This window comes from Oncorhynchus clarkii, chromosome 7 (assembly GCF_045791955.1).
Source record: "Oncorhynchus clarkii lewisi isolate Uvic-CL-2024 chromosome 7, UVic_Ocla_1.0, whole genome shotgun sequence".
Taxonomy (NCBI): Eukaryota; Metazoa; Chordata; class Actinopteri; order Salmoniformes; family Salmonidae; genus Oncorhynchus; species Oncorhynchus clarkii.
The window spans coordinates 41654783-41798961 of NC_092153.1; the positions used below are offsets into that span (position 1 = coordinate 41654783).

The 144179-nt window shown below is 42.3% G+C and overlaps 7 protein-coding genes across 9 annotated transcripts; 1 reads left to right on the forward strand and 6 right to left on the reverse strand.

Annotated features, from left to right (window-relative positions):
* Window positions 1-2692: 2692 nt before the first annotated feature.
* On the reverse strand, window positions 2693-17141 carry LOC139413318 (alpha-1,3-galactosyltransferase 2-like). 2 transcript variants are annotated; one of them, XM_071160536.1, is made up of 6 exons: window positions 17016-17141; window positions 16678-16752; window positions 14620-14712; window positions 7919-8014; window positions 3649-3786; window positions 2693-3506 (listed from the first exon to the last, which is right to left on the reverse strand). In XM_071160536.1, exons 2-6 carry the CDS (start codon window positions 16680-16682, stop codon window positions 2819-2821), a joined length of 1020 nt encoding a protein of 339 aa, XP_071016637.1. In that variant the 5' UTR covers window positions 16683-16752; window positions 17016-17141; the 3' UTR covers window positions 2693-2818. The 2 variants fall into 2 exon arrangements, with proteins under 2 accessions (XP_071016637.1, XP_071016639.1); XM_071160538.1 differs by having other exon boundaries at window positions 16678-16716; window positions 17016-17063.
* Window positions 17142-17876: 735 nt separating this feature from the next.
* Window positions 17877-34146, reverse strand: LOC139413320 (zinc finger protein 362a). Its single transcript, XM_071160540.1, has 9 exons — window positions 33812-34146; window positions 30260-30323; window positions 29610-29862; window positions 29097-29222; window positions 27475-27811; window positions 27143-27367; window positions 22827-22905; window positions 20201-20359; window positions 17877-19964 (listed from the first exon to the last, which is right to left on the reverse strand). Exons 2-9 carry the CDS (start codon window positions 30320-30322, stop codon window positions 19848-19850), a joined length of 1359 nt encoding a protein of 452 aa, XP_071016641.1. The 5' UTR covers window position 30323; window positions 33812-34146; the 3' UTR covers window positions 17877-19847.
* A 2015-nt stretch (window positions 34147-36161) lies between these two features.
* LOC139414244 (uncharacterized) lies at window positions 36162-42587 on the forward strand. The gene is made up of 3 exons (XM_071162144.1): window positions 36162-36251; window positions 39793-39942; window positions 41235-42587. Exons 2-3 carry the CDS (start codon window positions 39795-39797, stop codon window positions 42392-42394), a joined length of 1308 nt encoding a protein of 435 aa, XP_071018245.1. The 5' UTR covers window positions 36162-36251; window positions 39793-39794; the 3' UTR covers window positions 42395-42587.
* An 8017-nt stretch (window positions 42588-50604) lies between these two features.
* Window positions 50605-94830, reverse strand: LOC139413321 (E3 ubiquitin-protein ligase TRIM62-like). 2 transcript variants are annotated; one of them, XM_071160541.1, is made up of 6 exons: window positions 94627-94830; window positions 93194-93739; window positions 63050-63145; window positions 58058-58383; window positions 56739-56854; window positions 50605-54681 (listed from the first exon to the last, which is right to left on the reverse strand). In XM_071160541.1, exons 2-6 carry the CDS (start codon window positions 93599-93601, stop codon window positions 54128-54130), a joined length of 1500 nt encoding a protein of 499 aa, XP_071016642.1. In that variant the 5' UTR covers window positions 93602-93739; window positions 94627-94830; the 3' UTR covers window positions 50605-54127. The 2 variants fall into 2 exon arrangements, with proteins under 2 accessions (XP_071016642.1, XP_071016643.1); XM_071160542.1 differs by having other exon boundaries at window positions 54019-54681; window positions 58127-58383; window positions 94627-94816.
* An 8280-nt stretch (window positions 94831-103110) lies between these two features.
* On the reverse strand, window positions 103111-111590 carry LOC139413323 (tumor necrosis factor receptor superfamily, member 1B). Its single transcript, XM_071160544.1, has 9 exons — window positions 111058-111590; window positions 106747-106852; window positions 106448-106573; window positions 106182-106361; window positions 105965-106058; window positions 105557-105846; window positions 105368-105433; window positions 105198-105259; window positions 103111-105094 (listed from the first exon to the last, which is right to left on the reverse strand). The coding sequence occupies exons 1-9, from the start codon at window positions 111133-111135 to the stop codon at window positions 104681-104683; spliced, it is 1416 nt and encodes a 471-aa protein (XP_071016645.1). The 5' UTR covers window positions 111136-111590; the 3' UTR covers window positions 103111-104680.
* Window positions 111591-111701: 111 nt separating this feature from the next.
* On the reverse strand, window positions 111702-120237 carry LOC139413322 (tumor necrosis factor receptor superfamily member 21). Its single transcript, XM_071160543.1, has 11 exons — window positions 120202-120237; window positions 120067-120132; window positions 118633-118678; window positions 116572-116676; window positions 116200-116380; window positions 115739-115959; window positions 115346-115573; window positions 114970-115125; window positions 114753-114772; window positions 114362-114527; window positions 111702-113248 (listed from the first exon to the last, which is right to left on the reverse strand). The coding sequence occupies exons 1-11, from the start codon at window positions 120202-120204 to the stop codon at window positions 113019-113021; spliced, it is 1422 nt and encodes a 473-aa protein (XP_071016644.1). The 5' UTR covers window positions 120205-120237; the 3' UTR covers window positions 111702-113018.
* A 4896-nt stretch (window positions 120238-125133) lies between these two features.
* On the reverse strand, window positions 125134-130671 carry LOC139413324 (migration and invasion inhibitory protein). The gene is made up of 9 exons (XM_071160545.1): window positions 130075-130671; window positions 129729-129949; window positions 128923-129025; window positions 128699-128810; window positions 128459-128538; window positions 128213-128339; window positions 127961-128057; window positions 127609-127746; window positions 125134-127469 (listed from the first exon to the last, which is right to left on the reverse strand). Exons 1-9 carry the CDS (start codon window positions 130391-130393, stop codon window positions 127335-127337), a joined length of 1332 nt encoding a protein of 443 aa, XP_071016646.1. The 5' UTR covers window positions 130394-130671; the 3' UTR covers window positions 125134-127334.
* Window positions 130672-144179: the final 13508 nt, after the last annotated feature.

Consider the following 144179-nt stretch of genomic DNA (forward strand, 5'->3'; position numbering starts at 1 on the left):
TAGAATTAATTAGATTTAGTAACTGTCCCTTCTGATTAGGCTACAGGTAATAAAACAAACACTTGCAATTTTTAACAAGCATATATTCAGTTCATATCCATATCATTAATATTTGATTTAGTGATTTTAATTACGACATCATTCCTAGTAGCCTATTCTATCCGGGGATTAAAGAGTCGTTCAATTTGAACTAAGCAAGCTGCAAAATCGTCAAGAGTTCATATCTTAAAACAAACACTGGCTGCTATAACTAAGAAAAAAATGTCAATAGTTGAAATTACAATCAGAAACAGTCAGTCAGACCCTATGCTATTGACATGACAAATAAATCCCGCAAATAACCAAATTATAATGGTCTGTAGTCTTAGCATTTCCAGAAAATAGCCTTAAAGTTCGTTAGTGTTTCTCCGCAAAGATTTTTACGTGCAAAGTGGATTTATTAGCAGTCAATGAGTCCATTGACTTAACACCAGACATTTCTGGGGGGGAATGGCCCTAGCCCTCACCCTCCAATCCAACAGGTCCCAGACGTGCTCAATGGGATTGAGATCCGGGCTCTTCGCTGGCCATGGCAGAACACTGAGATTCCTGTCTTGCAGGAAATCACGCACAGAACGAGCAGTATGGCTGGTGGCATTGTTATGCTGGAGGGTCATGTCAGGATGAGCCTGCAGGAGGGGTACCACATGAGGGAGGAGGATGTCTTCCCTGTAACGCATAGCGTTGAGATTTCCTGCAATGACAAGCTCAGTCCGATGATGCTGTGACACACCGCCCCAGACCATGATGGACCTTCCACCTCCAAAATGAATCCCGCTCCAGAGTACAGGCCTCGGTGTAACGCTCATGCCTTCAACGATAAAAGCGAATCCGACCATCATTACTGGTGAGACAAAACCGCGACTCGTCAGTGTAGAGAACTTTTTGCCAGTCCTGTCTGGTCCAGCGACGGTGCCCATAGGCAACATTGTTGCCAGTGATGTCTGGTGAGGACCTGCCTTACAACAGGCCTACAAGCCCTCAGTACAATCTTTCAGCCTATTGTGGACAGTCTGAGCACTGATGGAGGGATTGTGCGTTCCTGGTGTAACTCGGACAGTTGTTGTTGCCATCCTGTACCTGTCCCACAGGTGTGATATTCTGACGTACCAATCCTGTGCATATGGTCTGCCACTGCGAGGATGATCAGCTGTCCATCATGTCTCCCTGTAGTGCTGACTTAGGCATCTCACAGTACAGACATTGCAATGTATTGCCCTGGCAACATCTGCAGTCCTCATGCCTCCTTGCAGCATGCCTAAGGAACGTTCACACAGAAGAGTAGGGACCCTAGGTATCTTTCTTTTGGGCTTTTTCAGAGTCAGTAGAAAGGCCTCTTTAGTGTCCTAAGTTTTCATAACGGTGACCTTAATTGCCTACCGTTCATAAGCTGTTAGTGTCTTATTGTCTGTTCCACAGGTGCATGTTCATTAATTGTTTATGGCTCATTGAACAAGCATGGGAAACAGTGTTTAAACCCTTTACATTGAATATTTTTACGAATTATCTTTGAAAGACAGGATCCTGATAAATTGACTTTTTTTGTTGTTGCTGAGTATATAACTTAAATCTAAAAAGATACTCACATTAACTTAGAGTGTAGGGGGCAGAATTTTTGTTTTTGGCTAAAAAACGTACCCATTTGAAACGGCCTATTTCTCAGGCCCAGAAACTAGAATATGCATATAATTGTCAGATTAGGATAGAAAACACTCTAAAGTTTCCAAAACTGTCAACATTTTGTCTGAGTATAACAGAACTGATATTGCAGGCGAAAACCTGAGGAAAATCCAACAAGGAAGTTCTGTTTTTCCTGAAAGCTCTCTGTTCCATTGGATGCCTTGCCTCCATTTAATGGGATATCAACCAGATCCCTTTTCCTATGGCTTCCTCAAGGTGTCAACAGTCTTTAGACATAGCTTCAGGCTTTTATTTTGAAAAATGAGCAAGAAATATCACATCATGTCAGTGGATAGCTGGGTGTTCGAGTTTTCCTTGCGCAACAAAGTGGGGCGGCCATGGTCTCTCCCTCTCCTATTGAAAAAGCTACAGTCCCGGTTGATATATTATCGATTATATATTTTAAAAACAACCTGAGGATTATGTTTGTTAGGACATCTCTCTCAGCGGACATGTGGCCAGTAAATCTTTGTCCTTAGAGGCATGCAATATCCCCAACCTGAGATGTTGCCATTTTTAAACATTTAGGCCTAGATTCAATCTGTAGCGCTACTGATGGAATCTAGCCCTTATTTTGGAGTTGGTTTGCTATGGGTGGATCCTTCTGACAAGTTCTTACACAAGTTTTTTTTTAAGGTATCCATCTTTATTTGTAAAAGAAATTATACATAAAACTATTTCCAATATCTAATACAACTTTATAAAACAGATTTTTACTTCTAATCCACAAATATAAACCATACAAAAGAAGCAGTGCAAGCATAGTCTATTTCCTCATTTGTTCAATCCCCGCCAGCCACAGACAGCAGACTTCGTGGGTGGAGAGACAATACCACCAGACAACTGAAGCAAAATAGGAGAACCAAGAAACGTACTACTTGCAAGATCATGTTTCAACACACAAGCCAAAGATTCCACAGGTTCACAGCTCTAATAGTCTGACAGCCCATTGTGACACATTTACAAGCCTCATTGCTCTGAACAAGGCATGGGCATAAATCACATTGGGCTGTAGACTATCGCAGTTCTGTACTGTGGACCATGTTTGACGTTTCAGGGGCTTTTGCTCATTAGATTATTGCACACAGGTTCTGATTACTCACTCTGTAACCCGGAGTGTGCCATATTTCTTCTCTGACCAGAGCAGGCGGGCCACATGTATGTCACCACGGTAGCCAATGTTCCTGTCCCAGCAGTACTCTGGAGACAGCACTTTACTGGGCTTATGGAGCCACAGGTACTTGTTGAGGTGACTCTCGTCGTGCCACAGAGCCTCCACCTGGTTCTCCTTGTCCTTCATGATGGTCTGGTAACAGGTCTCCGTCATATTCTTCACAGTTCGCCACGAGCCTCCGAACACAGCAGCATGATAGTAGAAGTCCCCAGTCTCCATGTAGGCCCTGGACCTGGGGTTGCGGTCGTAGGCGTACAGGCTCTGTGGTCGGTGGTAGTAGTAGGCGTGGAGCAGAGCAACAGAGTCTCCCAGAGCCTCGGAGCCGAACCGACCCACAAACACCTGGTCCACGTCAAAGCAGAAGACGTAGTGGCTGTGGTGACGAATCCGTGACTCGATGGCATCTGCGATGGCCCTCATACGCATCATGGAGATGTCCTGCCAGCGAGAGTGTCTCTGCACCCTCACAACTTTCAGGCTCCGCCCAGGACCCAGATGGATGTCTGGTACCCTCTCGGGAACGTCCGTGAACACATAGTATGTCACAGGTAAAGCCTCCATAAAGTGACGCTCAGCAGAGAGAAGGAATGCCTTCAGGTAGGCATCTAGATACCTTGGGATGGGAAGGAGTAAAAACTCTGGTTCAAGAAGAACATATCAAAATGTTGTTTAAGTGACTGAGAAGTGTTTCATAAGAATTGATGAGTTGATATAAAAAATTTAAAAAAGAAGGGTAACTGAGTTGAAAAACCGACCTGCCCACAGCGAATACAGTGAGAGAGACAGATGAGTGGTTCTTCCTGTGCTCCTGGTCGTAATGATCTGGGTCAAACATCCCATCCCAGATCACAGGTGCTCCCCAGTCAGTGCAGGTCTGAACATCACCTCTGGACCTGGTTGGAGAGAAAAAGAACAGATTGGGTTTCAGAACAAACAATGGTAAAAACAAAAGTGGCTTCACTGTAGTGTGTACTGTGTGGTATATGGAATAGGAGAGGGAAATTATATAGAATGAGAGTAATAAAGGTAATTAACTCCCTATTCTAGAGACAGTGGGGGATATGAAGCAAGTTAACATGCTGTCAATGCTCAAGGGATTGACCCTTTTTAGTGCATTTGAATATAGCAGGACTTACAGTGCATTTGGAAAGTATTCAGACCCCTTCCCTTTCTCCACTTTCTCACGTTACAGCCTTATTCTAAAATGGATTAAATCATTAACAAAATCCTCAATCTACACACAATAACCCATAATGACTGTGAAAAACTTTTTGTTGCAAATGTATTAAAATGTAAATAAAAAATTATTTACATAAGTATTCAGACCCTTTGCTACGAGACTCGAAATTAAGCTCAGGTGCATCTTGCGTCTCATTGATTGTCCTTGATGTTTCTACATCATGATTGGAGTCCACCTGTGGTAAACTCAATTGATTGGACATGATTTGGAAAGGCACACACACACACCTGTCTATATAAAGTCCCAAGGTTGACAGTGCATGTCAGAGCAAAAACCAAGCCATGAGGTCAAAGGAATTGTCCGTAGAGCTCCAAGGCAGAATTGTGTCGAGGCACAGACCTGGGGAAGTGTGCCAAAAAATGTCTGCAGCATTGAAGGTCCCCAAGAACAGTGGTCTCTATCATTCTTAAGCCAAAGAAGTTTGGAACCACCAAGACTCTTCCTAGAGCTGGCTGCCCTGGCCAAACTGAGCAATCGGGGGAGAAGGGCCTTGGTCAGGGAGGTTACCAAGAACCCGATGATCACTCTGACAGTTGTTCTCCCATCTCCACAGAGAAACTCTATCTCTGCAGCACTACACCAATCAGGCCTTTGTGGTAGAGTGGCCAGACGGAAGCCACTCCTCAGTGAAAGGCACATGACAGCCCGCTTGGAGTTTGACAAAAGGCACCTAAAGACTCTCAGACCATGAGAAACAAGATTCTCTGGTCTGATGAAACCAAGAATGAACTTTTTGGCCTGACTGCCAAGCGTCTCATCTAGAGGAAATCTGGAACCATCCCTACGGTGAAACATGGTGGTGACAGCATCATGCTGTGGGAATGTTTTTCAGGGGCAGGGACTGGGAGACTGATCAGGAGAGGGAAATATGAACGGAGCAAAGTACAGAGAGATCCTTGATGAAAACCTGCTCCAGAGCTGGGTGAATGTTCACCGTCCAACAGGACAATGACACTAAGCACGCAGCCAAGACAACGCAGTAGTGGCTTCAGGACAAGTCTCTGAATGTCCTTGAGTGGCCAAGCCAGAGCCCAGACTTGAACCTAATCGAACATCTCTGGAGAGACGTACAAATAGCTGTGCAGTGACGCTCCCCAACCAACCTGACAGACCCAAGGCTGTAATTACTGCCAAAAGGTGCTTCAAAGTAATTTTAATACATTTTCAAAAAATTGTTAAGTTTGTCATTATGGGGTATTGTGTGTAGATTAATGAGGGGGGAAAACTATTTAATTCATTTTGGAATAAGGCTGTAATGTAACAAAATGTGGAAAAAGTCAAGGGGTCTGAATACTTCCCGAATGCACTGTATGCACTAAAGCACTCAAATTCAAATCTGGATCTCGAAGCTAGTTCCACTGTTTTTTTTCTCCATTTTCCCCTCCAACCAGGGACTGATTTAAACCTGGGACACCAGGTGAGTGCAATTAATTATCCGGTAGAACATTAAACCAGCAGTCCCACTGGGAACAAACGTCAATTCTATGTTGGTCCTCCTCCCCTGATTGCTCAGTTTGACCAGCTCTAGGAAGAGTCTTGGTGGTTCCAAACTTCTTCCATTTAAGACTGATGGAGGCCACTGTGTTCTTTGGGACCTTCAATGCTGCAGACATTTTTTGGTACCCTTCCCCAGATCTGTGCCTCGACACAATCCTGTCTCGGAGCTCTACAGACAATTCCTTCGACTTCATGGCTTGGTTTTTGCTCAATTTCATTGAAGTGGAAACAACGTTGAGTCAACCAGCGTGTGCCCAGTGGGGTAGTCTGGACCTCGTTAGGTAACATTTGAATACCTCTGCACTGAGGCATGAAGCATTTGACTGTGGGCTGACTTGATAATTCTTATGCTATTCATACAGGGTCTGACAAACATACACACCTCTAACTAAAACCGCTGCCCCTTCTCCCAAATATGCTGCCAAGCAGGTTGAAAAAGCAGATCATGTGGTTGACATTGCACTAAGAAACCTATTACAAGGATGTACAGTGGGGAGAACACGTATTTGATACACTGCCGATTTTGCAGGTTTTCCTACTTACAAAGCATGTAGGGGTCTGTAATTTTTTACCATAGGTACGCTTCAACTGTGAGAGATAGAATCTAAAACAAAAAATCCAGAAAATCACATTGTATGATTTTTAAGTAATTAATTTGCATTTTATTGCATGACATAAGTATTTGATCACCTACCAACCAGTAAGAATTCCGGCTCTCACAGCCCTGTTAGTTTTTCTTTAAGAAGCCCTCCTGTTCTCCACTCATTACCTGTATTAACTGCACCTGTTTGAACTCGTTACCTGTATAAAAAAAGTCCACACACTCAATCAAACAGACTCCAACCTCTCCACAATGGCCAAGACCAGAGAGATGTGTAAGGACATCAGGGTTAAAATTGTAGACCTGCACAAGGCTGGGATGGGCTACAGGACAATAGGCAAGCAGCTTGGTGAGAAGGCAACAACTGTTGGCGCAATTATAAGAAAATTGAGGAAGTTCAAGATGACGATCAATCACCCTCGGTCTGGGGCTCCATGCAAGATCTCACCTCGTGGGGCATCAATGATCATGAGGAAGGTGAGGGCCCAGAACTACACGGCAGGACCTGGTCAATGACCTGAAGAGAGCTGGGACCACAGTCTCAAAGAAAACCATTAGTAACACACTACGCCGTCATGGATTAAAATCCTGCAGCGCACGCAAGGTCCCCCGGCTCAAGCCAGCGCATGTCCAGGCCCATCTGAAGTTTGCCAATGACCATCTGGGTGATCCAGAGGAGGAATGGGAGGAGGAATGGGAGAAGGTCATGTGGTCTGATGAGACAAAAATAGAGCTTTTTGGTCAAAACTCCACTCGCCGTGTTTGGAGGAAGAAGAAGGATGAGAACAACCCCAAGAACACCATCCTAACCGTGAAGTATGGACGTGGAAACATCATTCTTTGGGGATGCTTTTCTGCAAAGGGGACAGGACAACTGCACCGTATTGAGGGGAGGATGGATGGGGCCATGTATCGTGAGATCTTGGCCAACAACCGCCTTCCTTCAGTAAGAGCATTGAAGATGGGTCGTGGCTGGGTCTTCCAGCATGACAACGACCCGAAACACACAGCCAGGGCAACTAAGGAGTGGTTTTGTAAGAAGCATCTCAAGGTCCTGGAGTGGCCTAGCCAGTCTCCAGACCTGAACCCAATAGAAAATCTTTGGAGGGAGCTGAAAGTCCGTATTGCCCATCGACAGCCCCGAAACCTGAAGAATCTGGAGAAGGTCTGTATGGAGGAGTGGGCCAAAATCCCTGCTGCAGTGTGTGCAAACCTGGTCAAGAACTACAGGAAACGTATGATCTCTGTAATTGCAAACAAAGGTTTCTGTACCAAATATCAAGTTCTGCTTTTCTGATGTATCGAATACTTATGTCACGCAATAAAATGCAAATTAATTACTTAAAAATCATACAATATGATTTTCTGGATTTTTGTTTTAGATTCCGTCTCTCACAGTTGAAGTGTACCTATGATAAAAAATTACAGACCTCTACATGCTTTGTAAGTAGGAAAACCTGCCGACTCGGCAGTGTATCAAATACTTGTACTTGTTGTATGTGGTATAGAACTGTGTAGAGCTTTGCCCCATACCTTTACCAATAACCCTTTGGTATCAACGCACGCCATTAAAAATATTAGGATTTGTCGGCCTCCAACACAAAACAAATAAAAGTAGTGAACACAGTAAAAGTAATGGCATATTCTGTGCATGTCATTGTTCAGACAATCACATTTTATAGCCTACCAGAGGTCTAGGGAGGCATCTATACTGTTCCCCAGCTTCAGCTTCTCTGCAGGGGCTTGAGGACATCGGCTCATGGGAAGGAACCCCTCCAAGTACCTGCAACCCAACATGTTGAGTTAGAATGTACACACCTTTCTGTTTGTAGGTGAAGTGTATGGATTGTTTCTATAGTGTGTGACTGGTAATGTGTTTCTGGTAATGGAAAGTTTGCCATACCTTCAACACATGGATTTACTGAAAAATGTAAATATATATATATATATATACTGCTCAAAAAAATAAAGGGAACACTTAAACAACACAATGTAACTCCAAGTCAATCACACTTCTGTGAAATCAAACTGTCCACTTAGGAAGCAACACTGATTGACAATAAATTTCACATGCTGTTGTGCAAATGGAATAGACAACAGGTGGAAATTATAGTCAATTAGCAAGACACCCCCAATAAAGGAGTGGTTCTGCAGGTGGTGACTACAGACCACTTCTCAGTTCCTATGCTTCCTGGCTGATGTTTTGGTCACTTTTGAATGCAAGAAGGTTTGCTGTGTCTGTCAGCGTAGTGTCCAGAGCATGGAGGCGCTATCAGGAGACAGGCCAGTACATCAGGAGACGTGGAGGAGGCCGTAAGAGGGCAACAACCCAGCAGCAGGACCGCTACCTCCGCCATTTGTGCAAGGAGGAGCACTGCCAGAGCCAGGCAAAATGACCTCCAGCAGGCCACAAATGTGCATGTGTCTGCTCAAACAGTCAGAAACAGACTCCATGAGGGTGGTAATGAGGGCCCGACGTCCACAGGTGGGGGTTGTGCTTACAGCCCAACACCGTGCAGAACGTTTGGCATTTACCAGAGAACACCAAGATTTGCAAATTCGCCACTGGTGCCCTGTGCTCTTCACAGATGAAAGCAGGTTCACAAGGAGCACACGTGACAGTCTGGAGACGCCGTGGAGAACGTTCTGCTGCCTGCAACATCCTCCAGCATGACCGGTTTGGCGGTGGGTCAGTCATGGTGTGGGGTGGCATTTCTTTGGGAGGCCGCACAGCCCTCCATGTGCTCGCCAGAGGTAGCCTGACTGCCATTAGGTACCGAGATGAGATCCTCAGACCCCTTGTGAGACCATATGCTGCTGCGGTTGGCCCTGGGTTCCTCCTAATGCAAGACAATGCTAGACCTCATGTGGCTGGAGTGTGTCAGCAGTTCCTGCAAGAGGAAGGCATTGATGCTATGGACTGGCCCGCCCGTTCCCCAGACCTGAATACAATTGAGCACATCTGGGACATCATGTCTCGCTCCATCCACCAACGCCACGTTGCACCACAGACTGTCCAGAAGTTGGCGGATGCTTTAGTCCAGGTCTGGGAGGAGATCCCTCAGGAGACCATCAGCCACCTCATCAGGAGCATGCCCAGGCGTTGTAGGGAGGTCATACAGGCACGTGGAGGCCACACACACTACTGATTCTCATTTAGACTTGTTTTAAGGACATTACATCAAAGTTGGATCAGCCTGTAGTGTGGTTTTCCACTTTTGGAATGTGACTCCAAATCCAGACCCCCATGGGTTGATAAATTTGATTTCCATTGATAATTTTTGTGTGATTTTGTCAGAACATTCAACTACGTAAAGAAAAAAGTATTTAATACAAATATTTCATTCATTCAGATCTAGGATGTGTTATTTTAGTGTTCCCTTTATTTTTTTGAGCAGTCTATATATACAGTCGTATGAAAATGTTTGGGCACCCCTCTGAGGCTGCATAATAATTTACTCTGTCGTCACAGAAAATGATCACAGTGGCATGCCATTCATTTTCTAATAAAAGCTGAGTACGGGGGTATTGTCCAGACAAAGATTTTTAGTGTAGCAATATTAAGTTGTATGAAATTAAATTAGATGTAAAAAATAGGCTATGCAAAAATGTGGGCACCCTTGTCATTCTGTTGATTTGATTTGATACCTGATTAATTGGAACACACAATTGGTTTGGTGAGCTCATTAAGCCTTGAACTTCATAGACAAGTGCATCCAATCATGAGAAAAGGTATTTAAGGTGGCCAATTGCAAGAAGTTGTTCTCTTTGACTCTCCTCTTGAAGAGTGGCAACATGGGGACCTCAAAACAACCCTCAAATGATCTGAAAACAAAGATTGTTCAACATTATGGTTTAGAGGAGAGATTTAAGCTGTCAGTGTCCACTGTGAGGAGCAGTGAGGAAATGGAAGACCACAGGCACAGTTCTTGTTAAGGCCAGAAGTGGCAGGCCAAGTAAAATATCGTAGAGGCAAAGGCGAAGGATGGTGAGAACGGACAAAAACAGCCCACAGACCACCTCCAACATCATCTTGCTGCAGATGGTGGCACTGTGCATCGTTCAACAATTCAGCGCACTTTGCACAAGGAGAAGCTGTATGGGAGAGTGATGTGGAAGAAGCCTTTTCTGCACACACGCCACAGAGTCGCTTGAGGTATGCAAACGCACATTTGGACAAGCCAGCTTCATTTTGGAATAAGGTGCTGTGGACTGATGAAACAAAGATTGAGTTATTTGGTCATAACAAGGGACGTTATGCATGGCGGCAAAAGAACACAGCGTTCCAAGAAAAACACTTGCTACCCACAGTAAAATTTGGTGGGGGTTCCATCATGCTGTGGGTTCCATCATGCTGTGGGGCTGTGTGGCCAGTGCCGGTACTGGGAATCTTGTTAAAGATGAGGGTTGCATGGATTCCACTCAATATCAGCAGATTCTTGGGAATAATGTTGAAGAATCAGTCACAGAGTTGAAATGACGCCGGGGCTGGATATTTCAACAAGACAACGACCCAAAACACTGCTCAAAATCTACCCGGGCATTTATGCAGAGGAACAAGTACAATGTTCTGGAATGGCCATCCCAGTCCCCAGACCTGAATATCATTGAGAATCTGTGGGATGATTTGAAGCGGGCTGTCCATGCTTGGCAACCATCAAACCTAACTGAACTGGATATGTTTTGTGAAGAGGAATGGTCCAAAATACCTTCATCAAGAATCCAGACACTCATTAGAGGCTATGGGAAGCGTCTAGAGGATGTTATTTTATCAAAAAAGGAGGCTCTGCTAAATATTGATGTGATTTGTCTATTGGGGTGCCCAAATTTATGCACCTGTCTAATTTTGTTTTGATGCATATTGCACGTTTTCTGTTAATCCAATAAACCTAATTTCACTACTGAAATATTACTGTGTCCATCAGTTATTTGATTGATCAAAATTAAATTGCTGATCCAAACACCCAATTATTTATAAATGGAAATCATGGAAATTGTCAGGGGTGCCCAAACTTTTTCATACGAATATATATATACTCCCCACTGTGTATATATATATACAGTGCCTTGCGAAAGTATTCGGCCCCCTTGAACTTTGCGACCTTTTGCCACATTTCAGGCTTCAAACATAAAGATATAAAACTGTATTTTTTTGTGAAGAATCAACAACAAGTGGGACACAATCATGAAGTGGAACGACATTTATTGGATATTTCAAACTTTTTTAACAAATCAAAAACTGAAAAATTGGGCGTGCAAAATTATTCAGCCCCTTTACTTTCAGTGCAGCAAACTCTCTCCAGAAGTTCAGTGAGGATCTCTGAATGATCCAATGTTGACCTAAATGACTAATGATGATAAATACAATCCACCTGTGTGTAATCAAGTCTCCGTATAAATGCACCTGCACTGTGATAGTCTCAGAGGTCCGTTAAAAGCGCAGAGAGCATCATGAAGAGCAAGGAACACACCAGGCAGGTCCGAGATACTGTTGTGAAGAAGTTTAAAGCCGGATTTGGATACAAAAAAGATTTCCCAATCTTTAAACATCCCAAGGAGCACTGTGCAAGCGATAATATTGAAATGGAAGGAGTATCAGACCACTGCAAATCTACCAAGACCTGGCCGTCCCTCTAAACTTTCAGCTCATACAAGGAGAAGACTGATCAGAGATGCAGCCAAGAGGCCCATGATCACTCTGGATGAACTGCAGAGATATACAGCTGAGGTGGGAGACTCTGTCCATAGGACAACAATCAGTCGTATATTGCACAAATCTGGCCTTTATGGAAGAGTGGCAAGAAGAAAGCCATTTCTTAAAGATATCCATAAAAACTGTTGTTTAAAGTTTGCCACAAGCCACTTGGGAGACACACCAAACATGTGGAAGAAGGTGCTCTGGTCAGATGAAACCAAAATTGAACTTTTTGGCAACAATGCAAAACGTTATGTTTGGCGTAAAAGCAACACAGCTCATCACCATCCCCACTGTCAAACATGGTGGTGGCAGCATCATGGTTTGGGCCTGCTTTTCTTCAGCAGGGACAGGGAAGATAGTTAAAATTGATGGGAAGATGGATGGAGCCAAATACAGGACCATTCTGGAAGAAAACCTGATGGAGTCTGCAAAAGACCTGAGACTGGGACGGAGATTTGTCTTCCAACAAGACAATGATCCAAAACATAAAGCAAAATCTACAATGGAATGGTTCAAAAATAAACATATCCAGGTGTTAGAATGGCCAAGTCAAAGTCCAGACCTGAATCCAATCGAGAATCTGTGGAAAGAACTGAAAACTGCTGTTCACAAATGCTCTCCATCCAACCTCACTGAGCTCGAGCTGTTTTGCAAGGAGGAATGGGAAAACATTTCAGTCTCTCGATGTGCAAAACTGATAGAGACATACCCCAAGTGACTTACAGCTGTAATCGCAGCAAAAGGTGGCGCTACAAAGTATTAACTTAAGGGGGCTGAATAATTTTGCACGCCCAATTTTTCAGTTTTTGATTTGTTAAAAAAGTTAAAAATATCCAATAAATGTCGTTCCACTTCATGATTGTGTCCCACTTGTTGTTGATTCTTCACAAAAAATACAGTTTTATATCTTTATGTTTGAAGCCTGAAATGTGGCAAAAGGTCGCAAAGTTCAAGGGGGCCGAATACTTTCGCAAGGCACTGTGTATATATACACAGTGGGGAGAACAAGTATTTGATACACTGCCGATATTGCAGGTTTTCCTACTTACAAAGCATGTAGAGGTCTGTAATTGTTTTAATCATAGGTACACTTCAACTGTGAGAGACAGAATCTAAAACAAAAATCCAGAAAATCACATTGTATGATTTTTAAGTAATTAATTTGCATTTTATTGCATGACATAAGTATTTGATCACCTACCAACCAGTAAGAATTCCGGCTCTCACAGACCTGTTAGTTTTTCTTTAAGAAGCCCTCCTGTTCTCCACTCATTACCTGTATTAACTGCACCTGTTTGAACTCGTTACCTGTATAAAAAGACACCTGTCCACACACTCAATCAAACAGACTCCAACCTCTCCACAATGGCCAAGACCAGAGAGCTGTGTAAGGACATCAGGGTTAAAATTGTAGACCTACACAAGGCTGGGATGGGCTACAGGACAATAGGCAAGCAGCTTGGTGAGAAGGCAACAACTGTTGGCGCAATTCTTAGAAAATGGAAGAAGTTCAAGATGACGGTCAATCACCCTCGGTCTGGGGCTCCATGCAAGATCTCACCTCGTGGGGCATCAATGATCATGAGGAAGGTGAGGGATCAGCCCAGAACTACATGGCAGGACCTGGTCAATGACCTGAAGAGAGCTGGGACCACAGTCTCAAAGAAAACCATTAGTAACACACTACGCCGTCACGCCGTCATTAAAATCCTGCAGCGCACGCAAGGTCCCCCGGCTCAAGCCAGCTCATGTCCAGGCCCGTCTGAAGTTTGCCAATGACCATCTTGATGATCCAGAGGAGGAATGGGAGAAGGTCATGTGGTCTGATGAGACAAAAATAGAGCTTTTTGGTCAAAACTCCACTCGCCGTGTTTGGAGGAAGAAGAAGGATGAGTACAACCCCAAGAACACCATCCCAACCGTGAAGTATGGACGTGGAAACATCATTCTTTGGGGATGCTTTTCAGGACGGGACAGGACGACTGCACCATATTGAGGGGAGGATGGATGGGGCCATGTATCGCGAGATCTTGGCCAACAACCTCCTTTCCTCAGTAAGAGTATTGAAGATGGGTCGTGGCTGGGTCTTCCAGCATGACAACGACCCGAAACACACAGTCAGGGCAACTAAGGAGTGGTTTTGTAAGAAGCATCTCAAGGTCCTGGAGTGACCTAGCCAGTCTCCAGACCTGAACCCAATAGAACATCTTTGGAGGGAGCTGAAAGTCCGTATTGCCCAGCGACAGCCCCGAAACCTGAAGGATCTGGAGAAGGTCTGTATGGAGGAGTGGGCCAAACTCCCTGCTGCAGTGTGTGCAAACCTGGTCAAAAAATACAGGAAACTTATGATCTCTGTAATTGCAAACAAAGGTTTCAGTACCAAATATTAAGTTCTGCTTTTCTGATGTATCAAATACTTATGTCATGCAATAAAATGCAAATGAATTACTTCAAAATCATACAATGTGATTTTCTGGATTTTTGTTTTAGATTCCGTCTCTCATAGTTGAAGTGTACCTATGATAAAAAATTACAGACCTCTACATGCTTTGTAAGTAGAAAAACCTGCAAAATCGGCAGTGTATCAAATACTTGTTCTCCCGACTGTATATAGCCATTGATTGGCAAATGGGAGGAGTTATGTTTGATTAGGGTATGTTAATTGTTTGGTTAGGGAGAGACATTCTCACCTTACTGACATGGGTGTGAAGTAGGCTATGAAGAGCAGCACAAAGGCACAGAATGCAACTGTTAATACACACTTTGCCTTGTGCATTAATCTGCTGGAAAATAGACAAGAAAATATATTTTTTAAAGGTGCAATAGAGAGTCAATGCAATAACTCATCAATAGGCCTATATTTCCTGAACACATGGCAAAATGACAAAATACCAGTTTAAGTCTGTTCTGACAGTGAAATATCATTGTCCCAACATTGTGACCCTTTTATTGTGATCACTTGTATTAGTTCAGGGGATATGAGAGGGATTTTACTTAAAATACATATTGTTTTCGAGTTTCCTAGTTCCAACTAGCACTTGAACCTGGGGAGTTTGGATTAGCATGATCCCAGTCAAGGTGTTCATTTTTTCAAATGAATGAATACATCAAAATTAATTTAAAGTAAATATAATTAATGGGTCATTTCCTTTATCTTAAAAAATAAGTCTAACATTAATGACAATCAGTGGGGCAAAAAAGTATTTAGTCAGCCACCAATTGTGCAAGTTCTCCCACTTAAAAAGATGAGAGAGGCCTGTAATTTTCATCATAGGTACACATCAACTATGACAGACAAAATGAGGAAAAAAATCCAGAAAATCACATTGTAGGATTTTTAATTAAGTTATTTGCAAATGATGGTGGAAATAATTATTTGGTCACCTACAAACAAGCAAGATTTCTGGCTCTCACAGACCTGTAACTTCTTCTTTAAGAGGCACCTGTCCTCCACTCGTTACCTGTATTAATGGCACCTGTTTGAACTTGTTATCAGTATAAAAGACACCTGTCCACATCCTCAAACAGTCACACTCCAAACTCCACTATGGCCAAGACCAAAGAGCTGTCAAAGGACACCAGAAACAAAATTGTAGACCTGCACCAGACTGGGAAGACTGAATCCGCAATAGGTAAGCAGCTTGGTTTGAAGAAATCAACTGTGGGAGCAATTATTAGGAAATGGAAGACATACAAGACCACTGATAATCTCCCTCGATCTGGGGCTCCACGCAAGATCTCACCCTGTGGGGTCAAAATGATCACAAGAACGGTGAGCACCATCAGTAACACACTACGCCGCCAGGGACTCAAATCCTGCAGTGCCAGACGTGTCCCCCTGCTTAAGCCAGTACATGTCCAGGCCCGTCTGAAGTTTGCTAGAGAGTATTTGGATGATCCAGAAGAAGATTGGGAGAATGTCATATGGTCAGATGAAACCAAAATAGAACTTTTTGGTAAATACTCAACTCGTCGTGTTTGGAGGACAAAGAATGCTGAGTTGCATCCAAAGAACACCATACCTACTGTGAAGCATGGGGGTGGAAACATCATACTTTGGGGCTGTTTTTCTGCAAAGGGACCAGGACGACTGATCGGTGTAAAGGAAAGAATGAATGGGGCCATGTATTGTGAGATTTTGAGTGAAAACCTCCTTCCATCAGCAAGGGCATTGAAGATGAAACGTGGCTGGGTCTTTCAGCATGACAATGATCCCAAACACACCGCCCGGGCAACGAAGGAGTGGCTTCGTAAGAAGCATTTCAAGGTCCTGGAGTGGCCTAGCCAGTCTCCAGATCTCAACCCCATAGAAAATCTTTGGAGGGAGTTGAAAGTCCGTGTTGCCCAGTAACAGCCCCAAAACATCACTGCTCTAGAGGAGATCTGCATGGAGGAATGGGCCAAAATACCAGCAACAGTGTGTGAAAACCTTGTGAAGACTTACAGAAAACGTTTGACCTCTGTCATTGCCAACAAAGGGTATATAACAAAGTATTGAGATAAACTTTTGTTATTGACCAAATACTTATTTTCCATCATAATTTGCAAATAAATTCATTAAAAATCCTACAATGTGATTTTCTGGATTTTTTTTTCTTCTCATTTTGTCTGTCATAGTTGAAGTGTACCTATGATAAAAATTACAGGCCTTTCTCATCTTTTTAAGTGGGAGAACTTGCACAATTGATGGCTGAATAAATATTTTTTTGCCCCACTGTACATGCATAATCACAGAAGTCACAGCCTACCTCATTGTGTGGCCAATGCGTTTTTTTTTCTTCCGAAGTCTGTTTCAGATGGTAAAAAGGAGTGAAACGAATATGCTGAGGGAATAACATTTACATTGATAAAGTGAATACCAATCTGATGTTATTATGGCCATGACGAACAGCGCATTGCAAAGATAAGTCATTATTTACTTGGATTTAGGATAATAAAATGTAGGCTATACATCTGTGATACTAAAGTAGCAATAGGGATAAGTCACAAATATCCCCAAAATATGAGAGCGTTTACACAAGAGCGTTTACACAAATGAAAAACAGCAACAATGTCATCAGGTGTAGATGGAAATGTTGTAGCCTACCTGCTTGTTGACGCGTCTGTAATAAACTGACGCTGCTTTCAAGTGCTAGTCAGAACAAAAAATGTATAATTTTTCCGATTTGCTAACTGGTGGTAGTTATACAAATGCAGCGTTCAACGAATCAGAACTTGGCATTAATCTCAAGAGAAGAAGTATCCTGTACATGGAGGGTTGTAATTGTCAACAAAGGATTGGTTGCCATAGTTTGGTTGAAAAGGTAAATGGTAGGTGGTGAAACGTCACAACTCGGGTAACAAACATTTCTCCGAGTTTCCCTGTAATTACGATTTAGAGGGTCGTTAAAATGACATTTCCAATTTGGAACTAGGAGCTCCAGATAACTCGCGGATAGTACGTGAACGCGGCATCTTTCCCCACGCCAACATGACTCATCGGACCATTCGTCGGATTGTCCTGAGCTCATTTGACATATCACACGACGGAGCGAGATATTTTCGAGATGAGGCATGGGAAAGAAAGGGAAAGGGAAAAAAATAAAGAACAGTCTTAAATAAATTGCGAGTTATAAAGCGTGGTGCTGAACATCACCTGGCGTGTATCAGAGTCAAATGCTTTTTGGCATCAAAAGGTCATAGAATGGTATGGGAGTGAATTTGGGGGCATGAACAGGCATGAGGGAATCTATTGATTCAGGTGGATGAGCTGACCATTCCTGATTGCAGTGCATACCTTACACAGGTAGCTTACCTGAAAAGTCAAGTATCTCCAGCATCATATACCGATTTGAAATAAATGTTTGCCAAGGAATAACAGTTGATATCAAACGCTGATGTAGGTGTTGAAGTATAATTTATACATTATTATGTAAGGACATATTGGCCAATAAAAACAATCCCAAACTATTGGAACATTTGAATAGTTTTATTTTTTGCTCATTCTTACACAAAGTCAATTCACTCTAAGTCTTGACTGCGTGTAATGTGGACATGGTACCACAATGCATGACAAATGAAACAATGATTTTTGTAATAATAGCTAGACCTATATAATCATTTACTATAGAAAAGGGATTAACAGTTAATATAGTTTATTTACAGTATATTCCATGCTATGAAATAAAATGCATAAAACACTGGGTACAGAGAGGCATCAATATGGGGCAAATAAAATGTAATACAATGATACAAGTTAAGGCTTAAATGTGTATAAAATGAACAAAATGTTAATCATTCATATTTAGACATGAGAGCAAAATGATTACAAGACACAAGGAGGTCTTTTTGTACATAAAGATATCTATACATATTTCATGGGACACCCAAAACAGGAATTTACTCATTTTCAATTTAAACATTAAAGGGCATAAAATAACCTGCAGGACATAGATGCAGAATATATGTACAAATAATCACTCAATAGAAAAGGAGACAGTGAGGAGGCAGCACATGTTGTTCTTCCGCAAAGAGCTTCACAGGTGTTAACCAATGAAAGGCCAGGAGGTATCACATGTTGTAATGTGCTCTGGCATTTTCTACCAGACAGCACACCATATCCATCACTGGCAAACACGGGGAAAATATACAAATTAAGAAGGATTACATTCATTTGGTTTCAAACCTGTGGATTCTCGTATTTGTACTTTCCATTCCTATTTCATAGGTAAGATAAAAGGAAATATGAGGAGACCCCTTCCTCATCAACGTCGGCAAACAAATCTTTGTAGCACACAGGCAGAGCTCATGCATGTAATTGACCACATCATGACACATGGTAGAGGGTTCAATCGAGTCACATTGAAATGTTACATATAATGGAATGTGTGTTAAGATATTTCATACATTTCGATTTTAAATGAGTTGTCTGCCTCCATTAAAATCTGGTTGAAAATCTGTCAGGTACTGTAATGGCTTGAACCAACAAATATGTCAGTTCCATTATGGACAATTCTTTGTGCTACATTTCTTCAATACGTCACCAAAATATTTTTACTCTTACATGCTGAGTTTCTACAAATACCAACATCAGATTCAAAATATATTTTGGTGCTTTTCAGGATTGCCTTAAGCAGTGTCCTTTTCAATACCATGGACAATAATATTAACAAGATGAAAACTACAACAATAAAACATAGGTATTGGCCCTCCATTTTGAAAGCCTTTTGTGTGCATTGTTGTCTAGAAGACATACTTAAGCGTTATAAAGCTTACATGAGAACAATTCCTTTTTAAGTAACAAAAGTGATGCAAACATTGACATTAGGCGTGGCAAAAAAAAATGCTTGGATACATGATTTAGTTGACCTAAACAAAAGGAAGGTAAAGTTCCCAATGTAAATATACTTTAGCAAAGCGTAAAGAGAGAAAAGGACAATATAGAAAAACATAGTAGGAGTGGTCCTTTAATGCATTATAACACCTATGGTTAACTTTTTAGCTGCCTGGAGCAATGCCTTTTATTGTCTTAGTAGACTAAAAACCTTTTTGGCCAATACTATGAGGCCTGAAAGTGCTGTAAAATCATCTTTGGATGTCCCAAACATTACCCAATCACACCATATAGATGACAGAAAAAAAAGTCTCCCTCTTGATAAGGTACAAATACAGTTTGACCCATTTTTGAAACCCACATGGGGTATACAAACAAACAAATAAAAGCCAATATCTGGGATTGATTACGCTTAAGTGGAGGGGTGTGACCTTACAGGGAGTTCCTCCATGGGTGTCAGGGGTAGGGTGTCAGGGTAGGGTGTCAGTGGTAGGGTGTCAAGGTAGGGTGTCAGGGTAGGGTGTCAGGGGTAGGGTGTCAGGGGTAGGGTGTCAGGGATAGGGTGTCAGGGGTAGGGTGTCAGGGTAGGGTGTCAGGGCGAAGTGCTCAGATGAGGGAGATCCGTATGGGGATACTGGGAGACTCCGTCCTCTGTGGAGAGTGATGGCTCACCAGGTGTTCCACCACCGTGTGTTTGGACATGTGCTTCATAAGGTAGGTCTCCTGAGGACAAACATCAAATAAAGGTTCAGTTAACACCAAGCTTCAGTAGACAACGAGGTATGAATGCTTCCCCAAAAGTGTCATTTTTAAAAGAGCGATGAGCTACAGTACCAATACTATTTATATATTGACTGAGAATTAAGAAACAACACTAGGACTCCGTCGCTAACGACATTGAGCATGTTTGCCCACATCCTGTGAAAACATCAGCTCATGCTGCCGCATAGCCTACTCACTGAGGTGTAGGCTCTGCCACACATGCTGCAGCAGTAGGCCTTGGCGTTTTTGATGGCATGCGCAGACAAGTGGATCTGCAGTGAGGCGGAGTCCGAGTAGGCACGGTAGCAGTTCGGACACTTGTAGGGCTTGTCTTTGTTGTGCTGTCTCTGATGAGACTGAGGCAGGGAAACAGACGGACACAGTGATCACATTACACGATTCAAAGACCTATCTAGACTTTCAGGGTAGGGAAACTTTATCTTGTTAGAAATGCACTTCCTGTCAAACCAGGCCATCATCTGACCAGAATTATGAGAGGTGGGAATAGAGGAAAATCATGCTGAAAATCCAATAACTCAAAACATAAAATAACAATTATTTCCAAAGGTTGTCAATATTTTCAGGTATAATAGCATGTGTGTGAAATATAAGAAGAATGAATAGCATTGTTGTCTGTGACTATGTGGATTTGATATGTTTTTATTGCCTTCTCTGGGACAAAATCCTTCGGTTGAAGGATCTACAATCCCGCCTGACAAGGCCAATGCAATTCGTTCCTCACTGGAAGCCCCGCCTTCCACAGGAGATAAGTGTGAGGCTCGGATTCATTCCTTCAATTTAATACCACTCTTTACCAAGCCGAGGAACAGGCAACGCAGGGCCAAACAGTTGTTTTACCTAACTTCCCTTTTCACTTTCAGCGAAAAGTAATTAGTCATAACGTTCCGTTCCCTTTCAGTCAGTCAACTTCGGTACAGCATACTATGGGGAAACATAATCACGCCCCATGCTGACCCCAACAGATACTAAATGAAAGGGCCGATGGGATACCATCCAGACCTGATGCTCCCAAATGCAGGCAGTCTAGGTATTGCGTACATGGTGCGCTGCGTAGTGACTTTCCCCTGTCCCAGCTGTAAGTACACTGGGAGCAGTGACATCGAATAAACCTCACAAAAGTGTTTGGTGATGCCCAACTTGCTGCAGCACCATTTTATCCTATAGAGTACCACAGTATGAGTCATAATACCCATAAATACCCATGCCAGCTAGAGATGACATGCAGGAGCTTGCATGAATTTGTAGTCTTTGCATGATGTCTACTTTGATTCTAATTAGCATTTTCAAATCTGAGAGTAAATAGAGCTGAATACAGTACCAGTCAAAAGTTTGGACACACCTACTCATTGTTTTTTCTTTATTTTTACTATTTTCTACATTGTAGAATAATAGTTAAGGCATCAAAACTATGAAATAACACATATGGAAACATGTAGTAACCAAAAAAGTGTTAAACAAACTTCGTCAAAGTAGCCACTCTTTGCCTTGATGACAGCTTTGCACACTCTTGACATTCTCTCAACCAGCTTCACCTGGAATGCTTTTCCAACAGTCTTAAAGGAGTTCCCACATATGCTGAGCACTTGTTGGCTGCTTTCCCTTCACTCTGCGGTCCATTTATTTGGGCTGCAATCTGAGGTGCAGTTAACTCTAATGAACTTATCCTCTGCAGCAGAGGTAACTCTGGGTCTTCCTTTCCTGTGGCGGTCCGCATGAGAGCTAGTTTCATCATAGTGCTTAATGGTTTTTGCGACTGCACTTGAAGAAACTTTCAAAGTTCTTGTTTCTTGTTGATTTACCTTCATGTCTTAAAGTAATGATAGACTGTCATTTCTCTTTGCTTATTTGAGCTGTTCTTGCTATAATATGGACTTGGTATTTTACCAAATAGGGCTATCTTCTGAATACCACCCATACCTTGTTACAACACAACCGATTGGCTCACACGCATTAAGAAGGAAAGAAATTCCACAAATTAACTCTTAACAAGGCCGTTAATGCATTCCAGGTGACTACCTCATGAAGCTGGTTGAGAGAATGTCAGGAGTGTGCAAAGCTGTCATCAAGACAAAGGGTGGCTACTTTGAAGAATCTCAAATATAAAACACTTTTTGGTTACTACATTATTCCATATGTGTTATTTCATAGTTTTGATGTCTTCACTATTATTCTACAATGTAGAAAATAGTCAAAATAAAGAAAAACCCTTGAATGAGTAGGTGTATCCAAACCTTTGACTGGTACTGTACATACTACTTCAATTACCTCAACTACCTCATACCCCTGCACATTGACTCAGTACCGGTACTCCTTGTATATAGTCTCGTTATTGTTATTTTATGTGTTTCTATTTACTTATTTTGCTAAATGTTCTTACTTTTTTAACTCTGCATTGTTGGGAAAGGGCTCGTAAGTAAACATTTCACTGTAAAGTCTACACCTGTTGCATTCGGGGTATGTGTCAAATAAAATTTGTTCCAATTGTCTATTTTAGTAGTGTGATTCATGCTAAAATTGTTCCTGTTCACACCGAGGTGAAGAGCGGTGTAAACGAAAGAATAAAGCCTAGTCTTACGCTTATCGGATTTGTCAGGCGTGATTGTAGGTCCTTCAACCGAAGTCGCAAGAGCGTGACTTCCCCATAGTACATTTTACAGAAGTTGACTGACTGAAAACTAGAACAGGTTTGATGTGTGTGTGTGTGTGTGTGTGTAGGTTGATGGAAATGTTGTGGCCCGGGGAGCAAGAGGTGTGGTTAAAAGACCAGGATGTGGTTAACTGAAAACCCAGTCCAGTTCATACCTGCAGATTGGAGAGCTGAGTGAAGGCTTTTTCACAACCTGGATGGGCACATTTATAGGGCCGATCTCCAGTGTGAATCCTGTAAAAGATATAGTAAAGAGGAGATTTAATGAAGCTGCAGCATCCGGCACACGTGTCTACGGTGTCGACATAGGAAAAAAATCTGGCCTACTGCCCTTTGACACAACCCCACTCTATCTTTCCCTACGGTAAGCCTCTCTGTCGGTTCAATAAAGTCAGAAAATATCTTAATATATACAGTTGAAGTTGGAAGTTTACATACACTTAGGTTGGAGTCATTAAAACTCCTTTTTCAACCACTCCACAATTTTCTTGTTATCAAACTATAGTTTTGGCAAGTCGGTTAGGACATCTACTTTGTGCATGACACAAGTCATTTTTCCAACAATTGTTTACAGACAGATTATTTCACTTGTAATTCACTGTATCACCATTCCAGTGGGTCAGAAGTTTCCATACACTTCCAGAGTTGTGGCAAAATGGCTCAAGGATAACAAAGTCAAGGTATTGGAGTGGCCATCACAAAGCCCTGACCTCAATCCTATAACTGAAAAACTGGTACTCTATAGGCCTACAAACCTGACTCAGTTACGCCAGCTCTGTCAGGAGGAACGAGCCAAAATTCACCCAACTTATTGTGGGTAGCTTGTGGAAGGCTACCCAAAACGTTTGGCCCAAGTTAAACAATTTAAAGGCAATGCTACCAAATACTAAATTGAGTGTATGTAAACTTCTGACCCACTGGGAATGTGATGAAAGAAATAAAAGCTTAAATAAATCATTCTCTCTACTATTATTCTGACATTTCACATTCTTAAAATACAGTGGTGATCCTAACTGACTTAAGACAGGGGATTTTTACAAGGATTAAATGTCAGAAATTGTGAAAAACTTGAGTTTACATCTATTCGGCTAAAATGTATGTAAACTTCCGACTTCAACTGTATACACTGAGTGTACAAAACATTAAGATGACCTGCTCTTTCCATGACAGACTGACCAGGTGAATCCAGGTGAAAGCTATGATCTCTTATTGATGTCACTTGTTAAATCCACTTCAATCAGTTTAGATGAAGGGGAGAAGGCAGGTTAAAGAATGATTTTTATGCCTTGAAACAATTGAGACATGTATTGTGTATGTGTGTCATTAAGAGAGTGAATGGGCAAGAGAAAAGATTTAAGTGCCTTTGAACGAGGTATGTTAGTAGGTGCTAGGTGCACCGTTTTCTTAATCTAGAACTGCAAGACTGCTGGGTTTTTCACGCTCAACTCCAATGCTTCCCACAGTTGTGTCAAGTTGCCTGGGAGTTCTTTGGGTGATGGACATTCTTGATACACAAGGGATAGCTTGACAGGCCTAGACGTTGATTGTAGAAGTATCGGCCAACTTTAAATGGATTATTTTTAGTGTTTATTATGTTTACCTACGGATGATCAAAATGGTACTTTCTAGAATTTTGAATGCGTAATAGGCCTATCCTCCTGATTGGTGATATGTTTATGCAATTAAAAACATACTAAACCAATGGTGACATGTTTGCTAAGATAACTTCATGAGTCAAATTATAAACTATGTGAGGAAATACAAAAAAATATCTTAGCAGATGCGCGGAAAAATACCAATTTGTATTTGTAGGGCTATTTATGGGAATCGTTCCCAATCACAGCCAGTTCGGCTGCTTTTAAGGAGCGGGGCGGCAGGTAGCGGGGCGGCAGGAGCTTTGGGCCAGTAACCGAAAGGTTGCTAGATCAAATCCCCGAGCTGACAAGGTAAAAACCTGTCGTTCTGCCCCTGAACAAGGCAGTTAACCCACTGTTCCTAGGCCTTCATTGTGAATAAAAAAAATATTCTTAACTGACTTGCCTAGTAAAATAAAAACAAAATGCACAAAACCATGTAGCTTGCAAGTTACTAAAGCTCCAGGATTGGTTGAAGTATCATGTTGCTGCAAATGGAAACAAAATACACAGCAAAGGATCACATCAATAATTGAGTTAAGGTTATGAAATGGGTTGTTTGGTGTGTGTATCAAGAATGACCCATCACCCATAGGACTCCCAGGCAACTTGACACAACTGTGGGAGGCATTGGAGTCAACATGGGCCAGCATCCATGTGGAATGCTTCCGACACCTTGTAGAGTCCACGCCCCAACCTATTGAGGCTGTTCTGAGGGCCAAAGGGGGGTGGGGGGATGCAACTCAATAGTAGGAAGGTGTTCTTAATGTTTTGCAAACTCAGTGTATATTAAAAACACAGAGGGGCGGCAGGTAGCCGAGTGGTTAGAGCGTTGGACTAGTAACCGAAAGGTTGCTAGATCGACTCCCCGGGCTAACAAAGTAAAACTTTGTCGTTCTGCCCCTGAACAAGGCTGTTAACCCAATGTTCATTGGCCGTCATTGAAAATAAGAATTTGTTCTTAACTGACTTGCCTAGCTAAATAAAGGTAAATATATATATATATATATATACAGTGCCTTGCGAAAGTATTCGGCCCCCTTGAACTTTGCGACCTTTTGCCACATTTCAGGCTTCAAACATAAAGATATAAAACTGTATTTTTTTGTGAAGAATAAACAACAAGTGGGACACAATCATGAAGTGGAACGACATTTATTGGATATTTCAAACTTTTTTAACAAATCAAAAACTGAAAAATTGGGCGTGCAAAATTATTCAGCCCCTTTACTTTCAGTGCAGCAAACTCTCTCCAGTAGTTCAGTGAGGATCTCTGAATGATCCAATGTTGACCTAAATGACTAATGATGATAAATACAATCCACCTGTGTGTAATCAAGTCTCCGTATAAATGCACCTGCACTGTGATAGTCTCAGAGGTCCGTTAAAAGCGCAGAGAGCATCATGAAGAACAAGGAACACACCAGGCAGTTCCGAGATACTGTTGTGAAGAAGTTTAAAGCCGGATTTGGATACAAAAAGATTTCCCAAGCTTTAAACATCCCAAGGAGCACTGTGCAAGCGATAATATTGAAATGGAAGGAGTATCAGACCACTGCAAATCTACCAAGACCTGGCCGTCCCTCTAAACTTTCAGCTCATACAAGGAGAAGACTGATCAGAGATGCAGCCAAGAGGCCCATGATCACTCTGGATGAACTGCAGAGATCTACAGCTGAGGTGGGAGACACTGTCCATAGGACAACAATCAGTCGTATATTGCACAAATCTGGCCTTTATGGAAGAGTGGCAAGAAGAAAACCATTTCTTAAAGATATCCATAAAAAGTGTTGTTTAAAGTTTGCCACAAGCCACCTGGGAGACACACCAAACATGTGGAAGAAGGTGCTCTGGTCAGATGAAACCAAAATTGAACTTTTTGGCAGCAATGCAAAACGTTATGTTTGGCGTAAAAGCAACACAGCTGAACACACCATCCCCACTGTCAAGCATGGTGGTGGCAGCATCATGGTTTGGGCCTGCTTTTCTTCAGCAGGGACAGGGAAGATGGTTAAAATTGATGGGAAGATGGATGGAGCCAAATACAGGACCATTCTGGAAGAAAACCTGATGGAGTCTGCAAAAGACCTGAGACTGGGACGGAGATTTGTCTTCCAACAAGACAATGATCCAAAACATAAAGCAAAATCTACAATGGAATGGTTCAAAAATAAACATATCCAGGTGTTAGAATGTCCAAGTCAAAGTCCAGACCTGAATCCAATCGAGAATCTGTGGAAAGAACTGAAAACTGCTGTTCACAAATGCTCTCCATCCAACCTCATTGAGCTCGAGCTGTTTTGCAAGGAGGAATGGGAAAAAAATGTCAGTCTCTCGATGTGCAAAACTGATAGAGACATACCCCAAGCGACTTACAGCTGTAATCGCAGCAAAAGGTGGCGCTACAAAGTATTAACTTAAGGGGGCTGAATAATTTTGCAAGCCCAATTTTTCAGTTTTTGATTTGTTAAAAAAGTTTGAAATATCCAATAAATGTCGTTCCACTTCATGATTGTGTCCCACTTGTTGTTTATTCTTCACAAAAAAATACAGTTTTATATCTTTATGTTTGAAGCCTGAAATGTGGCAAAAGGTCGCAAAGTTCAAGGAGGCCGAATACTTTCGCAAGGCACTGTATATATATATTAAAATGTATAATCTATGAAGGCAAATAATTAACACTACTGTAAATACACTTTAAAAGCGTAGTACACACATGATTTTGGGGTTCTGGGAAAGATACATCATCATCATCATCATCACTACACTATAGAACCTAGTTGGTGAGTACATGAAAACAGTATTAAACTGATGATCAAATTAGTCCATGATTTGACCTGGTGTGCTGCTGCAGGTGGGAGAGCTGGCGGAAGCATTTCTCGCAGTAGGAGCAGTGATAAGGTTTGACGCCCAGGTGTATGCGGAGGTGCTGGGCCAGGTAGGATGCGTTGGCGAAGGATTTGGAGCAGTGAGGACACTTGTGAGGCTTGGCCTCTGTGTGGGACTTGGAGTGGATCTGCATGTCTGACTTGGAGAAGAAGGTCAGCGGGCACGATTTACACCTGTGCAAAACAACACACACATGGAAGACACCGGAAGCAATCAATATGACAGTAAGACATTTGGAGGATAATCAACATGTCTGTAAAAGGTTCATGTGTGCTCATACCTGTAGCATTTGCCCTGTTTGGGGGTGATGGTGTGGCAGGATTGGTCATTGCCTGAGGCTAGGATGGGGTAAGGCACCACCAACAGAGAGCCACCACCGTTCTCAGCTTTTATCTTCTTACGGCCTCGCCCCTCCATCTTGGGAGGGGGCCCCAGCAGTCCAGCAAGGCCTCCGTTACTTTTGATTTGCTCCATCCCAGGGCCACTGGCCAAGCCTGAGAGGACATGATGTGGTGAGGGGGCTCCGCCTAGTCGGCTCAGACTATTGGAGGTGGGTGTGGTCAGAGTGACGGCCTCTGAGGTGTTATGGTTGCCCATTCGAGAGGAAAGTGGCAGACCTGGCAAGTCAAGAGGTAAAAATGACTCACAAACTAAATAATCACTGCATAATTATGTAATGACTAATCTCCAACAGAAGAATGCAGTCAGTTACATGTATACTTCTTAAAATTGTGCATACTTTTTCAGAGACAATGCTCAAAATTAACTAATGACATGTTCCCTTTTAGTTATTCGCTCAACATAGGAGAACTCTTTGTGCCTAGTTGTTGGCTGAAGTAGTTTGAAATCACGTTGATACGCCAAAAGTCCTGTCACATTTTGAGAGGCCTGGATTACTCTAAAGGCCAACAGTACAGGAATCTTGGAATGGGCTATGGAAGTCTGCCTCTCTTGCCGTGCGGGAGAGTTGGGTAAGTTGAGCCATTTTTTACATTCAGCATCACTCTGTCAAGGGAAATATAGTATTATTTCTAACAAAGATATCTACATATATTTTAGGGTGTTGTGTATCCCTGTAAATAATCTGAATTCATGAAAACATAGCTTGTCTAAAAAAGTGCTATCTTTGCACGAATTACTCCGGATGGGGGACAGGGTAAGTAAAGATGCCTACAATTTCTGTAATGAATGAAATTTTACCACTACCTTCTTAAAACCATGTCTATCTTTATTTCCCAAACACAATTAATCACAATAACTTTTTTTTGTGCCTTTTAATCATTTTAAGCTATTTTTGTTGCCTTTAAATCATTTTAAACACATTTTAACATTTTCTTAACACCTAACAAACATGTTGTACTTTTTTTTAACACCTAACACAGGCCAGGCCCTGTTGTTACCTCATATGCCTTGCATTACACCTGGGAAGAAAACGCTTCAATTTGCTCAACTTGCCTTAGGATCAACCAACTAACCCCATAGCCATTGGCTGAACTTACCCCAAGGCAAACATTTTGACTATATTAGCCCACACAGTTACAAGGATGTACTTTCATGCTAGGTTTAGGACCTCATATTGTAGCTTATAGAGACCCCCAACTGATGTATAGAACTATTTTTAAATGACCTACTTTGGTTTAGATACAAGCATCATGAAACCTCTTAACACAATAAATGAATTTGACGTGGTGAATTATTTATTTTTTGGACCTAACTTGCTTAACACCTTTTCCATATGGTTTCTTCACAGACTCCATGAAATGATGACCTTGGTCAAATTATACATTTTGTGTATGGTTTCCTAGAAACAAGCATGGCTCAACTTACCCCTTTGGCTGAACTAACCCCAGTCTCTCCTATGTGCCAGACGGGCATTACTGTGTCAAAAAATCATGTGATTACCTGACAGGTGGTTCGTTCTAGAGGGTTGGTCTATGATTTGACGCAAATGCCAGTCTTCCCACAATCCTCTAGCTTTTATAGCTGTTTTATCATCCAGATTAAAGTTTACATCACCAAGAATACGTCCTGTTAGAGATGTGCAGAAAAGTCACAGAATTTACACAAAAAAAAAACTCTTACCATAGAAAATTAACAGGAAATATAAAGCCTGGCTCATACAAGGCTCAACAAGTATTTTCCCCATCCATCTATCAACGATAGAAAAAGATTATAAGTAGGCCTATTACAGTAATTACAAGTGACACAAAAAGTATTTATAAAAAGTGAGGGGATGTGTGCCAATCACTTGATGAGATTGAAGAGGATGGGAGGGGGTGTGATCACAAGACATACACAGTAGAGACGCATTCTGATTTGAACCGCCTCTGAGAATAGAAGTGTGTGAGTGGTGGTGGTGGTCAATGGACAGTGGAGCCTGGCCTGGTGAAGGGAGGTGGTGGGCGGTCAGGGTACCTGCAACAGAGCTGGAGGCTGGCCGGGCGTGCAGGGCAATGTCTGGATGGGACGGGCTGTGGGCATGGAGTTCTTGTTGCATCTGCTGCAGTTTCTCAACTGACATCTGGACATGCTGCCCAGCTTCTGTCTGTGTAGGATTCCCCAGCAGTTGCTGTTGGGAGGCAACTGTGGAAGACGGCAGGTGGGGCGGTCTGATCTTCTCAGCCATCAGCTGTTCCTTGATCTTGTTGATCAACACAAGGTTATCCAGCTGACAGCAGGGAGACAACAACACACAGAGACAGAAGAACAGTCCTTAGTTAACGTCTGTGTGGGCTTACATTCATTTGTTCTGCTTTGGCTCCCTCCAATGGACTCACAGGAAAATAACTCAACAATGTACCCTAAGCACATTAACAGTAATCTATGTCCTCTCTTCAAGTGAGTCGTAAAAAAATAGTGCATACTTTACATGGACATTTGCATGACAATCAAGCGGGCAAAATACCTTTCACTGCTCATGGGTCTCAATGTTACATCACCTAGAATAATAATTGACAATCTTCACAGTCTACTGTCCGCCATCATCATCCTCTTCCTCATCCTCTTTTATACTAACTACCCTGTTGTTGAATGTGAGGGTAGAGTCTTAGACAGTCAGTACTCACCTGGCCAGGCATGTTGGGTGGTGGGGGCCAGAAGTAGGGATTATTAAAACGAGGTTCAGCCATCCTGTGACGAACAGACCAGATGTGAATACTACCTTCTGCACACTGTCCATATAAATAGATATGACAACAACAACACAGCTAATTCAGCCTCACAATTCTTTCAAATGCTTGCAGCACTTTAATGAGTTCATAAATAGTTGCTGAATCTCCAATAGACTTCTTGCAATAGACGCATGTAGTTAATGCTGGCCATTTAGCCACTTGCCAAACACTGGGCGTACGTTTGTAAATGTATTGTATTCTAGCCTCACGATTCAAAGTAAATGGAACTACTTTCTAACTTTCTCCCCTCCTCTTCCTCCGTCATGTCCATCACGGAAGTTGTGTTTCCAGTTCCACACGCACTGTAGCTAAGTATAGAGCTTAATAATCGCACTTTTCTGAGTCACAACTTCCCGACCGTCACCCCACAAGACAGCTAAGAATTTGCAGAGGATTCAATTCCGCAAGAAATTATTCAAAGAAGGAAAAATAAAATAAAATGTGTGACTCAACAGGGATCCCCTCATTAGGCAGGGAAATACCCATGAGGCCTTGTTTATTCTCCCTCTCCATCAGCAGACACTCTAACCATCACACTGCATAATGGGCATCTCCCCAAATAAACACCATAACATCACATGGGAGCTATAGCTTGTTAAGAAACACTTGTCATATTGGCAGTTCCCTATACCATTTTGTGATTAAAGATAGAATTGCATTGATGGTTGAGGCATTTGAAAATAGATAGTATTTCTGTAGCCTCCACTGTCGATATTTTCATAGGGAACAAAATAACCTATATCCCTGCTCCCTGACGTTCCACTGAATCAATTTAGAGTGAATGTCATTGAACAGGCTTTTACTCCAATCTCTCTATGAAAAAGTCACATTTGGAAGAATTTGGGGCAAGTGGCATTGCTGCTCTTTGTCCCATGGTAGAGCCTGCTGCTCTCTCATAGATGTCTGCGATCTGTGGGCTTTCTTTCCATCGCTTCTCTTTTCAAGCCTTATTCATTTCTTTATATGACATATTGCATTGTGTGTTTTGGCACAGTCCACCATTCTAAAGTCTGTTTGACTTAGCAGCAGCGTAACACAGTCCACTTGCATCAGCCAAAATAAACTAAAATGATACGTCCAGCCGTATGAACAAAACCCCAGAAAATATTTCCCTAATCATGCCGACAGGGTGTCCATTTCACTTCCTGGAGGCACTCTGAGTCTCCTGGGCAAGAGCGGAATATAGGTAGAGAGTTGATAATCTCCCCCATATGACGGCTGTCTCTGTCTTTGATATGCCATGTTTGATGTTGGTGATAATAACAACACATCTTCATAAGCAACAGAGGAAAGTGTCAAACTATATTAAAGTAGAGTCCTTTGTGTATTCGAGATGGAGTGTAGAGCATCCGGAGGCTGTAACGCCTACAAATGTATTACTGCCATAATCAACAATCAAACAGGGGGGAATCAGTCTATGCCATGGCAACCCCTAGAACCAAGACTGTATACTGTTTTCAATAAATCAATCACATTTAACTCGACACTAAACTGACAGACTTTTTTAAAGGTTATTTCAGGGATAACATGGACATGGTTGAGAATCAAGCCTTGGATCAGGTCCAGCTGCAAGATCATTAAAAAAAGATTCAGTGCCCGGAACGTTCTGTGTGCAGGTTTCAATCTAAATCAATTACTCCCATTAGCAAGACAATCAAATAGATTAAATCTTAACTCTTCCACGTAACTAAGGCTGCAGAAAGAATAGGTGATAATAGGTTGCTAATCTGATATACTAACTATGTTTCTTATTGTTACTCAGCTGGAGTAAAATCCAACACAGTTCTACACTTTGGGTCCCCGGGATCAATGTTGGGAAATTAACACACTTCACTCTTGTTATTGACTGAGCCCCTTGAAATCCCCATAATGCCTAATTCCGAATGAAGCCACACTCTGTAAAATGTGCCAACCATCAAAGAGTTGACCACTGCAAAAATGTTTAACAAAGGAGCAAATGTATCCCATTACCTTCCCACATGCAAACATGGCTTGATTTCCATTATGTATAAGGAGTGGTCAAGTTGCTATTCAAGGAGAGCAACATTACTTTTTAATAACAACAACAAGAATTTAACCCACATTTGTGACAGTATACAATATTGAATCAAATTTCAATTGTATTGAGGAATCAAGTCTTCAATTGAAATACTACACTATTTTGCATTAGTTGTTACAGACAGTGAAATAGCCACCTAAACTACAGACAGTGAACCACCTAAACTATTTGAGTCACCGCAGAAATAGCTGCATGCTGAAAACATCTGTGGTGAGAACCGCAGATTTAAGTCAATTTGAACCGATATCAGTGATTTTATCGTTCTGTGTCATGCCCCTACGCAATAAAAACCCAAATACTGCTGTTTCTCAAAATGGTGTCTATTGCTCTTCGCCAGTCAGATGTACGATTTTTAAAATTACTGTAACCCATAGACCGAAATGTATAGGCTAGTCGTGTTTAAGGAAATTAAAAATATTAGGCTGCAAGTTATCCATCTTCAGACAATTAGCGGCAAATTAGATAGTCAGCCTGTGTCAATCGTGCAACATTAGCCCAACGTCATATTTGCAATACGAATACTATAGGCTATTATTTGCTCTATAAATCATTATCTTAAAACAGAAAATAAATGAGTACTCAATTATCAGCCTATAACAAGGGTAGACAAATCACTTGAGGCTGGTCTAGACTTGTGAACTAAAAACAAAAGTTAGCCTACTTAACTTTTCCTTATTCTATCTGGACGTCTACGTTTATTTGCAGATCAAAAATAAAATAAAAACCTTTAGAATTTAAAACGCTAACACATCACAAAGATAATTTTGACTGCAGAGCAACTCTGATCCCCCCCTGGTGCCTCGCTCCACAGCCTCTCCCACATTCTCAGACAGTTTTATTTAAAGAATTCAGACAAAAGGAAAACAAAAATGGCAGCCTGTCTTATTTTTTATAAGGACTGGACGCCATATTCTGCAGATCCCAAATGTACAGTACTAATTCGCCTAAAAAAAGTAAACGTGTCTCGATGCATGCACATTTGTAATCCATTTCTTTGCATTAGCGTAAGTGTTCGGATGATTGTTTACTTAGATTTGCAGGTTTGAATAGCCCGGCTCGAGGAAGAAGAAAAAAAACGAGACACTTCCTACAACAATCATGCCTTGCAAAATGCAATGCGTTATGGACAACTGGGTTCTCTCGCTATGCAAATCCATAATTTAGTTCCAGAATAGTAGCATAACTGCATCTCATCTGCCGCATTTCCGTGTGCTATGCACAATATAACTAGAACGTTGTCCTTTTCAAATATGCTCTGGTTATGGCTAGTATTTTTTTATTTGAACTTTTTGACGACTCAAATGGTAGCGATAACTGCTTTCAAAATAGCAATGCAGCCGAACGTTTTTAAATTTGCACACAAGAGAGGAGAAAAAATGTATACAAACCTGACACCTCGATGGTAGATTTAATGATATTTTATAAAATAATAAGATGTTCCTTTTGCTTGCCTTCAGTCGGAGTTCAGACCTTCCGGGTCGCCTACTGTTCACTTCTGGGTGCTGCAGGCGAGGATTTGCTTTCACTGAAGCAGATTTTGGAAATATAAAAACTACAAAATAGGCCTAAAGATATTCAGAATTGACATAATTGCTGCGATATAAACTTGGTTTAGGATATGCCTCATTGTAGTGACATAATTGGTGACAGCTTTTCGTTTGACAGGCTGTCAACTGTCTGCACCATAATATCAAGGCATCATCATTTCTCAACTGCTTTACGTGACGGATGACCAGGGATGTTCTCTTGATAAGTGTGTGAATTGGACAATTTTCCTGTCAAAATGTAACGAGTACTTTTGGGTGTTAGTGAAAATGTATGAAGTAAAAACTATAATTATTATTTTAGTGAAGTAAAAGTTGTCAAAATTATAAATAGTAAAGTACAGATACCCCCAAAAAACTACTTAAGTAGTACTTAAAAGTATTTTTACTTAAGTACTTTACACCACTGGGTATCAAACATCCTCATAGTAATACGCTCTCACGCTCACATAGTGTCTTCACTACTTCTCAACTCTAAAGAATTTGAGGATGAGGCCAGGGTTAAATTACTGCCCATGTAGCCCCTATGTCGCAAAGTAGAATATTTGGTTATACCCTGAAACAATAATAAATATACTACAATAAAAAAAGGCTATACATTTTGAATAGGCATAAATATAATGCATTACCATGTAATAACCATTAGTTGTGTGATTTAATCAGTTTGTTGGTAAACCATGATACATTTAGCCACTTTTCATTCCATAACATTTGACATTCTAGTCATTTAGCACACGCTCTTATCCAGATAGCTAGGTGAGACAACAACATATCACAATCGTAGCAAGTACATTTTAATAAACTCCATAAAGCGATAAAGCGAGCCTAACTCATAAAACGTGGGGGCTTCAGGGCAGGGGTCAATTCGAATTGAGGTCTGTCAATTCAGGAAGTGATTTGAATTTAAAATCCAAAAATGGAAAAACATTTGAAATAAATAGCTCAGTTGATCGAGAAGTCATTGTAAATAGATTGTTAAAAAATGCTTTAATTGTTATTTAAGTTTACTTCCTGAAGTGACGACCTTAAATTAGAATTGACCTGCAGCACTGCTATCAGAGATGTGTTTTTGCAACCTGAACGTTATGTGCACGTTTCAGCATGAGATGGCAGTACCGAATTATTAGATAAGAATATCTGAGTGATCACATTATGGACATGTAAAACAGTAGTCTACTATCAATGGCAATGTTGCCCAACAACAAGCTTTCATTTCTCAACAGAACACATCAATCTACAAAGGACACCACAGAGGTGCCAGTTTCACTAGACAGACAGACGGAGAGACAGACAGACAGATACGAACACAACAAATCAAATTGTATTGGTCTAGTACCCATATTTTGTAGATGTTATCACAGGTGCAGCGAAATGCTTATGTTTCTAGCTCCAACAATGCAGTAATACCTAACAATACAAAAAAAGACACAAATCCTAAAAAATAAAACAAAGGAATTGGGAGATATCAAAACCAGCAATGGCATAGTCCGGAATATAAATATATATGTATATAATGGTGTGTATAGACAGTATATAAATAGAACAGTTGTGTACAGCAGTAGTTATACAAGATTAACCTTGAATAGAATATTGTATTTACATATGAAGTGGGTAAAACAGTATGCACACATTATTCAAGTAACCAGTGTTCAATGATTATGTACATAGTGCAGCAGTCTCTAACAGTACTGGACAGAGGCCGATTAGTGGTTAGTGGTGACTATTTAAAAGTCTGATGGCCTGTATATAGAAGCTGTTTTTCAGTTTCTCGGTCCCACCACCTGCACTGTCTCTGCCTTCTAGATTCTAGATGGTAGCGGGGTGAACAGGCCGTGGCTCAGGTGGCTGATGTCCTGGATGATCTTCTGTAACATCTGGCGACATAGACGTCCTGGAGGGCACGTCTACATCCAAAAGGATGGCAGACATTGGGTGAATATTAAATGTTAATATCTTCGGCCGTGAGTGATGGAGAAAAAAATCGGCCACAATGAAAATAACTGGGAAAATTCAATGGATATTTTTGGTACAAAGGTGATAATGAAAGTGTCTTTTTTGGAATTTTAAAATTGGACTTCTCTATGGGGCAGGCTATGGGAATTGTCCTTTTGGGCTTGGCTTCAGCTAAAGTACAGTACCGAAAGTGCCCTCTGAGCACAGACCGGAACCCTGCCCCCCTGGACTGAACATGTCCCACAGGGGGAGGGGCGTGGGGAGGTGGATAGAAAGGAAGAGAGCTGTTTGGCTCACACTGACGTGCTGCTGGAGGCGCCTGTGTGCACAGGTAAGGTACTAATTCAAACTTCACAACGATTTTCTTTCAAACTCACTCCTTGACTGAATTGGGATCATTGACCGACCACCAATATGCATTGCCGTGGGTTGTAGTTTAGACTCATCTGTTCGATTGTTGCTAGGATTTAAGATGGTGGAGATGGGCTTGAGAGTGTTAGTTTGCTTAAAGACAGAAACTGGCAGTGAGGCATAACTCAAAACAAATCAGACATGGGGGAGGAGTGTCTGTTCGTGTGCTAGAGTTCTCATGACATTTGCGTCATTTCAGCTAAACCTACAGTATGGCACATTTACAACCACCCTCCCCAATGATTACAAATAAATAAAGTTAAAGCTTATTTACTGCATTTCTAAACATTTAAAACTCAAATGATATTCGGAGAAGAGCAAACACAATAAACATTTACTCTAGCGATTATCAATTTGGTTGCAGTAGGGACATGCATAACTTTCTACAACAACATGTTATACATTAATTTGCTGCTACGCACTAGCTCAGCACCGGGATTAAACACTAGTTTCGTTTCATGTCAAGTCAAACAGAAGTTACCAAGCCATCTACAGACGTCTACCACCTCTGCACTGTTTAGAGAGGAAAGTCGTGCTGTTCACTGCAGCCAGAGTTGCTGGATATAATGACGAGATGCTTGTGTCTCCGCCCTAAGAATGGAATTCGTTGTCCACAGAGCGGAATGGCAGGCTGTCAAGTTTCAGCCAATTCCTCTCTTTAGATTGGTGGATACATCTCATAATTTGAAAACATTTTGGAATATTAGGTGAGGGGTGTTGGCGTCAACTGCCTGTATTCAATGGAGTGTGAGATCCCAGCTAACAACAAACGTTCTCACAACTTTAGAGAACGTTCCCTTACAGTCTCAGGTAATTACCTAGCGTTTTCATAGGAATCTTTCCATGACATGTCAAAATTACCATTCCCCCTAATGTCAAACAGAATTGACCCAGAACGTGATTACTAAGTTCTCAGAATATTCAATAATAATGTTTTAGACATGTTTTACAGTAACGCTGCAAGCTCATTCCTGTGGTAAGTTTTCTAAGGGCTAGGAGAAAATTACATCAAGATCCCTCCCACCAAACATAGATAGAACATGGTTACCATTTTCTCAGAATATAAGAATATATCATCTGCGACAGCTGAAAGTCATACACTATTGTGTTTTTCCAACAGCAAGGCTCAGATCAACATGGCAGTGCTGCCATTGTTTTATAAAATGGTATTTGAAATTAACGTGTTTCCCCTGTGCACCCCCTGCCGAACCACTGCGCCCCTCAGTTTGTGAACCACAGTGTTGTTGTACCTTCAACAGTCAACAACCGGACAGTGAGATTGATAGAACCATCTCAGAAGAGTACGAAGTCATTATAGCTGTCCAGTGATGATGTGATACTAACAACACACACACGTCTCGGAAGGGTAAAAAGTCATTACATCGCTCCAGTGATGTTGTGATGTTGACACTAGTGTGATGACAGTTGAATCCCTTCAGGATTCCAGAGGGGATAGAACATAGAGTTATATAATACAGTGTTCTAATCACTGCTTTTCCGCAGTTATGTTAACATTACGGTGAGGGAAGTAGCTAGCTAGAATGCTGTGCACCAAGATGTTGCGTGTTCAAATCCCAGGTGGGGGGGGACATGTAAATAATAATTACCGTATGAATAAACATGCACAATGTAATTATGTTTATAGGGTATAAAACCTTATTTGCATATATCCCAGTGTGCCTTTTTAAGTTAATTTTATAGTTACCAGTACCACCCATGACTGTGTTTGCAAGTGACAAAGACATGGTTGTTGCATTCAATGGCTTTCAGTCCTGTAGCCTTCATCAAGTGAGTGCCTAAGTGAATATTTTATCATTGAAGTTAAACTCATGAGTCACAATACATGACATACCGTATATCATACTTCGACAGTTTTACCCCAACACAGTGGTCTGAAACTCCTGGTTTGCTGGCGACATAGTCACATTATGTTGGCTCACACGCAACCTGCATTTAGAATGACTGCCAAGTTGGGGAAATTTTCTAAATTGGACTACCTAAACAGGAACAACCATTTCAGTAAATGCATATTATTGATCTTCTGCTAGACAAAATGGAATCAATCAATGTTCATGCAAATATTTGTACAAATCTATCTGCAAAAGAGCATGCTGGGAAATATGATAATGATGGGCATGTTTTTTGAGTGTGTGATTGTACCTTTTTTTATATTCAGAATATTGGGTACACAAATTTACCATCATACAAAATTATCCGCACATGTACCCTAAAAGGTACCGAAGAATACCATGTGAGATTATGTGTACCTCTGAAGGTACATTTAAGTGTATTTGTATATTTTTGTACTCCCAATAATACTGTACCCTAACCGTACCCTTATTACAGATGATCGAAATAAAAAGATAATACATATGATAATAAGTTTGTTATGGATCTCAAAAGTTGAAAGGCCAAAAAAACGACCTAAAAAAAAATCACACACTGATTTCATTGCTGTCTATTGACATTTCAGTGACCAAAAACATTCATGGGTGGCTGAGAAGGCCATGGATTAATGCTAATTTACACAAATAAATATTGATCTGTTGCAGCAGATCGACATCATTTAGATGACAACAGCATAAAATTATTTTTAAAAGTATTGCTTGCATATATTTGCTATAGTATTTCACATGATGGGTCTTGAGTTAAACGCCCACTGCAATCAAAATAATTTTTCCTGTTATTTGTATCATGTTGTACAACAGCTTATAAAACTAAGGGCTCTATTCAATCCGTATCGCAGAAATACAGCTTTAAAGCGTGATTGAAATTCCAAGGCAATGTTCCCACCTTAGTAGAGATTGCATTCATGTCGGTAAACGCTGCAGATGACGGCCCAATAGCGCGCTAGACATTTAAAGGTAATTTCCTATCTGTAACACTTCAGCAATACAGATTGAATAGAGCCCTAACACTGTAAAAGTGAACATTTGATCAGTGTTATTTCCTGAAAGTTGCTGGTTGAAAATACATTCTAATCAGCACGTTGTGCATCTGTGGAGTTTTGGCTTGCCCGGATGTCACCAGGTGGTATACGTTTTAGTTCCAAACCTCTCTGCACTTAGACACTCCAAAATTCTTGTTTGAGAAAAAGCTATTTCTGTATTATCTGCTATAATTTTAATGGAAAACTATTACAATAACGTACTAAATTGTTATCCATAAAATATATGATATTGAGATAAAATGGCTGCATTGGGCCTTTAAGTCATTCTAGGGGTCTAATACATTGAGTTTAGATGCTATGTTTTGTACGTACAGTAAGCTGTCTCAAACAGTGAATATTGCCCTTGACTCTCAGGGTGCCTAACAAAACAGAGTTTCAACACCCAGGTCCTATATAGTGAAAAGACCTGGGTGGTGATCAGTGTATGCGCCAACTGGAGTAAAAAAAAATCCAGTGATAATCCAACAATGGTTTATAATATATACCTCTTGTCTGTGTTGTTTTGTTTTAGCCATGGATGGTGTGTTGGAGGGAGCGGCTGTGGTGTGTGTGTGTAAACTGGCCTGCAGTCTTCTCTTCCTGCCCATGGTCACTGCTTCTCTCAGTGCAGTCAGCTTCTGCTGCAACTGCCTGCTGCTCTTCACAGACCTCGTAGTCACAAGTACGTGTCCACCTCTAACCCCATCTCTGCTGTGTACAGCTACAACCACCTGTTTTTCCTTGTAATAAGAATTGTCTGGAAAACAGAAAAGGGGAGCAGTTGCTAAAGTCCATGAATAGAGTACATTTTGTGCACCTTTTGAATTTTAAAAACCTGGTATACAATACATCAAATTCTATACATGAATAAAGACCAAAAATCTGCATTTTGAAATGTCCCTCGTCGTGTTTCCCCAACTTCTAGGAAGATTAACCCACTTAAGTCTACTGTTTCTCCACGTTTTCACCATCATTGTAAAGCCCTAGTCATGTTCTTGCTTTGACAGTCACTTCTGAATATTATTATTTATTTAATGTGATGAGTGACTCATTTACGTCTGTCCCTCATTTTAAGGTCAACCCTGAACTCTCGTTTTAATATGGTGAAATTATTCCTTTTTAAAAATGTTAAAAGAAACATTGAACATCTAATAGTCAGGCTAGACATGTTTTAACAGCTTACGTTGTTTTGTGAAGCATTCAATAGCTCTCCCTGTTGCACACGACAAGCTTCCATTCCCCCAGTCACAAGGGGATTTATGGCTGATTTTTAAGATGAAGTCGTCCACCCTGCTACCGTCAATCCTGTTACTTTAATGCACTTTATTGGCACTTGCTATAGTCATTTTTTAAAATTTTATTTAACTATTTGAGAAGGGGAAAACAACGCTTTTTTTTATGAAATTGAAAATGTGTTACAATTAGGTGAAATGAACACGACCCAAAATGTACTCTATTCTTGGAACGACCCCAATTTGGTTTATTACAAGTTCCAACAGGGCACAGAAGCACCTTGTAAACCCAGCACAGAAGAAGAGAACACGCCCCTGGAGACAGGCTGTCAAAACAAAAGGCAGTGACTTTGTCAGCTCCTATAGAATCATACAGTGTTCACAGGATGTCAGCGATAACAGTACAACAGTGAATAATCAGTGTGTCCTTGGTCATCCAGTCTGGCCTCAACCGCTATCAACAGATGTGAGAATAAGCCATATGATTCAGTGTCAAGTCTAGTGACCGTCAACCTGCACCTTCAGCGTCGTAAACACTGGAAACGATGTGTATTACAGAAAGGCAAAATATATCAATGTGCTAAACATTGTGTTAATCACTGAATTTGAACTTTAGTGATCTTACAATTTAAATGGGAGTTCTTTATACTCCTATGGCCTACTTCAGTGTCCCAATCCCCATGCTTCTAGTCCCATCCTCCACATTTCTCTATTTGATTGATTGGTCTTTGTTGTCCCTCAGCTATCCTGGTTGTCCTCTGGTTTGCAGACCCCTGGCTACCTCAGTTTTCCACGTCCTCTGATGTCATTGCCCTGCGCTTCCTGCTCTTCCTCAGCCACACCTACTGGGCGGTGCTGCTGATGACCACTCCTCTTGTTGCCGTGGAGACTGCCATGAAGTTGCAGTGGCCCCAGGTCCATGGTGGCAGAGGTAGAGCAGTGGACGGGGACACGGGCGGACGTAGTAAAACTCTGGCCTCTAAAGCTCCTGCACATCACCATGGGGTGACAGTGGAGGTAGAGGACGGGCAGAGCAGGGACACAGACAGCCAGAGAGGAGGGAGAGAGGACCAGGAAAAGTGCCTGCCCCACATCATTTACTTCCTCTGCTGTCTGCTGGTGTGGGTTCTCTGTGGTGTCTGTGGGGGTCAGAGCTGGAGACTTTGGGTGAAGGTCTGCATGGAGAGGACCAGCTCCCTCACTATGTGCCTTCCCAGCCTCCCCAACAATGTCCTGTCTGCTCTGGGTGAGCCCTGCTGGGCCCTGGCCACCGTGACCTTGGCCCTCCTGCTGGTGCTGACGGTGGGCTGGGGCCTGCTCAGACGACACCTGGCCCACACAGAGACGGACACACACTCAACGACACACAAGGAGGAGCATGGCACTGAGATTCAACTGCCCGCACAAACATTCGCTGCACCATGCATGGCTGTAAACCCTGCCACGTCAGACGTGCCAGACACACAGTCTGTTGACCCAGAGACAACACGGTCCAGATGCTCCCTTCACAGCCCATGTTCCGGGAACAACATACAGCTATCACTGGCTCACCATGGATACTCTGTCCTCTTATCGTTGGAGTGTTTGTCAGCAGACATACTAGAGGAACACAGAGAGACAAAAGGACTAGGAGACATGCCTCTCAGCACTACCGTGGAGGAACACACAGGCTCTACCTACAGGAGCCAGTGTGGGATGGGGCAGTGGGGCTTTCCCTACCTGGGGGTAAACATAATGACAGGGTTTGTGTGTCTGCTCATTGTCTGTGTGTTACCTCTAAATCTCAGCGTGAACATCCTACTGATCAGGCACATAGAGACAATGCTGGAGTGGAGTTTGAAGCTCTTATTGTTTGTACCCAAAGAAGCCACAGACAACACAGGGCTCTCCCAGTCAATGTAACACAGGCATAAAGTCAGTGTACTGGACAATAAACCCGGATGGGGGTAGTGTTAGATACTAAAGTGTGGCTTGGGAATGGGATTGTGTTGAGAGGGATTTATTAGGTATTGTCCGGGGGTGGGATCAGATGAATATTACATGTACTGTAGACAGCTGGTCTACCTGTCAATGATAAAGTAAACGAATCCCCCTTGACTGTGACTGTCTATTCATGCGTGCCGAGTGATCTCTGGGAAGCTGCAGAGGAGTGCTGAAAAAGTCAGGTTGAGGCTTGCTTTCCAGATCTATAGACATGCAACCCAATAATTAGTTTGCTGAAACAGTAGATTGGGGGGGGGGGGGGATTTTAGATTAGTTTGATGGGAGATGATCTGACTTCACCTTACCTCAGCAAAAGGCAAGTGATTATAATGCATGCTTAACAAGAATTGGCTCTAAACACTACTGCCATTGGGCTGTAGCTAGGCATGAAACGACAACAAAGCTTTCTCTTCACTCAGGGGTTTTCTGAGTCGAGGAATAAGATTCTGCTTGATCACAGGCACAGCAGGGGGCTGAATAACATTGAGAAATTCAAGCTATTAACACACACACAAACAGCCGTGTTCATACAGGTACCACGTTGCAGACACATGCTGCATACCTCCTAACATCAGGTTCAAATGTCTTCGGAGTTCAGAGGAAACGCTGATATTACCCAGGCCAACACCAGAGGGCAGCCTGCAGCCAGCAACAACCCCAGGTAGCTCACAACGGAGACCTCTGAAGCTCCCAGGCTAGAATGTCTATTACATACAGTACAGTGAAACAAGAGATGGAGAGGGGATTTCTCTAAACAAAGGAGTAACGTTGGTTGTGCTGCCCTTGAGAGAGCCAGAGGGCAAACACTGAGTCAACAGCAGGTAGGGCTAGTTAGCTACATCTTTCTGGCTGCCAAAGTGTTCAGACCTGTACAGACAGATACACAGCAAAATAGTGATTCAACCCGGAGCCCAGAACAGATCAAAATGAGGCTGAGCTCATTCTCTAAAGTCTCTGGCACCGGATATAGATTGAAATATATATATTATTAAAGTTGTAGTTGCAGCCATATTTATTGGCACCTTTGCACTTTTCATAAATAATTCGCTATTTCTTCTAAAATAAGTGAAATAAATATTTTTTTAAAGGCGTTATTTGATTTTCAACATTGCAGAACTTAAGTTTACAATTTTAATTGATAAATTAAATAAAAATGGCATTGACAAAATGAATAGCACCCCAGAGCTAGTACTTGGTTGCACAGCCTTTGGCCATGATAGCTGCCACAAATACTTATTGTAGTCATTGTTGGACATGATCTGACTTGAACCGTTTTAAATGCATAATCCACTTAGTAGTAGTAATACCTTGTTATTGGTTAGCATGTTGGAGCTGGAGACTGTTATTACAGTGGCAAAGGGAAGTACAGAAAGTCTCTATGTCCAGATATGTTAATAATATTTCTAAGGAAGTAGGTCGAGCCACAGTCGAGTCTCAGCTCCTGGTAAGGTCGGGCTAGTTTCTGTGGAACCAGGACAGTGAGAGATGTAGAGTTCAACATCGAGGTGAGCACAACAGTTGAAGAGAGAAGAAACCTCTAGGAGGGGGGCTAGAGGGGCCCATCCTAACAATAGTCCAACAGTCGTCTTATCTCACCTCCCTGCCCAGGAAAATTCTGGACTCGGAGGACGAACATCAAGAGGAGGAACAGACTCAGTTCTTGCCCAGCGACAGAGACTGATTGTTTATACTAGACATACTTTTGGTCACGTAGTGTATGTGGACACCTGCTCGTTGAACATCTCATTCCAAAATCATGGGCATTAAAATGGAGTTGGCCATCTAGAATGTTATTGTATGTAGCGTTAAGATTTCCCTACACTGGAACTAAGGGACCTAGCCCGAACCATGAAAAACATCCCCAGACCATTATTCTTCCTCCACCAAACTTTACAGTTGGAAACTATGCATTCAGGCAGGTTCTTTTTATTTTTATTAAATGTTTTTATTTAACTTGGCAAGTCCGTTAAGAACAATTTCTTATTTACAATGACAGCCTACCACGGCCAAACCCGGACGATGCTGGGCCAATTGTGCTCCGCCCTATGGGTAGCGTTCTCCTGGCAGCCGCCAAACCCAGATTCATCCGTCCGACTGCCAGATGGTGGAGCGTGATTCATCACTCCAGAGCCTTTGGTGTCCGACTGGATTTGTACCAGAACTTAGAACCTAACACCACCAATGAGCTTGCTGCACCTTTTTACTAGCAATATGGCCCACTCTTCAGCACCAAACTGATCTAATTCTGCTGTTTTCAGCTCTCACCATAGGTTTTGGAAGAGATTCAGATCTGGACTCATCACTGGCTACTCCAGAACAGTCCAGTGTTTCTTCTTGAACCATTCCAGGGTGCTTTTTACACCGTTTTTGGACACTGGGTTGAACATTGCACTCAAACACCTTGATAATCTGCTGATTTCATGATGTCTTGCACACATTCAAGGCAGCAAAGCAACCCCACAGCATTAAAAAACTTCCCCCATAATTGATTGTAGGAAGGTTGCTCTTTTCTTTGAACAGTTCATTTGGTCGTTGGTGAACATAAGAAGACATCACTGCTGAAGGAGTCAAAAGAAACTCACAGGGCACAGACGTCTGTTCAATGTCTAGTTTTGATTGACATTTGTTTGTTGTCAACCAATGTGAATTCAAAGTGATATTAACCAAAAATGTCACCATTTCATTGGATTTAGGTTAAAAGTTGGGTGAAAAAAAAGACGAAACGCCCTTATGTTGATGACTTTTTGCAAATCCAGTCAGTTTTCCACGTTGATTCATAATCATCACGTCTATTTTTGGGGGGAGTTGAAATGACGTGGAAACAAAGTTGATTCAACCAGTTTTTGCCCAGTGGGAAGCCTGATTAGAACTTTTCAAAAACTCACCTAAAGAAGCCTACATCCTGGAGAAAATATTCTGTGGACCAATGAAACTCAATCAGAGCTCTTTGGAAGTTCAGATCAGCGTTGTGTTTACTGATGATCAAATGAAGCATTCAATGAAAATAACACCCTCCCTACAATCAAAGATGGGGGAGGTTTGTTAATGCTGTGGGGTTGCTTTGCTGCCTCTGGGACTGGGGGCCTTGAACGTGTGCAAGGCATCATGAAATCAGCAGATTATCAGGTGTTTTGTTCAACACAGTGTCCAAAAACTGGGTCTCCATTGAAGTTTGTGGGTCTTACGGCAGGACAACGGCCTCAAATACACATCAAAAAGCACTCAGGAGGGGCAAAGAAGAGATGCCGGACTGTTCTGGAGTGGCCTGCGAAAAGACTAGACCTGAACCACATCCAAAATCTATGGTGAGCTCTGAAAACAGCAGTTGGTGGAGGGAATATTGAAGAACTACAGCATTTTGCTGCTGGGAACTGGTGCTAATTGTTAGTACAAAGGTGCCGCAAGCTCATTGATGACAAGAAGTATTTGTTATTTTGGCCAAAGGCTGTGCAACCAAGTACTAGCTCCGGGGTGCCAATCATTTTGTCAATTGTCTAAATTCAAATCATAAAATGAAGTTTACAAAAATGAAATTGGTTTTGCAATGTTAAATCAAATAACAAGGTGTGGTGGCCAAACGTTTTTATTTAAGAAATAGGGAATTATTTAAGAAAAGTGCAAGGGTGCCAATATATTTGGCTGTAACTGTATATGTGTTATATACATTTATACAACAGGTGGTTCTAATCCTGAATGCTGATTGGTTAAATCTATGACGTTAAAATGCCTATTTACTCTGTTCCATCTGAATGTACATTCACACTTACTTTTGAAAGAGAGAGTGTGTGTGTTTAGCACTGACAAACTGAAGTTCAGGAGCCGATGAAACGATGAGGAAATGTCTTAGCTGCTACTTCTGCCACAGGGCAGTTTGATTCAATCAAGAATTCAGTGATTCTGTTCATTTCCTTGCTAGCTGAACAGAATATCTGTACTGGGTCAAATTATTTATTCAAATGAATGGACAAATCAAAAAGCGTACAAGGAATATGAGTCCCAGGCATGAAGTAAGGTGTTACATGCATTGGGGAAATGCAGCCCTCATTCCACAAGATGCAAAATCCCAAATACGATGCTAATGTTGAAATGCACAACACGGCGATGAGGGACGCTATTAACATACGCTTAATCGGTGTGTGGTTAATTCTCAATACACTGACACTGCCACATATCTAAGAGTGCACAACAATCCACGTGATAGAAAGAAATCAGCTTTGAGAAACTGTATGAAATGATTCTCTTTCGTATGTTAAAGTCATTCCATTCTGTATGGACGATAGACATTGCGGCCGAAAAAGAGCGCTGCCGCTTTAATGGCACCCGAAAAATGCATGAATATTACGCAATATTAGTGTTTGTGAAAATGCTACATTGAATTTATATTATTTGTGGATTTCTTGTTATTTTCTTATTTCTGAAGCACATCATGTGTTGAGAAAAGGGTTTGTGTTGGTTTTATATAAATACATATTTGAACTGACAAATCACCTGCTACATTCCCGTATTTTCGGTTGTTGTTACTTTAAGTCCTCTGTGGTCACCTCTAGGGCAGAATCACTCCCACGCAAAACATCTCAAACAACCATTACTGCCGTATAAGACTTGAATATGCCCTTCAGGCGCTACATTTATAACAAAAAAAGATTCTGTTCTGAATGCGCCTTTGTGCAGATATCACTCAACTCTGTACTCATTTACTGTCTGATCTCAACTCTAGCCACAAACACACACACTGAATGTGGTCTACTCATAGTGTCTATGGCATCATTTGCTTTGATAGTGAACGCTCGTTCTCCAGCTCATTCAGTCACTACAGTTATGGTACCTGTGAGAGAACAGCCCTGCTTACCATCAGCTCACTGTTCTTAGGACAGTGAAGCCAAAAGCTCACACTACACCCATAGCTGAACCACATGTACCTGTATTAAATGGTGAGGGTTTCTTAAAGATCTCCCCATGGCAAAAAATAAATAAAATCCCTTTTATTTGAATGGACAAATTGTCCCGAGTTGAAGTTAGATAGTCTGCGCCTTTACAGGAGTGTAAGTGAGAGGATAACTAAATACTGTAGAGGAGAAGTACTGAGATCTGATCCTGGGGTGACTGATTGACGGTTGTTAGCTGCTCTGCTGCCAGGTCCACAGCTCCTCTGTAATAATGATGCAACTGGACTCAATCAGCCCTGAATTAGCACGTACAATGGAGCATGAGGTAATGTCACGCTACAAGCATAACCTTTCCTCCAACAACGGCACCGACATCAAATAGCTGGCAAACCGCTGCTTCTCGCTTCCGATGTTCACTTTATACAATGGTTTCATTAAAAAGAAAATGAGAATGAGTGGGCTGGCCTTTTTTAGAAGGAATTCTCCAATCTCCAGGCATCCTCACAGACAGCAGACAGAGAGACAGTGAGTGAGGGATCAGCCCTGCATACAGCACAATAAGGCCATGCCCTGCAGTGAGGTTGTCTTGTGTTCAGACAGTGTGATCCATCACAGGGTTACTCTCAGCTTTGTATTAATCTAGTAGAAAAATGCCTCAGCATGAGAAGGGGAGGAACAAAGGGAGTACATCCTCTCTGGCTTGTCAGAGAGGCTTTCATAGGGCTGGGATTTGGCACAACTCAGCTGAAATATGCACCTTGACACAGAATGTACACCAGCAAGCACTGCCTCATCCCATTCGGTACAATTCTGATAGATTCTAGCTGCTCTCTAGTAATGAGTTCTGTTAAACATGGTCTGAGAAAGCATTTAACTTGCATTTTGGTCAAAGGACTGAGCCCCGACAAATCCATTAGTACTACATGTTAAATCAGTGTTTCTAAAAGAAAGTCAAACAAGCATGTTGGTTTTTTACCACTCTTTAATTGTACATTAAAACATTTCTCAGGAACCACGGGCAACAAGCACACCAGGTGTGGGTTCGCACAATGATGGTTGCACAGCCACCAACATCCCGACACAATCATTAAAAGTGGTATTATAAATCATCACCACCACCACCAATACCAGTTACCCACCACCACCCCACAATAATCATCTTTCTACTTCTTATCCATATCACCGGACAGCAGTCTTGCTTTTATTAGACCCCACAGGGATCTGCATCATACTGCACAGTCATCAGAACACACCAACAACGCATCCAACAAAGCAGGGCACTGCCCCAGTTCTTTAAAGTGGACAACACAGACAAGACACACACAGACACAAGGATGCAAGAGCAGGGATATAGGGGGATCTTTTATCACTGCACCTCACAGACAAGAGGCCAGAACATACAGTGCCTTCAGAAAAGTATTCACACCCCTTGACTTTTTCCCAAATGTTACAGCGCCTGAATTTAAAAAATGTATTAAATTGAGACGTCGTTTTTGTGTCACTGGCCTACCCACAATATCAAAGTGAAATTATGTTTTGAGACATTTCTGCAAATGAATTACAACTGAAAAGCTGAAATGTCTTGCTTGAGTCAATAAGTATTAAACCGCTTTGTTATGGTAAGCCTAAATAAGTTCAGGAATAGAAATTGGCTTAACAAGTCACATAGTCACTGTGTGCAATAGTGTTTTTTTTAATGACTACCTCATCTCTGTAACCCACACATTCAATTATCTGTAAGGTCCCTCAGTCGAGCTGTGAATTTCAGACAGTTTCACCCATAAAGACCAGGGAGGTTTTCCATTGCCTCGCAAAGAATAGCTCGCACCCATTGTTAGATGGGTCAAAAATATTTTATTTTTTTTAAAAAGCAGACACTGAATATCCCTTTAAGCATGGTGAAGTTATTAATTCACTTTGGATGGTGTATCAAAACACCCAGTCACTACAAAGATACAGGCGTCCTTCCTAACTCCGCTGCCGGAGAGGAAAACAATTACAGAGTGTAATGGCCGTGATAGGAGAAAACTGAGGATGGATAAACAACAATTACTTCACAATACTGACATAATTGACTGAGTGAAAAGAGGGAAGTCTGTAAAGAACAAAAAAAAATATTGAAAAACTAGCTTCCTGTTTGCAACAAGGCACTAAAGTAATACTGCAAAAAATGTGGTAAAGCAATACAATTTTTGCAATGAATACAGGCTGTATCATTTCCGGTCGTGATTTGGTCGTCCAGGGTAGGCCGTAATTTTAAATAGGTGGTGGCTGCCTCAAGTTATGGGTATGCTTGTAATCGTTAAGGACTGAGGAGGTTTTCAGGATAAAAAAATAAATGGAATGGAGCCAAGTACAGGCAAAATCCTTGAGGAAAACTTGTCTCAATCTGCTTTCCACCAGACACTGGGCGATTACTTCACTTTTCAGCAGGGCAATAACTTAAAACACAAGGCCAAATGGAGTTGCTTACCAAGAAGACAGTGAATGTGCCGAGTTACAGTTTTGACTTAAATCTACTTGGAAAATCTATGTCAAGACCTGAAAATGATTGTCTAGCAATGATCAATAACCAATTTGACAGCTTGAATACTTTTTAAAATAATAAAATGGGAAAATGTTGCACAATCTAGGAGTGGAAAGCTCTTATGGACTTACCTAAAAAGGTCGCAGCCAAAAGGTGCTTCTACATACAGTTGAAGTCAGAAGTTTACATACACTTAGGTTAGAGTCATTAAAAATCGTTTATCAACCACTCCACAAATTTCTTGTTAACAAACTATAGTTTTGGAAAGTCGGTTAGGACATCTAATTTGTGCATGACACAAGTAATTTTTCCAACAATTGTTTACAGACAGATTATTTCACTGTATCACAATTCCAGTGGGTCAGAAGTTTACATACACTGAGTTGACTGCCTTTAAAACAGATAGGAAAATTCCAGAAAATTATGTCATGGCTTTAGAAGCTTCTGACCACTCAGGCATCATACCGCTCAGGAAGGAGACGCATTCTGTCTCCTAGAGATGAACGTACTTTGGTGCGAAAAGTGCAAATCAATCCCAGAACAGCAAAGGACCTTGTGAAGGTGCTGGAGGAAACAGGTACAAAAGTATCTATATCCACAGTAAAAACGAGTCCTATACCTGAAAGGCCACTCAGCAAGGAAAAAGTCACTGCTCCAAAACTGCCATAAAAAGCCAGACTATGGTTTGCAACTGCACATGGGGACAAAGATTGTACTTTTTGGATAAATGTCCTCTGGTCTGATGAAACAAAAATATAACTGTTTGGCCATAATGACCACCGTTATGTTTGGAGGAAAAAGGGGGAGGCTTGCAAGCCGAAGAACACCATCCCGACCGTGAAGCACGGGGGCATCAGCATCATGTCGTCGGGGTGCTTTGCTGTAGGTGGGACTGGTGCAATTCACAAAATAGATGGCATCATGAGGCAGGAAAATTACATGGATATATTGAAGGAACATCTCAAGACATTAGTCACAAAGTTAAATCTTGGTCGCAAATGGACATTGACCCCAAGCATACTTCCAAAGTTGTGGCAAAATAGCTTAAGGATAACAAAGTCAAGGTATTGGAGTGGCCATCACAAAGTCCTGACCTCAATCCTATAGAACATTTGTGGGCAGAACTGAAAAAGCATGTGCGAGCAAGGAGATCTACTAACCTAGTTATACCAGCTCTGTCAGGAGGAATGGGCCAAAATTCACCCAACTTATTGTGGGAAGCTTGTGGATGGCTACCTGAAACATTTGACCCAAGTTAAACAATTTAAAGGCAATGCTAACAAATACAAATTGAGTGTATGTAAACTTCTGACCCACTGTGAATGTGAATAAATAAAAGCAGAAATAAATAATTCTCTATTATTATTCTGACATTTCACATTCTTGAAATAAGTGGTGATCCTAACTGATCTAAGACAGGGACTTTTTACTAGGATTGAATGTCAGGAATTGTGAAAAACTGAGTTTAAAGGTATTTGGCTAAGGTGTATGTAAACTTCCGACTTCAACTGTAGTTGACTCCGGTGTAAATATTTACGTAAATGAGATCTGTATTTCATTTTCATTAAATTTGCAAACATTTCTAAAAACATGTTTTCACTTTGTCATTATGGAGTATTGTGTGTAGATCGTGAGGGAAAACTTACAAATGTTTAAATTCAGACTAACACAAAATGTGGAATATGTCAATGGGCATGAATACTTTCTGAAGAAACTGCATATATCCCAGCAACATGAGCACACACTAACATACAGACAGCCCGCCCCCTGGCTCTAGGCTCTCTCAATGCTGGACTTGGCTAAGGGACAAGAGCTCTCATCTTAAACCAGGAAATAACAAGAGCTCTTGGTGCATATGGGGCAGAGAAGCCAACACATACCTGGGCCTCAGAGAATATATATTGGTGTGTTATGTTTACACTGCAACAGCCTTATGGAACTAAATGTAACATTGCCAACAAGATGCCAACAGCCCAGGCCAAGGCAGTATAATAATGTAGTGTAATATCGCTTTCTTTGGCCATTTTCATATCCTTAATGTTATTAAACTACACTGAACAAAAATATATGAAATTGTTGCATTTGGTGAACAAAGAGACAGAATGATTAAAGACCTTCCAGGGCTCATTAATTCCAGTGTCATGCTGCTCGAGTTGTCAGTGGTCTCTGCCCCATAGGCTAACTGTAATTCAGCAGATGTCAAGATTCATTTATTCTGATTAACCTCCTCTCACACCTATGATGTCGACGTCGAGGGAGGGAGGAGGCAGGGAGATGGAATCCACAGGTTTGTGTGTCAATGACGTTTGATCTAAGTTTCAATGGAGGTTTCAGAAAACAGCATGGCTCTTCTACTGCAGCAACAAAAGTTGTTAATGATATTAGATGCCACGGGGCGAGAAACGGCACCGTCTCCCTTTTCATCGAGCTGTCAAAAAGGCATTTGACGCCGTTGATCATGACGCGTTGCAAAGACTTGGATAGGATCATCTGATCGGGCAGTCTCATGATTCAAAGGTTAACTATCAGATAGAACTCAGTGTGTTCAGTTTGATGTTGTGTCATCAATTGTCCTAACTAAGCTGTCAGCTGAAGTTGATTTTAAATGACAAGACAAACGTTATGGTTATCACCTCTTCCACGTATAGTCAGAGTAGCAACTTACAAGTACTTGGGTTTCTAGATAGATGAGTGTCTCACTTTCAAAACCCCACATCGAATGTCTTGGGCTCAAGTTGGGGTTTTCTTTTGAGGTCAGGAAGAGGCTATGTTCGTGGCTGTAATTAATGATGGCGATTTTTTGTACATGTACGCTTCTGTAACCACATTGTCCAGCAGACAAATTAGGGGGGTGGGGGGGAGTATGCCAGTTCACTGCCCCTTTCACTTGGAACGAGCTTCAAAAAAGGTCCTGAAATGACAGGAGCTCGTCCCTTTAAATGAGATTAAAACTACGTTAAACACTATGATGGGAAATTAGGTGAGGGGGGGGGGGGGGGTGTTGCGGTCAATGTTTTGACCCCTAGTTGCGCCATACTTTTTTTCCAACTGTAGTGCTTTGTGTTTTATTTTGTAAACGTGTCTGCAACTTTGTGCACTGCTATTTTGGCCAGATCTCTCTTGCAAAAGAGAATCTCAAAACGAGACTAACCTGCTAAAAATTATAAGTACAAACAAATATGTAACATAGGTACATGCCAGGTAGTGTAGAGCTCTCATGCTGGAGTGGAAGAACCCAACAGAAACCACCCGGGGGGGGAGAGAGGTCCCCACTCGCACAGCGAAACACATTTTCATGCCACACACACACACGACCTCTCCAGGCACCCCCAACGAGACAGAGAGGTGTAGGGAAACGAGGGAAGGGTGAGGACAGCAAGCACCACAACAGTGACCACGCACAGAGTGACCATCACTAGAGTACACAGACCACGAGGCTGCTGTTGTATCAGCCACGTCCAGCACTTGGACTGACTCGACAGTGTCGACTGTGGAAAACTGGACGTGTGTCCTGAGGGAAAGGAGTCAAGAGATGCGACATCATTTCCATCAGTAAAGTGTACAGGTTCACCGGGGAGGACATGGAACAGCACTCACTGCCACACCGATAGGCTTTCACTCACAACTGCTAACTGTGCCAAAGAAAAAAGGAGCAGAGCGTCGTCAGAAATATTCCGCAAACAAGCCTAAAAGAAAAGTGGCCCCCGGTTTCAAAATGTCTGGCTGCTGAGAGAGACAGACCGAGCAGCCGTCTGTCAGTCGGTCTGGAGCCTTGGAAGGAGAGCAGAGCCCGTGGGCCTGTTCAAGGTGGGCCTCAGTCACAGCACAGAGATCCCACTACTAAACCACGGTGCGTTGACGTCATCTATGCAGACAGAGTAAAGCCCAGAGGGGCTTGGGGGAGCGGGGGGTCTCTCTCTCCTTCCACCCCTGAAGAAGCTAACCGGGGCTCCAGTTGAAACCATGATGCTGCAGCAATGTCCACATAGTCCCTCCCTGGTGAGATCAGTGAGGAGCCACACTGACAAGCAAGACAAAAACAGAGACCCGGAAAAGAACACCAGAACAAAATAAATTTACATTTCATAGTCAAACACCCTGTCTCCCCCCCCCCCCCCTCATCATTTAAAAAAGCGAGCCGTCTTTAGGATCTTAGTTACGTCATCATCGTTGGTATCCTAACCTCAGGGAGGGTTGAGGTGAGCAAACCGATCTGTAGAGTGACCCTGTGTGTGGCTCTTATAGACGCACGGTGTTGATTCTCAGCGGCTGGACGTTCTTGCCATTGGCGTGGCTCTGCCCGGGGCTGAAGTAGGGGCAGAGCTTGGCCGGGAAAGTCTTCTCCCTGTAGGTGTACAGCCAGGACATGTCGTCAGCATTGTAGAACACCAGCAGGCCCTTGGGGTAGTCCAGGTACACGCCCACCTTCTCCAGCTTGCTCTTGACGTTGAGGCGGGTCCAGGGCTCGGTGCAAGCGCTGTACTGGTTGCCGTCGTGCATGACGACGCAGTAGAAGCCGCGGCTGGGCTGGATCTGGATGCTGCCCTTGCGGCTGACCGTCTCGTTGGCCACGCCGATCATCCACTGGGTCTTCTCTGACACCATCACCTCCCAGTAGTGCACCCCGGAGCCGAAGCCCTCGGCCCCCAGCACAGACACCTCCACGTCGAAGCGCCGCGGGGAGTCCTGCAGGGGCTGGGGGTGCAGGTTACCATAGGCTACGATGGTGCAGTCATCTGATAGGATGAGTCTCTGGTGGGCTGTGATGGGGTCTAAGGTCAAAGCTGCTGGCACTACGGAGAGAGAGAGAATGAAGACAGTTCAAAAACACACCAGAGACGACCTGACAGGGGCAAGCCCAGATAAAGCCAGTTAGACAGGATACAGATAAGGGCATATTCTTCCCTACTGTTTACCAATATGAGAAACATAAATATGTTATGAGGACGCTCCCTCCCTCAGACAGACACTAGCTCCAGAACGGCGGTGTCATTCGTTGCACTCCATTTGTCACCATCGCCGCTGTACTGTCTGAGTTTTATGCTGAGGCAGTGAAAACGTCCTGGCATCCCGTTTCAGCCAGTCACTGAACTGGAGAGGGGATCTGAAGGAGTGCTTACAAATTGATTTTCTAAATGTTATCTTTAAAAGTGATTCATCAGGCGCCTGGGAGAGGACCAAGGACATTCTGTTTGGAGGGAGGAGCTGAGTCACTGGCACAGTCTCTGTCTGCAGTGGTCAGTCAGTGTCTGGTGTTTCTGCTCTACCAATCAAATGAGCCGGTGCTGCTGAAGGTCCCTATCAGGAGGAGAATAAGGGACTGTCATGGTGTTGGAATTTGGGATGACTGATGGGTAGCCTAATAATCCACTCTTGTAATACACCCTATTGCCCAACATCTACTGTAATCATATTTAAGGAAATGAAGACCTCATGAAGAGTATTTACATGAGCCATGTTTGGGACTGTTGGTTCATAACCTTCAACTTTATGCTACAAAAGGGAAACCGCTTATGGAGTAAGCATTCAAAATGACCTCGGCCTCCACTACACATCGATACTGGACAACGTCATGCAAAGCTATGGAAATGGAGCTGGGAGACGCATGTCTCCACAGCTCTGTGTTGGCTTGGCAGGGCTGGAGGCAGCTAGCTACATGTCGTTCTGTGGGTTAACTGTGGGTTAGGGAGGGAGTGTGGTTGTCGCACTGGGTTCAGTCTCTTTTTTTTTCTGGTTCTATGGAAAAATGAGCTGGGAGAACAATAGCAGCTTGTTCTCCTCACTCACTCCCATACATAGAGCTGGTTTAAAACAGAACAGAGAAAGGAATTTGCCAAATCTCCCCCCTTGATCTTCAGTGTTTATATCACACAGTACAAAAACAGGTGGCCTTGCCACTAGCCAGCAGGCAGGACAATGTTTTCCCCCACGCAACAGCGTCGCCAGGCAGTGTGTGTGTTTCAATCAATTCATGAAAATGCCATAATCTCTCTTGCACACACACACACACAACAAACACAAGCGTTCATACACTCAAGTCATGCACACGTATGCCATTTTCTAGTTGGTAACATTTTCTAGTTGGTAACACTGGGTTTGAGAGAAGGAGAGGTAGACTACTATTATTCCCCTAAACTATCATCTGCAGAGAGAGCGAGAGGGATGATGGGAGAAAGGGGTTTGTGTTTGTCACCGTGGCAGCCAGTGTTGATGGATCTGAACCAATTGTTCCATTTGGCAAGCAGTCAAGGGAGGCCAAGAAACCACTCGGCCTTCTCTCCAGCTTCAGAAGGCCAAAATGAGAGAATTGACAGAGAATTGAGTGCATCGTTTTAAATAACCTTCTGTGAGAGTGAGCGATGGCTGTGGGCTCAGGGAGAACAGGAAGAGGGAGAAGAAAGGAGAAAGATCTTTATCAGCTTTCCTGACAGCGAAGGGCATCTCAGCCCTCCAGCCACCATTTTCTCACAGAACTCACAAACATCCCAGATATTTTAACGCGGGATTAGCGCACACTGTGGGAGTCTTTTCCAAGGTTTCCAAGGCATCAATCAGAGCCCAATTTATTAAACCCAAATCTATGCTACATTTGTACATGCGTGTCATTTAGCAGACGCTCTTATCCAGAGCGACTTAAAGGAGCAATTAGGGTTAGATACCTCGCTTAAGAGCACCCTTTGGAGTAAAAAAATCCAGGGTGGAGACAATGATTTGTAACATAACTGAATGATGTGCTGAGGTACTTGGGCTGGGGTACTTGGGTGCATCGAACAATTCACAAGACACTCCTGGTGAAGCGAATGCTGTTACACAGTTGAATTATGTGAGGGTTAACGTAGATGGTGCATACCTGGTGAAATATCCTGAAAGAGAGACTTCCATATTGTGTACTGCAGGGGCCCCATGTACTTGGAGGTCGGGAAATCTTCATATGTTAGATTGGTCTCATGTATCTTTCCTTTTATCCTGTAGGTGGAGAAAAACGATCAATGTCAACTATCAATCTACTTTCACATCTCTTTGCTCTCTCTGAGAGACGTCTCTAGTCATTGCTCTATTTCCGCTGTTCGTTGTTGATAAAAGTATCTGTCAGATTCTGGATGCCCATGTAATATTCTACAGCAGTGTAGATTGATGGGTGATGGAGGGGGGGGGGCTGAAACGCTATTACAGTATCCACCCCCACATTAGTCATTCTCATTCCTCCCACATGCATCCTTGAACCCCCCCTCTCAACCCTGCCTGGGAACCATTGGGCTGCACAGCTGTACACCGACAAGCCTGAGAAACATTGAAACAAAAAGTGATGCAAAGCTAACAATTCACCTGCTGTGAGAGTTACCCTGAGGAGAAAACACAACCTTGTCAAGTCTTTTCTCACATTTTCCAAGGGTTTCTGCCAGTACTACACTTCCTGGAATCGTTGTGACTTCATGAGGAGGCAAACCTGTATATCAGTTCATTCTTCACTCATTCCTGTCAATGCCCTCTGGACCATTTGTTAGAAAGTAGTCTTTTTTTTGCATTTATTTTTTGTACTTTTTACCCCTTTTTCTCCCCAATTTTCGTGATATCTAATTGGTAGTTACAGTCTTACCCCATCGTGGCAACTTCCGTACGGACTCGGGAGAGGCGAAGGTGGAGAGCCACGCGTCCTCCGAAACATGACCCTGCAAAGCCGCACTGCTTCTTGACACAACGCTCGCTTTAACCCAGAAGCCAGCCGCACCAATGTGTCAGATGTGCCCGGGCCCGCCACAAGGAGTCGCTAGAGCGCGATGGGACAAGGACATCCCATCCGGCCAAACCCTCCCCTAACCCGGACGACGCTGGGTCAATTGTGCGCCGCCTCATGGGTCTCCCGGTCGTGGTCGGCTACAATTTGAAAGCATTCTGACGCAACAACTTCCTCAGTCCACCTTATCAACCCCTTCTAAGATCTTAAATACTCTAACTCAATCCCTGAGCACCCTCTTTCCCCGATTTAAAATAATGAGTCTGGTATATCAATGAGTTGCTTAACTCTGCACTTTCTCTCCAAGCTATCACTATTAGTATCACTATCGGTATCCTGACGATGAGCAGAATGGGTTACATTCATTACATTCAGGGGATGGTCTTATGTCGGGAGGGGAGTATAACATAACCTCAGACAGCGTGCCATCTTACAAAAGTTTAGGACTGTGGCTTTTTGGAAGAAGAGCTGATCCAAGGTCAGTCAGACAGTAAGCAGAGCACCTCTCGGAGGTGAGGGCCACGCCCTCCAGGAAGTCGTGGCGTCCCGTCTCGTTGAGGCGCTCCTGCAGGATGCCGATGCCCTCCTTGACGTCACGCAGCTGCTGGCTGAAGCGCTGGATCTTGTGCTCGATGTCGGAGAGCGTGCGCGCCGTGTCCGTCTCCAGCTCCTCCAGCATGGCCTTCTGGCGCTCTCGCAGGAACCGCTGCAGGCGTTCAAATGCCTCGCCGATGGTCGCACGCAGGCCCTTGGCCGACGACTGGAATGAGAGCGAGAGAGGGATAGAGAGATGAGAGGTTGGTTATTTAGGATTAATGTGCAGGTTGTGCTCCAAGCATTAAACACACCAATAACAAAATGTATTCTGCCTCTGTCACTCTTAGTTGGATGAAAGTCAGCCACCCCAGGGCTTAAAAACCTTTTATCACCTAGCCTAACAATTATGTAAATGTGAACTCATTAATTGAAAAAAAATCTGGCTACCAGTCAAAAGCAGGGCTTCTAAGGACATAAAATCCCCCTCTGCTGTTATAGATCATCCAACACTGATTAACTCAATACAAAATGTACTATCATAAGAACAGCCTATGCAGATCGCATTAGGAGTTAAATAGGGCAAAGCTCAGTGTAAGGTTGGGACAGTGGAAGTGTGCCGTTTTAATGGTGACACTGCTTGTGAGATGGAGAGCATTTTTTTAAGAGGCTGATGCTGTGGGGTCGACTGGGGACAGACTAGCTGTGTGTTCAAGGCAACATTTACAAGGCCTGCGAATAGTCAGATAAACGGATGCTATTATAGAAAGAGCAGGGCTGTTGATAAGGTGGAAAGGAGCAGAAGCTGAGGAGAGAGTTTGATTAATTTATTTATAGTGTAGCGGAAATGAATCACCTCCAATGCTAACAGCAGTAGCGGACTAGACAAAACAAAGAGGATCTATACGCTCAGTCCAGTAACAACTGGAGAGGGAGCAGCTTCTCACTCAGGGCTTCTGTCCGTCTCTACAGAGGAAACATTATCTTTGTCGAACATTCTAAGCTCTGTTGTCGTTAGGGTTACAAAGCTCTCGGTAATTTACCAAAGTTACCGGCATCTTCAGTCATTTTGGGAATTAAATGAAAATCTACCATTTTTTCTTCTTCTTCCCCTTCACATTATACAACACACAACGCAGGATCACATTACAAATATTAGCCAATATAGTATTCATTTTGTTACATCTGTGTCCATATTGTCCATAGTGTCTATTAGATAGGCTATTTTCTCTTGAACCATCTGGTCTAATTAATGAAAAAACATTTAAATCAACAATGGCATTTTTTTAAATTACCTCTGCAACTCATCCAACTATTGACTTTTTTCACAACTGTCACCAGTTTGACATATTTATTTTACTACGTGTGTAAAAGAAAATGGAATAAAAATACATATTTCATGCTGAAACACTCATTTCAGTCCGTTACTAATCATGTTCTGTGCTATGTATTATGTCATGTGGACCCCAGGAAGAGAAGCTGGCGCTTTTGCAGCGGCTGATGGGGATCCGAATAAACACCAAGTATCAAACACCATTGGTATTCACTAAGTTGACGGTTTATAGGTGGATGATGTCTTGCAGTTGTTATTAAAAATGTACTATAAAATCTTATTTAATTATTTCATACATTTTACGTGTGATACAGCCACACAGAGGGCAAGAGATAAATACAGACACCTGTGATAATCTGAAGTACCAAAAAAGGCCACTAGATGTCTTGTGATAAATTACATGAAATCCTTGAGACACCAACATTCTGGTAGTTTACTGATAAACCAGTTCTAGAAGTCTCTGGGTCGTTCCACAAAAAGAGTGCCTTTTTGTGTCCCTTTGATATTTTAAGTAGAAATTGTAAACCAATGTGGAATATAACCTGTTATATTAAATGAAGTGCATTTTAACATAGACAAACTATATTCTGGCAATCCGATCAATTGAACATATGCGGTGGTACTTAATGAATATGATGTCAGTTCGGTCGTCATCGGAGACATCCAATTGACGAAAAGCCGCATTTAACAAAATATGAAAATTCCCACAAGTGGTGTTTCCACCAAACGGACTTGTTGCGGATACAATTCAGTGCACACAAAAATGTACTTTTCCGCTTAAGCTTTCATGTACCAAATTAAAATCTAAAAGTTCAATGTGTTTACGTCGCATTTTCAACTGGACCGATAGACACAAAAACTGTTGCGTTAAATAGTAAACGTGCCTATTCTGGGTTTGGGACGTTCGCTCTAGCCAACAGCTTGCAGATACACTGCAGGTAGGCTAGTCTACATGATGAGATTATTATGGTTAAATGTATTTTAATTTGTCAAAACGGCAGTCAAGCATCAATCACATCACCAGAATAAGACCCTTGATATTTATTGGAAAGGAGCATCAAGATCACTGGGCACTTTCACCATCCTGTGAAGTTCATCGTAACTTATTTCATCTGTAGCCTAATAAACTGCATGTTTCCCTGAGTCGTAGTGAGAGGACCACACACCATATCATCGCGACTTCCAAGTTGACGTCGATATGGTTATTATATCAATATTTGGTCATTAAAAAAAAGGTATTTCCATCACCATCTCTCACATAATACATTTTACAGACACAAAAAGATCCCCGATGTCGAACGATCAAATTCTGTCGACATTTATCAAATTGTACCGAAACGTAATGTTTCCATCACAGCTGTAGTGATTTAATATATCTGGTATGACTATACTCACATAAAAACAGTGTCTGGAAATGTGGTAAAGGTAAAGCCCTAGTTATTTTATTGCTTTGACAAAGTCACCTCTGCAGAATATTATATATTTAAAGTGACTACTGATTCATCTTATCACATGAAATGTCTGTCCCTCATTTTAAGTTCAATCTTGTTACGTGAGCTGAACTCTTGTTTTAATATGGTAAAACAATTCCTTTTTTTTCTCTTATTTTTGGGCCATTTTCTGGTGTTTTGTGGTGGAAAACGGAGTGGGTCGAGCATAACACGTCAAACCTGTTACCAACAGGTAGACAGGCTAGAAATGTTTTAACAAGTTCATTATAAATATATATTTTCTTAAAGTTTGTATTAAATTGCCCCGCTCTGTTGCACACAACAAGCTTCCATTCCCCCTGTCACAAAATGATTTATGGCTGATTTAAGATGAAATCGTCAACCCTGTTACAGTCAACCCTGTTTACAGTCAACCTTGTTACAGTCAACCGTGTTACAGTCAACCGTGTTACAGTCAACCGTGTTACAGTCAACCCTGGTACTTTATTTGGCACATAGTAGGCACTTACCAGTCATTTTTTAATGCAACCTAGGGATGGGAAAACATGTTAATTTATGTTGAACATGTGCTCTTTATGACAGAATGTTCAAATTAAGCAAACTAAAACTACACTACCCAAAAGGTACTCAATTGGTGGAATGACCCCTCTACTCCTCTCCGTCACAGGGGAGTACAGAAGAATAGGGGCAGTAGCATTATAATCTGGGTTTTATTACTACTGCCTGCGATCAATCAATCAATCTCCCTCCAGCAGCATGCCTGTTCCTCCTGTTCCAGTAGGAACCTGGAAGCAGGCAGATATCATCTCTGCGCTGCTGGGAGCTCTCAGCCTATTAAGATCATTTATCTCCAGTACAGATGGGATGTGTTAAGGTGGGCTGCTCTCCTCCACCTGGTGACAGAGAGAGGAGGACAGTACTGATGAGGCCTGTGCCAGGTCCCAGCAGGGTGTTATGGCTGTGGCAGGGGGAATATTTAAAGCCCATATTAAGCCTACAGGGAGAGGAGGCTGGGTCTCAGAGCAGCAGCATGTGCTTATCAGGCGAACCCCCACGGGGCCTGGGAATCAGACAACATCTGCTCTTCAGACGGGGGAGGGGACGTCCCTAAACACATGGGCCCAGGGCTGGAACTAAACTAGAGCACCAGAACCAATATAAACCAATTAAGTGACAAACAGCAGTATTAGTGGACGTTTAAGTGTCACACCCAAAACAACGGTAATGGCAGCCTCACACCAACCTGCTCAAAGTTTCCGTTTCAGCACCATGTTGCCGGTGAGAGAGGGGCAGAGAGGATTATGGGTGTTTGAGGCTTTGATCCTACTAATCAATTTTCCTTTTGGTGTCGGTGTGAGGTCAAGCACGAAAACCAAGAGAACAACAGAGCAATTCATTGTCATAAACCTAAATGCATCTGTAAGGCAAAGAGATCAATTTATGGCCCTCTTCCAGGCAACGCACGTCACCTCGGACAAATGGATGCAAACCTAATGAGATGGGCTGATTTATAATGGAGACCTGCAGCTGGCACTCAGTTGGAGTTGATGGCAGTGGAAGCAGGCAGGTTTGTCTCTCTGGAACAGAGCCAGGGTAAAGTAAAGTCTTGCACTGCAGAACTCAAGCAGACTAGACAGAACAGGAAGACAGGAGGGAGTTGGCTTGGCTGGCATGCCAGTGGACAGCCAGCATGTAAACAGCAGGAAGAACGATGGATCCCAAATGACAAATACCGCTGACGGCACAAACCCCATCTGTCAGAGAGCCCTCCCTCTCTGACCGATACAGCTCAAAGACGCTAAAGGGGGAGAGCTGAGCCAGAATGAAAAGAAGAGGAGAAGCTGTTGTATCGACTAGATGAGCTGGCTCCGCTGGTTAAAACAAGTTGTTGAGATTAAAGATGCTTAATGAACCAATTTGCTGTTTGGAGTCTCACTCTCAGCTGTGGGAGAGACTAAGGTAGAGAGAGACAGGACACACTGGTGCTTTACCTTGGTCTCATATAGGTCAAAAGGCTCTCTATACTGTAAGTGACTTTGGTCTAAGTGAATTTGTGTGCTTGGTGTGTGTTACATCTGTCTCACGGAGTAGAGAAGTGTGTCTGTTACCTTGGTCTCAGTGAGTTGTCTCTGCAGTAGCTGCAGGGCCTCGGTGTGTCCCTTCTCACTGTCCTGCAGAGTGGCCAGCTGCTCCTTCATCTCCCTCTGCAACACAACAACAACAACAATAACAAATTAGCAACCACTGACTAGAGAAACACACATACAGCATTGTTCCTAGTTACTAATGAGGTGAATTACAGATTTATTGGAGCACAAATTTCATCAAGTTCCTCTGTTGGATCAAATTGGTGCATAACATTAGATTAAGTCCGTTGATTTGATGTTGACCAATTGTCCTGCAGCAGCATAGGGCACCATTCCTTTGCTACCACTTGCTATTGGGAAAAACGTCAAACTCGTAAGTTCAACTCAAGGTTCTCGTAAGACATCTACATCTGTTTCAGCCTCAGTGGGAGGTTCAGGTATCGCAGACACCTCCTCCTCCTCCTAACGGCCTAAAAGCCTTTTATGACTTATTGATTAAGGAAGGCTGTATTATGATAACCTTCTGCGGTCCTGGGGGGGGCTGAGTCTGAGGAAAGGAGGTTGTCTCCAGACAGGGTTCTGTCAGACAGAAAGTGGGTCGTCTCCTCCAGGGCACTCCCTCCATGGCAGAACCAGGACGTCTCTCTTTCTCCCTCTAATCCACCTCCAAGTTTCCTCAGGCAGAAGGAGGACACCAGGCAGTGGAGCTGGAACTGCTGTCACCAACAGGTCCCCTGAGCCCAGCCCACCGCAGACACACAGTGAACAGAGTCCATTTATCAGACAGAGGCAGATACTCATCGGACTGATGATGCTTAGGGCCAGGAGAGGAGCAGGACTTCAGGTGCAGGGCTTGAGAATGTGTTCAATGTCATGCTGCCTGTGAAGGTCATAGTTAATCTTTCCTGCAGTGCCAATTGTCCAGAGGGATAACAGAAGTCTAAAACGGGATTGACAGTAAAAGGACAGACTGGTTCATTACAACAGCTGTTATTTATTTGCTTCTGCGGAAAATACTCTGAGGAATATCAATGCAGTGCTGGAAAATTGCTTCCTGTTGACTATATCGAGTCAAATAGCCAAGCCAACAACACTCTTCAAATTCAGTTCTCTGCTCTTTGGCACAGAAACAGGCCAGGCAGCCGCTGCATGTAATTTGGTTTACGATGTGTTGACATAACAAGCCCATGTCCTTAATAAGCTACAAAATAAATGTGAAAACAGTGTAGTTTCTATACAGTTTTGAACAGAGCCTAATCAAGGACCTGAACTAAGGAAAACGATCTCCCAGTGCTGTGAACAGAGCCTCCTAGACAGGATGTGGCTTTACATTTTAATGTTAAGAGAACTGCAGCAGGATCAGCAGGTTCCATTTCTCTCAGGGCCAGCTCCAGCAAGATCAGCAGGTTCCATTTCTCTCAGGGCCAGCTCCAGCCTGCAGTAGGATCAGAAGGTTCCATTTCTCTCAGGGCCAGCTCCAGCCTGCAGTAGGATCAGCAGGTTCCATTTCTGTCAGGGCCAGCTCCAGCCTGCAGTTGGATCAGCAGGTTCCATTTCTCTCAGGGCCAGCTCCAGCAGGTTCCATTTCTCTCAGGGCCAGCTCCAGCCTGCAGTAGGATCAGCAGGTTCCATTTCTCTCAGGGCTAGCTCCAGCAGGTCAGAGGGCGCACTCCTCTCCCAGGCTGAGGACCAATCCTGAGAGAGAAGGAGTGCCGTTTATACAGGCCTCTCCACTTCCAGGGCCCTCGTTCTGTTGTCTGACAAGTTGGCTTTAATCCAGTGTAATTGGCATTGAACTTGTTCTGTGAGGTTGTAAGCCGATCAGTGTATAGGCCTATAGCATTGAAAAACTCAGAATCATCTTGATCCAAGATACTAACAGAGAGAGAGGCAACACTGTCTGATGCCGTTTGTAATCCAGTCTGTCGGTCTCCTCTATGGCAATAACCCTAGACCCCCCCCCCGTCCATCTCAGCAGGAGGACCAAACGTGACATTTCCCCCCGGATGCCGAATGGCAGGGAACAGGGTCGCGGCTGGCTGGCAGGCCAATTATTAAACACATTTCCTAAACACACACTGGGGCTTTATACATTTTCCCAAACATTCCTAACTGCAGGCCTTATTAAATACAGCAGAGCTTTGCTCAGGAGCTAAATAGGGTTATTGGCTTCCAAAGGGCTCCCTGTACTGACAAAGACCAGGGGAAAAAATGCCCCAGTCCTAGCATGAATAATGAGCTGCTCACAATGTCCTCTGGACGGACACACACACACACACACACACACCTTACTTGGGATTTCATTGGATTCACGAAAGTAAAGCCAAGAAACTTCCACTAAAGTTGTGGAAGCCCACACAGAGGTAAACAGCATTGTGATTTAGGTCTAGTGAGCATAAATTAAGACATGTATAGATTTAACTGCAACAGGTTGTTCTGTACAGAATCGTATCCACGTCTCTTTGACCTGCTAATCGTTACATATCCACAACCCAGCTCTTTCAGGCAGCAGACGTGGCAACACACTGCTCTGAGCTGAGCAGAAGTACAGGCGTCTACTTGAAGGGCCCGGTTGTGTAAATCAGTGTGAACAGGAACACAAACCTGCCATCTCTGCTCACAGACACACACCTATATTTACAGCCCTAGAATAGGTGAGTCACAGGGGCGAGGAGAAACTATGAGTCATGGGCCATCAGTGCAGATCTTCTGGGAAGGAGAGAGAGAACTTCTTGGCTGCTTTCGCCGTGATGGAGGGTTTACACACAGGAGGAGAGCAAGTAGTGATGGGGAACTCAACTGATACAGTTACACTATATATACACACAAAAGTATGTATGTGGACACCCGTTCAAATTAGTGGATTCAGCTAGTTCAGCCACACCCGTTGCTGACAAGTGTATAAAATCAAGCACACAGCCATGCGATCTCCATAGACAAACACTGGAAGTAGAATGGCCTTACTGAAGAGCTCAATGACTTTCAACGTGGCACCGTCATAGGATGGCACCTTTCCAAATGAAGTCAGTTTGTCAAATTTCTGCCCTGTTAGAGCTGCTCCAGTCAACTGTAAGTGCTGTTATTGTGATGTCAACCCTGTTAAATGTCTAGGAGCAACAGTGGCTCAGCCGCGAAGTGCTAGGCCTCACAAGCTCACAGAATGGGTCCGACAAGTGCTGAAGCGTGTAAAAATCATCTGTCCTTGGTTGCAACACTCACTACCGAGTTCCAAACTGCCTCTGGAAGCAACTTCAAGCAGCCGCACACAAGCCTAAGATCACCATGCGCAAAGCCAAGTGTCGGCTGTAGTGGTGTAAAGCTCACCGCCATTGAACTCTGGAGTGATGAATCACACTTCACCATCTGACGGTCAAATCTGGGTTTTGCGGATGCCAGGAGAATGCTACCTGCCCCAATGCATAGCGCCAACTGTAAAGTTTGGTGGAGGAGGAATAATGGTCTGGGGCTGTTTTTCATAGTTCAGGCTAGGCCCCTTTGTTCTAGTGAAGGGAAATCTTAATGCTATAGCATACAATGACATTCTAGATGATTCTGTGCTTCCAACTTTGTGACATCAGTTTGGGAAAGACCCTTTCCTGTTTCAGCATGACAATATCCCTGTGCACAAAGCGAGGTACATACAGAAATGGTTTGTCGAGATCGGTGTGTAAGAACTTGGCTGGCCTGCACAGAGTCCTGACCTCAACCCCATCGAACACCTTTGGGATGAATTGGAACGCTGACTACGAGCCAGGCCTAATATCCCAACATCAGTGCCCGACCTCACTAATGCTCATGGCTGAATGGAAGTCCCTGCAGCAATAATCCAAGGTCTAGTGGAAAGCCTTCCCAGAAGAGTGGAGGCTGTTATTGCAGCAAAGGAGGGACCAACTCCATATTAATGCTCATGATTTTGGAATGAGATGTCCACGTACATTTGGTCATGTAGTGTATCAGGATATTATTTTTGACGATATATCGCAATATTTTTTGCACTAGTCCTTGTCCCTGCACCAAAACTCTAGTATTTTTCCTTTATAGCTTGTTCTCCATCTCCTTTTTAAAATGTTGAGACCATTTGTTCCAAGCACTTTTCAAAACTTGTTTTCTCATGGCTCTTGTCCCTCTGCAGCATACATGGTGAGCAATATGTATGGAAGACTGAATGGCAATATATAGAAATCACAATACATATAGTATTGGGCACCTGAGTATCGTGATAATATCGTATCGTGAGGTCCCTGGCAATTCCCAGCCCCAACAGCAAGTGTGTCAGAGTGAAAAGTATTGATTTCTACACCCAGGGAGGGGATTCAGGAATCAATAACCTATATAGAAAATGGAACAGAGTGAATCTGGTGTCTCACACACCTTTGGACATGTTGCCACAATCCAAGTGACATCGCAATGTACATTTTTGTACACTGGTTTTAGGATAACAACCCTGACTTGACGCCATGTGCAGAGGCTCAAGATTGATTGTTTCAACTGTCGTTTTGATCAGTTTAGGTCGTAAGACGCAGGTAGTTTGAGTTAGTTGTTGGGAAAAGAGGCTGTTTATCATTGACACGGCTGTCTGCACCGTCTGGCAACTCTCTGCTGAAACAACATGTCATCCTGTTCTACCACCCAGATCTATTCTTCAGCCCTCTGCCAACAAGACAGCCCCCCCCCCCCGCCTTGCCCTTCCATATTCCTGCCAGGGTCCCGCTCTGTGATCATTAACATACAGCTCTACAAGGCCATTTGCATGAATTAAAATTTAAGGAGAGGCAGCGCCCTGAGATGTCAATTTATAATATGTACTGTTCATTAACTTTTCAATTGCCACTACCTAGCCAGTAAGCTATAGAGTACTACAGTAGGAGTCATGATGCCAATAAAAACCTAGCGGTCAAACAGGTTAATGGTTCCAATCGTTTTTCCCGCCATAGGAGATTTTTAGAAACACTTAAAATATGGGCTGCGTTTCGAGTAGGATTACCCTGGGGTGTGACGTTCTGATAACCGTGTAAATCGCTCTAGGACAAAGGCGACTTTAATTCTCGTCAATGAGAATGGAACCCGGTAACACCATTCCTGGAAGCCTCACTCACTAATATCTATAAAACCCTGCTGCCCTGCCACCATGTTATGTTCCCATAACGTTGTAAGGCCCTTCATTAACAGGAGTCAGTTTCTGAGGGAGGGACCTCTTGGTAGTGTTTCTTGTAGTTGGAGATGGGCTAGATGTGGAGCAGGCTGGGAGGATTCATCATTTACATGACTTGCCCTACATTCTAACCACTGGAGAATGCCAGCATCGCCACCTTCTCTCTTTTCCTTCGAACTCTCCGTAGCCACACAATTTTCTACATTTTTCAAGGAGCTAGACCCACTTTAGTCTAATTGGACAAGGTGTTTGTGTGTGTGTGTACGCACGCGATGTTGTTCAGCAAGCTAAATTGTGTTGGGCTCCATTGTCGTTAGTGGGCATATCATTCAGTAGCGAGAGCTGGGCAGTGAGCCGGTCACAGCAGCCACTAAATGACTCCTCACACAGGTCAGCCAGACCGGTTCTCTCGCCAATCTCCCATCTGACTGCTAGAAATGATCAGACCACTGGGTCCTCCATCTCCTCTGAGGGGAGAGTCAGATACGGAGGAGGAGGAAGGGCCATGTCTGTCTCTGTGTGTGATACTGTCGCCATCGCTGTCTGTGCATCTCAGCCTGGCCTAGTCACAGTCATACACAATGACAGACAGGGCTGTCTGTCTATCAAAGCCAGTAGGTTACATGGGGTGGATGTTGCCTGCAGCCCCAGTTTGCCCAGTCAACTGGCTGCTGTAGCCTGGATGCTGCTGCTGTGCTGTTTAGACTGCAGGGACTTCCCTGGAGAGGCTGTGAGTGGAAAATGAGGGGCTGGGATTTTAGGCGCAGCTTGAGCACATTTGGATGTTCCCAAAAAACACTGTGGCCTGACACAGTATGTTGGTGAGTGTTTTTGATTAGATTTTCACTGACTGCTTACCCCAGAGGCAGAATGAGTGTATTGGCAGCAACCAGACAATTGGCAACCAGACTGTTGGCAATGTTTGGCGTGGGGGCAGGCAGTTCCATACTCTTATGGAGGCACAACTGTTGACTGACCTCAGATTTACCATTTTTAATAGCTACTTACAAATCATGAATAGAAACACTCTTCATATATTTTTATGATTGGGCCCATTATCTTGCACTGTAGCTAGCCCGCCTTAATCATTTCGAAGAATAATGAGTTAGGAATGAAGAAATCCAGAAAGTATTTCCCTCCCTTATACGTCATGGAAATAGCTCTCTGCCAGAACATATTCATGGGTTTGACTGATTGTGAAACTGATAGTCTGTAATGGTCTCCTCCTCACATCTTCAGTCAGCTACTCTGTCAGGGACTTGAGGGTGCGTCTTTTCTCTATCATTCTATTGGGAGCAGAGGAAAGGTCATGTTCTGTGAAGGCATGGCAACCCCAGCCTGCGAGCTAGCTTGTCGGGTGGCTCTTGCGTCATTGGTCCCATGTTGTCTGGGCCAAATCAGCTGACTAGAATGGGCCTGGTGTGTATAGTCTTCACTTACCCGGAAGCACGGTATACCAAAACTTTAGGAACTTTTTCGATACTAGGACCTGATAACCGATTCGGTAGTAGAATGTGTGTTACTTTCGGTACTTATGTAAAATGTGTCTCACGTCGTCTACTAATTGAGAGAGGCTCAAGTCCGTCTATCAGCGCAGCCGATGTACCCTTACAGCGCGAGAGTACCATGTCTGCTCCACTTCCTGAGTGCTAGTTCTAGCCTGTCCCACTGCACACCACTAGCGCCACGAGAGATTCTGGGTTTGAGTCCAGGGTCTGTCGCAGCCAGCTGCGCCCAGGAGACCCATGGGGCGGCGCACAATTGGCCCAGCGTCGTCTGGGTTAGGGGAGGGTTTGGCCGGCAGGGATGTCCTTGTCCCTCCACGCACTAGCGACTCTTGTGGCGGGCCGGGCGCAGTGCACGCTGACACAGTCGCCAGGTGTTTCCTCTAGCACATTGGTGCGGCTGGCTTCCGGGTTAAGTGGGCATTGTGTTGTGAAGCAGTGCGGCTTGGTTGGGTTGCGTTTCGGAGGAAGCACGGCTCTCGACCTTCGCCTCTCACGAGTCCGTACGGCAGTTGCAGCGATGAGACAAGACTGTAACTACCAATTGGACACCACGAAATTGGGGAAGAAAAAGGGGTAAAAAATACATTTAAAAATATATATATATTTTTTTACCAAAGTCCAGGTGAGTGTATAATTGTTTCAATAATGCATACATGAAAAAAATCTACAATTCCAAATGTTATGCTGTTGAACTCAACATATCTGTCTGGATCAAGCGGCATTCTGACACCGCCCCCCGGTATCGTGATGGTGTGGAGTATCGTGATACTAAACCTGTTATCAGTATCGAGGTCAAAATGGTATGTTGACAACACTACTACCTACCGTGTCTGGGAACGAATGTTCTGTACAGCAGCAGACAAGACGCCACCGACTATTTACAACTGACCACTGCTGTGTAATTCCGTGACCAGCCCCTTTACCCATATCCACATTTTTTTATACATTTAAAAAAAAAATCTTTATCAATCCATGCTTCATCAAGATATGTGACTGCCACTAAATGAATTGAACATTTTGATGGGAGACTGTTACAGAGGAGTGTAAATGCTATTTTTTGGACTGGATCATATTGTTGTATTGTAGTGTGTTTTAAATCAAATCAAAGTTTGTCACGTGCGCCGAATACAACAGGTGAAATGCTTACTTATAGGCTCTAACCAATATATTGTGCAAAAAAGGTTTTCGGTGAACAAATAAAGAAAATAAATAAAACAACAGTAAAAAGACAGGCTATATACAGTAGCGAGGCTACATACAGACACCGGTTAGTCAGGCTGAATGAGGTAGTATGTACATGTACAGTCGTGGCCAAAAGCTCCAAGGAGGACACAAATATTAATTTTCACAAAGTCTGCTGCCTCAGTTTGTGTGATGGTAATTTGCATATACTCCAGAATGTTATGAAAAGTGACCAGATTAATTGCAATTAATTGCAAAGTCCCTCTTTGCCATGCAAATGAAGTGAATCCCCCAAAACATTTCCACTGCATCTCAGCCCTGCCACAAAAGGACCAGCTGACATCATTTCAGTGATTCTCTCGTTAACACAGGTGTGAGTGTTGACGAGGACAAGGCTGAAGAGCACGCTGTCATGCTGATTGAGTTCGAACAACAGACTGAAAGCTTCAAAAGGAGGGTGGTGCTTGGAATCATTGTTCTTCCTTTGTTAACCATGGGTACTTGCAAGGGAAGACGTGCGATCATCATTGCTTTGCACAAAGAGGGCTTCACAGGCAAGGATATTGCTGCCAGTAAGATTGCACCTAAATCAACCATTTATCAGATCATCAAGAACTTCAAGGAGAGCGGTTCAATTGTGGTGAAGAAGGCTTCAGGGCGTCCACGAAAGTCCAGCAAGCTCCAGGACCGTCTCCTAAAGTTGATTCAGCTGCGGGATCGGGTAACCATCAGTAAAAAGCTCAGGAATGTCGGCAGGCAGGTGTGAGTGCATCTGCACGCACAGTGAGGCGATGACTTTTGGAGGATGGCCTGGTGTCAAGAAGGGCAGCAAAAAAGCCACTTCTCCCCAGGAAAAAACATCAGGGACAGACTGATATTCTGCAAAAGGTACAGGGATCGGACTGCTGAGGACTGGGGTGAAGTCATTTTCTCTGATGAATCCCCTTTCTGATTGGTTGGGGGCATCTGGAAAAAAGCTTGTCCGGAGAAGACAAGGTGAGCGCTACCATCAGTCCTGTGTCATGCCAACAGTAAAGCATCCTGAGACCATTCATGTGTGGGGTTGCTTCTCAGCCAAGGGAGTGGGCTCACTCACAATTTTTCCTAAGAACACAGCCATGAATAAAGAATTAGAGGTCGACCGATTATGATTTTTCAACGCCGATACCGATTATTGGAGGACCAAAAAAGCCGATACCGATTAAATCGGCCATTTATTTTTAGTTGTAATAATGACAATTACAACAATACTGAATTAACACTTATTTTAACTTAATATAAAACATCAATAAAATCAATTTAGCCTCAAATAAATAATGAAACATGTTCAATTTGGTTTAAATAATGCAAAAACTAAGTGTTGGAGAAGTAATATGTGCCATGTAAAAATGTGTGCCATGTAAAAAAAGCTAATGTTTAAGTTCCTTGCTCAGAACATATGAAAGTTGGTGGTCCCTTTTAACATGAGACTTCAATATTCCAAGGTAAGAGGTTTTAGGTGGTAGTTAATATAGTATTTATAGGATTATTTCTCTCTATACCATTTTTATTTCATATACCTTTGACTATTGGATGTTCTTATAGGCACTATAGTATTGCCAGTGTAACAGTATAGCTTCCGTCCCCCTCCTCGCCCATACCTGGGCTCGAACCAGGAACACATTGACAACCGCCACACTCGAAGCATCGTTACCCATCGCTCCACAAAAACCGCAGCCCTTGCTGCGCAAGGGGAATAACTACTCCAAATCTAAAAGCGAGTGACGTTTGAAACAGTTTGAAACAGTATTAGCGCACACCCAGCTAACTAGCTTGCCATTTCACATTGGTTACGCCAACCAGGCTTGAAGTCATAAACAGCGCTGTGCTTGCGAAGAGCTGCTTGCAAAACGCACTAAAGTGCTGTTTGAATGAATGATTACAGGCCTGCTGCTGCTCAGTCAGACTGCTCTATCAAATCAGACTTAATTATAACATAATAACACACAGAAATATGAGCCTTTGGTCATTAATATGATCGAATCCGGAAACTATCATTTAGAAAACAAAACGTTTATTATTTCAGTGAAATACGGAACCGTTCGTTAATTCATCGAACGGGTGGCATCCCTAAATAAAGGTAAAATATTATAATATAAATATTCTTGTTACATTGCACAACCTTCAATGTATGTCATAATTACGTAAAATTCTGGCAAATTAGTTCGCAATGAGCCAGGCAGCCCAAACTGTTGCATATACCCTGACTCTGCGTGCAATGAACTTAAGAGAAATGACACAATTTCACCTGGTTAATATTGCGCACACCCAGCTAACTAGCTAGCTATTTCACATCGGTTACACCAGCCATTAGGCTGGATTAGTAGTTATAACTAGTGATTATGATTGATTGTTTTTTATAAGATAAGTTTAATGCTAGCTAGCAATTTACCTTGGCTTCTACTGCATTCGCGTAACAGGCAGGCTACTCGTGGAGTGCAATGGTTAGAGCGTTGGACTAGTTAACTGTGCGGTTGCAAGATTGGAACCCCTGAGCTGACAAGGTGAAAATCTGTCGTTCTGCCCCTGAACAAGGCAGTTAACCCACAGTTCCTAGGCAGTCATTGAAAATAAGAATGTGTTCTTAACTGACTTGCCTAGTTAAATAAAAAGGTATTTAAAAAATATATATATTTAAATAAATCGGACATCGGTGCCCAAAAATACCGATTTCCGATTGTTATGAAAACTTGAAATCGGCCCTAATTAAAATCGGTTGACCTCTATAAAAAAATGGTACCAACACATCCCCCGTGAGTAACTTCTCCCAACCATTCAGGAACAGTTTGGTGACGAACAATGCATTTTCCAGCAAGATGGAGCACCTTGCCATAAGGCAAAAGTGATAACTATGTGGCACGGGGAACAAAACATTGATATGTTGGGTCCATGGCCAGGAAACTCCCCAGACCTTAATCCCATTGAGAACTTGTGGTCAATCCTCAAGAGGTGGGTGGACAAACAAAAACCCACAAATTCTGACAAACTCCAAGCATTGATTATGCAAGAATGGGTCAACAGTCAGGCCCAGAAGTTAATTGACAGCATGTCAGGGCAGATTGCAGAGGTCTTGAAAAAGAAGGGTCAACACTGCAAATATTGACTCTTTGCATCAACTTCATGTAATTGTCAATAAAAGCCTTTGACACTTATGAAATGCTTGTAATTATGATTCAGTATTCCATAGTCTAAAGACACTGAAGCAGCAAACTTTGTGAAAATTAATATGTTTCATTCAAAACTTTTGGCCACGACTGTAGATATGGTTAAAGTGACTATGCATATATGATGAACAGAGAGTAGCAGTAGCGTAAAAGAGGGGTTGGCGGGTGGTGAGTGGGACACAATGCAGATGGCCCGGTTAGCCAATATGCGGGAGCACTGGTTGGTCGGCCCGATTGAGGTAGTATGTACATGAATGTATAGCTAAAGTGACTAAGCATACATGATAAACGGAGAGTAGTAGCAGCGTAAAAAGAGGGGTTGGGAGGGGGGGGGGCACACAACGCAAATAGTTTGGGTAGCCATTTGATAACCTTTTCAGGAGTCTTGGCTTAGGGGTAAAAACTGTTGAGAAGCCTTTTTGTCCTAGACAAAAAGTCCTTATTCTGTAATGTATTGATTGTTGCTGAATCTTGGCCAGGTCTCCCTTGAAAAATACTCTGTGTCTCAATGGGCTTTTCCTGGATAAATAAAGGTTAAATTAAAAAAAATGCTTTGTATTTTGTACATTACATAATAACTGAAATGCATTAGTGGCGCTCATAAATCAGCGGTCCAATTATTTCCAGAGACAGGCTCATTAGTAGTAGCGACTCAGCTCTATATTTGTGTTGTGTTCCACCCACCCACACAAAAACAATTTTACCAAACAAAACGCATGGATGAAGAGGACAAGCTTAGGTTTTCAAGAAAGCGCCACTGCTATTTCAGATGGGATGTTGTAAGGAATATAGCATCCTGAGCCTCAGAGCTCCTTGACCGGGGGGGGTTATGACCAAAACCAAATATAACCATGTCTTCATTAAACTAAAAAGAAGCTTCTTAGGATTAGGCAAACGCTTCGATAGTCAGCATGTTGTTCATTTAAAACCAAGTATCCATTATGTGTAAGAGCCACAAATCTCCACAGAGAACATCCTGTCATCACACGCAACATGCAGACAGACTACAGAGTTCACAAACACTGGTTTAGCTCCTACATCTTGGCCCTGGACGCAGCTGCGTACCGTCGTCTCTCTGTAGCTGGCTGGCTTTACAATTTTACTGCTTGCCAGCGTTTCTACTTCATGTAAACCCATTAAAAAAGTGTGTGTGTCGACTTGTGCACACACAAAACAAACAAACATAAAATTTGTCCTCACACAGTCTCAGAGTATCCAGGCCAGTCCAGATTTACTCTGTAGCTCCCAGTCCATCGATTCACTTTCCATCTAGTCAATAAATACAGGGGTAAAACAGGCCAAACCACAATGCTGAATGTTTGGCCGAAGGGAAGCCCTGACTTTAGCTTGAAATGTACACTGATAGAAAAACAGGTAAAAGTCACCACTGGCTGGGCAGAGACTCTGCAGTAGTGTAGTGGCCCCTCAGGTGCATGGACAGGGACCACTCCATCTGAGAGCAATCTGGCCTGGGGGTGCAGAGTGGAGTTGAACGCAATGAAGACAATGGGGAGAGATGAGAGAGGACAGTGTCACTGCAGTGATTAGTCCCATACAGTGCCCAGACCAAACCAGAACCAATAACAAGAACACACAGTCTTCTATGGGAGAAACTTGGGTCTAGTTTAAGAACAACCAGTCTAGCATACACACTCCGCTTCCTCCATCGCCTCTCCTTCCAGAGCTGCTTTAATATTCATCTTGGCCTCACACCTCGTTAATAATCCAGCGAGGAATTGAAGGAACTGTAGGGCTCCCTGTGTGTTCACTAGACACCATATTCTCATTACAAGTCCAGGGTTGGTAAGAGGCAGAGATAAGAGGATACGGAGGATTTCCCTGGTGCACCTGCAAGCCTACCGATCCCTCGCTCATTCCACTGCATCTGGATTGAGGGGTAAAAGACACCAGAGTCACTGAGTACACAGCGGTAGTGTTCCATAATAGACCATGTAAACAGCTAGGCTACTCCACGGCAGGCAACAGCACAATACTAACGTCACCATGCAAGCTCCTCCCCACCCCACACTCCTGGAGCACCATTAGAGTGGAGGGGTTGGGGTGCGAGGCTGTAGAGCAGTAACGAGGACTCCTATCAAGAGCACGTCTAATTAAATCATCTGGAGCTAATCACGGACACAGGGAATTACAGGAGATAATGGCCCAGACTAGCCCTGAACAATGGCCTGTAATCTGGGCTGCTAAATCCCAGACTAATCAGGAACGCACAGCTCAGAGCCTCAGGGCTGGGCAGGGGTTCTGCGGCTGTCCGACTACACACACACACACACACACACACACACACACACAGCAGCTCAATACTAATTACATTGTGGAAATGCTTACCACTCAGGCTGCACTAAAGAGAACTAAAGGAGGGCTATGTATAGGCAACCACGGCCTTCCTAGTAGCCCACTAGACTAGCATTTAATATCAACTCTGTACTCAAGATTATGGGGTTGTCGCAAATGATCAAATCATCTCCATGTAAAACAGATTTCCTTGCGGATGTGGACAGCAACATTGTGTTAGGAAGAGCTGATTTCCCTGCAGAATTACGCCGACTGGTGTACATGCAGGGCTGAGGATAAGACCCTAAGCTGTCAAAGTTAGGAGACAGCACTTCCCCTTTCATAGCGAGGCAGACATGACCTGCAAATCCTCCTCCTGCTCCTCTACTGCACACATACCACTCCCCAGGCAGTCTGGCAGCTAGCTAAATAAAAGGTTAAATGTAAAAATAAAATAAAAACAAGGGCCTACGGGGACAGGGTGGGAGCAGCATGGTCTGACTACAAGGCTATATCAACATCATTACACATAACTGAAACTAAGGTATTCCACTGCATCAACTAGGTTAATTGGCAGAAATGAGCTTATATGAACCTAATTTCATTGGCCTATTTCTTCCTGTGTTCTTAGACATTTTACAGCTTATTGTAAAAGAGGGAGTGAGTTGGGCTGTAATAAAAACAGATGTGGGGACCTAAGAAAGCACACGAGGGAAGAAGAAACAAACAGCCAACCAGTCAACAAACAGCCAACACTGGTGAGGGCTCAAGACTCCAAATCGGGAACACTGGAGGGACCCAATGCAAATCTCCAACTAAGTAAATTAGGGATGCACGATATCAGCAACAACAACAAAAGCACAGCGGAATTGGCCGATATTAGCTAAAAATATCAGCATTGGCTCGATGTCTAGTTTAACGCCGATGTGCAAAACCGATGTCAAAGTTGACGTGCATACCTATATAACGTAGCTTTATGACATAATGACGCCACAAAGAATACAGCGCTACACGTGCAACACAGCATTCCTAACCTGGCCCACAATGTCTGCTGTGTGGATCTATTTTGACGTTTCAAAGGAAGATAAAAGAAAGGCCATATGCAACGTTTGTGCTGCTATTATTTCCTGAGGGGAGAAAGTGAAATCTTTCAAAACAAACCTAATTACTCATTTGAAAGTGTATCACCCCCAGATGTTCAGCAACTACTTAGAACAAAAGCAGGGAAAAAACTAACACTGCCAACAACTAAACGAGTTCAAGTCCAGCAGTCATTTGAAAGAGTAAGAACATTTCCGCGAGACAACTCAAAGGCCAAATCCATGAATGAATTCCAGGTAATGGAATTCATTGCCCTTGACAAGCAACCGTTCTCTGTCGTGGATGATGTTGGCTTTCGCCGACTGGTCGAGCCCCTCGAGCCCCGGTACACATTACCAAGTAGGCGCTATTTTTCAGATGTTGCCCTACCGGAGTTACACAGTATTGATGAAACGCACATCCATGAGCTACCTGCTATAGGGGTCACAGCTATTAGCTTCACGACTGACATTTGGACCAGCGACGTCAGCCCCATGGGCATGCAGAGTCTGACAGCACGGTGGGTCGACGAGGATTTCGTACTGAGGAAAGATGTATTGCATGCTCAAGAATGTGCAGGTTTCCATTCCGCTGCTGCCATTTCAATGGCATTTGAGATGTTTGAAACATGAACACACTCCGAGCTCCATTCGAACAACTGACTGGAGAAATAAGCTCATCAACTGCGTCTGCAGCAGACGTGACACCCTCTGTCATGGCAGTGAAACGCCTGCTCAACAAAACTTCCAAAACAGACTGTGGGGTTAAAACTGGCAAAAGTACTCTACTAGAGACTGTGAACAAGCGATTCGGTGGCATTCTCTCTGTGCCTCTAATGTGTCGCCACCATGCTCAATGCTAGGTACAAGGACCGCTACTTTGATGCAGACAAGAAACAGGGTTTACGTGAAATGTTGTTAGAGACACAGCAGGACAAGATGGAAACAGACACAGTGCCCACCGAGGAAGAGAGGCCACGGACAGAACTGCTCGACATGTATGATGAAATCCTGGTTGAGAATGAAACGACTGAACAAATTAACAATGAAACAGCACAGTAAGTAAGTGAAAGAAAAAGGTTTTGATTATGTTTAACTGGTAATGGGGACTTAAAGTACGTAAATGTCAAGAAAATACCTTTTTGGTCAGTTGCGTGTGTCTATTTAACTGTACTAGAATGCTTTTTTTTTTAAACAGCTAAAATTAAAAATATCTGTTATTGATATCAGTTTTTGGGAAGGAAAATATCGGAAATAGGTATCGGCCAAAAATGTCATATCGGTGCATCCCTACAGTAAATGCAAAACCCCAAAAATCTACTGCAACAGTCAACGTATTGTGGCGAAATCTGCTCGGAGCCTTCACCGTGCGCTGCCACTTTAAGAGCGCATGAGCAGTAAGGAAGGAGGAAATAAAGAGAGCTCGTTCAGCTCTTTGGGGAGGGGCTCTTGGGTGGCGCGACAGTTTGATTGTGTGTGCTGTGCTGCAGAAGTTTTGTTTGTTTTCAGCGTTTGAGTTAAATACTTTATAAACTACAATCATCGGTGTGATCGCTTTAGATCGTGGTTGTTTTTGTTTGGGACCGCCCGTTATGGATCGCATGGATTAGTAGCAACATTGTTGCGAAGCTTTAACATACAAACCATCGGACAGTCAGACAGTACACCGGCAGGCCTGAAGACCACAGCTAAGATCTCTTTTTCTCTCTCTCTTTCTCTTCCCTCTCATTCCAGTGGTTTACCCTGCAACAGACTCTATATTTTTCAAATGCACTTCCCATTGAAGTTCATTAGAGCTGGACTATTATTGCCCTGCCAGAAGTATTTTGATGGACATTTTAGTTAAAAGGGAGGTTGCTTGCAAGTTGTGTATTGTTATGTGAACTGTATTGAGGTGAGGTGTACTAATGACATGTGGCCGAGAAGACTGTGGACATTTTTAAGGCCTTTGTTGTGTTGATGAACACTCCCCACATTCATACCTTCTGCACTCATCCACTAGAAAATAATACAGATTATTGCAAATCCTCTGTTGATGACTGGGTTCGTTCTTGTATGAAGTTGCTGTTGAATTGCTCTGCCATTATTAGTATTATTGTATGAGGTATTCTTGTTGGGGTTACCCCTGTGCTGTGATGTGGGTTTTATATGGTGTGTATTCTCTTTTCTCTCCACTGGCTATCTGGTAAACAGGCTACACTCTAGGCAGTCTCTTCTGCTGATGTGTGTGGGTCTGGTAGTGATACTCTCTCTATTCTACTCTTTTCCTTTCGGCATGGTTAATACCTGCCTGGCGCCCGAACAAAATCTGTCTTTACCCCTCTAATAAATACAGCTACAGTATAATCTCAACACCTCCTCAATTCAGTACCACTGTGTTATAAAAAGACAAATGTGTAGTGAAATGAAGAGTGGGAGGAGGTGGGAAGTCTAGTTTAATGCACAACAGATGAAGCAACATCCAACTCGTCCACTGGGGTTCCGCTAGCGGAATGAATTGAAAGCCAATGAAATTGCGCCAAATACAAACCAACAGAAATCTCATAAATCAAATTTCTCAAACATACAAGTATTATGCACCATTTTAAAGATACAATTCTCATTAATCCAGCCACAGTGTCTGATTTCAAAAATGATTTACAGCGAAAGCTCCACAAACGATTGTTAGGTCACCACCAACTCACAGAAAAACCCTGCCATTTTTCCAGCCAAAGAGAGGAGTCACAAAAAGCACAAATAAAGATAAAATTAAATCACTAACCTTTGAAGATCTTCATCAGATGACACTCATAGGACTTCATGTTACACACAATACATGTATGTTTTGTTCAATAAAGTGCATATTTATATCCCAAAATCTAATTTTACATTGGCGTGTTATGTTCAGTAGTTCCAAAACATGCAGTGATTTTGCAGAGAGCCACATCAATTCACAAAAATACTCATTATAAATGTTGATGAAAATTCAAGTGTTATGCATGGAACTTTAGATACACTTCTCCTTAATGCAACCGCTGTGTCAGATTTTTTTTTAAACTTTACGGAAAAAGCATAATCTGAGTACGGCGCTCAAAGCCCAAACCAGCCAAAATAAATATCCGCCATGTTGAGCAGTTAACATTAGTCAGAAATAGCATTATAAATATTCACTTACCTTTGATGATCTTCATCAGAATGCACTCCCAGGGATCCCAGTTCCACAATAAATGTTTGATTTGTTTGATAAAGTTCATAATTTATGTCCATACACCACCGTTTGTTAGGGCGTTTGGTAAACAAATCGAAACGCGCGTGCAACTTCCAGCGGAAAGGTCGGACGAAAATTCCAAAAAGTTATATTACTGGTCATAGAAACTATGTATAGAATCAATCTTTATGATGTTTTTATCATAAATGTTCAATAATGTTCCAACCGGAGAATTCCATTGTCTGTAGAAAAGCAATGGAACGAGAGTTACCTTTCATATGAAAGCGCGTGACTGAGATCGAGGCTGCTGCCAGACCGCTGACTCATTCCCCTCTCATTCAGCCCCCCTTCACAGTAGAAGCCTAAAAATGGTTGACATCTAGTGGAAGCCTTAGGAAGTGCAAAATAACCCAGTGAATTCGATAGGGGCTGAGTTCAAAAACTACAAACCTCAGATTTCCCACTTCCTGTTTGGATTTTTTTCTCAGGTTTTTGCCTGCCATATGAGTTCTGTTATACTCACAGACATCATTCAAACAGTTTTAGAAAATTCAGAGTTGTTTTCTATCCAATACTAATAATAACAATAATAATATGCATTTATTAGCATCTGGGACTGAGTATGAGGCAGTTTGCTCTGGGCACGCTTTTCATCCAAAAGTGAAAATGCTGCCCCCTATCCCAAAGTTAAATGACTTTTTGTATGATTAGCCTGCTGGCATGGTCATCTGACATAGCAAAAGGTTAATAACACTTGCACTTTCTAGGTGGGTTTACACAAACCTCTTGTAGAAACTCCCCATCTCACTTTGGGAGCCCTCAGCAGAGCTTCACTAAGCAAGCAGCTTCAGTGGTAGCAGCAGTAACAAGGGAAATAGGCTAGAAGCTAATACATCTATCCCTGGATGAGGATGTTAGGTTTGTATGCATCCTCTCTTAAAAATGCTCAACTGTTAATGGTGGGCTGCAACGTGTCAAGGGGAAATGTATAATTATTTAATTAATTACTCTAATTGATTTGGCCAAGTGCAACTGCACTCTCTGTTCAGTGCGCTCTCTTCTTAGCAGCAGTGCCTCTGTTCTGTTTGGCAGCTGCACGAGTGGGAGGGAGATGTGCGTGTGCCTCGTGGTTTACCAGATCTTTTTTCAGCAGTTTTCCGGAAGATCGCTCCACGACCCACACACTGCAGCGCTGTCGTTCAGAAGCAGATGATCCGCTCTCAGCCACTGACTTGTCATTCCCACCCCACTCGGCATCACTCACCGCTGTCATCGAATTGACTCAAGCTAGCCACAAGTTCTGAGTGAGCTCAATCGTCATGAAATGCAAATAAAGCGGTGAGTTTCTCTCTATTGGTTCCATACAAACTTGGAGAAATAACGAGGAGCGCCGACAATGTGTTTTGTGCGGGGAAGAGCTTAGTAATGAGTTTCTCAAAACGAACAAATTAAAACAACACGTGCTGACCAAACATCCCCAGCATGACGGTAAACCCGGGGAGTTCTTTCAGAACAGGGCAGAATGCTTCAGGAAACAGGAAACTTCAACAATGGAAGAGTAAGTCAGCTAGCAAGGCATTGTTGTCATTTTAGAACAGGTGATGATGATGATATTGTAAGCAGAAGTAAGGGAGTACTCGCTCTCATCGTAGTTGATGCGAGTTCCCCCGTTCAAACAATCCCCTTGTACAACAGCTAATAGCTAGCAAACGTTAACGTTCACCAAAGCAAGCAAGCTAGCTACGGAGTGCAACCCTAAGTAACAGTACAGATTAAGTGAGCGGGTGTTAACAAGCATGGTTTGGCGGGTCATATTTCGGAGGACGCATGACTCGACCTTCACCTCACCTGTTGGGGAGTTGCAGCGATAAGACAAGATTGTAAATCACAAAAAGTGGGTAGAAAAAAATAAAAAGTACAGAAACAAACTCAATGCTGAGCATGACCATATAAGGTAACACTGTCAAAGTAGAGACTATATCTGCTTGTTGAAAACTTCAACCAGCCACACACCTCTCATGTCTTTTCTGATCCACATCTGTGTGATGTGATCAGATTATTCAAGTTCATAATGAAAAATGATGTATTGTATTTTAACAGCAACAGTTCCAACCTAGACTTTTTTTCAACAATCATTTCTACAGCAAGATGTACAGTAGGCCTGATCATTTTCATCTGTATTGTTACTTAGGGTTGCACTATCAAAAACTGGGCCTGTGTGTTTGTTTCCTGTTAGACATCGGTGTGATCAATCAGTTTATTCCCGTTTAGAATGAAAACGTATTGTATTTAACAGCAACAGTTCCAACCAAGACAGATATGTAAGAGTGTTTTTAATGGGGAACAATAAAACATGAATCTATTTATATGGGTATTTCGTTTCATTGTTATTTGTTTTTGTCTATATTGCATTTGTTTTAGGCAGAAGGGACAATGAAATGTACCCATATTTACATATAGTTGCATGTTTTCATAAGCTTGGGTCCCAGGAAAACACAGAATTTCTCATTTGGGTCTAATAGGATATGACCGTTCTGCCTTTCGCATGGCCCCGTTTCCGCATGAACGCAACCGCGCTCCCTCTCTGCGATGCCACCCTGACTGACCGCCAATTCACTCAAACTCATTTGCTAGTGAGCTAGAAGAAGAAAAACCTGTCTGGCTCTGGGAACCACCTTTCTCAGAAGAATGATATAAAACGAGCTATGTAATAAAGAGCATATGGTGGGAATTAGGAGGAAAAATAAGGACGGGATAAAGGGAGCGAGAAAGTAAATGAGAGAGAGCTGGAGCGGACTGGGGCAGGACACAGGAGAATTGGTAGCCATGGGTGCCCTTGAAATTGCCTGACTCATTACTGCAGCAATGGGACTGTGTGTGGAAAGGGAGCTCAGAGAGAGCCGACAGAGTGAGAGAGACAGAGAGCCCTGGTTAACCCCTGGAGGGACACTTCAAAGGCCCACATGCTCCTCTCTTTCCACTGCTTCAAATACCACACAGTGGAGCAGATAAGAGGAAAAATGGTAACACATTGTCATGCTTAACCTCCGTGTTCTGGACCAGATAAGGATGAAATGATAACTGGGGATATGGCAGGTCTAATGGAGAGTGGAATACAGGAGTTCCCTTTAACTGACAGATCTTGCTGGAGGTTGAGCTCTATGGTACACCCACAGACACTCCCAGGATAGAACATCACGGAGCCATTGGAGACTTTGCTAAAGCAAATAGATGTGCTGTACCCTCTCCCACAGCCTCCTGCACATTCCTAAAAATAACGTCTCTGGAGCTCAGTTAGTCTCCAAACACGTCCCTGTATGCATAAGTAACCAGGGGCTACAGAACACTTTTCCTCTAGTCTGGGTTTCCTATCACCGCTGTCTGTCTAATGACAAGTGGAGCAGAAAGAGGTTCATGTCCTGGGGCCACTGGAAAGCAGGCAGAGGCTCTCTCTCTCTAACCTCAAACTCTCCTATCCCAGTCCTAGGCTGCTGTGCTGTTTGTTGCTAATTGGCTACTTGCCAAACTTTTCATTATTTACTTTTAATAACCATTTAAACTCTGCATTTAATCTGCTTTATCTGGACATGCTTCTGCAGGACCTCCACCAGCCGAAAAAGCTAGGTAGCAACATTAACTCTATGCCGTATAATTGCAGTCACTGTACTCACAATATGCACAACAACTATCACCTCATGGTGAGGATAGCAGAGTTGCAAGCCCAGCTTCAGACGCAATTGTTAGGAAAGGGCAATTTAAGTGTAGGAAAGATGAAACAGCGTGTCACCAGTAAGTACAGATAGTAGTATAAATCAGCCCACAAAGTCCTCGCAGCCGGACACTATTCTCAAGGCTTCATTCAGCCGACAGAAACTTTCAACCGGTTCTCGCCATTAAGCAACGAGTCGGAGTCAGAGGCCGAGCCTTCTCAGGTCTCTCCTCCACCCGTTACGGGGTGTGAGCCGCAGAAGCCACCCACCATTAGCTCTGACAAATTGAAAACCCTAGTCATTGGCGACTCCATTACCCGCAAAATTAGACTTAAAGAATCATCCAGCAATCATGCACTGTTTACCAAGGGGCAGGGCTACTGAAGTAAATGCTAATCTGAAGATGGTGCTGGATGAGGCTAAAACTGGTGAGTGTAGAGAGTATAGGGATATTGTTATCTACGTCGGCACCAACTATGTTAGGGTGAAACAGTCAGAGGTCACCAAGCACAACATAACTTCAGCGTGTAAATTAGCTAGTAAGACGTGTCGGCATCGAGTAAATGTCTCTAGCCCCCCTCTCAGTCCTAGTCGGAGGGGTGCTCTCATCTTATCTATCAACATAGACAGGGCTCGAACTCCTCTAGCTCCACAATGAGATGGGTTGCAGGCCAGGTTGCAGGCCAGGCAGCAGGCTGTTAGCCAGCTTGCCAGCTTAGTGGAGTCTGCCGCTAGCACAATCAGTATAGTCAGCTTAGTTTTCCCCATTGAGACAGTGTCTGTGCCTCAATCTAGGTCAGGAAAATCTAAACATGGCAGTGTTCACTTTAGCAATCTCACTGGAATAAAGACCTCCATCCCGGTCATTAAAAAAAAAAAAAAAGGCTGATTATACCTTACAATTCAAAATAGGACTACTTAATGTTAGATCCAAGGCACTCATAGTCAATTAACTAATCACTGATCATAACCTTGATGTGATTGGCCTGACTGAAACATGGCTTAAGCCTGATGAATATAATGAGTTAAATGAGGCCTCTTCCAGGTTACACTAGTATCTCCCACACATCCTGCAAAGGTGTTGCTTACATTTTTTACAGCAAATTTCTATTGAAAAATAAATAAAATAAACTGCTTTTCATTTTATTAGCTTCTAGTTATTAAATCTAAACAACCTACCCAAGCACTTTTTATATCCTTGAAATCCTATCAGACCTTGTAGTCATGGCACATAATATTCAACATTTTTGGTGACTTCAATATTCACATGGAGAAGTCCAGACCCACTCCAAAAGGCTTTCGGAGCCATTATCTATTCAGTGAGTTTTGTCCAACATGTATCCGGATGTACACATTGCCACAGTCATAACCTGGATCTCGTTCTGACCCGTGGAATAAATATTGTGGATCTAAATGCTCTTCCTAATAATCCTGGACTATCGGACCACCATTTTATTATGTTTGCAATCGCAACAAATAATCTGCTCAGACCTCAACCAAGGATTGTCAAAAGCAGCGCTATAAATCAGACAACCCAAAGATTCCTAGATGCCTTTCCAGTCTTCCTCCACCTACCCAAGGAAGTCGGAGTACAAAAATCCATTAACCACCTAACCGAGGATCTAAATGTAATCTTGCGTAATACCCTAGATGCAGTTATACATCTAAAAACAAAAACATTTGTCACAAGAAATTAGCTCCCTGGTATTCAGAAAATACCAGAGCCCTGAAGCAAGCGTCCAGAAAATTGGAACGGAAATGGAGCACCACCAAACAGAAAGTCTTCCGACTAGCTTGGAAAAGATAGTTCCGTGCAATATCGAACTGCCCTCACTGCTGCTCGATCAGCCAAATTTTCCAACCTGATTGAGGAGAATAAAAACAAATCAAAAATGTATATTTGATACTGCCGCAAATCTAACTGAAAAGCAGCATTCCCCAAGAGAGGAGGGCTTTCACTTCAGCAGTGATGAACTCATGAATTCTTTGACGAAAAGATCATGATCATTAGAAATAAAATTACGGACTCCTCTTTGAATATGTGTATTGCTCAAAAACTCAGTGGTCCTGCGTCTCCCCTGGACTGCCAGGCCATAAGATCAATGGAGACACTGGAGTTTTTTAATCCTGTATATCTCCAAACATTCATGAAAATAGTCATGGCCTCCAACACTTCCAGCTGTCTACTGGACCCTATTCCAACTAAACTACTGAAAGAGCTACTTCCTGTGCTTAGCCCTCCTATGTTGAAAAAAATAAACAGCTCCCTATCCTCAGGATGTGTACCAAACTCACTGAAAGTGGCAGTAATAAGGTTTCTCCTGAAAAAAAAAACCAATATATATATATATATCAAATCTCCCATTCCTCTCAAAAATGTTTGAGAAAGCTGTTGCGCAGCTACTCACTGCCTTCTTGAAGACAAATGATGTATCCGAAACGCTCCAGTCTGGTTTTAGACCCCATCATAGTACTGAGACTGCACTTGTGAAGGTGGTAAATTACCTTTTAATGACGTCAGACCAAGGATCTGCAGCTGTCCTTGTGCTCCTAGACCTAAGTGCCGCCTTCGACACCATCAATCACTATATTCTATTGAAAGCCTGTGTTTCAGATATAAGGAAGTGGATGGTGGCAAAATGTAACTTCTAAACTCGGACAAAACAGAGATGCTTGTTATAGGTCCCAAGAAACAAAGATATTTGCTGTTTGATCTGGTGTGGCAGGTAGCCTAGGGGTTAGAGTGTTGGACTAGTAACCGAAAGGTTGCAAAATTGAATCCCCGAGCTGACAAGGTAAAAATCGGTCGTTCTGCCCCTGAACAAGGCAGTTAACCCACTGTTCCACAGAAAATAAGAATTTGGGCTATACTCAGCCTTGTCTCAGGGTGGTATGTTGATATGCCTCCAGTGGTGTGAGGGCTGCGCTTTGGGGATGGGGTTATACCCTGTCTGGTTTGCCCTGTCGGACAGGGCCACAGGGTCCCCAACCCAGTCTCTATGCTACAATAGTCTGTTCTGGGGGGCTAGGTTCAGTCTGTCCTATCTGGTGAAATTCTCCTGTCTTATCTGGTGTCCTGTGTGCTGCTGTTCTGCCTGCGGCTATGGAACCCTGACCGGTTCACCGGATACCTTCTCTAGCGCCCTCTCTCTCCCCCTCTAGCACCCTCTCTGAATGCTCAGCTATGAAAAGCCAATTGACATTTACTCCTGAGGTGCTGACCTGTTGCACCCTCTACAAGCACTTTGATTATTATTTGACCCTGCTGGTCATCTATAAACATTTGCAAATCTTGTAGAACGATCTGGCCTTAATGGCCATGTACTCTTATAATCTCCACCCGGCACAGCCAGAAGAGGACTGGCCACCCCTCAGAACCTGGTTCCTGCCTTTCATGGGAGTTTTTCCTAGCCACCATGCTTCTACATCTGCATTGCTTGCCGTTTGGGGTTTTAGGCTGGGTTTCTGTATAAGCACTTTGTGACATCTGCTGATGTAAAAAGGGCTTTAGAAATACATTGATTTGATCTGCAACCTGACAGACCACATCACAATTAAGGGACTGGCCTTAGTGATTCCAGTTTGTCGATATGGAGCAGAGAAAAATGGGCCTAAAATAAAGTATTCAGACCTCTTCCCCTTTTCCACATTTTATTACAGTACATACAGCCTTATTCTAAAACTGATTAAATTATTTTCCCCCCTCATCAATCTACACACAATACCCCATAATGACAAAGTGAAAACAGGTTTAGAATCTATTGCTAGTTTATTAAAAATAAGTAACAAAAATAATTTATTTAAATAAGTATTCAGACCCTTTGCTATGAGACTCGAAATTGAGCTCAGGTGCATCCTGTTTCCATTGATCATCATTGAGATGTTTCTACAACTTGGAGTCCACCTGTGGTAAATTCAATTGATTGGACATGATATGGAAGGGCACACACCTGTCTATATAAATGTCTAATAGTTGACAATGGATGTCAGAGCAAAAACCAAGCAATGAGGTTGAAGAAATTGTACGTAGAGCTCCGAGACAGGATTGTGTCGAGGCACAACAGTTCTGCAGCATTGAAGGTCCCCAAGGATACAATGGCCTCCATCATTCTTAAATGGAAGACGTGTAGAACCACCAAGACTCTTCATAGAGCTGGCCACCAGGCCAAACTGAGCAATTGGGGGAGAAGGACCTTGGTCAGGGAGGTGACCAAGAACCTGATGGTCACTCTGACAAAGCTCCAGAGTTCCTCTGTGGAGATGGGAGAACCTTGCAGAAGGACAACCATCTCTACAGCACTCAACCAACCAGGCCTTTATAGTAGAGTGGCCAGACGGAAGCCACTCCTCAGTAAAATGCACATGACAGCCCACTTGGAGTTTGCCAAAAGGCACCTAAAGGACTCTCAGACCATGAGAAACAAGATTATCTAGTTTGATGAAACCAAGGGTCACATCTGGAGGAAACCAAGCACCATCCCTACAGTGAAGCATGGTGGTAGCAGCATCATGCTAACTTGCCTTGGTAAATAAAAGGTTACATTATTTTTTTAAATATATTTTTAAAATGCTGTGGGGATGTTTCTCAGCAGCAGGGACTGGGAGACGAGTAAGGATTAAGGTTAGGATGAAAGTAGCAAGGTACAGAAAGATCCTTGATGAAAGCCTGCTCCAGAGTGTTCAGGACCTCAGACTGGGGCGAAGGTTCACCTTCCAACAGGACAACGACCCTAAGCACACAGCCAGGACAATGCAGGAGTGGCTCAGCCAGAGCCCGGACTTGAACCCGATCTAACATCTCTGGAGAGACCCGAAAATAGCTATGCAGCGATGCTGCCCATCCAACCTAACAGAGCTTGAGAGGATCTGCAGAGAGGAATGGGAGAAACTCTCAAAATACAGGCGTGTCAAGCTTGTAGCATCATACCCAAGAAGACAAGGCTATAATCGCTGCCAAAGGTGCTTCAACAAAGTACTGAGTCAAGGGTCTGAATACTTGATATTTCAGTTTTTATTTTTGCTTTATCATTATGGGGTATTGTGTGTAGCCTGATGAGGGGGGGGGGGGGGGGGGGGGGGGGGGATTTCATCCATTTTATAATAAGCCTGTAACGTAACACAATGTGGGGGAAAGTCATGGGGTCTGAATACTTTCCCAATGCAATGTCCAGCCACAAACATAGCATAAGCAATCTCCCAGTCTGTTTCAGATGGCACTAACATGGAAAAAGATTGCACCATATTGCATCAAACAAAGCTGTCCACCCACAAACACTTCAGTCAGAGATGCAATCCCAAAGACAAGAAGCCTCAATGGCCAGACTTCAGACTAATAAGGCTAAGCCAATGACCAACTAAACTAAACATTATTTCCAATTGTGAATTTGTAAAAGGGGTTGATCTGCTCTGAATAGTTGGGGAGATGTGATCATGCTAGCCATGCCCTCCTGTGTGAACAGAGACACAAAGCTCCTACGCAGAGTGCATTAGTTCCCTCTGAAACTCTGCTCCCTCAAGCAAATGGCAGAACTGACAACAAATCCTTCTCTATCCCCACCTTAATATCCTTTACATTGAAAAGCACATGCAGAAAGTGTGTGTGTGTGTGTGTGTGTGTGTTGGAGGACATGCCATCTACCACATTATAGATTTGACTGCAGCATGTATCCACAGGGGACAAGGATGACAATCTGCAGGAGCAAAGCCCCCTGACATCAGCAACAACAACCAACAAGACTGTTGGCCTGCCTGCCTGAGGTCAGAGCAGTGGAGTGCCAAGCTAAGGAGATTACACCCTCTTTCTCCCAGCCCAGAGCCCAGAGAGTAGCTCCTGCCACAAGCCAACCAAAGCCCTGGCTGGGCTCATCTGTGGCCAGGGCCAGGCAAACAGACATCACTTATCTGGCTCAACATATAGGCTATTTTTAAAGCATTCAGTGCAACACCAAAATGTTTGCACCACTCCCCATGGTAAGTTGCAGTGTAAACAACAAGGTAACCAGAGACATTTTGCTCTATCCTCACAGTCTTCCAGTCGGGGAATGGGCAATACAGCGACAGTATAATGTAACCTAAAAGCAAGCAACGCTGGGCAAATTACTGCTCCAAACTCTGCTTTTCAATTCACCTCTCAAAATACATCAATCTTTTAACGCAGGGCAGTAGAGCTGGTGAGTGAGTCAGTCAGTCAGCCTGAAGCTATTTTTCGGTGGTCTGTACGGCTCAGTTGGTAGAGCATGGTGCTTACCCTGCCAAGGTTGTGGGTTCGATTCACAGGGAAACCCATACGGAAAAATGTATGCATGCATTACAAAGCTGCTTTGGATATAAGCGTCTGCTATGTTATATTATTATAAGTATACATTACAATAATAATAATTTCCTACTGGTGGCCTGTTGTACAGAGGAATGCTCTCTGACTGAGAACCTCATGGAGCTTGCAGTGTCATTACAGCCAGAGAGAGAACAAAAGGAAGAAAGGCATCCCACCCAGCAACATATCCCCTTAGGTCTCAGCTGGCAAAAACCTAGATCACTACCACTCGACAGAGACTTCCCACCTGGCACTTCAAGTGCCTTCTGAGTTGAACATTGCTTTTAGGCACCTTCGTTCATCACACCTTGACACTTCTTACTCAGAATGATCAGGGTTTGTGTTCAATGTGAACTTTGTACCCACAGGCAGAACCATTGAACAATGTGTTTCATCAACCGTCCAACTGGTGTTCGTTAGCTAAAATCAGGGAAAGAAACAAAACTGAAAAGACAGAACATGTTTGCCAATAAGTCGAACAACATTCCTGTTCCTTTCGTTTCACTTTAACAAGAAATGACGATCCGAACACAAACACTTGAAACAGAAGTGTGCCAAACTCATAGGGGCCAAAAGTCACTTGTTTCCAATGGAGACTATGGGTACCTCTCTTCTCTCAGAGTCCTGTAGATCTGGGCAGCTTCTTAACCTCCTGTCGTAATACTAAACGTCACAACAGTTGCTGTTGGAAAAGGCTCCAAGTTGAGAAACTGTCCACGAATGTTGTACCAATTAATTCTGCATTGAGATTACACTGCTCTGACCTTTTTTCATGCTCCAAGGCAGCCTGGATAAACCTAGACAGACGGTTTTTGAGGCTTGTCGAGTTCAGTTCCCAGTTCATAATGGCTGCAAGCAGTCAGCAGCAAGTAGCCTATTTCAATTGAACTCGGGGGAAGACGTTGTGAAATAGGGTACTACCTTCGACTCTCACGTACTCAACATGAATATATTAAAAATAGGTTCTCTCTCCTCCCGAGTCAGACATAAGCAATACAGGGATAACATAAAGAACAGTCAGAGCCTGCTGCCGTCCCACAGATAGGCTTAATGCTTGCATTTTACAGCCACATGAATGTAGCACATTCTTCTTCTTCTACTTCCCCTTCCAGACTCCCACCTGATACAAAGATTAGGGTATATTACACATTTCCGTCATATTTCTTGACATCTTACCAGTCTAATTTAGCCAAATTTGCCAGTTAGGTACATATGTACTTGTCATTTAAACATTTTTTTAAATTCTGTGTATTTTAATATTTTCAAATAATGTGGCCTGAATCAATTAATTCTATTCAAAGTATTTGGAAGTATGTTCAAATCATTTCCTATAAATAGCCTGCTATTTGAAAGCATTTTCAAATACTATTTTCAGATACCTGGGTTAAATGCACAAGAGTGAGTTTGAGTCAGTGTATTTTCAAATACTTTCCAAGTGTATTTCCAAATACATAACAATATTAAAACTACTTGTCATTTAAAATAAATAGCAAAATACTTACTTCCAAATGCCTTTGAAAGTAATGAAAATACCCTAAATAGTATCTGTTAGCTACTAGACTAACTGACCTTCACATCAAACCCAACACCATAAAAGTGTATGCAATTACATAGTACCCCCTTCCTAAAATACCCACTACACTGAGCAGCATAATTGGTGTGGCTATGCAAGACCGTGATACTGTAGTTCTTATCAGTAAGAAGATACTGTACTACCACATTCAATCCCTAAAGACTTTGTGTGTCAGTGTGAATTACTGCAGTAAGGAGATTGTGTAAACCTTTCAGACGAGTGCCTGAGTGTTGGTAAGCATAAGCCCTCAGGTCTGGTCCTTATCAGAGTGGTGTTGACCAACCACAGTGTGAATCAAGTGTTTCCGTTCAGCAGTATCACAACTAAGCTCTAGTCAGACAGTGGCTCGGGACAAAGAGTGGGTCTCTGTAGCTGCCTTGAGTGTTGACGGATTTAAGGGTTTAATACACAAAACAAATGGGATTGGACTTGTACTGTTAAGCATACTGTACTTCAATGGAGTGCAAAGAAACAGAAGAGAACAGGATTAGGCTGACTGCTATGCCAGTGTTATGGGATTGGGTCTCTGTGGGACTAATCCAAGTGTTGAAGAAAAGGCTAACCGTATTAAATTGACACCAAGTATTTCGTAATATCTGCAACATCAAAGGGAAATAGATTGAATTGTTGCTCTATACCCCATCATTAGTCTATACAGAGATGCTATTTGGAATTTCAGACTACATTTGTCATGAGAATCTCATATGGCCTTATTCTACCGTTCTTTGTTACGCTGCCTGAGGGCAAAGACGGTGTGTTATTTTGCAAATCAATGGTTTGTCCTCCATCGTTTGGCAGAAAACTTTTGTATATCAACAAACTATTTACAATTTCTGTCTGTTCCACTCCATTTCCCCCTAATTCATCCCCTGGGCCCCGACTATGACCAACACTGTTACCACTAATAATTCTGGACACCTCAGGGTATGTACTGGAGGAAGAGAAGGGATGACCAGTCAAACTGACCTGTATCTCCTCGTAGGCCTCGTCAATAGTGGTGACCTGATGCTGCTCGTGTAAGGCTGGCTCGTCACAGAAGAAACACACCAGGCTCTTGTCACTGAGGCAGAAAAGCTTGACCTTCTCGTGGTCCTTGCAGGGATAGGAGCTCCTCTGCGCGTTGAGGATGGCGTCCAGCGGGAAGGCTGAGTAGCGCTCCACGATGTTGGACAGCTTGAGGCTTGGGGAGAGAAGAGGGTCTGCGAAGGTCCTCCTGCACTCAGGACAGTCTCGTACACCGTGGGGCTCCTGTCTGCTCCAGTGCTCAGTGATGCACTTTCGGCAGAAATAGTGCTCACAGCCAAAACTGACAGGGTCCTGGTAGATACTCAGGCAGATGGAACACAGGAGCTCATCCTTCAGACAGCAAGCCATTTGCAAACACAGAGGTTGAGCTGCATTTAACTGCACACTGGCTATACTTTTTTAAGACAATGTTCTGGCTTGTGAGATCAACTCTTGACTGGCAGTTCTTTGACACCCACTTCAGAATCTTGGCCACTCTTGATTTTCCTGTATTTTGTGGGGGGGTGGGGGGGGTGGACGCCATATCCATCAGAGCGCTATCCAACAAGCAGCAATTCACATTTATGGGTATACAAAAACATGATTACATAAAACTGGGTCGCAGTTGTAAATGAGAACTTGTTTTCAACTTGCCTACCTGGTTAAATAAAGTTGAAATAAAACATTTAAAAATGTAAATGAAAACTACATCTGGTAAAGGGATCGAGGGCACTGGCATTGCTGACTAGCACTAGGTGCAGTAAACCAGCTCAGCTATCTTTGCCTTCATATATTGGTAAACAGTAGACAGCAAGAATTGGCTGGTTGCTGGAAGTTAGCTGTGATTTGACCAATTGTTAGGAAATGTGAACCACTGTCAATGCTATGGCATCTGTGTTCAATCAAAATGATAGAGATTTTTTTTAACAGCAGGTTACATTTTCCTTGTCTTCTAGCTACTAAGATGGAGTGTCGCTCACAGTAACTGCAGTATTTTTAACATTGATTTTAACGTTACCTGTCCTCCCTTCGACACTGGTCATATCAGCTAACAAGCTAGCTATGTTTCGAAGCTAGCCAGCTACGGCTAACGAATCGACATGTTTAGAAAAAAGTGAGACAGCAACTCCATTTGCCATACAAACTTATTTAGTTAACGTTTGTTACCTGGGTATTTCTGTACTTTACTTCGCTTGTCAGCTAACTCACCGTTCATATTTTTCAGTTGTTAAACTGTCAAACTAACATCAGCTCGCTAGCGTTTGCTATCTAACCTTAATTGGCTACCTCGCGAGCTAGTTATAGCTAACGTTAGTTGCCTTGCTGGCCAGTTGGATTTGTAAACATTGCTAACATCTGCCTCCTCTATAGGGAAGATAATTTGACAAACTTACCTTAGCAAGTCTCCTTTGGTAACGTTACTTCAAATCAGGGTGCTTTCAACGCGACCCTGTCTGACCTTTACCAAAACAATCGAAGAAGACTGCTCCACATCAAATAAATCATTTCAGACAACCTCACTCACCGCACTGTTGTCACAGTGACAAGCACAACTCCTGAATTTCTGCTCAGGTCCCTTTCAGGAAGGAATGGAATACAGCAACACAGATAAAACAATGAGCCAGATATTTCACCGGATGTATAAATGTGAATCATCTGGCTGGTGTTTCCCATCACACCAAATATGGTGATGAGAGGAAGCCCATTGACCGGCAGTGGGAGAAAATAGAACTAGATGGAGTTTGGCTTACATTCTGCAAATTTTCTCATCGAAGAAACATTTGAACTCCATACAGTTTTCTGTTTCCAAACCTAGAATCTATAACAAACAGAGTGGACTGCGTTTTGTAGAACCTTTGCCTACGTTTTTAAGAAGTGCGTTGTTTAGAAGGGAGAATTGAGTTAATGCACTTGCGCACTTTACAGAGTAGGCGTTCCCTAACGGAAATATGATAATAAATGCTAGAACACGCCAATAGGATCTCACTAACTCGTGTTTAGCGCTGCCCAATTCCTTGCTTGTTCTGCCCACTATGATTAATTTGCTCCCATTGGAAACGACAGGCTGTGGTCTATCTTGGGTTAATTATAAAACATCTTTGACAGCAATCGCACAAACCAACTGTTCTTCTTCTTCTTTGTTATCATGGCCTTCGCATATTTTCTTTGTGCATGCCGCCACCTACTGTGCGATAGTGCATGTTCAATCAAGTTACAATTGTGTTTTTATTTTAAATAAATAAATAACAATTCTACCACCAACCAAACCTAAACCTATATAACACTATATTTTTTTATTTATCTCAAACATTTTACAACTACTACTACCCAGTTACTTCTCTGCAGCTGCCACTTACACTCATTTAAAAAACCCACTACCCCATTCCACCACTTTGACCCTATTTGCTCCTTCACCATGCCAACGGCCTGGGATGATGGAACACCCCCACTAAACACACCCTGTAACTCTTCTGAAGTCAAATCTTGTATACCCGAATACTTTTCTTCTGGTGCCACCACAACATCTATTTTCTGTGATTTATGTTTCCCTTTCTTCGGTGTAGTTGATATTGCTATGACCTTACTGAAGTTCAAAACACTCTATGGCCTATCCCTCTGTGCTGACACAAATCTCCTACTCACTGGGATCCTTTCAGGATTCCTCACTCTTGACCTATCCTCCTCTACTTTCTTCACTGCCTCAGCATACAATACCTTCTGCACTACTCTGATTCTGGTCACTTCAACCTGCGTCTCTCGCACCAAACACTTCTGATCCCCAGCAGCAAGGGCACCCCTACAGTTGACACACACAACTTTATCCACCGAAATGACACAGTCCTCTGTCCCATAAACTCCTGCACTCTTCCCACATCTTGGAATCTCCCTCCTACACACTGCTGCGACATGACCATAAACGTTGCACCTGAAACAGGATAACAGATATATCCTAAAATGACTTTGTCGGGTAGAGACTCTGACTCAAATCTCAAAAGGACTGACAGTGACAGCACCAAATGGAAGGCATCACAAACACCAGGAATCTCCAACTTCAATTGCCCCACCTCACTAAACGCTACCCCAGAAATCATTCCTTTCAATGGTGCCTTGTTCCTAAGTGCAAAGCACAAAACAGATCTTGACCCAAATTGCATGACATGGAGCACCTGCTCCCTCTGGTCAGAAGAAACACAAACAAATATCACCAGTCCACTACAGATTACCTTCACTGATTCAACAGTACTCAACTCCTTTTCCACCTACCCTGAAACCACAAATGGATCCACCAAAAGGCAAAGGTCCAGTTTCTCCAAGACAATTTTTTATCATGTCCAACGATGCAAAGCGTTGGTTCCAATCTCTTCACCACACCTTACACCTCACTTATTAATTCGCACTCATTCACTTCCATTTCTCCTCCAGAACTCAGTCTGGATCATGGCTCACTCTGTTGGCGCTTGACACCAGTCTTCTTTGACACCCCATCTAAATTTTTATTACTATCTTCCTCAGATTCAAATCCAACCTCCTCTTCCTCTATTTCCACCTCCATTCCTCCACAGGAATCCATGTTTCTGTGTCCCTGTCCCAATATTTCTGTTCTTGTTCCATGATTCCTCTTCAGAGCCATATGGCTGCTGCAAAACACCGGCTTCTCACTAGGTTCACTTCAACATTAACTTAACGGGCCTCCCGAGTGGCACAGTGGTCTAAGGCACTGCATTGCAGTGTTAGCTGTTCCACTAGAGATTCTGGGTTTGAGTCCAGGCTCTGTCACAGCCGGCTGCGACCGGGAGACCCATGGGGCTGCACACAATTGGCCCAGCGTCGACCGGGTTAGGGGAGGGTTTGGCTGGCAGGGATGTCCTTGTCCCATCGAGCACTAGTGACTCCTGTGCATGCTGACACTGTCACCAGGTGCACAGTGTTTCCTCCGACACATTGGTGCAGCTGGTTTCCGGGTTAAGTGGGCATTGTGTCAAGAAGCAGTGCGGCTTGGTTGGGTTGTGTTTAGGAGGTTGCATGGCTCTTGACCTTTGCCTCTCCCGAGTCTGTACAATAGTTGCAGCAATGAGACAAGACTGTAACTACCAATTGGATGTCATGAAAAATGGGTAAATAAAAAAACATTGAATTTAACAAACCAACCCTCTTTGGGTTCCCCTGTCCAGAAAAACAAATAAATTCCTCCACCTGTGCGAACTATGGGTATCACACTGCCACATCAAAAGTTTTTGTTCAATCTGTGGTTGCTTATTCACATACACGTTATTTATTGTTGTTAAACGTGTGTTCTAAATCATAAGTGATTATGTACATAGATTGCAGATATTAACGCAAGTGCAGCAAAATGCTTGTGTTTCTAGCTCCAACAGACCAGTAATACAAAACAATACACACATTATCCAAAAAGTAAAAAGAAAGAAATGAACAAAGATCACAACGAGCAATGTCAGAGTCTAGAATATAAATGTATCAAAGGCGGCTGGTGGGAGGAGCTATTGTAGGATGGGCTCGTTGTAATGCCTGTAATATCAATAATGGAACAGAGTCAAACGTGTGTTCGATACCATTCCATTGATTCCATTCCATCCATTACAATGAGCCCGTTCTCCTATAGCTCCTCCCACCAGCCTCCTCATAACCTCCTGCCAAATATATGACCACATTAGAGACCTATATTTCCCACAGATCATACAGACCCCCAAAGAATTTGAAAACAAATCAAACATTGATATAATTCCCATATCTATTAGGTGAATTACCACAGTGTGCAATCAAAGCAGCAAGATTTGTGGCCCGTTGCCATGAGAAAAGGTTAACCAGTGGAGCACAAACAACATTGGAAATACAACCTAATTTTATTTATGTTTATTTATTTTCTCTTTCATACTTCAGCCTATGGCGGCCTCTCTCAGTAACAAGCCTATGCTCACCGAGTCTGTACATAGTCAAGGATTTTCTTAATTTGGGGTCAGTCACAGTGCTCAGGTATTCTGCCACTGTGTACTCTCTTTGTTTAGGGCCAGATGGCATTCCAATTTGCTCCATTTTTTGGTTGATTCTTTCCAATGTGTCAAATAGTTTTTCTTTCTCATAATTTGGTTGGGTCTAAATGTGTTTCTGTTCTGGGGATCTATGGGCTCTGTGTTTGTGAACGGAGACGCAGAACCAGCTGGCTGAGGGGACTCTTCTCTAGGTTCATCTCTCTGTAGATGAGGGCTTTGTGGTGGAGTGTGTGGGCAACACTTACTTTTAGGTGGTTGTAGAATTGAACATCTCTTTTCTGGATTTTAGTATAGTCCTAGTTCTGCTCTGCCTGCATTGTTTGGAGTCTTTCTTTCTTTCCCGCAGACCTGCTGTTTCGACCTATACATGCATGGCTATGAAAATCCAACTGACATTGACACTTAAGCAATGTTCCTTCTAAGCTGTGCATGTGCACTGGCGCACAGTAGTCCTTCTGCTCAGCTCCCCGGGACTGCTGCCTGCTGCACAGAGCACAGAAGAATTATCAGCCCAGGGAGAGAAGCATGCAGTGGTGATTTTAGCATGTAAATCCTGGTAGGGACAGCAAAACAGTTCATTCAGCCTGCCTTTTAAAAAACATAGCTGATATGGCTGACTTGTTTAAACAAATGTAGTTTTTATTGACAATTGAGATGTACAAACTCTGGCATAAAAGGACAACGAGCAAATCACTTTGATTAAGATATTAATGAGCAAGTTAGGAAGGACGTAGTCAATATAACTATTTGTTCAGCACTTTTGAAATGTACAGTGACAGAATTCAGAACATGGGCCATTCTTACAGTATTCTCCCTGTATACTGAGTCAAAACTGTAAGATAAATTAAGGGGCCATACAATAAGCAAACAATGAAAGCTCTTACAATATTCAATGATTACATTTATCTAAAACAGGCTATAGGCTACATGTGCACCACCAAGTCAGAACAGTAGGCTAAGTTATGAGGGGGAAAGGGACCAAATTATTAGGGTGAGGCACTTGGGCTACTAACAGCTTACTACACAACATAAACTTAGTATTACCTTCTTAGCTACGGTATACATATCTCCCTGGCATATTACATCCTTTATGCAGCAGCATACAATGCATTTTTGGACTCACTTCAAATCCAATCCAATCAAATCACATTTGAACAGGAAGATGGTGTGGCGATCCTTCTTGTGGGCAAATTTTGTCATCAAACTTTATCATCAAAATCTGGCATTCTTTGGATTTATGGTGCTTTAAAAACAACTGGGAACTCTGAAAAAAAAAAGGTTGAATCATGACATCAGTGTTCTTCAGGTTTGAGCTCTAGAAGAGGCCTGGGCTCCCAGTTGTCTTCAACTCACTGAAGTCTGACATTTCCCCGTTTCAAGTTTCCAGTTGTTATGAACGCGGATTGACAGTATGGCCAATGTATTCAAACTTTTCTGGCCCATGGTGTTGAATATTTATCCTTTTAAGCTTGAAAAAGAGACCCAAACCCAGACTTGGACCACACACCCACTTAAATGGGCTCCAGAGTGGCGCAGCGGTCTAAGGCTGCGCCACTCTATGTTAGAGGCGTCACTACAGACCCTGCTTCGATTCCAAGTTGAATCACAACCGGCTGTGATTGGGAGTCCCATAGGGCGGAGCACATTTGGCCTAGTGTTGTCCGGGTTAGGCCGTCTTTGTAAATAAGAATTTGTTCTTAACTGACTTGCCTAGTTAAATAAAGATAAAACAAAAAGGCTGAATAGCAAGCTAGTTTGCTTTGCAACGCTTGCAGTTAGCCACTGATTCCTCCCAAACCACTCATTGTTGAATTTGTGATTTCCAACATGTTGTTTAATATTTATGTCCAATGGCCGATGACTGATGAATTATCTATAATTTATCTTCATATGACAAGGATTGAAAAGGATTAGCCAGTAGATTGTTGACGTGATTCATGATGATGACTGCTTGTCTAGCTTGATAGGTAAGATTTTGAAAGTATGATGTTGACTTGATCAGTCCAAGCTATATAACGTGATTTGGCGTAATATTATGTGTGACCTTGAGCCTTCTTGGATGGGCGCTTCTAATGTAACTCAATGGCAGCACCCAAGGGGCTTGAATTTTCGAGCTCTCCCCATAGATTTTGTAGATGAGCGACAGAACACTGAGCCAATCACGGCGCAACTAGAGAACATTACCAACACTACACTCCGTATTTTCCGCAGGCTGCCCCACCACCACAGAAAGCACTGAGCTTGGCTGAAACACCTGCATTTTGGAGCTGCCTTATTCAGAAAAGCTCTGCCCCACCTGCCCTGAATGAGGGGTTGCCACTGATCAACGCAATATTAGCCACTTTCAATGCCACATACCGAAACAAAACGAACTATGCAAGCGATTTTGTTGTAGGCAGAACGCATCTGAGCTCGATTCGATTGCACAAGACTCAGCCTGTACTCTACACAGACCGTTGCCACATAACCAATCAGCGGTGCAGTAGGCCTATATGCAAATAGACCATTGCCATATATGGATCTATGCATTTACTTTGAACTTGGACTGTGTTTATAGCTGTGGTCGTGGGTAGATGCGCTTGTTTTGAGATCAAAGCAAGAGCTGCATGTAGCCACGTGTGCACATTTTGTTCATATCCGTTGCTAGTTAGTGAGTCATTAGCTCAGTTATAGAGAATTTGCAGTCAGCAACAGGGGAGTGATTGCTTCCTGCAAGAGCACAAAACGTGTACATTTCTAGACATCTTTGAAAAGCAAGTCAGGAAAATAGTTTTTGTCGTTGTCTTCAAATCAAATCAAATGTCATTAGTCACATGCAACAGGTGTAGACTTTACAGTGAAATACTTATCTAGCCGACAGTGCAGTTTAAAAAAAATGGATAAGAATAAGAGATAAAAGCAACAAGTAATTAAAGAGGAGCAGTAAAAAATAACAACATATACAGAGGGCTGCTGGTACAGTGTCAATGTGCTGGGCACCAGTTAGTTGAGGTAGTATGTACATATAGATAGAGTTAATTAAAGTGACTATACCTAGATGACAACAGAGAGTGGCAGTGGTGTAGAGAGAGGGAGATGGGGCAATGTGAATAGTCTGGGTAGCCATTTGACGAGATGTTCAGGAGTCTTATGGCTTGGGGGTAGAAGATGTTTAGAAGCCTCTTGGACCTAGACTTGGCGCTCAGGTACTGCTTGCCATGTGGTAGCAGAGAAAACAGTCTATGACTAGGGTGGCTGGTGTCTTTCACAATTTTCAGGGCCTTCCTCTGACACCGCCTGGTATAGAGGTCCTGGATGGCAGGAAGCTTGACCCCGGTGATGTACTGGGCCGTTTGCACTACCCTCTGTAGTGCCTTGCGGTCAGAGAACAAGCAGTTGCCATACCAGGCAGTGATGCAACAGGTCAGGATGCTCTCGATGGTGCAGCTGTAGAACCTTTTGAGGATCTGAGGACCCATGCCAAATCTTTTCAGTCTCCTGAGGGGGAATAGGTTTTGTTGTGCCCGCTTCATGTTTTTAGGGTTTGACAATTACTACCGGAGGTTTATCCGGGGTTTTGGGCAGGTGGTTGCTCCCATTACCTCACTGCTGAAGGGGGGACCGGTGCGTCTGCGGTGGTCAGCTGAGGCGGACAGAGCGTTTTGTCGCTTGAGGACTCTGTTTACCGAGGCTCCCGTGTTGGCTCATCCGGATCCCTCTTTGGCATTCATGGTGGAGGTGGACGCATCCGAGGCTGGGATTGGAGTCGTTCTCTCACAGTGCTCGGGCGTGCCACTGAAGCTCTGCCCCTGGGCTTTCTTTTTGAGGAAGCTCAGCCCGGCGGAGCGAAACTATGACTTGGGGGACCGGGTGCTGCTGGCTGTTGTAAAGGCTCTAAAGGTGTGGAGACATTGGCTTGAGGGGACTCAACACCCTTTCCTCATCTGGACTGACCGCTGTAATCTGGAGTACATCCGGGGTCACACGTTACCTTCCTCTGGTCATCCGGGTATCAATTGGACGGTGCGAAGCCTTAGGGGGAAGTACTGGTGGTCCACTTTAGCTAAGGACGTGAGGGTTTATGTCTCCTCGTGTTCGGTGTGCGCTCAGTGCAAGGCTCCTAGGCACCTGCCCAGAGGGAAGTTACAACCCCTCCCTGTTTCATAGCGGCCTTGGTCACACCTGTCGGTGGACTTCCTGACCGATCTTCCTCCGTTCCTGGGCATCACCACGATCCTGGTCGTTGTGGATCAGTTTTCTAAGTCCTGTCGTCTCCTCCCTTTGCCCGGTCTCCCTACGGAGGAGACACATAACAACTCCAGAATCTCCCTCAAGTGTTCAATTTGGTTGAGATTCGGTGACTGAGAGACACACACACACACACACACACACACACACACACACACACACACACACACACACACACACACACACACACACACACACACACTCACAGCCTTTAAAGCCCCTATGCTCCTTTGAGAGCCCTCTTTCAGTCACTGAGATCCTTACCTCTAGCCATGGTAGCCAAAATAATGGTCACCTGGGCATTTTTATACATGATGGGATGTTTTAATTGGTTAATTAAGTCGGGAACCACACCTGTGTGAAAGCACCTGCTTTCAATATACTTTGTATCCCTTATTTACTCAAGTGTTTCCTTTATTTGGGCAGTTACCTGGATATTAGATTGATATGTCAAAAAAATGTTTCAAATGTTTCTCGTGCGGGCTATGTTGCTAGCTATGTGATCGCATAGAAAGATGTGTGATCTTATTTCAGTGCGGTACTTGGCTTTGATTTTGACTATTTCTAACCTGAAACGATCAAAGTTTATACTGCTGGTAGAACATGAATGGGGGAACGGGATTTCAAAATAAATATTAAAACTGTTTTTTAAAGTTTTTATTAACAACGCATATAATACAATAAGGAAGGGAAGGGGATCTAAGGGACAGTCCCTCACGGAGGGATGTTGACTGCGGTCACGTGGGTCGTACTGAGGTACAGATGTAAAGATCCCTGCTGTTGTTGCCCATTCAAATTAGCCCCAAGGTTGCCTTGTTAAATCTTGTTCATTCTCTTAAATGAAATACCATGACTGTTTTCTCATTAGCTGGGAATGTTATTTGACATGTCTGATGATACAACATACTTTGGTGACATAGTTATCAACCTACTGCATACCCCTTAAAAAATAAATTTCTGTGCACATGGTGTGCTATTAGCATGCTAACACTCATTAAGACAGACTGGTAGAATAGCTAGCATAGCTAGCCATCGCTAGCATTCACTGGTTTAAGTACATTTTGAGTGTAATGGAGTTGACTGGGGACTATGACATGCACAGTATATATAATTCACGGCATTTGGACAGGAGCTATAATCCAGTTATAATACCCCCCCCAAAAATTGTGTGTCCTTAAAGCTTGAAATCAGGCTTGGCTACACTGCTTTCAATGGGGAAAGTTTGCTTCCGTACTTTGTTGAAAACATCACTTTGCTGTGTGTACCTATTGGAGCATCAATCAACTTTTTCAACCTTTTTATTACTTTTTAATTATTTTTTTTACTGTAGGCCACTCTAATAATCCAAATATAGTTGCTGGATAATACTAAATCATATTATGTGCATAAACTGTAAAAAAAATATATATATATATATTTGTTCCACCAGTAGGTGGTGATAGTATTACAGAAAAACAATACCCTTCATACAAAAATGTCTCATCCATCATTCTTAACTTCTTATTGAGCTGATGTTGAGAATGTATTACTCGTGATCTGTTACCAGTCAGTTGCTGCTTATTTACAGAGAGAAAGCACACGATTCAACAGGTGTAGGCCAAAAAACAAAAAAAACAAAGCAGTTTCATTTAGTCTACCATTTCAGTTTGATTAAAAAAAGAGACAAAGAACCCTTACTCTGGAAAGTATAGGCATGCTCTTCCCTCATAAAAATACAAATGAAATCTTCTCATATGGCACAGGCCATAATGAATTCCCCCAAAAGTATGGCATGTGTAGGAAAGGTTATTGCCTACTTATGATAAAAGATTTCGGGATACCTTGAACCGTGTAACATCTACAGTATACTTACAACAACATTCACAGTAATTGCATACATCATTCACTTATCAATAATTCTTCAAACAGTTAATGACAATCTAAATCAAGGTGTTCAAGACTTTCCAGCACAGACAGCACATTATATCAGGGTATATACCAGGGTTTCCCAAACTCGGGTACCCTCCCTGGGTATAACTTATGCAAAACGTGCAAAGTTTGGGAAATCCTACCTGAGGCACATGAACAGTCATTCTGTCCCTCTCTACCAACACAAAGTCACCACCAGTACTTCAAGTAGCAACCATATAACAACAGAGACAACAGTCACAGTGAAAAAAACATCACTAAAACACAATCTATTGCCTGATCCTCCTCCACATGCCTCCAGTCCTCATACATCATTTCCAAACTCCTGTACTGCCGTAAGTGCCTCTTTGCAACTCTCTCGCTGCGGCATGTTCACATACACCTCCTCCTCCCTTGATAAAGGGGTCTCGGGGTCGGCTTGTGGTGAGTCTATCTGGGTGCTGGTAGGTCTGGAGCATAACTCATTTCCTATGTTCACAGGGTAGGTAACAGTGATGTTGACATTAACTAGGGGGACAGATGCCAGAGGGCTGGTGGATTGGGGGCTGGGCTGGGGGGTGCTGGCCAGGATGCTGGGCTGTGGAAGGGTGGACTGGACGGGGCATATTGACAGGCCCTCCAGGCTGTTGGAGCACCCAGAGCCTGACCAGGTCTTAATAGCATCCTGCTGGGTCTCTGCCTGACCGACATTACTGCAGTCTCCTTTCCCCAGCAGACACTATATATATATATATAGAGAGAGAGAGATAAAATATTGAAGCTGTTGAAATGTTCTTGCCTCCAACATGCTTTACTACGGTTAAATGGCAAAAAAAACTCACTTTAATGGCCTCCTTTCCATTTACATCTTCTGTAGAAGATACACGTATGAACTTAGTGAAGGCTGTAAGAGAACATAGTAAACTTACAGTAAAATGTTGTCATTTTCATAGCCATGTTTGCAATCAATTAAAGGGCTATTACAATCAAGTGTTTAACTCTAAAGCTTTACCTTTCTTGTAAATGATAGTGCCTATGATCAGCAGCAGGAACATAACACCTCCGATAGCACCTGCAACTGAAAGATACAAGAGCGGGGGTACAACAAAGCGGTGTAAGTATACGAGAGACGACGGTGGAGAAATGTTCAAACCACGAGAGTGGTCTCTGACACGTGGACTATATAGCTGCCTGTATTTACCTATCCAAAGGTCGACGCCTGGTGATTTTTCTTCCATTGGAGCGATGACCAGTGGATCAGAGGGACTAGATGTCAGCTTTGAGCCCAGGGTGGTTGGTACTGTAGACATATCCATGCTCTGTAGACTTGATGTGGTATGCCCTTTAACAGAGGGTGGTATTGTGGTTGGTGGGCTTGGAGGTGTGGTGGTTTGGAGGATGGAGACCAGTCGTCCATTTACCTTCGGTCCACACACCGCATCGGTGGTGGCTGTACCGTAAGTCTGTACGTCCCTCCCCTGAGACACACAGCTGAGGAGACAGTGTCACAGTCCCCTTGTTAACACCAATGCTGACAGTCCAAATAATTGCTGTGTGTGTGCGTGTCTGTGTGTGTGCGTGCTTGCTTGCATGCGTTTGAGTCACTCACTCTGTGTGGTGCTGACAGATCTGGGTGTAGGAGTGCTGGTCAGAGAAGGTTCCATTGGGGCATGATGCACATTCCACATCCGACTCTGCTGTCCCTGAAACATACACCACAACACACAAACACTCATACTCTTACAGTGAACAGTTGCATTCAAACTTCCAATATAATATTTGACGAGGACAGAAACATGTGGAATCAGTTAGAAATGGTGTCCTACCAGCCTCCTGTCCAGCTGTGGTACCGTCTACAGAGACCCCATGACCAGGCTTGCAGTATGTATAACTGGAACACTCCTTACAGTCCGGGTGTTGGTCCAGTATGCAGTACATCCCAGTCTGGCACGCACACTGGGTCTTGGTGGTGCTGGAGCACTTCTGGACATACTTCAGGCCTTTGTCTTCACGCATAAAGGAATCAAATGCTCGTTAAAGATGACACACGTATCAATGTAGCTGAGTCACTGGAATAATATAACCCACCCACCTGCTGAACACTTGGGACATCTGAAGCATTTTGGGAAGTAATTAAAGGTCCCGCTGTACTGGTCACTAGGACATGGTTCACACGCCGTGTCTGAGGTAGAGCTGCATACAACTTTCCGGCGTGTCCCTGTAATGATATAAATGTATAATTTACAGTAATCATCTCAGTACACGTACATTTTACAGAACCTACCGAGTGCTGTAAAAGTATTGTAATGTTTGAAGTGATCATATCTAGTGCTAAGATTCTAAGGATGTCCTCTCCTCTCAGTTTCATTAGTATTCAGGACCACACCTTACCAGAAGTACACTTGCTGCAGCACAGGTTTACATCTGGGTTATAGTATTCAGCTGTTTTGTTGCGGCAGGATCCGTCCGAGTCTGGTGTGTATGGCAGAGTGTACACCTGTAGGGACAAGGGGACCATGAAGTGCACCTGATCAGGAGGAGGAATGATGAGTAACATGCCCCACCAAGAGCCTTCTATTTAAACTTCTAGTACACTCTTAGAAAAAAGGGTTCCAAAAGGGTTCTTCGGGCTATCCCCATAGGAGAACCCTTTTTGGTTCCAGATAGAGCTATTTTAGGTTCCATGTAGATCCCTCTGTGTAAAGGTTTTAACATGGAACCCAAAAGGGTTCTACCTGAAACCAAGAAGGGTACTTCAAAGGGTTATCCTATGGGGGAAGCCGAATAACCGTTTTAGGTTCTAGATAGCACCTTTTTTTCTAAGAGTGTAGAACCTGAGGGTTGGGTATTGTGTCAGCAAAAAAAAGAAGACATTTTCTATTATATCTGTCGGGGACTGGGGAATATACACTGACACATTTGTGGTATAGTAATTGTTTGCCAGTAGACACAAGACACAATGTACAGACGGTAAAAAAATGTAAACGATCTGTCTGTCTCGTGTTTGACAGGAAGTGGGTGAGGAGATCGGATAGATTTCCAATAAGTTGTCAAGGACTGGCTGTGATGTCTGAATAACAAAGATATGCCGCTGCCAAGGCCTCTCACCATCGTCCTCTCTTGTAGCCTTTTGTACAATGGGACAGAATGCCTCTTCTGACAGGCATTTCCTTTTCCTTTATGGCAGCCATCCAAAACAAACATATCAAATCAGAAAACTGAATCAGGCGTTTTCCTGATTTGATGTGTTTGGTTTTGTGGAACACTCGAGTTAAGCGTGAAAATGAAATATTGAGCTTTACAAAAACGTCAGTTTCTTTTGATGGTGAAATTAATAATGAATTAAATGCTTTTGCACCTAGGTGCTCTGTGCAATATATTTTTTCCAAACAAACAAATAATCCATTGCTGAAAAAACTAAATATCAATGCTACAAGCATACTATACAGACCAGACCATAGGTTATCCAATTTGAAATCATGTCATCCCGAAACCAATACAGATATCTGTCAAATGTTGGAGGAAGTGAAGGTGCTACAAAAAAATACTATACAAATCATTTATAAGTCATAAGGCGTGTGTGTGGTATTGATAGGCCATAGAAGATCATTACATCTGGTGCTATGCCAAATTTGGTGCATAGCCCCTTTGCCATGCTTTACATAGCATGCCATTGTCTTATGTATACTTTCAGAAGCATCCTGATTCCTCTTGTGACAGGTTGACATACTTCATTCAACCCCCTGTCCTGGTGCCCTACTACTAAGAAACAACCCGCTGGCCACCATTTTAAAAGCACAACAAAGTTCAAATGGGAATAACATGTCCGATATTTTGTAATTGTACAATCATTTAATGTGTTATTATCACTGTGCTTGATCTAATAGCACAACCAAATGACCTGGATTGCAGTTGAGATTAGGCTACATTAAATGTACAAATGATCACTGCTGTTCGAGATTGTGCACAGATTTATTATAGCAACTTGGCAGACCTGTTACCTTTGCCCTGCTATCTTGAACATAAACACTTCCTATGATGACATAAGAGGACATTTATAGTTAGAATACAGTGGGCTAACCTCCAAATGTGGCAAAGGATGTGTTACACATTCTAAACTGAAATAAATACTGTTAGACCTAGTTTGTAAAATTGCCTTAACTTTAGGCTATTTCGTGTATTGCAAAAGTAATTTTGATTTGTGTTTGGTTGACTACATTTTAAAGGATATCTAATGGTTGGATAGTTTCATCTGAGCCACTGGCTTAATTCTATTCACCTATTCTATTTAGTTAGAGATGTGAATCCAACATACAGGCGTAGGATCTTATTTTGAGCTTGTTTGCTACAGCGGGATCCTGCAGCAAGAGGAAATGTGAATTACTATGTGGATTATAATTAATGAGAAAAAACATTTCGTGAGGGAAAGTCTGATTTTTTAAAAGTCTAAATTACAGCCTTTTTAAACATCAAATACATTAGAAATTTGCCTTTCCTGCTGTGCAGGACAATTCTCAGCCTAAATGACTACCGACCCGTAGTACTCACGTCTGTAGCCATGAAGTGCTTTGAAAGGCTGATCATGGCTCACATCAACACCATCATCCCAGAAACACTAGACCTACTCCAATTTGCATACCGCCCCAACAGACCCACAGATGATACCATATCTATTGCACTCCACACTGCCCTTTCCCACCTGCACAAAAGGAACACCCATGTGAGAATGCTATTCATTGACTACAGCTCAGCGTTCAACACCATAGTGCCCTCAAAGCTCATCAATGAGCTAAGAACTCTGGGACTAAACACCTCCCTCTGCAACTGGATCCTGGACTTCCTGACGGGCTGCCCCCAGGTGGTAAGGGTAGGTAACAACACATCCGCCACGCTGATTCTCAACACAGGGGCCCCTCAGGGGTGTGTGCTCAGCCCCCTCAGTTTGCATTTCCTGCCGTGCAGGACAATTCTCAGCCTAAATGACTACAGACCCATAGTACTCACATCTGTAGCCCCCTATATATATTGTTATTTTTTACAGCTGCTCTTTAATTACTTGTTACTTTTATCTCTTATTCTTATCCTTTTTTTAAAAGGATGTTGGGGGCTCGTAAGTAAGCATTTCACTGTTGTATTCAGCGCATGTGACTAATAAAATTTGATTTGAAAATAGTGATAAAATTAAGATCCTATATCTGTTTCAAGTTAATAGGATATTTACTGTATTGCTCATTGTGTTTGGTTCACAACACAACCAAATATCAACATTTGAAGGAGATTCACGTCTTCATCTCAACCAAGATCAAACTTGATTTAAAGTGCATTTAAAGTTTGATTTGATCTGATTTAATCCTATTCTTTAAATGTGAGTTTTGGTTGAGATGGAGACGTGAATCCAACATATGAATTATTAATTTGTAGACAAACTGGAATTAAAGCCAAATTAAGTAAATCGCACAGATTGAACTATCCAAGCAGAAGATACATCTGATAATTGGTTACGTTGACAACCAAACCCAATTTACTATCCAGTTTGTCTACAAATTAATAATTTATATGTTAGATCTCTATGTCAAACAAAAATTGAAATTAAACAATAGGACTAAATCTAATCTACTCAAACTTTAAATCCAGTTTGATATATTCCTATTCTTTAACTTAGATTTTAGGTTGAGATGGAGATGTGAATTCAACAAATGAATGATTAACTTGAAGATTACATTTGAAATCAACCAAAGCTTGAAATCCTAGGCCGATATGTATTGTCTATTTTTAGTTGAACCTTGGGTTGAATTGAAACAATTGCTGTTTTTTTGGTATTTTGGGGTATTTTATTAGGATCCACATTAGCAGTTGCCAAAGGCAGCTAATCTTCCTGGTGTCCACACAAAACATGAGACATGACATAATACAGAACATTCATAGACAAGAACAATGTACATGACTTTGCAAATGCTATATAGGCCTAAAGAGTATCATTGATGATATGACATAAAGTATGGTTACATTTAATTTGCTCGGTTAAACCAACCTTTCGGGAATGACTTTGATAGCAACAGTGAATATATTTCGTTATCCATTTCAGCAGATCTCTCAATACTTATTCTCATGATATGACATTGGTACACGTAGTAGTCAGCGACAAGCAACAAAGCTAAGCAGTGCTGGGCTTGGTTAAAACCATGGGAGATCAAATTAATACCTGTTAGACAACTCTCCGGTAGTAGCTGCCTAGACTTTCGTTTTTTCTGACAGTGGATATAATGTTGAAGATCTGACTTGGTTTCAAAGGTACAAATTCAACATATTTTATATGGTTTCTCGATGTTGAAAATTGGTCACAATGATAACATAATCCTTCAATTTCACTCTCAAAACAACAGTTTATGTTAACTTTTTTTTAAATCCTATGTATTTTAAACATATATTCTATGTCACAATACCTTGACAAATTAAGTTGAAAAATCCAAGACAACACAACATTCTCTCGCACAAACACAATTCATAGACCTAGATAAGAGTTAACAATCAATTATTAATGATTCGCTATTTAAAATCAGACTGGTGATCTCATCTGATGATCATACAACACTGCAGAGTATCCCATTCAGCTAAACATTGGTCAGGCTGCACCAGTTACACCGACCTGTTTATCGTTGTCATGGTCGCGTCACACAACATTCACGTCTGAAGGACACTTACCATGTTCTCAACAGGCTGCACCATGATTGCTAGAAAAATCCTTACTGTCAGAACGCCACTTACAGTCCTCAGTATCATGATTGATTTAACTATTATTGACCCTTTAAGATATTGCGAAAAAGTCCATACTGAAACCGTATAGTTAGCCGACAGAAGAACACTCGAATTACAACCTGGAACAAAAGTGCGCGTTTCCTTGAACTGCTGACTAGCTGAGGAAACTGAGGGCGTCTTTGCACTGCAGTAACCTTCGATTTCAATTTCCTCAAGAAGTCCATGTACTGTACCCAAACTGGTAATGATTGCAGAGGCAGTGTCAAGCAGTAATACTTTCTTTCATTAACCTTTTGTAACACAACACAATACAAATGTTAAGAATGTTAACACATGTATAGTCAAATCTTATGTTTAAAATATACATTTTTGCATGCTTTTCCATGTTTTGATCCATTTCAGCCATAGGATCTTGTCATTAACATGTTTATGTTATTCATTCAAAATCTTGTGTTTCTGTGATACTCAGAGGCTGAGAAATTGGCCACCAAAAAGGTGCCATCTAGAACCTAAAAAGGTTATTCGGCTGTCCCCATAGGAGAACCCTTTGAAGAACCCTTTTTGGATCCAGGTAGAACCCTTTTGGGTCCCATGTCGGGGGTAAAGGGTTCTACATGGAACCAAAAATGGTTATCTTATGCGGACAGCCGAATAACCCCTACATTTGCAGAAATTTCTAAAAACCTGTTTTCACTTTGTCATTATGGGGTATTGTGTGTAGAGTGCTGAGGATTTTTTATATCATGTTTTAGAGGGAGGCTGTAACGTTACAAAAAGTGGGAAAAAGTCAAGGGGCCTGAATACTTTTCGAAGGCACCGTACATCTACATCTGTGCGAAATTTGGTAAGTTAACCACAAAATGTTGAGTCACCATTTTCAGCACCACTACTATACAAAAAGAGAGACCATTTTTCATTCGTCCATACTAACACAGAAATCATCGTAAACGGTGTGTTTTGTCGGTAAATACTTGCTTGAAAAAGTTCTACAATTTCAGAAGGATAAAAGAAAAATTGGGGTAATCAAACAGCTCATGCTATGGCATAGCCTACATCACATGCGTTTGTCAAACAGACTAAATATTACAATTGTTCTGTACAGTCCGCATGATTAACAGACAGTGATTGGCTGCCCATAGTCATAGTCAACTACATAAGTGGTTTCACCATAAAGAGATGACTTGAAATAGTTTGTTCATTTGTGTACATTTATGTCAAGGAATAGACTGGAACAGATTGCTATTGTCTGTTATAAAATCATCTTTCTTCTGTCTTCGTTCTGCAGGCTACTGTACATAGCAATGTCTTGATCATAAATTCACAGAACAAAGGTTATAACCAGTGAACATGGCTATGTTTGAGTTTAAATTGTCCAGACAGTCCCTGTATTACTTTACAATGGAAATTGTAAGCTCTTCACACGCCAAACCCTACTTGTTATATAGGTTACTTCCCACCTCATATGAATTTCTTGTCTTCACTGTTTCTGTGGTTGATACACGTAAACTCTCACACTATCTGGCGCCATTGTGTACATGTACCCTATGATGGGAAACTCCGACTCACAGTGTTGACACCCCATATCAAACAGACCATGCATTGCTCTCACAAACTGTCTCAGCACTGCTGTCACAACAGTGACTTACAGTGAATTTGAAACCGTGCCTAGACTATTACATACAGTTGGAACATACTGTCACTCTTTCATAATAGAAGACCCATGAGGGACCCCAGTGGCTTTGGCAATCCTTGTACAGAAGGAAGCCATCCAGTCTAACATTCTTTACAGTAGCAAATAATAATCTGCCTGCATTCTTCCGATAGAGATGATAGTTGATATTGAATGAAGTTGCTCCTCCTCAGGCTTTTTCCATAGTTAATCCTTAATTTCATTTTTTTTCTAGTTCTCAGTTGCTGGTGGCCGGGATGGGGTATCTCAGCTCTTTGCAGGTCTCCTCCTGTGTACTCATTCTCTCTGGCCCCAGAGCAGGGCCCTCAGGGAGGGGGCAGGAGGACTCCTGCTGGGGTGTTCTGGTGAGGGGACAGCCCTCTACCCCACTCTTGACTTGATCCACCTTCCTCTCCGACTTGTTGTATCCCAGGACAACCGTCCCCGGAGAGTAGATGTAAATGGACCCTGAATCAAACACCAAGCACAAACATTAGTCAATTAAACTATTGAAACAGGTGACACATACATTCCTATCTGTTATGCACAGTAAATGCTGATATAAAACCTGGTGAACTTAGTACTGTAATAAATGTACAGAGAAGAAGTGAAAAGCTGGCCTCATTCAGCAGCTTATAGACCCCTTTCTGTGTTTACAAACATTGAGGGCAATGCGCGCAAGTTGGTGGCATAACAAGGGGGAGTTCTTATAGAACGCCAGCAAAAAAGCCTCTATTTACATATTGCTTATTAGTGCATTTCACACTACTTTTGGATTATAATTGGATTTTAAGGCTCGTATGAATGTCCTGCTTAATATAATGTTTGTGTCATCATCACAAATCAACTGCATTATACTTAAAAAAACACTTAAACTTCAACCAATAAAATGGCTCTATGGCTAGCTTTTGCTACAGCCTATATTAATGAGTGTTAGCATTATAGCTAACAGCTGCTGCATCCAAAATAGTTATTTTGCAAAGATCACAACCAAATATAATCTAAGCGACTGTTCATGCAAGAATTAAAACATCATTGTAAGGGTATGAGAACCCCAAAAAGGTATTTTGTTTAGAAGTAATAAAAAAGTTAATTTAGGCTGTGTTTAATGGGCGCAGATGGCAATGGCTTTCTTAAAGAGTCGCGCGTGTCAGTGCGTGACGTCATTGTGTCATGTACTGGAAAAGAGTCTATACATTATTCTATTTCTGTGTGACCTCTGACCATGCTTTATACACTGCAGCACTGCACTGGTACCACTGTGTCTTGGCAGTGATATTTGAACAGGAAGTTTAAACTAGAAGAAGTATGTCTCAACTCACAGCCAAACAAAACAACTGGAAAGGGAAATATGAACTCGGACGCAAGTGAGATTAAACAAACTTCCTTGCCGAAGAACAAAATGTTTCCAGACCCGAGTTTCTCCGGACCTTTAGCCCCCTAGTTTTCAGACACGCTAGAGGAAATATGCCTGTCCAAATGTGGCTACACGGCACGCAAACATAAGATACAGTGTAACAATATGATATCAAAACAGTGTAGTAATATCAGTACTAGCGCAGAGCGATGCACTACACTTACCCACTGTGTTGCTAATGTTCTCTCCACCAGAGTGGTCCACTGTGACCTGCTTCATGACCCCTGGAGGTAGCCACCCTGCACCATCCTGTCTAGGATTTCCCCCAGTCTCACTCCCCAGAAGATGCTGGGCCTCCGTGTATGGGCAACTCTCCTGTGGTGGCTGGGCCTGTATATAGGAAGCCGTCTATAGGGCAGCAGGACAATGATAGCTCTCCCACACATTATAGCTCCCTCTTAAACCTTCCTTACAAATCTGCTCATCCTAAAGGTAGAGACACATTCTCACACAGTGACCCATTTGACTTTTGAGAAGTCAGCGTTTATTCTTCTAGCAACACTACAGAAGTTCGATACATACTTTATGCAAATAGAGAATTAGTACTGTACTCACATTTATACCAAATACTGGACCTAAAGGAAAATAAAAGAAATCAAGAAATCAAAATGCATATTGTATATGCATGTATACACCACAATGTTTCACTGTCTCCCTATAATTATTGTAAGTGTATTTATTTACTGTGTTTTATAGAAAGGGAAACATGGCATGTAATCTGATGCATCACTGCATAACGTGTTTGTGTTATCTAACCACTTTACTCGCTCACCTTTCCACTTGTCTAGGGACTTCAGTGACCTCTCCTTACAACGGACAAAGTAAACAACCAGCAGCACGACAACCCCTAGTAGCCCACCTATCAGCAGCAGCCAAGGGAGAGTGGAAGGGCTCGGTCCAGTATCTGTTGCTGAGAGATGAGGTGAGTCTGGGATGAGCAGAGGGAAAAGGTGCTTCATCAGTGTTATGGAGAGGCAGAGAGACAGGAGCAGGAAGCCTGAAATGCTGAACCTGTCAGTGTTATGTTACTTTTACTGAATATAACAGACCCTTTAAGAGCCTATACTAACTATAAATGTATTACTGAAAGAATGAATCATCTAGTAGAAATGGAGAGACGGGATACTCTAGTCTTCTGAGAAGCATACCATTGTCATCTGTGGTAAGAGGTGCAGAGGCAGACTCTGCAGGTGAGGTGTTACTGTCCACCTTGCTGGGGTTTCTCCTGGTGGTGAGCTTTGTGTTGGGGTCAAAGGAGCTGTGTTCAGTGACTTGTTTCCTAGTTGGGAGGGAGGTAGAGGGCTCGCTATGGGCTTGGGACAAAGAAGGCCTGGTGAGTAAGGCTGGTGAAGGGTCTGCAGATGTGTCAATTGTGGCTATGAGAAAGGTTGGAATAAACAGAGAATGAGTGTGAATAAATGGCAGGACAATGAAACCTCTAGTGCTGGACTGGTGAAGCATGTTATTAAAGCCCTCCAGTGGACAGAGCAGGAAATGCTTGGATTCACTCAAGTGAGAGAAAGCTCTCATAAGAGCCATACCATCAGGAGATGTAGACCCCACCAGGCCAGATGGGGATGCTATGATGAGGGGTTTTCGGGTGGTGCTGACTCCACTGGAGGTAGAAGAATGAAAGCCTATCTCTGAGCTGTGGACAGTTGGAGGCGCAGTGGTTGTAGGAGAGTTAGGGGAGGTCTGGGCACATACACAATCCTGAGTGGCAGTGCCCTCTGTCACCATAGTCATTCCCTTATGGCCACAACTGGGGAGAAGCCAGGAGAGAACTTGTGAGGTGGTTTATCTAAATGAGAAAGTGCAGTGTTGGATACTAGTAGGTATAATAATTGAATTTACTGTAAAAGTAGGCCGTGTGTACAATTGTTTGCTTCAAATTACTCATTAATCCACTAGAGGGAGATACAGCTTAACAGGTCAAGTCTTTATGGTAGGCAGAGAATGTCTGAATCAGCTCAGCACCAGGGCTGTATAACTGTGGACTTACTATGTGTGGGGTTTGCAGGACATGGTTAGGTTTGGTTTGTTAGAGAAGGTTCCGGGCGAGCACGGCTTACACCTCCTGCAGGTATACTGGGCAGCGATTTCACAGAAAAAGCCACTGTCACAGTGGCACTCGCGGTTTGAGTCCCGGCCGCATTCCTTCACCTGCGTCAAGTGCTGGTCAACTTTGCCCGCAAACAAAGACACGCAAACACACAAATGAACTCATGTAAAAAATAATGATGGCATTTTATATTAAACTATTGTTACCAATGTACATGTTGTATTTCCTTGAGGTAAATAATTAATGATGGGTATGACGTTTAGTGTAGAGGAATGAAAGACCACAATGTAAATGCCTAAGTGTAAAAGTTACCTGAGCAGGCGTCGCTGCAGCGGTCACACTTCGGAAGGCCGTTCTGCATGTACCAGTAGTAGCCATCGGGACAACGGACACACTCACACTTGTCAATAATGAATTCTGCAAAGGACAAAAGACACGTGTTCACATAGGTATCAACATCCTGATGACACACTTGTTCCGTCTCTGACTCTTTCTTTTTCACTTTCAGTGCATTTACAGTCCCTTTAGTATGTATGTACCATGGGTTCACAGAAGTTAGGAGCCATGGAATGGAAGATAAATGATTCCTAAAAGACTGTTCTGAATGTGGAGAGTTGCCTGCCATTACAGTAGACTGACCAAACTTTAAAGATAGTCACTCACGATAGCATACTATATAATATGTATGATGCCAGTGCCAGTGTCTTTTCACGGACGGTGTCAAAGAAATGTTGTGGTAGGACGAAATGACAAAAAAATGAAGTTGAAGTGGAAGTACTTAAAATGAGCAGCTAGGTTTCCATCCAATGAGGTTTCCATCCAATAGGCGACAGATTTTCATGCAAATATTCTAGAATCCGCATGAAGAAAATATGCACATTTTTCCGTCAGTGGTGTGTTTCCACCAAACAGACTTGTTGTGGATAAAAATCAGTGTCTGATGACATAGTGCACACAAAATTGACTTTGTAGCTTAAGTTTTCATTTACTGAAAAAAATCTAAAAGTTCAATGTGTTTCCATCGCATTTTCAACTGGACCAATAGACACAAAAACTGTTGCGTTAAATAGTAAACGTGCCTACTCTGGGTTTGGGTCGTTCGCTCTAGCCAACAGCTCGCAGATACACTGCAGGTAGGCTAGTCTACATGATTACATTATTATGGTTAAATGTATTTTAATTTGTCAAAACGGCAGTCAAGCAGCAATCACATCACCAGAATAAGACCCTTGATATTTATTGGAAAGGAGCATCAAGATCACTGGGCACTTTCACCATCCTGTGAAGTTCATCGTAACTTATTTCATCTGTAGCCTAATAAACTGCATGTTTCCCCGAGTCGTAGTGGGAGGACCACACACCATATCATCGCGTGAATCCAAGTTTACTTCGATGATGGCCATTTTATCAATATTTACCCATAAAGGAGTTTCCACCGCCATTTCTCACATAATACATTTCTCACAAGATCCGACCATGTCGAATGAATAAATTATCTGTCAGCATTTTTTTTTAAATATACCTAAATGTCCTGTTTCCATCACAGCTATCATGCTTTAAAAAAAATAATGTATGACTTCACCTGCATAACGACTGTGGATGGAAATGTATTTTGTTGTGACAGCAGTATCTCCTTCACACGGACACAGAGAGCTGACTGTATCTGTCATTTATTTGCATGTCAGTGGGTCAAAACAGGAACAAGCAGCATTTGTGGCTTGCAAATAAAGGGCATCTCCCAAAATCTATTCCAAATGATGTGACAGACAGACTGTTCAGTCATCACAAAGGTCATCGATGGCTTCCTTATCCACCAATATCACATTCCACAGAAAACGATATACTGCATGTTCTCAGCTACTTCCTGTGCCATGAGGTTTCACCACAGGCTCCAGAGTGCCAGTTTCTGACAGTTTAGAATTAATGATCAATCACTAGATCAGGGATGGGCAACTGGCTGATCAGGGATGGGGGGGGGGGGGGGGGGCGACGACTCAGTAATAGAATACACAAGGTACAATTTCGACATTTGGTTGTGCATCAGCATTCACTCAATTAGCCCATGCCTGCAAAAAAATAATAGATTGTTAAATTAATCTAGAGGTCAGATATCTAAACTTGTAGTAAGCATGGCCGAATTACCGACCTGGGTGGGGCCCATTTATTATCAGTTATCATATTAAAAACTGCATCCACCCTATGGCAAAATGTGTAGAATTGCAAAACTGCTACTTTTTCTCTCCACCACATGGCAAAATGAGTGGAATTGCTGGATGAAAGCAAGAAGTAAATACACCTTGTAACACTGAGACAGTAAAAGTGGGGTAAAAGATTACACCTATCTAGTTCAGGGGGATAAACTGATGGCTTTACCTGGGTCACAGATTTGAGGACAGCTGGTCAACAATACAGAGGATACCTGGGAGAGATAGACAGAGAGAGAGAGAACCATGATCATTAGAGGAATCATTATTTTATTTTTGCAACAACAGAATATTCCAGTTCCCAGAGTGAAGTCCAGCCATGATGCAGAAGAGTTACTTTCCCTCAGCCCTCTGGCAGTAATCTCTCATGGACAGACTATGAGCATCTGACAAAATTACGCTCAAGGTAAACCGAGATGACTCTGCCAGTAAACAGATGATAAACCTTGCAACATGGAAATGCCATGGCCATAACCTACGGAGTTAGTTATCTACACTACACCTACACTTCCTGGCATAGCCACAGGAAGGGGAGGGGTTGTCTGCCCTACAGATGGCTATATTGGTCTGCTAATACAGAAGTCCCGGTGCACTACATTTGTGGATTTTTTACATTTATTTTTAATTTAATATTTTTTGTTCAATTCAGATTTTTCAGAGGGTGCTGCACCCTTAGCACCTCTATTTCCCACAGCTATGCTTCCTGGTGGCAAAACTCACACAGTTCAGAAAAAAAGTGACTGTCACAGAATGTACCAAGAACAACCTGATAAAACACCTACACAAAGAAAAACTAGTACAAACTAGGTTAAAAGGTCTGCTTCACACACACTCATGTTTATGTTGACACAAAAACTGAGTTTATTTTGGCTGTACTGGCAATAAAAACAGCAATAGGCCAAATCAATAATGGTTCTGTCATAAAGCTTCTCTAGTTCACTATTTGGTAAGCACCAAAATAACAATCACAATTTCAGCTGTTATAATAACTGTTAATTATAGATTCACAAGCTATCTAAATCTATAAACTAATAATTAACATACAATAAACTAATCCCCCGATGTTAACAAAAATGTTGAGACCATTCTTGATTTCAGTGAATTAACTGCTCTATAAAACTCTGCACAATACTAGAATGACTACATTTACTGGCAGTGTAGGACAAATTGCAGGCAGGCTCACGATAAAAAAAAAAGGTTTCAGTTTCTGTAAGAGCAGTGCCCTAACTTGTAATTGTTTTATGTTCACTTGTTAATTTTCATCTTTCATATCTGAAAAGTAGGCTACACCTATCAGTTTAGAAAATATTTTATATTGCAATATATAACATAAAATATGATAGACTACTGTAATTACAAGTACAAAATATGTATCATTAGCACAAATAATAACAGCAATAGCAACAATCATAATTACATTCGCATAACATCATAATCAACCACCATCATCATCTCTTCAATAATCATAAATAGGTCATCATAATTATGTTAATTATCTACGTCTCTTGTCATCATCATCCTCATTTTAAAAAAATCACAGTTAAATCACAGTACCTAAACTAAACCCAATAACATCTGTAAAACATACAGTAGGCCTACTTACCAGATTAAAAAGGCAAAGTATTCTCAAAGGATGTGAGGTAATATGGCGTTGATAATCCATTTCGCACTATAGAGAAGTTATCTGTTAAATGTAGTCTTTCAAAAGAAACCAGCAGAATACAGTTAGTTCAATTACCATGCCTGGTTGAATCTCTGGTCAAGGTGCTAAAATATGCAGCGGAAGTTTTGTTGATGTTCGAGTTTAGCGGGGTACGTCATCAGTGGGTTGTCCAATAAAGAAGCAGATAAATATAGCGCGCTTGTTGGCCACTTCCGCCTTTGGTAATCTCTTGTGGACAGACGTATGTAATTTAAATGGTCATTGGTCATCATGTCTAGATGGATACAGTTGTTGTCAAAAGTTGTTTTTTGCATTTTCGCTAACCTTAACCCAATTATCCTAACCTACTGCATAAATTCTCCTAAACCTGGTATGAAAAGTACATTTCGACAAAAGCTGTATCCCTTCTTAACAAAACCCTGGTAATGGGAAATTGTATAAAAATGCCCAGTTGCCCACTATTTTGGCTACCATGGCTAGAAGAGATCTCGGTGACTTTGAAAGAGCGGTCTTAAAGGTGCATAGAAGGTTCATTAGAGAACGCTGTTTGAGATATTTTATTTTGAAGACAAACCGCAAATTCCACTATTTTGGCTAATCCTTATTGGGACCAATCAGGACCCGAATTTAAACTGTACGTCACATAATAATGACGCTGGTAAAGTGCTGGTGGTAATAAAGCTAGCTAGCTAGCTAGCTGATGGAGGAAAACAAAGTTCGTCCTCAAAAACATAGCAAAACGACATAATCTGTTTCGGTAGCTATAGTTAGCTAGCTAACTATCTAGCTAAGTGTCATCGTCTAAAATATTTATAAACAGTTATTATTTGATTAATGGTGGTCGGACCCATCTATGTGAAGCTAGCCACAATAAGGATTAGCCACAATCGTGGAATTTACGGTTTGTCTTCAAAATAAAAGTCTCAACGAAAGTCATGCAAATAATACAAATAGTGGAATCATTCAATGATGGAATAGATCATGCAAACGAGGTTGGAACGTTCTTATATAAATTCAACAAAAGACAATAATTTGTTAATTTGACAAAAATCTGTTGAAATCACACTGGATGTATTAGACTTTAGAATTGCATTGGTGTCATACATATTTCACTATACAGCCTAAACCGATGGATTAGTAGATCAATGACATGGGGTATCAGTCTACTCAGTGACACCAAGAAAACCTTAGCGTCATAGCTCTTATTGCAGGACTCTGAAACCACTGTGAATTGAGCCACATTTATTGTACCAGTCAACCTACCATGTGTATTGAACACTATTCCAGAGGAAAAACAATTCAACGTGGATGTTTTGGAGCCTGATAACTCTTGGAGGACTTTGGGAAAAAAGCACTTAGGTACTGAGAAGGCCGATACCCCATTTCATTGATCCCCAATCGTTAGGTAAGGTTGTATAGTGCAATATGAATGTCAATACGCACAATAGGCTGACTGGGGAGGTGATTTCCCACAGTCAAAGTCCCGCAATAAGAGCTACGACGCTAATATTTCCTTAAACTACGCACAGTTGTGTTCTCTTGGTGTCACCGAGTAGACTGATACCCCATTTCATTGCTCCACATTCCAACACTCCAACCATGTTTAACAATATCAAGTCTAAACATGGCATGATTTCACCAATTTTAACCTTCTGCATCACTTTCAAAGAGGGACTTTTATTTTAAAGGCGAACCGCAAATTCCACTATTGTGGCTATTCCTTTATGTGGCTAGCTTCACAACACATAACCCGGTCTGGTCAAACCATAGTATAGCATTCGGATGAAGCAAGTGATTTCAATGAGAGATACCAGCGTCAGCAGCGTAAACAGTGGAGAGCTGCATACAAAAGAAGCAAGGAGAGGAAAGGAGCACTGAGGAACTTGACCACTCCTCCACAAAGTCCAGATCATGTTCCAGAGCAGTCCCCACAGCCAGGATCTTCAAGGTCAGGGCAAGTGTTCTTTGTGAAGAGTACCGATGTTGAACGTGGGATGGAGATGATGCCAAGCCCGATAAAAGCTGTGCCTTCCACCATGAGAATACACCATGTCATCACCCTTTCTCCTGGTGAGCTGATATCTCGTGATGTCAGCTGCCTTTGTTCAACAAAGGACCTAAACTGTACATGCTTTAACAAACAGCACTTCAGTTTCAGGCAGAAGGTACTGGCTGCTCCAGAACAGCCAGCCAATGAGGAAAATCCACAACATGTGGATGAAATCCAGTGGGGAAATCCAGGTCTTCTTGGACAGTGGTGTGTAGTGGAATATGATGCTGACCTTTATCCAGGCATCATCCTCGGCACGGATGAAATGAGTGTACAAGTGAGATGTATGCATGGTGTAAGACCAAACCGATTTTTCTGGCCTCCTCGAGATGACATCCACTGGTATCAGTTTGATGAAGTCCTTGAGATGATTCCACCCCCACGGCGTGTGACATCCCACCAAGTGGAGGTTGAGAGAGATGTGTGAGCCAGACTCTCAGGAAGAAACCCATGAATGAATAAGGTTCTCCTGAGAAGGATAGTCATGCTGACATTAGCGCTGTAGCTACAGCTGTTCTAGCATTCTAAATGCCCTTGGAAAATGTTCCTACAGTTTGCTGACACGTTGAACTTTTCTGATGAAACCTGTTGAATGTTATTAAGTATCCTAGTGCCTAATGGGTTTTTATTTGTTTCGATATTCACTGCAGTTTGGTTAATAAAACCCAGAGTATTCTAAATATATCTAATGTCCTTATTACATGGTTGCATACAATGAAATGCAATGTTTTGGGGTAAATCTTGGAGGTAGTATGATAGTAAACTCAACTTGTTTAAATCGAAACTGATGTCTCTTCAACCCTGTTACAGTATTAATTCCTGTCACCCTAGTCTCAACCCCGTCACATGTCAATATTTGTTAAATAAAACGGGGTGAGATCTTGCGCCCCAGATCGAGGGAGATTATCAGTGGTCTTGTATGTCTTCAATTTCCTAATAATTGCTCCCACAGTTGATTTCTTCAAACCAAGCTGCTTACCTATTGCAGATTCAGTCTTCCCAGCCTGGTGCAGGTCTACAATTTTGTTTCTGGTGTCCTTTGACAACTCTTTGGTCTTGGCCATAGTGGAGTTTGGAGTGTGACTGTTTGAGGTTGTGGACAGGTGTCTTTTATACTGATAACAAGTTCAAACAGGTGCCATTAATACAGGTAACGAGTGGAGGACAGAGGAGCCTCTTAAAGAAGAAGTCACAGGTCTGTGAGAGCCAGAAATCTTGCTTGTTTGTAGGTGACCAAATACTTATTTTCGACCATAATTTGCAAATAAATGCATAAAAAAATCCTACAATGTGATTTTCTGGATTTTCTTTTCTCATTTTGTCTGTCATAGTTGAAGTGTACCTATGATGAAAATTACAGGCCTCTCTCATCTTTTTAAGTGGGAGAACTTGCACAATTGGTGGTTGACTAAATACTTTTTTGCCCCACTGTACTTAGCTATGTCAACTGCAGTTATTCAATCCCCAGTTTCTCTCCCTTTGATTTCTACTTCTCAGGTGAGATTGCTGTTTAGGTAAGGGTGTGACGTCTGTACAAAAACAAAACAGGCTATTTTAAGTCACCCATATTGACAAAAATGTAGAACAATTAGACACCCTGTAACCCACACCTACACACTCATGTATCAATCTGATTGATGGATTGTGTTGTGCAGTAAGCAGGCTCAGGTGTATAACTGTGGCTCCTTCCACCTTCAAATAGGCAAGAGGGCCAATCATGGAGAATAGTAAGACACATCATTCTATAACTACCCTATATTGTTTGTCCTCCTGTCTGTGCTTAGTGTGGACACCAGGTGAGGTCACACACACAGATTCCTGTTGGAACACTGTCTCTTCAACTACATTATTTCCACAATAACAGTCTCTCTCCTTCACTTCATCCCTTTCTCCCTAAATCCTCTAGATTATATCAGAGGTGTTGGTGAACCCCTCCCGCAGCTGAACTGGCTACATAGAGGGCACAGCATGATCAGAGGTGAGAGGTCACTTGGTTGGGTCAACAGGAAGTATTATTAAAGAGATGCTTTATATTGAAATAGAGATGTAGTAGTCCCAGAATTAATGATCCAAGGTCAGTTTTGCATTTCACCTGCTGATGATTATGATGACTGACACTGTTAGCATGTTTAAACCTTGTTTTAAAAAAAATTCTATCTCTCTCCATCTGTCTCTTGTCTGCAGGTATGTTTTGAGATGAAAGAGGATGCCAACGTCGCCACCTAACCCACTCTTAAGATAACCTTCGGGCCCACTGGGAGCCCAAGGCTGGTTAGGAGACACCGCTAGAAACTCTATTATGTAATTGTGATGAACTGAGAGAATATTAGGGTAGCACTGTGATTCATTAATCATATGCTGTCTTCATTGCTCCTCTGTTCTTACCTCTTTCCCTTTCTGTCTTTTACACCTCTCTCGCCTCCCCCTCTTTCTTCCTGTTTTTATAATGCACACCAGATGTGCTTTGAAGTGCAGATTGCACTTGTATTTACAATATATTACAATTATAATATTTATAATTCATAATGTATTTATAACCCTTGGATAATGAACTTCTTTCAATAAAGCGTTTCACATTCTCTACTGGTTGAAATGAACTCCTTCCATTTGATGAAATACTACACCTATCCTGTGTTTATCAGATCAATGCAGAGGAATGAAATTAGATATTGAGATGAACCGGTTTTTAGAGAATTTACATGATGAATGGGAAGTGTAGTGTACTGTTTTTTAAATTATTATTTACGTATATATGAATTACAAATCAGCCTTTAACTAGTTAAATCATGTTTCTAGTCTATTGCATAGTTACAATGTGCAACCATTGATGTCCCAGGACCAGGATTGGTAAACACTGTTGAAGTGTATAATTGTAATACATACATGCAGACACAGCATCATTCAAAGACTGGAATTTGATACTCCTGGTACATGACTGAAAAAGAATCTCACAGACATACCTGAACTGCACCTTTATTTGCCAATCTAGAGTACATGATCAGTGAATAGATTACATTTACAGGCTACAATGTGGGGATCTCATGCATGGTCAAAACTACATGTATATACGCCTTTCATCGTTGGCGCAAAGTTATATTACATTCTACTCAATCCATAGGCTTCATTAATGTCATTCAGACTGTTCTGAAGTTGATACAACTGTCTATGATAGCTGAGGTTCATAGCTAGGTTCTGAACTAACATGTATACCAAACGTTTTAGAGTCCATACACAGATCGGCTACATAGCTAGCTACACATCCACAGGCATACAGGTATTTTTATTCTCCACTGCACAATAAGCAAGAAAATAGTTAGCTAGCTACTTTAGTTCAGATGCATTGAATGGCAAACATCAGCAAGGCAAGCTTACAAAATTAAACATTCAATTTGAGATAAATGTTTTAGCCAGCTACATTCTTTACATCCACTGTTTCACAAGACGACAGCGTGGTTTGCTGGTTGTTTCATGAGTCCCTAAAACATTAAACAAACAGAATTACAATTTCAAACTCATGTTACAACACCCATAAAGCTGGCTAATGTTAGCTAGTCAGCTAGTTTGATAAATAGCGATTTTCGTAAATTGACTTTATGACCAAAAAATATACATAATCGTTTGTCTCTAATATTAACTAACATATTCCTCTCAACTGTATTTTTCTTTTACGTGATTCGTTATGGCGTTATAATTCCTTACATTCACTTCCATACCAGTATTTTTGTCAGCCATCTTTGCTGAAGAAAGTATCCAGCTTGGGTCGCATAGCCTCTAATTCGCCATGGGAACCACTCGATATGATTGATCATCGCCTAGCGGTCGCCGCTGGTGGATAAAGTTGGGAAACGTTTAACTTTTTCACAGCCTCCCACGCCAAATTCGCGCTGTCCAACGAGTCCCCGGCCGATACGCTTCTCTGAGACAGCGTTTTCCATCAACAAAAAAACGAATTATAGAATTTGTTGTGGAAGAATAGTTTCAAATCTCTCCAATTGAATAAATAATAAAAAAAGACTTGTAGAATCTATGCCAAGACACATTGAGGCTGTTCTGGCGGCTCGTGGTGGCCCTAGCGGTCAGCATGTAAGACACTAGGTTGGTGTTTCCTTTATATTGACAGTTACCTGTAGGTGGTGACGAATTAACAGCACTAGAGGCTGGCTGCATCAACAAAAACACTTCTCTGATATAGACTTGAATATCTTAACAACAAAAAATACCTTAATGTTGATTTTAAAACATAATTCCTTATCCAATTTTGTGATAAAAGGCAAACCCCTACCTCCATAGCTTCGGTCTATGCAATCATGTCTGATTTGTAATTTATTTTTAATTTAACTAGGCAAGTCAGTTAAGAACAAATTCTTATTTACAATGACGGCCTAGGAACAGTTCAAGGAAAGGCGCAAGGTTTTCTTTTTAAGATTATTCAAACAAGGGACTTCCCGTCTGTCAATTTATAAATTTTATAATGAGTCAAGTCAAATTGTTTCTAAGGTATGCACAACACATACACTAATGTTCGCTATTTGTCCCTCTGAAGCCCAAGAAATCATCACAATCATCACCACCACAAATCCCTAAAGACATCAACATGCATTCATTAAAAAAGAACAAGGTGAAATCTAATTTCATTTATCGACCCTAACAATGGAAATTAAGTAAATTGATGGTAATACTATTTAAGCAAATTACATCGTATTATCTCGGTACCAATCTTAAAAGTTGCAGTGTGTTCTATGCTTCCATTTCTTGTATCTTTTACTTTCGGGTTTGTACACCAGCTTCAAACAGCTGAAAATACAATATATTTTAAATAACCAAACCCTTTAAACCGCTGTGAAATGATTATCTACACTATAAATTGCTTGTTTTATCACATAAACTATTAGAATTTTAGCAACCAGGAAATGGCGGAGCGAGTTCTGCATATTGCACCTTTAATAAAAATCTGTACCTCATCAAAATGAAAATCAAGCACTTAACACATTATATAACTGTATGATAGAAAATTACGATACATTAATGATTCAATAGGCACAATGATAATCCTACGTTAAAACTGCTGAGGGTTAATTCGTCATCATTATTAAAGATTTCATTCATGTAAAAAGATGAAATCATAATACTACACAGGTTTTATAGTGCTGTTAGGTTGTCAGAACACAGGGTAGGACGGGCTGTGTGGTTTGCTGTTGGCAGGCAGGCGCTGGAAACGGTAGCGGGCCAAACGAGACACGTCAAGCAGCTGGTCAGAACGCTGACTGCCAGACACTCTGGACACTGAGAAATCCTGAGGAAAAAAAACAGAAAACCAATCAACCAGATCCACACATACCAGTATGCCAAACAAACACATGTTAAGACACAGACATCTTTGCAATGGCCACCAAGACCTGTGATATGTTTTCTTTCATCTTGCAATGGCTCACCAGAAACTTCTTAGACTGTGGCTGTGCAGAGAGGACGCCACAGCTTGCCGCCTTCGTGTCCACAGAGCTCCTCAGATCCAGGCTGCTGAGCTGGGGCCCAGCGCTGGGGACTGTGTTAGACCAGCCTGACAGACAGTGCTGTAGGGAACATCAAATCAAAGGCTTGTGATACAACTACAACTAAAACCTTAAAGTTTTTGGGCGAACTATGATAAGCAATGAGAATGAGCAAGATGACAAAGCAAGATGATAACAGAACAGTATAATTCAAATGATTGAGGAGTGTGTTTCAATGTCAAAACCACATTGTGTGGAGAGATGTAGTCTTCTCTTATTAACATGCCACACTCACCGATGGTAGACCCAGGCTGTCGGAGGGGTCGAAGCTACACCTCCGATGGGCTTTGTACTTGTATGCTGGCAACAGTGTGGAGCGCGGGATGCTGACCCTGGGACAGAAACAAAAGCATATTCTTTATGACGAGGACAAGTGTTATAACGGGATGGTAATAAAACACCATCCTGGTTTGTAATGGACTTCACTTCAGTAGAATTTGAGGATGAGTGAGATGAAAAGTGGCACCAGGCGGATGAGTGGTCTCACCTGATAAAGGCTGGCTCAGCCGCAGTGTGGGGGATTTTGTATTTGGGCTTCTTACACACAGGGCACGACTCCTGAGAATCCAACGGGGTTGGGAACAGTCGGCTGTTGATCCTGTAACAGAACGTACCTAGACAACAAGGAGAAACCGAATCAGACAGTACAGTATAATATTCAGGGTCTCTTCTTCAGTAAGCAATAGTGACATTATGTAGGTCTAATCCAAAAGCTTGCTATGGTTTCTCATACACTGGTGAGTGTCCATGGTGTGCTGTTGGTCTTCCTTCTCTATTGACAATGGTGGGGGTGAAAGGTCCTCTTCAGATAATCTGTGAGGAGGGTAAATCAACAGTCATTCATTAAATAAGAATTATTATCTATAACAGTAATAGCCCTCTTACAGTCTGAACTTTTGGTTAAAAATACTCTATACCCAAATCCGATTCACAGCTCAAGAAAAAATATATTACATTAAGTGAATGCACTTGCCCTGCTTGTTGGCTGTGGACACACTCATCTCTGTTGACCTGTCGGAAAGTGCGCAGATCACTGAAGAACTGCTCCGAGTGCTCTGTCAAGGAGTTTTCTGCATCCACAATCCCTACGGGAGGAGAAAACAGTATCAATTTCATATAGAGTAACATTTTGGCTGCTACCACAATAAACTGGTTGGGTTAGCTTAATTTCTGTATATAACTCATTTCTTGGCATACCTGCTATCCAGTCATAGCCCAGTAAAGGCTGCAGACGCTGTCTGTCGGAGGCTGATGTTTGCTCCAGTCCAGAGGATTGGAATGTGAATTTACCCACCTCCCTCTATGGACACAAGCAGAGGGCAACATTTTTAATGAGACTATTAAAGGTGAAATGTGTTGCTCAATAAAAACACAGCAGTGAGTGCAATGGTAGATCAAGCAGTTGTAACAAATATTTTTTATAACTAACCCAAGATGGGCCACAGCCTGTCGTTTCCAATGGGAGGAAATTAATCATAATGGGCTGAACAAGGAGGTGGGCAGAGCCAAGCACGAGCTAGTTTGATCCTATTGGCGCGTTCTAGCATATATATTGCATTCTTCTGTTAGGGAATGCCTACTCTGTGAAATATGCAATAACTAAATTTTCACTTGCATTCCTTCTAAACGAAGCAATTTTTAAAAACTTTTAAAACTGTTTGTAACATTTTAATTTTGTCGGCATCCATCTTCTCCCACAGCCGGCCACTGGGCTTCCTCTCATCACCATATTTGGTGGTGAGTGGAAATGCCAACAGGATGCTATAATTCTGGTAAACATCTGGCTCATTGTTCTATCTGTGGTTGAACTGCCTCGCTTTGATAATACAGTGCCATCTAGTTGGAGATGATATACCCGTGTATTGCTAAAGTAACCTTTCTTTATATATTATCTATGGTAGTAATAGGGTAATTACTACAGTAACAACTTTTTTTTAACAGAACTGTCCTTACACCACTTGTGCAATAACAACATTTCCCTTCTCCCTTTTTACTTTGCTCACCTGTTCATTCTCCTGATTATAGTAAATAGGACTGGTATAGGGCCTCCTAATATCCAGTGATCTGACAAGAGTTGCAGGACGGCCTTTGCCTTGGTCTTGAAGAAATCCTGTGTAAACAGTAGAGTGTTCTGTAGCTTGGCCTGGTTTAAGCTTGGTTCCCGTGACAAGGTATGGTGTAGAGGTCTGACAGAGGGTGACATTCACAGATTCTACTGCCTCACCTGAGGAAAAATGGGTTCAGCATTATTTCTATGGAAATCTTATTGTGTGACTGATATGCCAATATTAGTCTGTCAGCAGTTCCTTTGCATTTCATTGGCATATCTAGCTTGTTAAGGTTACCTACCTTCAGTTCTCAGTGGTGCTGTTGCCTGTGTTTCCGTGTCGTCTCTCTCCTTGAACTGTACAGTAGGTTTGCTGAGAGCAGACCTAGCAGTGCCTAAGTCGCCATCTATCAGGGTCACCATGTTCTCTGTATGGGGACTTTTTTCTTTATTCTGACCTGGCTTTTTCGTTGTGTTGTTTTGTACTGTCCGGTTTGAATCATTATCCAAGCTTCCTTTGCTGCCGGTGATAGTCAACAAACTTTCGGTTTGGTGCCTCAATTGCATCAACAAGTATTTGTTGCGCTCTCGCAATGCACTCAACCGTTCGGGCGAGGCCATTCGCTTCTGAACAGAGGGCTGGCTAACGTTAGATATCTAGCTACTAAGCTAATGTAGCTAGCTAGACCAAAAGCAACCTTACGTTAAGAGCAAAGAGCCAGTCTTGGCCAATTCAGAAGATACATATTTTTTGAAAATTCGCTGGCTATTTCATACAAGTTTTAAAATATATCATATATGTTCAATAATTTATAAACAAACATAATCCAAGTTTGATCAGTCTTCTATGTTTTCAGTTTGACTTTAACTCCATAACAACGTATACAAGCCATTTGATTGGCTAATGTGATGTTAGTCACCTCACCCATAATGCAACACGCAACCGTTTTAAAGAAACAAACACACAGTACTGAAGAAAACAACTGTTTTACGTCCCAATTATCTCTACCTACTCCCAAAGTGTCAACTTGAGCACTTCCCATCACTGATTTGATAGGAAATACTGGTACAATAAATATTGTGGAAACTCCCTCCATGCTACTTGTGGAAAGTAGTGAACGAGTGTACACTTCAGGAGAAAGGAGACACTATTGTGATGCAAACTGGTTCTGTGGTTTGAAGATTAGGTCTAATTCTGCATTCATGACCAGGTGGGAAGGTTGTATTAATCACTCACGACTGGGAACGCCCCCCAACTGGTAGCAAGTGGGAAACTCGTATATAAACTCGTATATATTTAAATCGTGTATATATTTTAATTTTCTATATGTATACTTTGACAATGTAAGTAATAATGAACTTGCCATGTCAATAAAGTCAATTGAATTTAATTGAACTCGTATATCATCCCTGAGCTCCTATTTTTCCAACATGCTAGTAGTCTCTGACATCACCTACTAAGGAAATTACCTCTATAACAGCCTTTTCGACAGTCATGCAACAACAAAACATTTTATATAAAGCTATCTATTAATATGGTTTTTGAACGCTATAATTTGTTTACAAGCGTGATCGCTGTAATATTTACTTAGTTTATGGTTGATGCAGTGTGACCATTAGCCAATCTGCGTTTCTCGGTGAGTTCAAACACACGAATGCATCCAATTGGGATTTACGACTTCACTTCACTGGTAATTACCACCTCCCCACTTGAAACTAAACGCAGCATTAGGTCTGAGAACGTAATCAAATAATATAATACACATTTAGTTTTTTAAACCTATGTGATCTGTCAGGAAGTTAGGATTCCATATGTAATTAAAATGACAAGGAGTGACATAACACATGATGCCCCAGTCAATTATATTATCCCCCTACAGATTGTCTGTAACATGTTATATACAATCAGTGGGTCTAATCCTGAATGCTGATCGGTTAAAAACGGTATTCCAGCAGGTGTCTATTCCACAAATTACCACCGGGTAAATCTATGACGTTAAACTGCATATTTACTATGTTCCATCTGCCTGCTTGGTCCACTGTCTCATCAGCCCAGCCAGACAATATATAAACGTGATCTTCCTCTCTATCTCACATTTCTTTTAGACTAACATTTAGTTTCAACAGCGGAGATTTGTATAAACGTTGCTGTCTGTTTCTCCGACATTTGCAACATTGTTTCAATATTCAAATTCGATCTCCTGCTGTACCATAGTAATGAACTTGTCAGGAGTCGGGACGAGACACAGCGTTTCTCAGCCAGTCGAAATCATGAATCAGCTGGCATCATTTTTATGGATATATACAAATTGAAAAAGGTGAAACGAAACGAAGTGCTGCTAGTTTGCAGTATTTTCATATTCAGTTTGAAGTGATTGTGTTAGCTGTGGCGTTGGATAGCTCCTCTGAACAACATATTTTCTATGCCAGGCAAAATAGCGTCTCATTATCTCATTGTTATGAATGTGTCCAAATAAATGTCAATAGAAAACAGCTTCAACAAATGCAGCTACTGTTATTTTTCTGGATGCATTGTTTGACGTGAGTGCAAGTTAGCCGTAGTTGGCTAGCTAGCAAGCAAGAGATACAAAAGAGGTTAAAAAAAATACGTTGCCAGCCAGTATGGCAATAAATACAGAACAAAAAGACTGAATGTCTGGCAACCGAACCTATTGAACGAACAACCAGCCGGCTTGGATAGCAATCCTAGATTTGTGTCGGGACTATATCTTGTGGAAGGATGAATAAATTCATCAAAATAACGTTTTTAATGAAAATATGTCAATATTTTTTTTCATTGTAACCCGTCTAAAAGTGATAATGCCCTCGAAGCAGGTGTTTGGAGAATATTGGAATGAAACAGACAGGGAACCCTCGACCTTCTAGCACGAAGTCCAGCGCTTTATCGACGGTGGCGCAAAACCATGCTCGAACGGCAGAGTCGATATCCGCTTATATATATATTGGCACGTTTGCCTAACAACACCAATGCCAATATATCCTCCAAACACCGGCTTCGAGGGTAGTATCACTTAAATGTACAATGACTGTTTAATATAATTAACATTTTCATTCATAGTTTCTGAAAACTTTAGACAAGGTCATTGTAATGTTTTTCATTGTGCCATCCTAAAAGGACAATCTGTGCTTGTAAAAGCTGAGAAATTTGTGAGTATTCATCCACTGCTTACTGACAGGAGGAGATTAGTTTATCTTCAATTAAACCTGTCCATCCGTGGTGACACTAATCATGGCACTGCCGGTGGCAGAGGGTCACAGTCATAATGATATGAATGCTCTCGTTTTGAATGGTGCTGAGCTGTGTGGGCGAGCTGCTACTCTGTTTTCCAGTCACGGCTCGTTTGCATTGAGATGTGTACCAGCCAGTCTAGTGTGATTAGCTGACCACAGTACTGTGAGTTGCACCACATAATCATTAAATGGTGCCAGTTATGAAGTCATATACTCCAATGTGTCCCTGTAATCACTGTTGTGCTCCAGGCAATTACTGCCTGCTGCCCGGAACGCCTCATCGTCCATTAACCACTGGTCACGGACATCACAACAACAACAACAACAACAAAATAGGGAATTACACAAGATTTACAAACATATCATTCTTAGAATTTAGAATAAATGGCAACCTTCATTACTGTAAAAGCCCTGGTTCATTTGACAGTGGTAATCATAGGATACATGTGAAGCAATTCAGTCAATACTCAATGAGACCAGAGCTCTGGGAGCTTTTTTGGTGAACTAAAAGAGTAAAAGGTGAAACAAAGAATATCATTTTTACATCTGGAATGTTATCCATTTCATACCCTGTAGGGGGCAATATGTGACTTTAAATGACTCTTTCAGATATGAAGGAACTGTAAAAGTCAATAACAAATGGAAATATATTTCACAAGAAGTGTTCTGGCAACAAAAAAACAGGACACTGTGTTCATGCTGAGGCTGAGCTAAGTGCTCCAACCATGTTACAACTACATTCAAATCCCACCTGGAGTCACTGAATGATGATGATCTCATCATAGTTTTACATGGTTTAGAAATACTGTGGGTCCTTCTTTACCAGATGTGAACCATGGCTTTACCACACTTTTTAAAATGTCCTCTGATCTGAAATCCTCGGTGTGCTCCACTGCTGCGGAGCTGTAGGCGTCATAGTGGGACTACGGAGACCAGTTGAAGTAGAGTACATGCAAAGAAAAATAAACCAAAGCCAAAGTAAATATACACTGTTTTGTACACTCAGTTTACATCAAGTCACCTAATGTGTCTGGATGGGTCTATTCAAAAAATGTGTCCAGGGGCTACCTCTACTGGCTGACATCTCTTATATTCCTTATTTGAAATTATGTTTGATAAGCAGTAAACACACAGAACAACATTGTCCCAGCAGGAGATAGCGATGGACAGTGAAGGGTCAGGTTGGCTGATAGGATCAGGCTGAGAGGGGATACCTGTCACAGCAGGTGGCAGTGAGGTATTGAAGGGGGAGGTGGCTGTGCTGATAAAGAGACACAGAAGGTCGATTGTTCCCGCCAAGCTGCTTTTAGCAGGGCGATGCCATTAAGATAAGGAGGATTAGGTCTAGCACAGGGAGGGGGTTGTCCTAGCTGCCACGCTCTGATGGACAGGACAGCAGGAGAGATCACACTGGGTAAGAGACAGGGTCCAAGAGAAGGTATGCAGAGACGCATGGTCCAAGAGAGGTTTGCAGATACTCTACTATTCAGCAGCAGCACAGGATGCACACACACAGACGCATTAAACAATCAAAAAAACGAAAGGCTGTATGTCTTTAGGCTGTATGCCTTTACAGTGTCGCGGTATACAGTACAAGGCAAAACAGCATCCTTCCTAGGTTGCAGGAACACATGTTCTTTGAGTTCTCGTTATCCATGACACAATAAAAATGCTTCTAATCAACTGAGGGGATCTACTATAAATGATCAGCCTTTCCAGGATGGGAGGAATATTGTTTTGCCTTCCTACATAAACATCCAGGTACTAGCTTTGATCCATCACCCTATAGAGCCCTGAGTGTCAAAGAATGGTAAGAACACAATGAGAAAAACAGAACCATGGCAAGGTTGCACTCTTTAGCTGGTATTTAGGTGTGCCGGCGCTACCAAAAGTTTTCCAGGAATGGAGTGCTAATTTGTGCATTTTCATCTGGGGAGATGCTATCACCTTTCCATGCTAACAGCTTTCCTTTTCTGGAATAACAAGGATCTGCAAGCCCTCTTTAGCTACTTGTATTGTGGATCCTTCCAGCACAGCATTTACCTCTGAGATTTCACCCTGGTGATTTTGTGTATCTTTTATGTTGTGCACCTGTTATAGAGCGAGATGTGAAACACTTTACTTGACACCCATTGCCATAACACATTATGACACGGACATAACCATGTCATGACACGGTCGCCCATTTATGACACGGTCCTAGCCATGTCATAATATGTCATAACAGCTGACGTAACTTATCATAACATAACTTATCATAACCATGTCATAATATGGTCATAACACTGTCAGGACACATACATTTAGACCTGTTGTGACATATATTGCATTATTTTATGGCTGGATATGACACCTACATAAGAGTTGACCAAATCCAAAAACCTACCACACAAGACAAAACATTATATTACGCCATAGCATACTTGTCTACAGTATGTTAATGTTATATAACATTTTCTGAAATTGACCATATAAAAGTATCATTGTATTGCATACATAATGTAGGTAAGACATGCACCTACCTCAATGCTCTGTTGCTGATCACTGGGATGAATGCAGGAGCAGATTTCAGGAGCAGGACAAGACACTCTTTTTTTGACAGATGACTGACATAATGGCATGGACATGATAGGCCAATCTGGCTTCTATGATTATGATGGTCATAATGCTTCATGACAGTGCTTCATGACAGTGCTTCATGACAGTGTCATAACGTTTTTTTAAATATGACAAAAAAAAACACGACTGTAAATAATGAATTACAACAATAACTTAAGAAATAAACTTTCAAACGAAAGGAAACGTCTTAACATGGGAAAAAATACATTTGAATGAATGTGGGTTTTGACACTCTTATGTAGGTGTCATAACCAGACATAAAATAATGCAATATATGTCACAACAGGTGTAAATATATGAACAATGTTCAGGCACTGAGAAAATTTCAGGTTTGCTGAGCGCAAACTTGAATGTTGTGAAAAGTCTGTGCAACTTCCAGCGAGTGTTTATTGTGAACACTGAGACTGCAGTCGATTTAAGTTACAGTTTTGACAGTGGTCAATTAGGCTACTGTGGCTATTTGATCATAATGTAGGTCTACCAGAGTGGCCTACCATCAGAAACAATGGAGAAAATGCATCCATAACATTTTAACATGGAAATAGCTGTTCTATCATTCAATCTACAGTTTCAGCCAATGTGGGCCTACATTCCATGAGACTTTAAAAAAACAACATGCAGGGCTTGACATTAACCTGTTTATCAATTTGTCCTTCCGACAAGAAGGTGACTGAAATGGTTGTTGTGTTGTTTGATGCATGAAACCACTTGACAAAATAAAATGCATTATTATTCCCATACCTCGTTGGCTGGCCCTCGCTTCATACTCGTCGCCAAACCCACTGGCTCCATGTCATCTACAAGACCCTGCTAGGTAAAGTCCCCCCTTATCTCAGCTCGCTGGTCACCATAGCATCTTCCACCTGTAGCACACGCTCCAGCAGGTATATCTCTCTAGTCACCCCCAAAACCAATTCTTTCTTTGGCCGCCTCTCTTTCCAGTTCTCTGCTGCCAATGACTGGAACGAGCTACAAAAATCTCTGAAACTGGAAACACTTATCTCCCTCACTAGCTTTAAGCACCAACTGTCAGAGCAGCTCACAGATTACTGCACCTGTACATAGCCCACCTATAATTTAGCCCAAACAACTACCTCTTTCCCAACTGTATTTAATTTATTTATTTATTTTGCTCCTTTGCACCCCATTATTTTTATTTCTACTTTGCACATTCTTCCATTGCAAAACTACCATTCCAGTGTTTTACTTGCTATATTGTATTTACCTTGCCACCATGGCCTTTTTTGCCTTTACCTCCCTTCTCACCTCATTTGCTCACATTGTATATAGACTTGTTTATACTTTATTATTGACTGTATGTTTGTTTTACTCCATGTGTAACTCTGTGTCGTTGTATCTGTCGAACTGCTTTGCTTTATGTTGGCCAGGTCGCAATTGTAAATGAGAACTTGTTCTCAACTTGCCTACCTGGTTAAATAAAGGTAAATAAATAAATAAAATACCATTATTACAGAGAATCAGACACATTATGCTAATCTCTCTCTGCTGGCTACTCAGCATATTCAAGTCTTCTCAAAATACAATACCGCCCCTTTCAGACAAACAAAAGCACTTTACTTGACTTGCTTTTCAAAGAAGGCTAGTAGACGTTTTGTGCGCTTGTAAGCAATCACTCCCCTATTGCTGACTACAAATGATCTATAACTGGGCTAATAACTCACTAACTAGCAAAGGATATGAACAAAATTTGCACACATGGCTACAAAACTTTAGAAAGGCAGGGCAGGATGGATACAGGTCTGTAACAGTTTGGGTCTAGAGTGTCTCCCGCTTTGAAGAGGGGGATGACCGTGGCAGCTTTCCAATCTTTAGGGATCTCAGACGATACGAAAGAGAGGTTGAACAGGCTAGTAATAGGGGTTACAACAATTTTGGTGTTACAACAATTTTAGGTGTGTTCTAAAACAAGTTTTAGAAAGAGAGGGTCCAGATTGTCTAGCCCAGCTGATTTGTAGGGGTCCAGATATTGCAGCTCTTTCAGAACATCCGCTATCTGGATTTAGGTGAAGCGCGGGGGGCTTGGGCAGGTTGCTGCGGGGGGTGCAGAGCTGTTGGCCAGGGTAGGGGTAGCCAGGCGGAAAGCACGACCAGTCCGTAGGAAAGTGCTTATTGAAATTCTTGATTAACGTAGATTTATCGGTGGTGACAGTGTTTCCTAGCCTCAGCGCAGTGAGCAACCCAGAGATGGCGCTAGTGGGGCACCTATCTAGGATATATAAACAGGTGTCTGATTAGGATGTCGTGTTTTGCTAGCACAGACTGCAATATATTCCGGGAATCATCCGATGACATTGAGGAGTTCACCACATCAGTCACCGGCTTCATTAATAAATGCATTGACAACACTTTCCCTACAGTGACTGTATGTAGATATCCCAACCAGAAGCCATGGATTACAGGCAACATCTGCACTGAGCTAACGCTAGAGCTGCGGCTTTTAATGAGTGGGACAGTAATTCGGAGGTTCATAATAAATCCCGCTATGCCCTCCGACGAACCTGTTAGGGATAGGGGGCAGCATTTTCACTTTGGATGAATTGCGTGCCCATGGTGAACTGCATCCTACTCTCTCCTAGATGCTAATATATGCATATTATTATTACTATTGGATAGAAAACACTCTGAAGTTTCTAAAACTGTTTGAATTATGTATGTGAGTATAACAGAACTCATAGGGCAGGCAATCTTCCAAACAGGAAGTGGAAATTCTGAGGCTGGTCGAATTTGAAGTCATCGCCTTTTCACACCCTAATAAGATATGGATCTGTTCACACTTCCTACGCCTTCCACTAGATGTCAGCAGTCAGTAGAACTTGGAATGAAGCCTCTAGTGTGATGTTTGACCGAATGGGAGGGGAATGAGTTACTGGCCTGGCAGAATGCCATTTCCTGGTTGCGCAATTTTTTTTGATATCGCCTGCGTTCCATGACTCTGTAGACAAAAACGAATGCTCCGGTTGGAACTTTATTGGGTATATATGAAAATAACATCCTGAAGATTAATTCTCTACTTAGTTTGACCAGTTTATTCGACCTGGAATATATATTTTAAAGTTTTTGTCTGAGTTCGCCTGGACCAGCGCCAGCTTTTGGGCATGTGAGCTAAACGTGCTAGCGAATGCAGCTAATTGGACACTAGTAATGGACATTATGGAACAAAACAAGGATTTATTGTGGAACTAGGACTCCTTGCACTGCATTCTGATGAAAGATCACCAAAGGTAAGGGAATATTTATGATGTAATTTCATATTTCTGTTGACTCCAACATGGCAGAGAAATATATTTACTTCTGAGCGCCGTCTCAGATTATTGCATGGTATGCTTTTTTCGTAACGTTTAAAAAAAATCTGACACAGCGGTTGCATTAACAACCAGTGTATCTTTAATTATATGTAAAACATGTATCTTTCGTCAAAGTTTATGATGAGTATTTCTGTTATCTGACGTAGCTCTCTGTAATTACTCCGGATATTTTGGAGGCATTTTTGAACATGGCGTCAATGTAAACCGATATTTGTGGATATAAATATGCATATTATCGAACAAAACATAAATGTATTGTGTAACATGATGCCAAATGAGTGTCATCTGATTAAGATTATCAAAGGTTAGTGATTCATTTTATCTCTAATTCTGCGTTTTCTGAAAAATGGCTGTTTTTTTTTGGATTTGGTGGATTTGATCTAACATAAATATATGTTGTGTTTTCGCTGTAAAACATTTTAAAAATCGGACACGATGGGTAGATTAACAAGATGTTTATCTTTCATTTGCTGTATTGGACTTGTTAATGTGTGAAAGTTAAATATAAAAAATACAAAAAATTACAATTTTCCACCTTTTCAGCAGAATGTGGGGGGGTTCCGTTAGCGGAATGTGTGTCCTAGACAGGTTTTAAACAGGCAAAGAGTGAATACAGGACTAAGATCGATTCCTACTACACTTGCTCTGATGCTTGTCGGTTGTGGTAGGGTTTACATACTATAATGGATTACAAAGGGAAACCCAGCCGTGAGCTGCCTAGTGACGTGAGCCTACCAGACAAGCTAAATTCCTTTTATGCTCGCTTCGAGGCAAGCAATACTGAACCATGCATGAGCGCACCAGCTATACCGGACGACTGTGTGATCACGCTCTCCGAAGCCGATGTGAGTAAGACCTTTAAACAGGTTGACATTCAGACGGATTACCAGGACGCATACTCAGAGCATGCGCTGACCAGCTGGCAAGTGTATTGTGCCCAAGAAGGTAACCATAAAATGCTTTTGGCTCACATCAACACGACAGCCTTGACCCACTCCAATTTGCATACCGCCCCAACAGATCCACAGATGACGCAATCTCTATTGCCCTCCACACTGTCCTTTCCCACCTGGTCAAAAGGAACACCTACGTGAGAATGCTGTTTATTGACTATAGCTCAGCTGAGCTCAGTTGAGGGTCAGCGTGGCGGATGTGTTGTTGCCTACCCTCAACACCTGGGGAAGGCCTTCAGGAGGTCCAGGATCCAGTTGCAGAGGTGTTTAATCCCAGGATCATTAGCTGAGTGATGAGCTTTGTGGGAACTATGTATGGTGTTGTCAAAGACTCCAGCTACCCAAGTCATAGACTGTTACCTCTGCTACAGCACCAAGTCTGGAACCAAAATGATCCTGAACAGCTCTTACCCCCAAGCCATTAGACTGCTGAACAGTTAATCAAATGGCTACCCTGACTACATGGATTGACCCCCTGTTTTATTTTCACTAGCTCTATGCACACTCCAACACACACACACACACACACACACACACACACACACACACATCCCTACCTAAATGTACATACAGTGGGGCAAAAATACATACAGTGGGGTATTTAGTCAGCCACCATTTGTGCAAGTTCTCCCACTTAAAAAGATGAGACAGGCCTGTAATTTTCATCATAGGTACACATCAACTATGACAGACAAAATGAGGGGAAAAAAACAGAAAATCACATTGTAGGATTTTTAATGAATTTATTTGCAAATTATGGCTGAAAATAAGTATTTGGTCACCTACAAACAAGCAAGATTTCTGGCTCTCACAGACCTGTAACTTCTTCTTTAAGAGGCTCCTCTGTCCTCCACTCGTTACCTGTATTAATGGCACCTGTTTGAACTTGTTATCAGTATAAAAGACACCTGTCCACAACCTCAAACAGTCTCACTCCAAACTCCACTATGGCCAAGACCAAAGAGCTGTCAAAGGACACCAGAAACACAATTGTAGACCTGCACCAGGCTGGGAAGACTGAATCTGCAATAGGTAAGCATCTTGGTTTGAAGAAATCAACTGTGGGAGCAATTATTAGGAAATGGAAAACATACAAGGCAACTGATAATCTCCCTCAATCTGGGGCTCCACGCAAGATCTCACCCCGTGGGTTCAAAATGATCACAAGAACAAAAATCCCAGAACCACACGGGGGGACCTAGTGAATGACCTACAGAGATCTGGGACCAAAGTAACAAAGCCTACCATCAGTAACACACTACGCCGCCAGGGACTCAAATCCTGCAGTGCCAGACGTGTCCCCCTGCTTGAGCCAGTACATGTCCAGGTCCGTCTGAAGTTTGCTAGAGAGCATTTGGATGATCCAGAAGAAGATTGGGAGAATGTCGTATGGTCAGATGAAAATATAACTTTTTGGCAAAAACTCAACTCGTCGTGTTTGGAGGACAAAGAATGCTGAGTTGCATCCAAAGAACACCATACCTACTGTGAAGCATGGGGGTGGAAACATCATGCTTTGGGGCTGTTTTTCTGCAAAGGGACCAGGACGACTGATCCGTGTAAAGGAAAGAATGAATGGGGCCATGTATCGTGAGATTTTGAGTGAAAACCTCCTTCCATCAGCAAGGGCATTGAAGATGAAACGTGGCTGGGTCTTTCAGCATGACAATGATCCCAAACACACCGCCCGGGCAACGAAGGAGTGGCTTCGTAAGAAGCATTTCAATGTCCTGGAGTGGCCTAGCCAGTCTCCAGATCTCAACCCCATAGAAAATCTTTGGAGGGAGTTGAAAGTCCGTGTTGCCCAGCAACAGCCCCAAAACATCACTGCTCTAGAGGAGATCTGCATGGAGGAATGGGCCAAAATACCAGCAACAGTGTGTGAAAACCTTGTGAAGACTTACAGAAAACGTTTGACCTCTGTCATTGCCAACAAAGGGTATATAACAAAGTGAGATAAACTTTTGTTATTGACCAAATACTTATTTTCCACCATAATTTGCAAATAAATTCATTAAAAAACCTACAATGTGATTTTCTGGAATTTGTTTTCTCATTTTGTCTGTCATAGTTGAAGTGTGCCTATGATGAAAATTACAGGCCTCTCTCATCTTTTTAAGTGGGAGAACTTGCACAATTGGTGGCTGACTAAATACTTTTTTTGCCCCACTGTATTACCTCAATCACCTCAACTACCTCGTTCCCCAGCACATTGACTCGGTACTGGTAGTCCCTGTACATATCCTTTTCTTTTTTTTTTCTTACTTATTAACTTTGCATTGTTGGGAAAGGGCTCATAAGTAAGCATTTCACAGTAAAGAGTTTTCAGTGCATGTGACAAATAAACATTTGACTTGAGGTTGACCTTGGGACAGGGACTCTCGTCATCTCTCAATGTCCCCCTGAGGACGAATGACGGCATAATGGTACACAAAACCGAACTTAATCTTATAATTTCTCTGACACATCATACACGGATTAATAAAAAAGCAATTACATCATTGATATTGCAAAAGAACACTCAAGCACTCTTCTTTTTATTCATCAGCTGACCCCCTGGATTCTGTTTAAAGGCATAGTTATAGCAGTTTTCTCCACTCGAATACAAAAGACACACAGAAACAGAAATGCTTGCAGAGCACAGGCAAATACAAAAAAGTTATACACACGCACGCACGCACGCACACACACACACACACACACACACACACACACACACACACACACACACACACACACACACACACACACACACACACACACACACACACACATACAAACACACACATGCACACACAAGCACACATACAAGCACACACAAGCACACATACAAGCACAGTCACACTTAGCCAAACATTATCCTTGCTACTCAATGCCCCTCATGAGGACAATTCTTGGTATTCACAAATTGCTGGTGATAAAGTAGTTATGGGTTTCTCCTCAGTGAGAGAGGCATTAAAGACTGCTCAGTGCTCAGATAGCTTGTATAAAAGGAAAGACAACCTAACAGGCAACAGGCAATGTATGCTAATGTACAACAACCCATACAGATACTCAATAATTAAGTAAATCATAACCAGGAGAGAACTGTTGAGAAAGCCTGGAGAGACCAAGATGAGGAGGAGAAATCATATCAGTTCATAGTGGGCCTGGAGAGATGTCTTGACCAGGACCTGTTACAAGAGTCTATCTTGCCTAAAACTTTGCTGATAACTACTTTATTGAGGAAAAAGGTACTTACTATGATGTGATATGCAGTTCTCACCTAGCTATCTTAAGATGAATGTACTAACTGTAAGTGACAGCTACCTGGATAAGAGCTTCTGCTAAATAACTAAAATGCAAATGTTAATGTAATGTGAGTTGACAAACCTGCAGAGCCCTGTGTCTTGGGGTCTAACCCTAAGAAGTTCTGGAAAATGGTTAAAGACCTGGAAAATAAACCCTCCTCCTCACAGCTTCCCATGTCCCTTAAAGTTGATGATGTGGTTGTTACTGACAAGAAGCACATGGCTGAGTTCTTTAATCACCATTTCATTAAGTCAGGATTCCTATTTGACTCAGCCATGCCTCCTTGTCCGTCCAACGTTTCCTCATCTCCCACCCCTTCTAATTCGACTATCCCCGATGCTTCTCCCTTTTTCACCTGCCCCGTAACAAAGTTTCTCCCTGCAGGCAATCACCGAGTCCGAGGTGCTAAAGGAGCTCCTGTCACTTTGGCAAGAAGGATCAGGAGACAGGCGCAGGTATGCGTAATAGTTTTTTAAATTTAGCCCAAATTACGGCGTGCCGTGTAAAGGCACGGGGACGAAGACCAAACAAACACAAAACAAAAGCACAGGATTGAAACCCAAACAAAAGAGCGAGGAGTACCTCAAATAAATAACACACTCGCACAATGATTAACACACGGGACGAGACCTGTAATCATCTGTGCAATCCACAAGGGCACGAAATCCCAAAACACACAGCACGGGTACACTCACACACACACCAACGGACATTGTAACAATAACCAACCCCACCATGGTGAACAAAGGGCACATATATACAAGTACAATCCGTGGGAATAGGGGCCAGGTGTGCGCATGAAAGTTCCAGAGGGATCCGTGACAGCTCCTGAAACTTGACCCCAAAAAAACATCTGGGTCAGATGGTTCAGACCCTTTCTTCTTTAAGATTGCTGCCCCAGGTCTTTCGTTTCTGGGGAGGTTCCCTTTGCTTGGAAGGCAGCCACGGTTTGTTCTATATCAAGCT

What these genes read in the sequence shown, in the direction of transcription:
- LOC139413322 (XM_071160543.1), bottom strand. An exon ending in TACTTTGCCTTTTTAATCTG is followed by an intron (nt 118,679 to 120,066) that starts GTAAGTAGGCCT and finishes TATCTCTCCCAG; the next exon opens with GTATCCTCTGTATTGTTGAC. An exon ending in TCTTACCACAGATGACAATG is followed by an intron (nt 115,126 to 115,345) that starts GTATGCTTCTCA and finishes TGCTCATCCCAG; the next exon opens with ACTCACCTCATCTCTCAGCA.
- LOC139414244 (XM_071162144.1), top strand. Translation starts at nt 39,795, where the DNA reads ATGGATGGTGTGTTGGAGGGAGCGGCTGTGGTGTGTGTGTGTAAACTG. An exon ending in CACAGACCTCGTAGTCACAA is followed by an intron (nt 39,943 to 41,234) that starts GTACGTGTCCAC and finishes GTTGTCCCTCAG; the next exon opens with CTATCCTGGTTGTCCTCTGG.
- LOC139413320 (XM_071160540.1), bottom strand. Translation starts at nt 30,322, where the DNA reads ATGGCTGAACCTCGTTTTAATAATCCCTACTTCTGGCCCCCACCACCC. An exon ending in AGCCTCCAGCTCTGTTGCAG is followed by an intron (nt 29,223 to 29,609) that starts GTACCCTGACCG and finishes CATCTCTAACAG; the next exon opens with GACGTATTCTTGGTGATGTA. An exon ending in CACCTGCAGCAGCACACCAG is followed by an intron (nt 22,906 to 27,142) that starts GTCAAATCATGG and finishes TATCTTTTACAG; the next exon opens with GATTCACACTGGAGATCGGC.
- LOC139413324 (XM_071160545.1), bottom strand. Translation starts at nt 130,393, where the DNA reads ATGGCCTCGCCCGAACGGTTGAGTGCATTGCGAGAGCGCAACAAATAC. An exon ending in AGCACCACTGAGAACTGAAG is followed by an intron (nt 129,950 to 130,074) that starts GTAGGTAACCTT and finishes ATTTTTCCTCAG; the next exon opens with GTGAGGCAGTAGAATCTGTG. An exon ending in ACAGCCTGGGTCTACCATCG is followed by an intron (nt 127,747 to 127,960) that starts GTGAGTGTGGCA and finishes TGTTCCCTACAG; the next exon opens with CACTGTCTGTCAGGCTGGTC.
- LOC139413318 (XM_071160536.1), bottom strand. An exon ending in GATGCCTCCCTAGACCTCTG is followed by an intron (nt 3,787 to 7,918) that starts GTAGGCTATAAA and finishes CTCTCCAACCAG; the next exon opens with GTCCAGAGGTGATGTTCAGA. An exon ending in ACTGTATTCGCTGTGGGCAG is followed by an intron (nt 3,507 to 3,648) that starts GTCGGTTTTTCA and finishes TCCCATCCCAAG; the next exon opens with GTATCTAGATGCCTACCTGA.
- LOC139413323 (XM_071160544.1), bottom strand. Translation starts at nt 111,135, where the DNA reads ATGATACTGAGGACTGTAAGTGGCGTTCTGACAGTAAGGATTTTTCTA. An exon ending in ATGTCCCAAGTGTTCAGCAG is followed by an intron (nt 106,362 to 106,447) that starts GTGGGTGGGTTA and finishes TTATGCGTGAAG; the next exon opens with ACAAAGGCCTGAAGTATGTC. An exon ending in ATCTGTCAGCACCACACAGA is followed by an intron (nt 105,847 to 105,964) that starts GTGAGTGACTCA and finishes CTGTCTCCTCAG; the next exon opens with CTGTGTGTCTCAGGGGAGGG.
- LOC139413321 (XM_071160541.1), bottom strand. Translation starts at nt 93,601, where the DNA reads ATGGCTTGCTGTCTGAAGGATGAGCTCCTGTGTTCCATCTGCCTGAGT. An exon ending in AGGCCTACGAGGAGATACAG is followed by an intron (nt 63,146 to 93,193) that starts GTCAGTTTGACT and finishes GTTGTGTTGCAG; the next exon opens with AGGGAGATGAAGGAGCAGCT. An exon ending in AGCCACAGTCCTAAACTTTT is followed by an intron (nt 56,855 to 58,057) that starts GTAAGATGGCAC and finishes CTCCACCTACAG; the next exon opens with GATAAAAGGAAAGATACATG.